Here is a 129360-nt window from a genome sequence, read left to right as displayed (position 1 = left end):
TGAGAGAACTTTGTACGTTGTATAGTTTGGAATAAGTGATGAAGTGTTGTAGTCGTGTACCTGTGGCTATATTTCATGTGTTGTGGAATTGAACTACAATGTAAGATCGTATTGAGCGATCTATTGCGAAAGTGAATTGTCATCAGCGACGGTTTGTGTTACAGCCTTTCAGAGTGTGTGGTGACTGTTCGCGCTCGTTTGTGTGGTTTTGAATATTATGAGAGAATATTCTTAAAGTGGGGGGCAGTGTCACAGAACGAGCGCTAAAAAAGGGCGCGACACCAAATTCTTGCGATAACGCGCGAAAGAGACGCCGCGAGGTCAAAAGAAAAAAAAAGGGAAAGAAAAAGAAAACAAACGGCCAAGGCTCCCCGGGCGCGCGCTCTCCCCGCAGAAGCGTGGCTTCATCGACGAACCTCCTCACCCCACATCGGCGGCCGAGATTGCCCGCGATGTTTCTAGAACGAAGGAGGCGTGGCCACGCCGAGTTGGCTCATCCGACGCGGAGGGTAGTCGAACCGTCTCGCGCCTCTCCCCAGCCTTCGCTGCGCATCGCGCCGACGAAATAAGGAGAACTTTCTGGAAGGTGGCGCGGAAGGTATTTAATCGAGCAGCTGAGACGAGAAAGCAGGAGGAGACGGAAGTGAGCGCCAGAGCGCGTAGGGATTCCGCCGTGTAGTCGGCGAAGGTTTTGGTCCGTAGGGACGAAGCCGGAGATGAAGAGGATTTCCACCTGAGGGGTGAAGGCTCGGGCCACAGGCAAGAGCGTGTGTTTACCGCTACTGAGCGAGGACGCGTGGCAACAGCTGCGTGTGTGAAGCCGACGTGTTCCGGCGAAGAAGTTGAAGTTTGAAGAGTGGCCAATTGGAGACGGGAGGAAGAGAAACTTCGAGGGCGCAGAACGACAACAACGCTGGACTTTGAGTGAGTGATTCTCGGAAGAGTATCCTCCAGACTTTTGTTCCAAGGACTTTGGACTGAATAGATTTTCTATCTCTTTAGTCTTTAAGTGTCTTGGTTGTTCAATGCATGCGACTGCATTGTAGTGCGTATCGTTGTCTGTGTCCGTTGTTTCAAGTGTGGCCGATTGTATTGTGTAATACGTTGATTGATTGGTTTGATTGGTGACATATTGTATGCAACTATTGTGAAGTGCATTTTTGTGTGTTGTTTTCGATCTGTATTATTGAGAATATAATTTGTTTGTTTATCAACTCTCGGCTCCGACTTGTTCTTTGGGCCACAGCCGGCGTCCGCTGGCGCGCCAAAAAGGACCACTTCTAAATTGTCCACGCTTTCGTGGTGCGGTTCGGGGGGCCGATACTTCGGCCCTTGGAATTAGCCCGGCGATCGCCTCCCTAATTAACGGGACTTGTGTGACACATGCTGAACTGCTTGCCATATGAGGAGCTACCACAAGCCTCCCAGAAACCCCTTAGTGTCTTTGCCGACTCGCACGTTGCTTACTCGGAAATATTTCGCCCAGCCTCGGACGATGCTACAGCTGCTGCTATTCAAAACATCTTTCGTATAGGCACGAAAAAGCCGACCAGCCGATAGAAATTACATGGACGCCGGGGCATACGGGTGTGCCCGGGGGCAATACGGCGGCACACGCCGCTGCTGCTTCCGCAGGTGGGTCGACCACATCTGCCCCCACCCTTCAGGGTAAATCTATATGAGCTCTCAAGTCAAATGGCTTTCTGGGTAGCCGCACGTCATGTTAGTAAGAAACACATTACGCAGGTTATCCCACCTGTCATCTTTTCCAGCAAGCGTTCGCTTTCGCGCTCTCAGGAAGTCTTCATTATTAAGGTCTACGCAAATTCTGCATACACACCGTATACTTCAGCTGAATGGCGACAACCGTACACTGTGGCAGTGAACTGCAATCACAGCGGCTTGCGCTGCCGCGCAGACCTTCAGTATACTTACTATGGCAGTGCTCCGCAATTGATAAAGGGCGAATGGCCATACAAGCTTTGCAGTCCGCGAATTATTGCGAAGCGCCCCTTATGGACCCGGACACGAAGTTGGTATTTGCGCAACATGGAAGTCAGCGCGGTCTGATCAGAAGTGGTTTAGGGGTCCGACAAGACCCCCATCCTGACCACACACCACCTCAGTACCAGTGAGAATAAGTGGAAGACCTACAAAAGTGTGAAATAAAAGTACATAGTTTGAAAGTCCCGCTTACCCCCACAGATGATGTACGCCTACCTCTTTTTCAGTGAAAGACTTTCAATCCATCCATACATACTGTGCTGATATCTGCCTCGCTGTCTTTCCACAGAAAAAAAAAACGAAAAACAAAGGGCGCAAGGCTCGCAAAATATGAAACAGACGCGTGCGCACCAATATTGAAGCACACTTTCATTGTTCTTTGATGGATGCACTGCTGCGTTCGTTCCTTCCTGATCACCACGTTGCACTTCCCCAGGGCTTCGGTGGCGTAGCCGAGGGAAGGGTGTTAAAAATTTTCAATTTCGCTTGCGTATATATGCACGCACACATACAAACGCACGCACGAACATATGCAAAACATAAATCCCCCCCCCCCAAAAAAAAAAAAAAAACTGGCTCCGCTTCTACTTCGCTCTTGGAAATGGACGCCACTGAAGTTTATCCTTTTCGGTGGTCGTGTATCAAAACAAAGCCCTCTGCAACGACAAAATGCTGCTGTGTATCGATATTCCTTCAATCTTCTTTTTTAGTTCGGAGAATTTGTGATTGGAATCAGTTACCTCACAACGTAGTCGAATGGTTCGATCTACAAATTTTTAAAAGGCTTTGTCACAATATTCGTGAATGATTTCTATATATTTAGCATTTGTTCGCCCTCCAATTGTCTTGTTGTTGGTTACCCTTTGCCTGAACATATTCAATGTACTATATCACTTCAAATATATTTTTTTTTCTTTCGTGACGTATACGGGATGTATCTGAACCTGTTATTTTACATATATTGGTGAGCTGTACGGAATGTTTTCTAATATGATTTCGAGTTTTCTTATTCTGATATGTTGTGCAATTCTTGAGTGTTCCATGTTAAAACTGTTTTAGCATATATACTAAGTTTGTACATGAGAGTTATGTAACCCCCACTCCTGTCTTGGCTCATGAGATGACGGTATAAATAAATAAATAAATAAATAAATAAATAAATAAATAAATAAATAAATAAATAAATAAATAAAGAGCGCTTCATAGCGTACGAGTAGCTCTGCGTGAGCGCGCGTCTATTTCATGTTAGGCGTCTTTCGCGCGTCTTTTCTCTGGAAGAAATAACCAAGCAGATTTAAACCCGAAACAAATGTTTGTTTCCAGGGTTACTTGGGAGTCAATATTTCTTTTTTAATTCGAGAACTCGGTCTGAAAAGACCGGACTTCAGGGCACAAATAAAGTTTTGTGTATGAATGAATACGGGTTGTATATGTATACACAGCGCTATATGCAGCAGGTAGGATTTCCTTAGAGCGAAATTTCCCCTTCCTTTAGTTGCATAGACAGTGTGTTCCTTGGTGTGGAATTTTCGTCAGAAATCATTCCAGGCATTGTGTTACTTAATATTACAGCCACTTGGTTAAAGGATAACATGAAAACTTAATTTATTATCTTGCAGTAATCCTACTGTTCAGTTTATGAGCTAGTGCAATTTGGAAATTCAACAGAACTTCGCATTGCAGCCAGATCGAACAAGGAGGGTTTTTTTCTAGACACGAACGATAAGGCTTGGTGCGCTTTGAAGCACTGTTTTGATCATATCACTGTAGTCTCTAACAAGTGCCGCTATAATATATTGCCATTCATTTCATCTGATGTAACACGGGATGGCTTTCAGCTCTCCCATAGTAGAGTACTAAGTACTCTAAATAGTTAACCACTTTTTCTAAACACAAGTGCCGCTATAAGGAGCTTCGCCTGGTTTTCAAGTGCTAAGGACGTCCCTGATTGTTCTACGTCAGGGGCGTCCGTCAGTACGAGTCTTCACTTCACTTTATTTTCCTTAAAGACCCCGCACTGGAGGTATTACATAAGGGGTGGGGTTAACACACATTTTTTTTACAAAATAGTGGCTACATACATTTATTGAAAAACAGCAGATTTTAGTTTTACCGAAAATGATGATGAGCAGGTGGTTTCGACGATATGGCGGGGCAGGCCGTTCCAGTCAACTGATGATCGACAAAAGAAAGATGCAGCAAATGTTGTAGTGCGGCTGCGTGGACGAGAAACTTGCAAGTGGTGCCCTGTGCGCAGCGATGTGCGCGGTGGCGGGGCCAAAATATATGGGGCATGATGAAGCGAGCTGTAGAAAAACTTGTGAAAAAGGATTAATGAATCAATGCGGCGCCGGTATGATAGCGTGTTTAAACCAGACTGCGTTTTTAGTAATGATATGCTGATGTTATAGGAATATGACGATTGAATAAACCTTACTGCGCGATTCTGAATGGCTTCTAGGGTATTGATAAGACATGCTTGATGAGGTGACCATATGGGAGAAGCGTATTCTAGTTTCGGGAGTACGAGTGACTTATATGCTAGAAGTTTTACGTGGCGTGGTGCATGACGCAGGTGGCGTTTTAGAAATCCCAGGGTTTGGTTGGCCGAGGCGGTAATGCATGCTATATGAGGCGACCAGTTTAAGTCATGTGAGAGTGTGACACCAAGGTACTTGAATGTATCCACTGTTTCTAATGAAGTGTTAGCAATAGTGTAAGGTGTGTATAATGGCTGAAGACGGCGAGTGAAACATACTACCTTGCATTTGTTGGGGTTGAGGGTCATCAGCCATTCGTTGCACCAATCCTGAATATTGTTGAGATCTTCTTGCAGAATAGCGTGGTCAGCATTGTTAGTGATTGTACGGTAGATGACACAATCATCTGCGAACATTCGGATTTGAGAGGAAACATGTAGAGGGAGGTCATTTATATAAATAAGAAACAGCAGAGGGCCTAAGACGCTGCCCTGTAAAACGCCAGATGTTACAGGGAGGGGGGCGGAAATGGAATTATTGATATGTACTGACTGTGATCGGCTAGCAAGAAATTCCTTAATCCAATGGAAAATATCGGGATGTAGATTCAACTGAGAGAGCTTAAGTAACAGCCGTTGGTGGGGTAACTTATCAAAAGCTTTTGCGTAATCAAGAAAAATGGCATCTACCTGTTTGTTAGTATCGAGGTTGATGTGCAAGTCGTGGATGAACATGGCAAGTTGCGTTTCGCATGAGAGGCCCTTCCGGAATCCATGTTGAGATGCGTGAAAAAAGTTGTGCCTGTCAAGAAACTGCATGATTTGCGTGTAGATGACGTGCTCCATTATCTTGCAAGGTACACTAGTCAGGGAAATCGGTCGATAGTTGAGAGGAGAGCTTTTGTTGCCTGATTTGAAGATTGGAACGACCTGCCCTTCCTTCCAGGAGAGGGGGATGCTACCGGATGATAAGGACTGCTCGAAAATAATTCTGAAATAGGCTGCGCAGATGTTCTTGGTGTTTTTTAACAGTTTTGTATTGATATCATCTGCCCCTGAAGTTGATGAAAGTTTAAGATTTTCAATTATGGCTATTATTCCTTGTTCGCTGAATTGGATTGCTGGCATGACACCTTGGACAGGGGGTGGGGGCACTGGTAGAGGAGCATCAGGTTCAGTGGTAAATACAGATGAAAAAGCAAGGTTAAATACATCAGCACATTCTTGCTCAGGAATCGCAATGTCGTTATGGTCGGTAATGACAACAGCAGTAGGTGGCTTGGGGTTTAAAATTTGCCAGAATTTTTGGGGGTTGCTCTTGAGTACACAGGGTAAGGTGTCATAAAAGAAGGAGTGCTTGTCATGACGTATAGCTGATAAGTAAACTTTCTCAGCTACGTAATATTTTTCCCAGGCCGTGGTACAATTTTGTTGCCTTGCGAATCGGTAAAGTCGTTTTTTCTTATTTTCTAGAGATTTTAATTTCCTATTGAACCAAGGTTTATTGCGGTTAGCTTGTACTGAAGTAACTGGAATGTGGTTGGTGGCGAGCTCAGTAAACTTTTGTTGGAAGATCGACCAGTTTGCATGAAGTGTGCGGCTGTGAAAATCGGTGCAAAAAGTCGAGTAAAAAGCGATAAGTTCGTTGTTTATGGCATCGTAGTTGCCTTTGCCGTATAAGCGTATTGTTTTTCTCCACGATTCTCGTTTCAGCAAGGTAAAGCTAAAGACTGCGTGGATTATTTTATGGTCGCTAATTTTGCGGAGGTAAGACATCGAAGATAGGCTATTTGGACTATTGGTTAGTATAAGATCTAAAACGCTGGCTGAGCCATGCGCAACGCGTGTTGGTTGTAACACAAGCTGACTTAAATTGAAGTTAAAACAGAGATCGAGGAAATCATTATCGGCTTTACTCAGTGATGAAGGCGGATTACTATTCCAATTTATGTGAGGGAAGTTAAAATCCCCAAAGAACAATATCTGAGCGTTAATGTATTTTGTCGTGAGTGTGTTCAAGACGCAGCTAAGCTTTTCAATGAAGTCCGTATCTGTTCGCGGCGGGCGGTAGCATACACCAAGTAAAATAGTATGAGGAGAGGAACGGAAAAGTAGCCATAGTATTTCAAGATCACTGGGTGTATGAACAATGGTGCAAGGCAAGGTATCACTGACGGCAATGAGCACACCACCACCTCTGGAGTTCTGACGATCTTTGCGGAAAACATGAAAGCCCGGTAGGTCATCCATAACCTCTGCGTCGGATACGTCGGCAGTAAGCCATGTTTCGGTAAGTATTAACAAATTACACCCAGACGATAGGGCAATATTACATACGACGTCGCGTTTGGGAAGAAAACTCCGTATGTTAGTAAAAATTGCTGAAATAGCAGTGCTTGGGCGTATTGTTATCGAGCGCTGTGATGGCTGTCGATGATGTGGCAATTGCTATCTGATTTCTTTAACACGCTTCGCTGCGTCATCGTACATATACTTCGCGGATCCTATGTACAGGGTTTTATAACGTAGAGAAAAGGCGACAGCTTTCGCCTTTGCAAAAGCAAGAAGGTGTTTCCGGGCATTTTGTACTGCGCGGGAGTAGTCCTGACCAATTCTGCAGTTACTGCCTTTGAGCTTGGGTCCATTAGACAGGATTTTTTCTTTGGTTTTAAAGCGAGCAAATTTCGCAATTATGGGGCGGTTACGGCTAGTATTGTGGCGGCCGAGACGATGCGCACGCTCAATCTCGTCGGGATTCACAGTTAAGCCCAACTGATCTGAGCAAAGGCGAATGATTTTTTCTTCTATCTGAGAGGCAGATTCCGATGCGCCAGGGTCGGGAATACCGAAAAAGATTAGATTGTTGCGGCGGGCTCGATTTTCGGCGTCATCAATTCGTGCTTCTATGTCTGAGATTGCCTGGGTTGTCTCGGCAGTAGTAGACGTGATGGTTTTGACCTGTTGTTGCAGGGATTCGATGCGTTGACAGTGGCTCTCAACGATATTGATTCTTCTGCTAAGTTCACCTATTATGCTGCTATTTTCGGCGAGTTCGGTTTTTAAACCCTTCAGTTCGATTATTAGCTGTGATTGCCCTGCTGACAGTTTTTGCAATTCGGTTAGTATAGCGTTAGATTCCGGGCCGGGGTTAGTTTCAATGTCGCCTGACAGCAATAGCAAGGCACACAAGACATCAATACACTCTACAATAATGGATAACAAACACTGGGGGCTCGGCAGCAGTACCAGAAACAAGTCGCTCGATTTCTTAGCGTAAAGACTCAAAGGTCGACTAACCTGCATATTGAAAAGTAGCAGCTTAGGCAACTGTCCCGTGGCACAGCCGCCGAGCCCACAGTTGGGCGCGCGAGGGTGTCGCTCCTTTATAGCCGAAGAGGCGATTGATGTTGCTGACATAGGCGTATCCCAGGTGGCAATGGTGACGAAATCCGTGTCAGGGGCGGTTAGCTTATCATATGAGAAAGCAACCGATATACGGCCAATGCATGGTTCCACACAGGTTGAGGGTGCGTGCGGGATGGCCAGTATGGTAGCGGGCAGAGCTGCGCAGATCACTGCGATGGCGACGACCTGCATATTGAAAAGTAGCAGCTTAGGCAACTGTCCCGTGGCACAGCCGCCGAGCCCACAGTTGGGCGCGCGAGGGTGTCGCTCCTTTATAGCCGAAGAGGCGATTGATGTTGCTGACATAGGCGTATCCCAGGTGGCAATGGTGACGAAATCCGTGTCAGGGGCGGTTAGCTTATCATATGAGAAAGCAACCGATATACGGCCAATGCATGGTTCCACACAGGTTGAGGGTGCGTGCGGGATGGCCAGTATGGTAGCGGGCAGAGCTGCGCAGATCACTGCGATGGCGACGACCTGCATATTGAAAAGTAGCAGCTTAGGCAACTGTCCCGTGGCACAGCCGCCGAGCCCACCAGTCATGGTGCCCGTCGCGTCTTGGACGCGACCGTCGTTGATGCGACGGCCTCAATAGTCGGCCTCTCAGAGGTATACTACGTGCAGCATCAGGGAGCTCGAAACTTCCAAGTCACCGTGAAGAGCATGGCCTCCATGTCTCTAATCGTCAATGCTGGCTGCCTGGTGATTGGAGGCGAGCGTGTTCAAGTCGTTCCCGTTGGCCCACAAGTGACCAACGTCGCCTGCCTGTTCCCGCCATCGTTCGTCTCAAACGAAGTTCTCGTCCAAGCGTTATCCCCATATGGCAAGGTGCTCACTGTCACCAGTGGTTTGATGAGCGGGCGACGCGGCGTACTCAGTGGAACGCGGTATGTTCGAATGGAGATGAACGCCGCTAATCCTGTGCCGAACTACCTGCGCATCTCCGGTCACCGTGCTACGTTTGACTACCGTGGTCTCCAGCGTGTATGTCGAAGATGCGGCTCAGGGGACCATCTACGAGCCCAGTGCACAACACCGTATTGTGGTCGCTGCGGTGTGCACGGTCACGTTAGTGAAGGATGTGACCGCCCGTGTCGACGCTGCGGGGACGGCCACCCAACTGTGGTTTGCCCTGTCCGCCGCTCTTACTCAGACGCTGCCGCTGGTGCCTTTCCACCACTGACACCGGCAACGAAACCAACTACTGACTCGGGGGACGCAGATGAGGTCACCGACGCTGTGCTGGCCTCACCCCTACAAGTTCCTTCAAACGAAGCGCACAACGAAAGCGCGATTGTCGATGCGACGCTTGGCGCGTCGGCCTCCCCGCTGGTGCAGGAACCGTGCGCTTCGAAAGACGCAACGCACTGCCCTGAAAACGGCGTCGGCGTCTCTTCTGTGACGCCACTTGGTGTTCAGTGCGCAAATGATCCCAGTTCTCAGGCTGCTGCTGTTGGAGTTCACCCTACGAGCACTGTTATTTCGGAAAACAGTGGCGAAAATACCACAGACTCTTCTGTTACGGCCGCTCCGACCATTTCGACATCGCGTCGTACACGTAAAAAATCGCCCACACAAAGGGTGCCTACACCGGCATGCCGAGGCGTGGACACTACTGCCAGCATCAAGGATGTGGATCCAAGCTTGCCGGCGGCTCAGTCCCTACCTCCTCAGGACACGTCTCCGGAAGACGGCTTCAGCCTGGGACTGGATAGCAGCATCGGACTGTCTAGCCTTGCTGATTTTGACGTCGAAATGGGAGCTCCACGTGAAACAAAGCGAGGGCACACTTCCAGCTCGTTCTCCGATGAACGCAGTGATGGCCGTGGTAAATCCCAACGGTCCAAAAAAACCTCGACCCTCTTTTGGAGGGTCGAACAGTGCGTTGTAATTTGGTTGAGCAGGTGTAGTACATGGACACTTTCTGGGATACCGTCTAGAACTATGCGTCCAGGTTATTCTTCCTTTTTATTATGGCTACTACACTGCATATTATTTCATTGAACGTTCAGGGTTTTCGCAGTCCGGCAAAGCAGGCTGAAGGGATTAGTGTCGCCCGCGCTGCAAATTGTGATGTTTTGTGCCTCCAGGAAACCAATTTCTTCTCGCTATCCGACGTGCTTGCTTTTAAACGAAAGTTCAACCTAGATTGTTATTTCTCTTTCGCTACATCTCGTTTTACGGGAGTAGGTATTATTATTTTTAATCGAGCTCTATTACGGGATCATCATGCTTTTTACGATGGCGTGGGCAGGGTTTTGGCTTTAGACTGTAGCTACTTCTCTTTCAGATTAAGGATACTGTGTGTGTAGGGGCCAGCGCAAGCTGGACGGTCTAATGACTTTTTTAGAGACCTGGATGTGTTTTTCTTGACGGTCGTGATGTCATCCTGATTGGCGACTTCAACTGCGTTCTAAATACGCGAACCGATGTACAAGGTCCTGGCTGGGGCCGGTCTGCTTGGAATTCACGCGAGCTGCGTCGCCTTGTCCACCACTTTTCATTACTAGACGCGCACAATGTAGTGCACGGAAATAACTTTGTTTGGACATGGTAACGTGGACGATCCTCCAGCAGGCTCGACCGGGCTTATATCCCACGAGCGTTAGAGGTGTTTGTCTCCGATTTATGCGTTCCGTTCTTCCCACCTTCTCCTGTGCACGTATCTGATCATCGGCCTATTGTCTTGAAGCTCGAAGTTCCGTTTTCTTTTTTGGAAAAGCGATGGCGCCTTGATGTTCGCGTCCTGCAGGACGCACGCTCAAGATCAGATTTGACACGGGCAATACGTGTGTCGCTCACGGCGTCTGGTCCTGAAGGTTGGGATGCGCTTAAAACACAGTGGCGCCTGCGCTGCGCAGTAGAGGGGTGTTCCCTTCGTCGACGCATTTCTGAAGAGCTTGCTGATACTGCGATGAAGTTACGCATTGCTTTGCGCGCCGAGACGCCTTCTCCTCTGATGCGAGCGTGGCAGCGTGATCTGCGTGAACGCTTTCAACGCTTGACTGCTGCTTCATCCCTGGCGGCAGCAGCATGGCGCTGTAGACACGACCCATGTGCACATCCCGAGGTGCTGTGCTACGCGAGACATTCGTTTTTCGGGCAATCAGAGCCATCTGTCTCTATGACAGCACAAATACCACCTGCGCAGCGGCTTCCTACGCCTGATTGATCTGCTTTCATGGCAAATTTTGAAGCAATGTCGTGTTCGGCCATGCGGACTAACTGTGATGAAACACCGCCAATGCTTAGAAATTTGCCCCGTATTCCTCAAGAAGCTGCGGATTGCCTGCACATCCCTCCGTCGGCTGAAGAGGTAAAGGCGGCACTGAAATCTATGGAACGTGGAACGGCCCCAGGGCCAGACGGTTTTCCTGTTGAGCTTTACTTGACATTTTGGGATGAGATTGGTGCTGCCTTTACCGCGGTAATCCGGCGATGCTACGAGGACGGTGTCTTTCCATCAAGTTTTCGAGATGGACGCATTGTGCTTATTCCAAAGCGTGATGCTTCCTCTGTTAATCCTGAAGATTGGAGACCTATCACGTTCCTCAACGTTGACTATAACATATTCGCCGCTGTAGCCGTGCAACGTTTGAGGGGTCTGTTGAACACCCTGGTAGGTCATCACCAGACTTCATCAGTGCTTGGACGAGAAATACACAGCTTGTCGTATACCATACGGGATATCATAGCCTATACTCTGTCACGATCTGCGCGTGGTATCCTTGTGTCTTTGGACCAGGAAAAAGCGTTTGACCGACTAGAGCACGCGTATATCCTTAATGTGCTCACAGCCTTCGGCTTTTCTCATTCGTTTGTGGAAATGATTAAAAATACGTACACTGGTCTGAAAAGCACACTAGTTCTGGATGGCTGGGAAAGTGCCGCTTTTTCCATAACACGTGGGGTCCGTCAGGGATGTCCATTGTCTCCTGTGCTATTTGTCCTCAGCCTTGAGCCATACTTGCGTGCTCTTGACGCGGATTCACGTGTCCGGGGTCTTGCGCTTCCTGGTAGCGGTGTCGTGAAAGTCACAGCTTTCGCTGATGATACAACCTTGTACCTTTCAGATGAAGATAGCCTTTCACGCAGCCTGCGTGTATTTTCCCAGTATGGCGACATTTCAGGTGCAGCGTTGAATATCTCCAAATCCCGGTATTTTTTCATTGGCTCTCCAAACTACAGGCTTAGCGCCGGTTTTCCCATTCAGCCGGCCGCATCCCTTCGTATTTTAGGTATTTTATACAACCACTACGGCATTTGCGAATCTGTTTGGTTAAACGCTCTCGAAGAAGTAAGACTGAAAATTCAGCATGCATGGGATTTTGACTTCCCGCTTCTTGAGCGGAGGTACCTAGCGCAGACTGTATTTTGCGGTCGCATTTGGTACCTTTCTCACGTCGTGCAACCATCTTTACGTATACCGTGCGATCACTGCAGTCTGCTTTGTGTTCCTTTTTTTTTTGGTCAGGCGGCACTGAGGTGGTCTCTCGCGCGGCACTGGGACAGCAGCGTTCTCAGGGAGGCTTTGCTTTCCCTTCAGTGTCCATACGCTGTCGGCTGCTGGCACTGCGCTTCCTTTTGCGCCTAGTGCAAGGGGAGAAATCTCCTGCACGAACGCTTGCATATTACTTTCTGGGTACTCACCTTCAGCATTTGATGCCTAATGTGCAACTTAACAGGGGGCCGCAGTCAATAACACTTCCTGCGTTTTATGCAACAACTGTTGCATTTTTTCGCCATGTCAAGTCGAGCTCTCCTGGCATATAGATGTTTGGAACAACCACATAGTTGAGACAACTGCTGCTTTGTTGCTTCCGTTGGTCCCACCAGCCCGCCGTGCTCGCTCTAGACGGGTGTCTTGGAGCACCTTAACGGCTTCTTTTCTGCCTGGAAACCTCCGGGACTTCATGTGGCGCCTGGGATGGGGTGTGCTTCCCACTCTCGACCGCCTCGAAAGGTGGAGAATAGTCCAGTCAGCAACATGTCCGAACTGCTCCCTTCGGGAAACAAATCAGCATTTTCTGAGGCATTGTGTCATTGCTCGCGTTTTTTAGAGAGTGGTACATGCTGGATTTCACTGCCTCAGAGTAAATCGCTTCGTTTCTTCTGGGCGTTGTTCGCGAGGCCGCTTCACTTCTCTTCTCATTGTTGCCGGCTGTTTCTGCCTCTGGCGCAACCGCTGCGAGGCGGTTGCAGCGGGCCGCCGCCGCCGCGCGCTCTACCCGATCATAGAACGATTGTACTCGGAGCTGCTGTCTGTTTTGTCGGAGGAGCACTTCTTCCTCGGTGAAGAGGAATCTCTTCGGCACTGGTCTTGCCCTTTTGTGTCGGTCTATGACGCACGAGTGAAACTTGTCTTTCGGCCGGCCTGGTATTGGTAGGCTGATCTGTCAATGCGCCGGCAGAAATGGCATGACAACATGTAAATATGCAAAATGTACATATTTATGTTTTACTTGTGTCTCTTGTTTACCTTGAAGTATATTTTGTGGTTGTGTTTGTGTGAACCATCGAATGTACATGTTCTTTCAACGTCATCTCATATCTATGTTCATGTAAATGACGTCTGTTTTGTCATCATCGTTAGAGTATGTCTAAGAAGGAAATGTTCTGTTGAGTGTTATTGACGTTTGTGGCAATAAACTTTTTCTAAACAAAACACAGCGTAATAGCGGGACGGCTCGGCGCTATCCCATAGTTGAGTAGGAAGTACTCAAAATCGTTTAACATTTTTTTTCTAAATACGCATGGATGACTTTCTTTCGCCGTTTCTTTGGGTCGTCTCCATTCCAGTGAGGCCCACGGTACGGCTCCATGCTCTCCCATAGTAGAGTACCAAGTACTCAAAATCGTTAACCACTTTTTCTAAACACACAATTGCGTTCATCACGGGCACCTTGCCCGATGTTAACGCTTCCTGCAAGTGAAGCACGCCACGAGTTCACTGTAGCACGGCCACTGGATCAAGGTTGTGACTGTTGTTTCTGATGCTGTTACTCGTCCCGAAATCTTATCGGAACATGTCACATGAGAACACGTGACTTCATCGCGCGTCTTCAGAATCTGGTTCCTCGACGCCATCACGTGACTGCTGAGAGAGTGTAAGGAGGAGAGGACACAGCGTGTTACCAAAGTGCCAGCCCCTTACCCGGGCCGGAACGCGCTAGCGCGTGCCAGCGCGTTCTGGCATTGCTCGGGCAAGTGGTTGCGCATGCGCAATAAGGGTTGTCACGCCGTATGGAACTCCACCAACAGTTTCTTCGCATCTAGAAGCTTCTAAAAGGCTTGAATGGGACCACGACCCCTTACAAATGGGTGGCATACGTGCACAACACATTTATTCGAAAAAATGTACAAACTTAGCAAGCAATATTAGCGACAGCTTATAAAAGTCTAATAAAGAATAAAGATTCAAAATAATAAATTGGAAAGTTGAAACTGTAAAAAAATACAAATGATCGCAAGTATTTCTTAACACATACCAAATCAAAAATAGTGTGTAAGGATGCAATAAATGCAAGGTTAGCACCGAAATCAGAATCGGCGTGTGCCCATACGCTTACTACATTTGCAATCAGGACACGTACAGACATTTGAAAGGAGAAAAAAATGCTCTAGAAACAAAGAAAACTTGCAAACAATTTGCACTTTCAAGACGAAGTAACAGCACAATTAAATATATTCAGGTAGTAAAAAAAATGATACGTGCCATATACACGGAAAGCCAGAACTATGAAGAAAAGTAAAATGACTCCCTTTTTTTTAGCGTGTAGTAGGATACGCAACACCCTGAATCGTTCCCTATTTGCCCACCGCAGTGGACATAGGGCAAAAGTACTCAGTACCCGAAGGTCGTGGGTTCGATTCAGGCCGTGGCGGTCACATTGGAAAGGAGGCGAAAAGGTCGAGGCCCGTGTACTGTGCGAAGTCAGTGCACGATAAAGGACACCTGGTGGTCGAAAATTTCGGAGCCCCTCACTGCGGCGTCTCTTATAATCATACCTTGGTTACAGGACGGGAAACCCCAGATACTACTATATTATTATAACCGTTCACCGTTTGTTCTAAACACATACGGTAAGGAACAACTGCCTCAATAAATATTCAATTGTCGTTAACAACCGAAGCATAAAATCCAATGGCACGTAAACTTTTGGGTGAATGCACTGAATTTTCGGGCTCCAGTTAATATTTGCAGTGTTTTGTACCCAAATATTTCAGTGAATTTTATGTGGAAAAAATGAATAAATTGGTTGCCATCCTACGCTGCGAAAGTGAATGACCTACAACGCTGTATCAAACGCCACACGTGCTGACGAGGGGGGGGGGGGAGCTGTGCTATGTTATTGGCTTAGAGTTATGGTAGCGATAACCGGCAGTGATAACCATGCACGTGGTTGGCTCGACGACCACCTTTCAGCCAGACAAATTTGTTCCTTTCGTCGAGCGTTGTATTACCGCTGTTTTCCTGGTGCCTTTAATTTCCGTGGTCAACCAGATCTTCTTTTCTTATACGAAAAACGGAAGACACTCGCTGGGAGAAGGAAGGATCGTCCTACGTCATTCTGAAGCGCAAAGCAGCTGAAACCGGACACGCTTGGGAAGGTGTCCCCATTGTTCACAGGCGCCTTATATCGTCCAGCATGCGGCCTATATGCTGGTTTTGTGATTTTCGTTACTGAAGCAAATACCGAGCGCTATCATCATCATCATCATCATCATCATCATTGGCATCACCATCATCATCATCATCCTAACGACGTCCACTGCAGGGCAAAGGCCTCTCCCATGTTCCGCCAGTCAACTCGGTCCTGTGCTTGCTACTGCCACGCTACACGTGCAAACTTCTCAGTCTCATCTGCCCACCTATTTTTTATTTCTGTTTCCCTCTCACGCTTTTGCTTTCTCTTGTAATCCAGCCAGTTATCGTTAATGACCCACGGTTATTCTACATATGCGCTGCGTGCCAGGCCCATGTCAATTTCTTCTTCTTGATTTCAACTATGGTACCCTTAACCCTCCACTACCGCGTCTCTCATAATCATATGGTGGTTTTAGGACGTTCAACCCGACATATCAATCAAATCAATCAACTATGGTACCCTTACCCTTCGTTTGTTCCTCGACCCACTTTGCTCTCTTCCAGTCTGCCACACCTATCATTTTCTTTTCCATCGCTCACTGTGTCGTACTCAATTTAGGTTAAACCTCATTTGTAAAGCCTCCAGGCTCCTGCTTCGTAGGTGAAATCCAGCAATCAGTAACATGCAACTGCTATATATGTAGAGCTGCCTCTTAAGGAATAGTGGTGGACTACCATTTGTACGAGTGGTCTGTATACGAGTGGCACGTGGCATCATGATGGCAAATGAGAAATCCTTGAAGAGGGAGTGTAGGTGCACGTAAGCCGTCGTTTCGACGATTAAGTGTTCTTAGAGGCAGCAGACGACGACTTGTCAAAAAGTTGGCTCTGGCGACGACCATTTTCGCTTAAAAGGATGAAGTTTGGCGGTGTTGGCGATTCATCTTACACCAGAAAGCCTATAGAGCTATAATGAATAACATAGGACAAGAAATGAACCTGACTTTTGTCACGCATATCATGTCTGTACATGTCCTATATCTGCACATGTCATGCCTACTTCGTGTCTTAATTGTGTTATCCGTTATTGCGCTATGGCTTCTGACGTAAGAGGAAGATTGGATGAAAAAGCACCGCCGTTCTTTTTCCGGGACCGGTCTAGCACAACATGGTATACTTGCCGTTTTGCCAGCGCCACGGCCGCGACTGGGGTGAGGAGAGCGCCCTCCTTCTTGGCCTCGTGTCAATATGTCTTCGTCACCTGGACAGTGTCACTGGCCTATGAGAGATAAATGTCCTTCCAGAATTTGTCGTATACCCCGCGGCGCCTCCCTCGACTCTTCATCGACGTGCGTTCAGCGGACATCTATGTATGTTTATTTCGTCACAAACGTGCGTGCCACGAATGGCGTAACAAGCTTACAGGCCACGACGATCGCTCGCGCACCATGTACACTGAAGGGTACGTGCCACATTTGCAGACCGAAGCTGTTTCTCGAAAACCACCACACACAGTTCTAAATTTCAGCCGGAAATAAAAAAAATTCACAATTGAATGAAAATGCTTGGTGCGGTATTCCTTCAATTATGAAGCCTTAATTCTTTTCGATAATATAATGAATTCATTCATTGATATGTGGGGTTTAACGGCCCAAAACCACCATATGATTCTGAGACCCCGTAGCGGAGGGCTCCGAAAATTTTGGCCCCCTGAGGTTCTTCAACGTGCACCCAAATCTGAGCACCTGGCCTATAGCATTTCCGCCTCCATCGGAAATGCAGCCGCCGCAGCCGGCATTCGATCCCGCGATAATAAAATAATATAATAAATAGTTGTTGGGGTTTGATTTCTTTATATGATGAGTTTAACGTCCCAAAACCACCATATGATTATGAGAGACGCCTTAGTGGAGGGCTCCGGAAATTTTGACCACCTGGGGCTCCTTTAACGTGTACCCAAATCTAAGCCCATGGGCCTACAGCATTTTCGCCTCCATCGAAAATGCAGCCGCCGCAGCCGGGATTCGATCCCGCCACCTGCAGATGATTGTTGGGGTTTTACGTCCGAAAACGACGATATGAATATGAGGGTTGCCACAATGAAGGGTTACGGAAATTTCGTCCGTCAGTGTTTTTTAACACGCACCTAAATAAGTCGGATGGAACATTAGAAGTCCGTGACAAATGGTGGTTTTGGGGCGTAAAACCCTAGCAATTATTACATATTCGTACCTTCCAGAAGCATTCCTGCAGCTTTCGCGCCTGCGCAGGAGTTATTTGCGAATAATACGCAACTATAAATTTGAATTTCGCGGGCGTAGAACGCGGAGCCCAGCGCCAGCATTATTCGCACAGGCAACGCCTGGCTTTCTGCGTGTCACGCTTTTGTGACAGCGACGCCTGGCCGTTGTCACGGCGTGACATTGTTCCTTCCTCCCTCGCCAAGTGCTAGAGCTAGGATGCTGTTTACGCGCTGCACGTCGTAGCTTTTGTGCGCACACCTACACGGAGGAGCTTGGGCGTGTGCCTATAGTGAAGGCTCGCCATACAACCTGCCTGCCTCCCTGGTGTGTGACAGCCCGTCGTGTACGCATATTAGGCGGCACGCACAAAGCTCAGTACGTGCTTTGCCGCGGACATCAGCGTGCGGTGTGTCCACCTAGAAGGTTTAACTTGGAACAGCAGCGCATTCACCTTTACTCTCGCCCTCGTTTTGACCTGCGGATAGCTTCGAAAATGATAACTGCGAGGTTGAAAGCAATAGAGGACGGGGCGATGCGCACTCGCCGCCGCACTCTCTTCGGATAACTCGAAAATATCCCTTATCACCACCACTACACAGCCTTCTTACTCGTGCTTCTGCGGGCCTCGCTTGGGCTTGGTGCTACCGACTGCGCTGACATGACTCTCTCTTGCCACGCCTTTCACTCTTTCTCTCTTCTCTTCTTCCTATAATGTTTATGTGACCCTCCACACCTCTAAAGGGGCTGAGCCGTGATACCGCGAAGGGAGACAGAAAAATAGCGTTCTTTTTATTTTTACTTTTCATATTTCATTACTCCCCCCTCCTCTCTCTGGGCCTCGCTCTCGCGTGGTTACATTGAGCACAATAGTTTCTGCACCTTTCGCGCCTGCTGCAGCGGTGCTATGCAGGATGGCCGGAGTTCGGCGAAACTCGATTTCTTTCCGAGCTCTGGCGACACCCCGCTTTCAACGAACAATTGGTAGGAAAAGGTCATATATCCAGCCACGTTTCATGAGTTTCATGAGCAACTCCTCATGAGTGCGCCACGTTTCATGAGTTACGAATCTTACTATGGAACGCGCTATCACGTAAAGGGCAAAGATTGGTGGTGTCTTCAAACCGGTGGCATCTTAACTGTCCCATTTTAGTAGGCCGGAAGGTTCAGCTAGATGCATGGACTACTTGCATGATTGATGTAACGCTAAAACACGAAGACGTATAGCAGAGTGCACAGGACAAGCGCTCGTCCTGTGTGCCCACCCTGTTCATACGTCTTCGTGTTCTAGCACTCCACCAGTGACGCTTGTTCCATTTGCTGGTCGTTCCACTAAGTTCAGAAGTGCGCCCTTGCAATTAAAGTGACATAAATGTCTACGAATGGTATAGAGCCACGGACTGTTCAAGTTTATTTCCACGCGTTTAATGCCTGCACAAAATATTTTTAGAACAATTAGTACCGCGGCCTCCGAGATCAGCTCCGGCCGAGTGCATTTTAACAGTGCCCCAGTCGGGGCTCATCGCCGAGGCTATAGACGGGTATCATCATTACAGTCGTCACGTACCTTCTATAGCGCGATGCTCGGCCGAAGCACGCTCTCCTCGTCCTCTGCGTGTGCCCGCCGAGTCCTCTACGTGCGCCTGGTTAAATAGCAAGCGAGCCGGTTATCATGCCTTGCTCGATTAACTATACTTCTTCTTGTGTTTTAAAAGCTGATCATACGATTTACTGCCATTGTATGTGTTAGACGCATTATTTCGGCGGCATGTCTCACTTAAATAAGCACCTGTGCCAAACGTTCTACTGGGCAGTGTTTGAACATAGGTTTGCACTCCCACTGTTTATAACTTTGTTCTTGGGGAACTGATAGCCGCATTACCAATGCCGCCTTTGACCTGCATTTTACTTAATTACTGTGATATGCTGTTTCATGAAACAGGAATATTAGCAATATTATGGGAGCACTGTTTGAGCAACTGATTTCATGTTGATTGAATTAGTTTTGAGCAATCAGTGTGCGGGACCAAACAGCTGTGTATGAACATTTCATATAAACATTTCTAGCCAGTGAGCTTAAATATAAGACCATGCTCCCTTGCTACTCAGTCGTATCGCTTTAATGCAGTAGTCTGCGCTCGAAATTATGGCAGTATGTCTAAAGACAGGCAGCTCCGTTCTCCATGTGCACGCATCCTTTTCCTGCTGTGAACAGCGGTCCCATGAGACTTGCGAGTTTTAGATGCAAAAATATCTTATGCTCGGGACAGTATCTATTCTGCAGCGTCAGCACCCATACAGCGCATGCGCCAACTCTCTCCTCCTTCTCGCCTGAGCGCGAAAAGGTTCAAAGGAAAGGGGAACTATACAACCAGGAGCATGGGAAAAGGAAACCAGGTGAGTAAAGAAGAGGGCATTGAAAAAAAAAAAAAGAAAATGGACGTTGCAAGCAGGATTGTAGCATGATTCTATGCCTACTTTTCAAAGCTTGCGGGGGTCGTTGAATATCCTCTTAGAAAAAAATAGATGAGTGGTACATTTTTAAAGCAGGATCTTAGAACTTCCTCCAAACGGCACTGCCACCAGACATCCGCAGTGGTATACAACCACCCACCTCAGTGGTCTAGTCGTTACGATACTAAGATGGTGAAAAATGTTATACACCTGTGTACTCAGGTGCACTTTAGCGAACCCAAGGTGATAGAAATTTCCGGAATTCTTACTACAGCGTCCGGCGTAATCACATCGTGGTTTGGGGCAATTAAACCCCAACAATTATATATATAGATATACGACGGACGTTATTGGATGAGCAGATTTGGAAAGCATGTATATATAAATGACGTTCATTTCAGCTTGGCCAATGAGCGCTGTATCAGTTTTATATTTCCATTGCGCTATAGCTAGCTTAGAAACGTTGCTGCAGAAACATCTTCGGGCGTGTATCGCATAGCACTACCTAGTCCATTTATTCATCTGGAAACCTCCTAGTCTGTAATATTCGACAGGAGCGAAAACGAGCCGCACGGGAGTGCTGCGTATATGTGTACTTCATGTCTTCGAGAGCGGAAATTTTCAAACTGCAGGTGGAAGCACAGTACTTGCCTGAACGATGGCAAACGCACATGAACACGCCTTTGGGAGGTGCGATGCTCAGATGGCAAAGAGATAGTGGGGAGTTTTAGAATACCGTTTGCAAGCGCTGCGGGCGTAGCGGGCACCGTATGAGTTTTGTGATAGCGTTTGTCCTGCTGCGATCCGCAACGCACGATCGCAGCGACACCGTAGCCTTGAAACCAGTGCTTGCGTGCCACATGCGGGCCGCCATCACCGCCCGTAGCCTCGAAACCAGCGCTTGCGGGCCACATGCGGGCCGCCATTACCGCACGCAATTTCGGATTTTTTGCGTGCGGTCCGCGAACGCGAACGCCGACTCGCGTTACGACGCATGCACTGTGGCAGCGAACGCGCCGTAAGGGCTCGCGCTGCGCTATTCTAAAACTCCCTAGTGCTACCGTCCCGCTGACGTTTCTGCACTGTTCAGATGTTGACTGAATGGCAGCGCTGACGCGCTCATGCGCACCAGGGCCTTTTTTGAGAGAGACAAATAGCTAACATGTGTTTACACCCATCAAGGATGACAGGGAGCTAGGTGGCTTTGGCCTCTGCCACTGTTCGTATCGTTCGGATCGTGCCCCGCCGCCCACGACATTCCAACGCATGATGGATGCAGCTTTGTGGGGCCTTAACTGGGAATCATGGCTCGTTTATTTGGATGATGTACTTTCGCAAACACATCCCATGAGACTCGGCGGCGGTCAGGGAGAGAGACCGACGACTTTGCGTTGTTCTTCGGCTTTGTGGCTAAGGTATGCCAGGGTTCCCCACACGTGTGTTTGTGACGCCATGCTATAGTTATTGTAGCTCCTTTTCTCAAAGCTGCTTTCGCGCGCTCCGCGCTGTCTTTCTTTCAGAACCCCCGAGCTCAATGTGAACTCGTGTGCACGAAAAACTCGGACCATCCTTCATATAGCAGCCCACGAGGTCACGAATAATGTAATCATAAATTCAACTTTCGTCCACGCAGTGCTCAGAACCCAGCGCATTCGCTGATGATTCGCACAGCCGATAATGGCGCCCATAGTCATGCGCAGGTGGAGGTGTCCCCCCCCCCCCCTTTCCCAGTCACTTAAGAGGGGATGGGGTGGAAAGAAAGCCGCTTATTGAGTGGGGAAGGAGGTGCTTTCAGTAAGCCTTCGCCTCCCCCCAGACCTTGAAAAGGAACCATGTTCACGAGTCACGACTACGACGACGCCTCGCTTTCCGCATATATTGCCACATTCCTTCCTGAATGTTCCGCTGCCGACCTGCAAATCACGGTACCGAATCCCGGCTGCATCGGCTGCATTTTAGATGGAGGCGAAAATGCTGTAGGCCCTTGTGCTCAGCTTTGGGTGTACGTTAAAGAACCTCTGGGGGTCCAAATTTCCGGAGCTATCCACTATGACGTCTCTCATAATCATGTATGGCGATTTTGGGACGTTAAACCCCACATATCAACCAATCATTCCTTCCTCAAGTTTTTTTTTATCACCAGTTATACACTGTAAATGCTGCCTTGCGCAAACCATGCCAAATGACCAAGAACCATAAAGATAATCGTGGGAGCTTCCGACGCGATAACGCTTGCAAAGCGAACAATACAGTTTCTTCTAGAACATACGGGGCCGCTAGCGATAACACTGGAATATTCGACGGTACATGTATAAATGCCGACGTGCTTCACCGCTCGTCAGCCGATCGACGATCGACGCTTTGTTCGCCACTATCAGTGCCAGAGGGTATCGCTGTAGTATTAAATTCAGTTTGACGGCCATAAGTATGCCCAAATAAGGTATTTTTTTTTCTTTGACACGCCGACTGTTTCCTTGCCCTCGTCGAAGACACCACACGTAACAGTGTCATACTTTTGTGAGAGCTTAATGAAAAGCAGCAGATAATGAATGAAACAGCTACAGTGTCACCCAGCCGTCTCCGCTTCATGACTTTTTGTTTAGTTATGCCTTCGCCAAGTGTCAAAGGACGCTGTTTACACGCTGTGTACGTGCATGCCTTCACATGCGCACGCCTAGGTCACGTGCGTAAAGGCTCGTCATGGCGTGGCATCGTGCCCCTCCTCCCCCGTTCTTATGTGTGCAGCACGTGACAAGCTGTCGTGTACTCATATTAGAGGACACCGGCGGCGCACAGAGCTCAGAACGTCCACTAAGCGATCGCGGACGTAAGATATGCGAGACTGATTCTGCAACGCGACTTGCAAGTACTTTAACGGATTCTTTTGTTCTTTCTTCGCTCAGGTGTCGACAGTACAGCTATACGGGCTATAATGACTCACGCACTAAATCCCGATTTCATCGACGATCCGGTGGGTACATACAAATTTCTCCGATGCATCCGGTGGCGGCTTGGAAGTTATATGGCGTTGTGGAGGTATATGGCACGAGTGCCCGTCAAAACGGTTCTTAGATCGAAGGATGCAGAAATGCCTGCACACTTAGACTGAGCTTAGATTGAGGTTGTCGGAATTGATGCAGATGCTCCGCCCCGGCATTTCTCATAATCATGTCGCAGTCTTGGTACGTAAGACCCCTGAATCTAAATATTAGCTATGGGTATCGCTGACCGCAATTTTAACTTACACCATAACGGTTTCCGCGGAAGTTTATTTTTCTAATAACGTCATTTTCATAATGCTCAAGAGCACTTCCCTGCGCTGCAGGGGACGGCCGCCTGGATTGGGCGCGCGTGCCAGGCGGGCCGATCCCCCTTTGTGGGTGTGCGCCAGAGTGTCAAGGATCATCATCATCATCAACTTTTTCAGCCTGTTTGGCGTCACGTACGTAGCACGTGAACTTATTACAAGTCGGCAGCTGTCCAATAATCCCTCGTATTAAGTGCGGACATTACTACTATGACTAAGAAAATACAACACAAACCACATATGAAAATTGAAAGAGGAAACCAGCGAGAAATAGAAAGCATAAAAAACGTAAAAAATATGGGAAGAATAATAAATTAAATGCAAACAAAGAAGAAAAGATCACAGAAAAAACTTTATAACAGGGCAAGAATGAGATGAGAAAAGATTGGTATATACGCGCATGAAAAATATGAATTTTCCGGGTGGAGGTGGGGGTTGAGGGTTGTTTGAACTCCAAACCCTCGAAGACCCCTCTTCCCCGCCTCGACTGAGCCAATAAGAACAGCAAATACAACTCCAAAACCGGAATGCTTTCACCTCAGTGAAAATGCAGGTTCATTTCGCTGTCAGGTTCTCTTTCTTTTTCCTCGCCTGTGCTGTACGACAGCTGCGACCAGCTAGCCATGTACACGTGTGCGCATTACCGCGACATAACAAGGAAATATAGTACGCTAAGTGGGATGAATGACTCGGACAGCGTGACTACGAGAGTGCGTTAAAGTACGGTGCGTTCAACGCAGCGGGTCCTGCTGTCGCATCCCGACGAAATGAAAGTGGAGACACAATCGCCGGCTTTTGCTCACTCAGGCGCCACTTGCTTGTAGGATCCCCTTGTGCATCAGGAGTAAGCGCAAGTGTGCGCGAGGGGGGGGGGGGGACGTTGTCTTCCCCCTAGAGTTAGTGTATATGCAGTAGAAAGCATATAAAGTAACTCTACGACCATAGAACTTTCCACAGTTATTCATTCATTGTGATAAAGCGTCCACAGACGTTACAGTGGGGAGCAGCAAAATATTAAGAACAATATTGTAAACACAAGGAGGCAACACAATGCCATATTTAGTGATAGGCACAGTATGGCATGAATTAGCATCAGAAATAAAGATATCAGTAAAAACAGAGTCTTTCTGGTAAAAATATCAGTGTATGGTTTTCAAATATATAACAATACCTATTACGATGTACAGAGGTAATCGCGCAAATTATTATTTATACAAGTATATGGCTTTCAAGATGCAATAGTACACAACAAGCTTTACAAAAAGTTGGTCAGCGATGTCACAAATATTTGATGATCTGAAATGGTTACTAATGGTGCGGGAAGGCAATTCTAATCATATGATGTGCTCGCTATGTATGAATATCGGAATGACTCAGTATTAGACGATGGAATGTCTACCTTTTGAGCCTAATCCAGGTGGCGCGAGACATAACGAGCATAGCGTATTAGGAAATCAGGCAGGTGGCACTGATGATAGAGTTTGTGAAAAAGTGTTAAGTATGCCGTTGTACGACAACAAGCGAGTGTAGGTAATTTAATGTTAGTTTTCATTACTGTGAAGTTCGTGTTTCGGTCGTAATTAGGAAGTATAAGCGGATAGAGTTACCTTGCACCTTGCACGTGGAACCTTGAACACGCTTATGGGTGTGAGGGCTGATGGTGCTCTATTCGCCAATAACGCGCGTTATTTCGGTGACTATGGCTATCTGAAATCGTAGTGGGAGCTTCCAGCAGCAGAGTTTCTTTTTATTGTCCTGACAGTTTCTGCGGATTTCAAGAAGAGATGGACCGAGCAAACGCATTGAGAAAGAAACTGTGAAGGAAACTTTACATACATCAACATCGCGATGGTACTATAGGTGCCTCTAGGTCGAATTATATTTACATACCCATGTAAATTATCTCAAGCGTATGCAGGACATAGAGCTCAATGTCTACGCAGACTTGCCTTTGTGGGAGATATTAGGACGCCAATGTAAATTAGGCTGTAGAATGTGCATAATTGTTTCAACTCAAGCAGCCAAGGAATCTTATGTATTGCAGCGTGGCATATCACAATCAAGTAATTCAGGGATGAATTCTCATGAGAAGTGCACATAAGTGTTGGTACAGGTTTCGTCTTCAAGCCCAAGCTTAAATGTGACTTTGCGACAACATACCTCATCAATGCATACCTTCAAAACAAAGCTCGCATAATAGCATGGAGGTTAACAAAATTCACCTCCTCATCGTCCTTCTATTTCTTACTGGCCAGCTGTATATTTCACAATGTTCGACGTTGTTTTGCTGATGTTTCGTACGTACTCAACGTGTGCACGTACAACTTTTGTCTAATCTTTCAATATACAGGCTTGTGCTGCAACAAATGCGAGTGCGGCAGCCGAACGTTGCTCTCGCAAGGGTCTCTCTGTGAGCTATTTGGTAATCTTGTTCAGACGGAGCTAAGTGCAAACATACGTGAACACGAAAGAAGACACAACGGCCATACACGTGTTACGACCGTGACAACGAACAACAGTTCTTCAGGATTTCGAGCTCGAGTAGAACTGCGGCTTGGAATGAAAAAAAGAGAAAAAAAAGGAACCTCTCGGGGAGTGCTATTTTAGAAACCAGAAGAGGCGAAAAGCGCCGCTGCATGCTCGGGATGTGCTGTTTTTGTTTTTGTCAATAAAAGTTATGCGACGCGTTTACTGATGCACGCGCCACTGAAACCACGCGAAGCGCTGCCAGGTTGTCCGTGCAGTATGTCACTTGCAGAACTCCACGGCAGAAACGTGCAAGAGGTTCGAAAAAAACTCGGAGGACGGTTGAAATTCGCCATAAAGATAACACGGTATAGAGTAACCGGACCTGTTCGTATCACCTTCTCAATCGCTTTAGTTTATAGTTTTTGCTTCTCGGTTAACTCCTAAGTCATGCAAGAAACGGAACGTCAGTGCACTTGCATGCTGGCGGTTTCAAACCATTCGAGAATGCCGGCTGCTGAACCCATCTCATAGTCTAGCCGCTTGATCGATCGTTCAGCCTTTTCATTCATTATTTTTGAGTTTCACATTGTCTAAATTTCTATTGGATGTTTTTAGACTCCGTAGCCCTTTAAACTTAAAGATACTGCCGTCTGGTTCTTGGCCCATCCCCCTTTGTGTGGGAGCGGCAATGGAGAGAGGATCATCATCATCATCATCATCATAATCGTCATCATCGTCGTCGTCATAATCATCATAATCATCATCTCACTGGTCATCATCATCATCATCATCATTATCGTCATCATCGTCGTCGTCGTCGTCGTCATCTTCACATCATCATCATCATCATCATCAAAATCTTCACGTAGTGCCCACTTTGACATAATTCGTCATTTTGCGAGTTCGTAAGGTATCCGCAACGAGTCAGTAAAGTAATACACGCACCAGCGCTGCTTCACACGCTGTTGACGCTGTTGTTGGTACTGATAGTTAATTATCTATGTATGTCTTGTAGTTGATCGCCCTTTGAACTAATCACTCGTCGATTAAATCGTATGTCTCGACGTCCGGAGTAATTGTATGCCTTTGCCGGGCATTGTTACATGCGTTTATGACACTCGGTCCTCGCACTGCTATTTCGAACATAAGTGTGTCTTCGCGTTAGAACACCTGCTTGCCACGCAGAAGTTGTGGGTTCGAGTCCTACTCTAACCGAAATATTTGTACTATTTCTTTATTTGGCGTCTATCTCGAATTACTGCTCGCGGGAAATGCCGATTTATGGCTCGCAACCGACGACGCCGATGCCGCAATTTCTGCGAAGCGAGCTCTGTAACGTTACCACGTGAACAGGCATTCGGCCTGTTCACGGCCTGCTCACGTGATAGTTTCTTTTAATATTCTAACTGGACAAACAGCAGGGTTCGCTTGCGGATGCAGTTTGACCACAGGTTACGGTACTCGGCTGAATACCGGAAGGACGCGGGTTCGATTCCCGCCGCAGGGGTCACATTTCGATGGACGCGGAATGGTAGAGGTCCGTGCACTGTCAGCTAGTGCACATTAAAGGACGCCAGTTTCCGGAGCCCTACACTACATCGTCCCTCATAATCATATCCTGCTTATTGGATGTGAAACCGCAGATGTTATCATATTGCTGCTGGAAAACATGCTTGACTGGCTGTGATTGAGCGACTCGTACATAACAACTTCCTAAGCACATTGGGATGATGCGACTCATAATACGACGTTACTCGTCTTCCTGAATTCAATGGCTCTGAAATGCTTTCGAAGGCCAACAGCCTCTTCAAAAAATGCAAGTCTAGCTAAAAAAGAAAATAACAGTAAGAAATAGAATGTATTCGTTCACACTCCACAAAACAGATTGAACCCTTTCCCGTTTTCCAGGAGTAATCGCTGTCCATCTCGCTTGCATTTATCAACGCCGGAAGGCACAGGCGTGCACGCGGAGGATGATGTGGGATGATGTGAAGGGTTATTATTATTATTATTATTATTATTATTATTATTATTATTATTATTATTATTATTATTATTATTATTATTATTATTATTTAAATCTTGTCACATTCACACAGCGCTATGCACGCCCGATCGATCGTGGAGCGAGACACATATGCGCATGTAGACATTTCGCACCTCCAAGCCCACGGATGAGCAGCCCGCCACTCTCTTGGTAAACGCCACGCCATCTTGCCCCTGGGATGACTTACGTTGAGTCCGATCGAAACGTCGACAAATAAAGTGTTTTTTGAAATCGTACCCATTTTTCCGCGTTACACACACACGCATATATACATTATATATATATATATATATATATATATATATATATATATATATATATATATATATATATATATATATATATATATATATATATATATATATATATATATATATATATATATATATATATATAATATGTGTGTGTGTAACGCGCATTTTTAACTCCTAAAACAGTCGGAATCAAAAATGGGCAATTCATTTTCTGAGCCACATTCATTGGACCAGCGCGGCGTCAACAACCGCTACCAAAACAAGCAACACGGTCTCATCCAATCTGTTTCAGTTGTGTTCTATTTACTTTCCTATCGAATTTAAGTTCCACAACCAGTTCTTTTATGGACGAGTTGGCACTTACTGAGAGACCTGTAGGACCCAAGCTCGAATATATATAGCAAGAGAACGACATTACTACTACTTTACTACTACTTGTTTTTCTCAGCCTTTCTATTCGAGTACCATGTCCTTCTTTCACTCGAAGATGGTATTGAGCTAAAAGACATACATGAAATGAACATATATAGGAAACCGATGTATGGCTTGAAGAAGGAGTGATCCGATACGGCAAGGCATAAAACGAGCTCAGAAGATCGATTAACCTTTCAAGGCCTATATCTTCAATAGATGTCTAGAGCAACACAACGCTGCCTGTCCATAATAGCGCACCTTTTGCCAGGAAGGACCACTCGCTCTTCAAGTCTATAGTCATCGCCATTACAACCATTATGCCCGATGAAGCACACGGGTGATGTTAATGTTATCGCGAAGTACTCCTATACGATAAATCCGGATAGTTTTGATCCTTTACGAGCTAATTCACGTCAAATTGAATTGCTGCAATCTGCAAGAGTCAAATACAAATTTTACTCCTGAATATCGACGATAGTGAGCTATAGATATTTTAGCCGCAATATAGATTTGAAGTATATTTAGGGTATACAGGGATACCCTGGCCAAAAACTGTTAAAGCAGGGCCCGCCGTATTGTCAGTAGCAAAGTAAGTGAGTTTTTGTCAGGTTTAGTTAGAGCGCACTAGGCTCTTAAAGAAAAAAGAGGGAAAAAAAGTAATGCCACGTATATAGACTTCAAAACACAGGATAAATATTGGTTTCAAGTACAACAGATGTTATTTCACGTGTAATGCCTACAAATTCAATTTTTTAACGTGATCTCTTGGTGTCCGTTTTCTAGTGTAAGCACAACATATCAAGCGTTTTCATTTTACCAACTTTTCGCTGAGTGTGTTCAAAATTTTGCCTACAACTAAATCTTTTTTCTGTAGTACACGTTGTGACGGGGCTAGTTAATTAGGCTGCAGGCCCACGTCACCGCCGTATAGCCCACTTGGTTTGGCAAACACCGGGGGGAAGGGGGGAGGGGGAGTAGATGGTGAAAGGGGCAGCTGACGGGTACAGATAAAGTGCTTTCTCTATCTCTTGTGGCTTTTAGGCTGTTGTTTTTGTTCTCTCCCAATTAACCACGGATGTCTGACTGGCACGTACACAATAATGGAGGGGATTTGCCGAATAATGGGTGAATTCTTCCAATATTAACTGATCTGAAGTGCCAACTATGAAGTGCCAATCTGGCCAGACATTCCTTTTTCTCGCAATCATATATTCCTCAATGGAAACATTTCTCTGGATGTACCCAGAGTAATTGATTGATATGTGGGGTTTAACGTCCCAAAGCCACCACTTGATTATGAGAGGCGCCGTAGTGGAAGGCTCCGGAAATTTCGACCACCTGGGGGGTTCTTTAACGTGCACCCAAATCTGAGCACACAGGCATACAACATTTTCGCCTCCATCGAAAATGCAGCCGCCGCAGCCGGGATTCGATCCCGCGACCTGCGGGTCAGCAGCCGAGTACCTTAGCCACTAGACCACCGCAGCGGGGCGATGTACCTAGAGTAAAAGAACGAAGAACCAGTTATGATAATTCCAGAAACAAATAACTATCCTCACTATAAATGATGATGATCGATGCTGATGAATCCAGAAACACGGCTCATACACACTCAGGGGGATCGGCTAAGAATTGATTATGTATTATTTAATTAGACCTTTTCCGTATTTCATACCTATACTCAAAAGAAAAACAACGTACGTAAGACGGAAGGAGTGCAATAATTAATACATTCTGCTTCTGCTTCGCTATCTTTGTCATGTGTTGTCACGATGAAATAAATCAAATCTCAAAATTTCTCAAAACCTAAAGCTACGTGATGCTGTGTGTTGTTGAGCATGTGTGCACCACCGCGTGTTGTCTCCATCGCGTTCGCACGCCCACGCACAGGAAAAAAAATTAAGTCTAAAAAAAAGATGTTATTCCCCGTAATTTGCGAACTTGAGTGAGGTTCGTAGACATGTACGCTTCGTATAAGCAATTAGGAAATGGACTTTCCTTGTCGGAAAGCCGACCGAGTGGACGCGCCTAATCGCCGACGCCGAGAAAGCACGCATGAAAATTACGCCTGTTTGATATTAAAGGGCTCATGCTACTGATGCCGATTATTTGTCACAATAGTTGCAATATATGTTTTTTTTTATGTCGCTGTGCATATAACACGCACAATACACATTTTTGTGCTTGTTACGTGTGCGAGCTACCCAGCGACAGAGCAACAGCGGGGAATATGGGAGAAAAGAGACAAATAAAACAACTGTTTAAAGTGTAGTGCCCAATTTTAAGCAAGAACGGCGGTCTTGAATGTGAAATGCATGTGCGAGTATCATGCTATCGCACAACCAAGATGGCACAAGAATGAAATAAACGAAGCTGTAATACGTTTGCGGAGAACTGCACCACGAAGATGGTTGGGAAAAATAATGCCGTATTTTTTTTTTTTTTACAACAGTTTCTCATAAATTGGAACGATAAACGTGCGTTCAGGCCTGCTGCGTACGAGTCGAGTGATCTCCATGGAATAATTCATCTATTTGACGTAAATGTATGCAGCGAAAACCATTCCCAAGAGGGTATTGCTCAACCTTCGCCGTCAATTTTTAACCACGATCTGGAACGCTGCCACAGGGATTGCACCGCGTGAGTGTGTTTACTTGCTAGTTTTCCACCAAGGCCGTCGGTAGACCCACGGTTCCAGTCTTGTGACCGCCTACGTCATTTCGACGTCAGGGCGAGCCTCCAGCGATCGTCACGGCCGCGTTGCCACAGCGCGCATTTCTCCGAAGCGAGTCGTGTAGGAAGGATACGCCGACACGGAAAAAAAAGCCTGCTGGTCTTCTATCTCTCGCTTCGAGACATTTGACACGCCGATGTCGGCAGGTTTGATGCGTTAAGTACCCTTTTCACAGAGGATTCAACAACACGCGGAAATAAGCGACTCTAGCGCCTCCTACGACTCCCGCTCCGAAACTATCGCGTGGTGCTTTCTTTTTCCTTTCTTCATTTTCCGCGTCTGCGGTCCCTTTGGTTCTCCCGGCCTCGTCGATCTCGTCGGCGTGTGTGTGAAAACTCTCCGGCCGCACCAACGTGCCAGCAGCACCGCAGGACCATGCTTGCCCGGTCCCTTCGAATCATCAGAAACAACGTGAGTTCCCGAGGAAACAATACGCGGGCCCGATGTGATTGCATTCCTCAGAGCGAGCGAGCCAGCCGGCACACCGGCAACAACGTGCGAAAAAACTTTCGTTCACTGCCAGTCCCACGTTTTAGGCAGTTCGTTCTCCACACCATCAGGCTAAGGCGTGTTGCTACTTTCGTGAACCTTGCACAAAGCGTATTCACGACACTTGCTGTTTTTGTTCACCCGCGTAACTGTACAACTACGGAGTACCGCACGAGAGTACAGCTACCTTCGCCTGAATGTTGAAACCCGTTCGCAACGTTGCAAGGGCGATGTGGTCAACGCGAGGCCGGCGTCAAGGTTCCTCCCATGGTTCATCCAAAGAAAGGTGAACTTGTTGCAGTTAGGATCAGACGTAGCCAGTCGAGCTGCACATTCAGTTCTACTGCGATGTAAGTTAAGTCGGGCGCATTTTTTACATGTCGAGCGCTACAATAAATCACCGGCGCTAATTTCTTCTCCAATCAGGTGCTTTATCGTCTCGAGTATCTCTCGAGTGAGTCGTACGACAGGCCGTGCGAGCCGGCCTTTCTTACTTTGACATGTTTGCCCACATGCATTCATGCCAACTGTCTAGACACGAGATAGCGTTTCCATATCGGGCACCGCGCGGTGCATACTCTCCCGTTATCGGGTAGCAAGCGCAATAACGAAGGTGATATCGGCGTCTGGCGCTGCTGCCAAGACAGGTTTGTTGTGGATTAGAGGTCCGTCACCTTTCCCCGAGCTAGCTTGGAGTACTACAGCGTGAATGAAATGGAAAGCAGTGGGTCGTTGATTATGAGTTGTCTTATGTATCTTCATCATCTGTTTTTGCTGGCTCTGATCAGGTTCGCTATTCCTGGAGCGCCGCCGACCAGGCAAAGAAAGATGCCGAAAAGGCGAGATCTACGTTTTTGGTAAATACTGTTGCTTCCTTATTTTTTTTATAGCTGTCTGTCTCTCATTTTTGTGCTTTACGTGCATCACTTACACGCTTGAATGAACGGCTGTGCATTTCTGGGTGGGAATGGTGCTTTAGGAACACACAATACAATCTCGCTAAGCACTGACACAGCAGCACTGCTTAACTTTGCTGCAGAATGTTATGGGAAATAAGTCGGCCTGCAGCCGTAACGAGAAATGGCTGAGTGTTATTTCATGAACTGATTTGTATATTGCGTTTAAAGATCATGTTGACTGCAGTGTTTACTTGCTGTCTAAGTTGTGTGAAACAGATTTTGTGACAAGCAGTCAGCATTTATTTTTGTGAGGACCTTGAAAAGTGTTAAGTATGACTGTTGTTTAAGGGACACTAGAGCAAAAAAATTGTTTGCGTATTAGTAAAATACAATTTCGCAATTCCGAAGACACCAGTCTTACTGCGACATGACGCTTAATAAGCAAGAAAACATGTGAAAAGAAGATGTGGGTGGTGATGCCACCATGAGAAAGCTGCACCAGAAACAGAGACGTAAGAAGTTTTGAAGTCATCTACTGTGTTCTACCTAGCTTTCAGTTGATAAAAGTGATGCTTATTGTAATCTGTGGCTGTCATAGACTTAGTGTACGAAGTTTCAGAAGATTTGATCGAGCCAATGCCACGAAAATACATATTGTAATTTCTTGCGTCACGCGCGGATAGTTTGGCGTGAAATTTAAATATGAAACTTCAGCCTCGATTTTCTGCGTTAATAATGAACATATGAGGGTTAAACACATGGCAGAGTTTTCAGAGTGCAGTTTGTCAATCTAAACCAAGTCATTGTTCCTCATTAGTGTCCCTTTAAGGATGTGCCATTTTGTAATGCTTCTGTGACATTGTAGTATACTACGCCATAATAAAAAAGGTGCATTTGTAGTGTGTCTTTGCCACAAAACTATGACAGTCATCTGGCTCGCTCTCGTTTCCTATTTTGAACACACCATAGGTTTGATACATTCTGTTCAGGAATGCAATATTATGCTGATAGTGTGCCCACTATCTATAAATGGAATACACTTGGTGTGTGGAAATCACACAAGGAAAGCGCCCAAGATGGTTGACGATTATAGTTGTCTGGCAGAGTCACCCACTGTACGCCATATTTTTTTCTTTTCGCAATGCATGCATAGAGAGTGGTACGTAAGCTGCAATAGTGATTGTCTGTAAACGGCCTGACCCAAAAGCACAGATCAGAAAAAGATTTTGAACAGCGTGCGTTGAAGTTGCGCCATTTCACGCATAAACGAGCCATCTTTTGTTTTCATAGTTTAATGACCTCGAAGTGGAGCTCATGCCAGCCGCCAACCGGAAACCGAAGCCCGACCCCTCGAAGCTTTTGTTCGGTCAAGAGATGAGCGACCACATGTTTATGGTGAGGTGGACCAGCGCCGATGGTTGGGATAAACCGAAAATATCGCCTCTGCGCAAGCTCGAGCTTCATCCTGCAGCCAAGGTTCTTCATTATGCCCAGGAGGTACAGTGACCGAGCTTCCTTTTTTTCTTTACATGCCAACGCGCATTTCTTTTCTGTGTTGCACCTGTAAGCAGAAATATATAGTTCATTGTAAACAAAGTTCTTTCCAGCCTAAACAGGGTATTAAGAACATGCACATCATCTACGTGTGTAAGGCAGTCTTATAGTAAGTAAAATCGAAGATCAATTATACATATTTTTGGCAAGCAAGGACAGACCTTATATTGATTGACCCATGTGGGACATCTGTATTCTCGTCGTGTTCCTTAGCAGAACTTCATCCATCGATGCAGACATACTGTTGCCCATTTATCAGATGCCGTAGTCCTCCCATTTGGACAGAATTATTTTGTGCTTGACAACATCGAATGTTTTTGCTGGGTCATTAAATATTTTTATATAGAAGAACTTGTTTTCAATATTTTGCCTCCGTGGTGGTCCAGTATATTATATTGTGCGTGACTGCTTACGTGAAGGTCGTAAGATCCAATCAGAGGCCACATTTTGTTGGAGGCAAAGTGATTGAGGCACATGTATTAGAACCCAAGATTGTTACAATTTCCAGAGGCCTCTACTATGACATCTCTCAATCATCTCGTGGTTTTAAGGCATAAAACCCCAGCATTTGTTTATTTTTATACATTGCCTAAGCTCTGCTTAGCCCTCTAATATGGCATTTCTCAATCACCAACATAATACCTCAACATATATTTCAGTATTTTGCCCAACTTTCTTTTAGCCTGTTCTGTGTTTTTATTTTTTATATATCCTTATTGCACATCTGACAGAAGTTTATGTTGTAGAAATAAAGTGTTAAATTTGTTTGAGACACACCTTTTCTATTATCCTGGACAAATATGAAAGCAGTGCATTGGGCCAGTAACCTTCGAGTCGTAATTTGTTTTTGTTTTTAAATACCAGCCTAACTTAGCCAAGTTTTAAAGAGCACTGAAAGATGCCTTATGCAAACAGTTTTGTTCTATCTTTTCAAGGCTCCACAATCAAATTTGCCAACTACGTCTAGAGAGATAAGCATATGTTGTCATGTATGAAAAAACTAGTATTTAACGACGGCAAGGCATTAAGGAGATTAGTTTGATGAGAGGGGTTAGGTGAAAGAAGATGGCTTGATTATTTTGAAAACAGCGGGGCTGTTTAAGCTCTTTGTTCCGCAAGTCCACATGCCCACAAGACCAGACACGGCTGCGCCTGGCGGGTGAAAAATGCAATAACTCAGCTTACCCGTGCTTTCTTAGTCCTCTCTTTCATCTTAGGATTGACTATAAGGAAAGCAGTTTGCTGGCTGGGAATATACATTGGAGAAATGAAGATAATTATAGTATATTTTATTGTACCACCTAATAACACCTGCGGCTAGCACACAATAGATGTGCTATATAGGTCTTTGTTCAGTTTATTCATTGTGTATGCGTTCTGAAAAAAAAACAACAAAGAAAACAGAGAAGTGCAGAACAGCTGAACTGAAGAGAGAAAGAAATATACAGGGAGATAGAACAAAAGAAAAGTAAGAAAAAAAATGTGGAAATTGAAAGAGATAGAAATAGAGACATCAATAATTGTTGGGGTTTGACATCCCAAAACCATGATGTGAGTGTGAGGGCCGCTATAGTAGAAGGCTCAGAGAATTTCAACCACCTGGGGTTCTGTAACGTGGACCTAAGTCTATGAAGCAAAGACAAGAAAGGTGATAGAAAAGAGAGGAAGAAAAAAAAGTCACAGGTTTGCTGCAAAGGCAAAGCAATGAACGCGATAGCAACAAATTGCAAGGTCACGTGCAGAATGGCAAGCAGATCGAAACGTGCCCCGCATTTCTCATTCACAAAGGACGCACGAAATGTACTCACAGGTATGTACTCACAGGAGGCTATGCAACGATTGCAGTGACCTTTATGCTCACGGTAACTGCAACAGAATTGTTCCGACGAAACTCAAAGGCTAGTCAAGACGTACAATTCTCCCCCCTACGAGATAAGGGCGGGCGATCGAGCGTACACCCCCTTGTTCTCTACGCGGGCCAAAGTACGCGTGAGAGATGAGAGCCGCTGCGCGTTCACTGCGCCATCTTGCTGATAATGCTGAAAACACGATAGTTTCTCCCGAGATGCTTGCCAACAGTGGTAAGTGGTAGATATGAATAGCTTGCCGTTTGAACGTTGAAGGAGGTACCTCTCGGTGGTTCAGTGGTTAATGCCTCACATTGACGATGCGGAGGTCCCACATTCAATTCTATGCGCCAGAGTCTTTTTAGAGAATTTTTTTCTTGCTTGTTTTTTCATATATATATATATATATATATATATATATATATAGTGGGAGTAATAATTCAATGGGCCAGTTAGTCTTCGTTAAGGTATGGGATATGGCACAACGGGAGCGTTGTCAACAAGGATATATATATATATATATATATATATATATATATATATATATATATATATATATATATATATATATATATATATATATATATATATATATATATATATATATATATACATGTACTGTGCACGACATCGACGTCAATGCCAACCCCGGTGGCAAAACCTAGCCGAGAGTGTCCATATAATTGCTATCGCTACGAAACAAGCAATGCCATACATCTCTGCGGTTCCATCAGACTTAGCACAGCTAGTGCATAGCTGCCTCATTTTTTTTCAGCAAATCTTGAGAGGTGCTTGGAACTCTTGGTCTTTTGCTTTGTGATGAGGTACACTGTGAAATCGAATATTTTTATAGAAACTCGTATGTTACTTTTGTGACAATTTTTCTAACGGTAAAAACTTTTGACTTGGCCATGTGCATCATCTGTGCTCTGGCGTTAAGTGCGCTCCGCATTTCAAAATAGTGTTTGCTGCTCTCATTATTTGTGAGTGATTATAGTCTGCTTTTGAAACATGCAGCAATTTCCCCATGTTGGTTCTTATATATTTCATGTCATTCTTCCATAACTGTGGCCATCTGGCATTGAGTGTGCGCTGATGAAAAGTATCACTGTAAAAGCTCTGACGGATATGGGTTAACACGACGAGTTCTTTTTTTTGTTTTTTTTAACGAGTTCGTCCAAGTTCTTGTGATAGTTTGAATCAGTGCACAGAAATTATGAACCTGGATGACTGATCTAGCATTGCTGTTCTTGCTGTCATCATTCACCGTCATGCCTTTCGGTTCTGATCAGCTGCTTGCTGTGGTGCTCACATTGGCATTGCCAGTAGCGCTTAATCGCTACTGGTATGCTGATAATTGGGTGTGCTTCCCACCAAAGCAAGCACGGCGCTCGAGCGCGTCATAAAAGATCAGGCAATGCCTGTGTGCCTGCGCCGATTAGCTTCAATGCGGGACTGCACCCTGTGCGCTGGCACCTCGCGGAGTGTGGCCTTGGTGTGCTGTGTTCTTACCAAGAGTGGATGGCACTGTAGATAAAATCATAGAACATGCTCTCTTGAGAGCAAGGTGCAATGATAGTTGTGGCTGGTACGTAGTGCTTTCAAGGGTGCTTGTGAGGCAGTAGCGATAGTTGCACTGGCATATTTTACTATATTATTTTGTAGTGTATGTTTTTTGCAAAGTCATTCCTCACAGACCGTTGACACTATTTTAACGTATTCTATGCATGTAGCAGGGAATCGTTTTTAGGCCTTTGTAAAGCCACTTGAGATTCATAAAATAGGCTTGGAAATGATTATTAAACATTCCACAACAACTCGTCATGGTTTGTGTGTGTTGTTTGTTCTCTGGCCACTTCTGGCCCTTATGGCGACGTACTCGGTCAGTCATTGCACATTTGTGTGGTCATCTGGCAAATACTTTCTTTTATTGTACCCCACCCGTTTTCCCTTATGCTGTTGGAAGAGCAGCAGGGTGCGTTCGTCAGGTCTCCTGCTGTGTTGCCTTCATTGAACCCTACTACTTTAATCTTCCTGCGATATCCTGGGGTCCGAAGGGGTCATTTAATAGCTGTCATTTTCTTGAAGTTATAAGTTGAGCAACACTTCGTTGTAGTACCAAGCTAGTGTCGAGGACACAATGTTCCAAATAATTTTGACAATATTTTGACAAGTCACTTGAAACACCCTGTAAAGACAAGATAGGTTCTTTTGAGTTCTTACAGTAGCGTAGCATTTTGAGAACTCTGTGAATCGTCAATACAACCAATGAACATTGGAGCCAAATGTGCTTTTCGAAGCTGTGGTCCTGAAACTAAACATTTGTTGTTTTGAGCATGTCAATTGCAAGCTGCTGGTTCTGCGGAGTGTAATTCGATGTTAGCCCACATTGAAGGTAATCAAGAACGAGATTATCCTGCAGGAGCTGATGTTCTTGAGAGCTCAGGGAAAATGTTTTGCGAGACTTCAGCAACGATCAGTGCCTTACAAAAAAAAAAAAAGTCCAGTATGTAGGTTAGTTCTGAAGCTAGCCAAGGTTCTTAAACTGGCGCTTCTATGCATTACTTTTAACAGAGTACTTTCAATGGCTCTGATGTAGCTTTTTTATTCTCTCGCTTTAATGTGCCTGCATGTCTGAAAACAAATAGACTAGGGTTAGCGTGTTTTGTTTAAAAAGATTTTACCTCTATTGAGCTGTTTCTCAGAATTACTTCCAGCTTTCAGACATCTCGGTCCTTAAGTTTTAGCGCATTAATTAGCATTGCGATGTGTATTAAAAATTCTGACTGCAAGTATAAGCAGCAGGTTGAAGTGCATGTGTAGAAAAAAAATACATTGTTCTCACTTTTTTAGTGCTTCGGGCACATAGCTTGATCCATATGTACGCATTTTTTTACACCTATTCAGGAAGACATGCTTATTGTAATATTTTGTGGGAAAACATGAAAGCATTAAGCAGACCTTTCTTCTTGTAAACTGCATGGGTTTCTCTTTGACGCAGCTTTTTGAAGGCTTGAAAGCGTACCGTGGCCACGACGACAAGGTTAGACTGTTCAGGCCAGAAATGAATGTGCGACGACTTCTCAATTCGGCTGCGAGACTTGACCTTCCTGTGAGTATTTTTCATTTATGCTTCACACTACAATTAATCGCTATAGTTTAACTTACGAAATCTACACCGTGGGCTGTCGGGGGTCTCGTGAAGTGGAGTGTTCTCTGGTAATACCCACTACCTCCAGTTGCCGACCATCGGTCTTAATGTAATCATCACTTAAGCACTTCATTTGTAATTTCTGCGTTAAAAACTGGCTGCCGTTACCGCAGGTATTCTGTACTGCGAGGTGTTGCTTCACACCAGAGCACCATAAACACGGAGCGACAAGGCAACGCTTGTGATTCTTGTAGTGCGTGAGCTATTATATAAGAAACTCACTGTAGTGACATAATCAGCGTTCATACGGGTCCTCGAAAACCTTAAAAACCTTGAAAACCCTTGCATTTAAAAAGTTTACTTTAAAGGCCTTGAAAGTGCTGGAATTTTCACATATCCATGAAAATCCTTGAATTTTCTTTTTTTTAATCGTTGTACATTTCACAGTCCATTATTAGTGATGCCATAAATATAGCAGGTGGAAAATGTAATGTGCCCATCCAGCGCCTCCTCTATTTTTTTAGTACCTGGGCAAACGCTCTCCTTGGGCTCCACCTTCGCTCGTTGCTGCTGCATGGAGGTGGTGCGCGAGTAGACTATGGAAAGCTGGCTCAAAACGGCAGCGTGTATTAGAAAGCTCGCGAATTCCTGTTTTTGTGCAAATTCAATTGCATTCATGCTTCTTGTAAGCTTTCAAAGGTAGACAGGGGATGTAAAGTGTAAAGTAATTGAACATAGCGGCATGCTGTTTTTCATTGGGCTCCGACCAAGATGGCAATAAGGAGATGCTAGATTGTCTTTGATAATATCATGTATAACCCGGTTTTATTTACCAATCGTCCAGGCTACATCCACTTAAAAGTAAATACTAGACATCAAAGAAGGTTGATACAGCATGTCCGGATTTCTTTCCGTACCTCCTGTACTTGTTCCACAGACAGTCTGTCAGAGTCAGTCTTGGCGAGCCCAGAGAATGGAAAACAAGCCGTTTAGCTCCAATTCTCAAACTTGGAAAATCACCTTTAGAGCTGACGTCATACCCACCAATAGCGCTGGCTAGTTACGTGGGCTAGCTGATGGAGCGAATGATTCTTGCCAGACTCGAGTGGTTTTCGGAACAATACAGAGTCTATCCAGACGCCATGGCCGGCTTTCGTCGTCTTCGTAGCTTCATTGACAACGTCATTGATTTCGTGACATATGTACAACACCAGAAAATGAGCCGACGGCTATCTGTAGCATTATTTTTGAATGTCAAAGGAGCTTATGGCAATGTCTCCCATGAAGCCATGAGGACTTGATGTTTTCGAGTCCGTTGACTTGGGTGGGCGAGTGTACCGCTGGATCTGCTGCTACATTCATATATGAGATCATTGTTTATGGAAACTGATGATGGGCTGACATCTGATCATTATGTACTCCGTGGTGTTCCCCAAGGTGGTGTATTGAGCCCCACACTATTCAGTCTTGTCATGATTGGCCTTGTGGAAACTATACCAGAGTCTGTGCAGATATCTATCTATGCAGACCATATTGGTGTTAGGTCATCTGGTGTAACACGTCTGCAGGTGCGTGGGAAACTTCAGAAAGCTGTGAACTTCATTTCGGCGTACCTTAGAGAGCAAATCCTAGAGATATCTTCAGACAAATATCTTCAGACAAATCAGCGCTGGTCGGGTTGACGTGGAAGGTAATGACGTCATATCCCATTACCATCAATGGACAAATTGTCTGCTACAACCGCACACACAGGTTCTTGGGAGTCACCATTGATCAAAATCTCTACTGGAATCCCCATGTGGCCACTCTGAAAAAGCGCCTAACAGCCATCTCCCAACTTTTCAACTTCCTTGGAGGAAAAAAAGTGGGGCGCGTCAGTACACGCAATGTTGCAGTAATACAGGACGTTGTCTTTGGGGTACCTGCGGTACAGCTTGCCTGTTTTGACAAACACCTGCAAAAGTAGCATACGTACAATCAAAAACGCCCAGGGTCAGGCACTCGGACTTTGTCTTGGATAACCACGGTGCACATCCACAGCGGAGACCATCGCAATCGGCAAATATCAGCCAGCCTCAGTGCACAATACTTTAGAGGTGCTTCGAGTGCATATTAGGCACCTTGCTCGCGCCCCTGCCCCGCCGTGGTGGTCTAGTGGCTAAGGTACTCGGCTGCTGACCCGCAGGTCGCGGTATCGAATCCCGACTGCGGCGGCTGCATTTCCGATGGAGGAGGAAATGCTGTAGGCCCGTGTGCTCAGATTCTGGTGCACGTTAAAGAACCCCAGGTGGTCGAAATTTCCGGACCCTTCCACTACCGGGTCTCTCATGATTATATGGTGGTTTTGGGATGTTAAACCCCACATATCAATCATCAATCATAGCTCGCGCGCCTGCCCACCACCTCGCTTCGCTTCCAGAAGACCGACCGAGTGCCTCCTTCGGTAAAACAGTATTGAGTTACCGTGAGTGCATTCAAGCAGGCTACACACCTCCGGAACGTATCCTGACACCCCCTCGGTGTTTAGATCGTCCAAACCTACGCTTGACATTGCCAGGAATTCGCAAAAAGTCGGATCTCTCGACACTAGCTTTGAAGCAGCTGACTCTACATATGCAGCATGAAGGATACAAACACCACATTAAACTTTATACGGATGATTCGACAAATGTTAGGGGATCTGCAGGAACTGTGATATTTTCAGCAAAAGCCGAAGCCATCCGATTTCGAACGTCTCACAAAACAACATTGACAGCCGCAGAGCTTGCAGCAGTCTGCTGTGCACTCTGCAGGACGGATCAAGAAGCACCCCTAAAATGGTGCATTTTCACCGATTCGAAACCAGCTCTGTATTGTATTTGAACTGCGCTATCTCGTGGACCTCAAGACCAATTGGTGCTGGAAACAAGACAATTGTATTAGCAAGTACTACAGAAAGGACACGATGTAATTTTTCAATGGTTACCAGGCCACTGCGGAATCATCCATAACGAGCATGCCGACGCTGCAGCAAAAAATGCTCACGAAAATGGCATGATGGATCCCATTACACTGTCAAGAAGCGACGCAGCAGCAAGGATTATACGCTCGCACACTATGTCACCAGTTCTCTGTGTAACACGCCCGTATTTCTACACACTCGTCTTCACCGTCTGGACCCACACCTACGACTTTCCATTTCTGGGGTTATCCAGATCTGAGATAACTCTTCTGTGTCGCATGTGGCTTGGGGTGTCTTTTACGTCAGCCTTTGCTTGCCGCATCGGATGGGCAGACAGTGCCGCGTGTGGTCATTGCGGCGCTGAGGAAACCATCGAACATATTTTGTGTCAGTGCCCTCAGTAAAACTGTCAGAGACAGTCCCTGTCAGCATTGTTCGCACGCCTTGACCAACTGCATTCTGAAAAATTAATGTTGGAATACCGGAAAGATAGAGCTTCATGCCAAAAAGCGACGAAGGCCTTCCTGAAGTTTCTGCGATCGACCCGCCTCGTTGAATATTTGTGACGTTTTAGTGTGTTTGTGTGCTTTCGCTTCCGTTCTGCTCCCTTTCTCTCATTCCCTTTTCCTTACTTTTTGTCTCCCATTTCCCCTTCCCCAGTGCAGGGTAGCGAACCAGACACTTGCTTTCTGGGTTAACCTCCCTGGCTTTTTTCATACCATCTCTCTCTCTCTCTCTCTCTGTCAGTTGGTGCGACCGGTTCGACACTTCCAATCGTGTTTGACAGTATTCAAGTTTTATTTTTCTGTTTGAGACCATTGCAACCTCATCATTTGCATGCCTCAACATGTCATACTGTTGTGTATAACTCTGCTTATCAAACGAAAAGAAATCGGATTGTTTTTTTTAATATTTGTCATAGTGATAAATAAAAAAAAATATAACCCCCAGGTTCTCTCATGTATACCTGAGACAACTGAAAGGTGAAAACCATCGTCTTTTTCGTCCCATTCAATGTCTTGAAATGTTTCTTGCTTCTCTCTGAGACATTTCTGTGCCTAATGTGGTTTTCTTACTCCCTCAAGGATTGCAGACAACGCTAGCTTTCTGCCCCTCAGCTGGTTATGCATCGCCTCTGTGATCGGCCCATTTTAACCATGCGAAGCTGTAATATTACCTTCCAAAACACGATATCATATGATGAAATTTTCATGTAACGATGATTGCTTCCATCATTTGTACTGACGCAGCCAACGTGGTACGACGCAGGCGATCATTTCTCGCTTTTGATGAGGCTTTTGATGAGGCTTTTGCCTAAATACTACACTACAGCTGTCGACGATCAGTGAAGTTGCAGCTGCTGCTAGTGTTCGGAGGAGGGATATTGCAGTAAGCGGGGGTAATAATTGGTCTTTTAACACATCTTCAAACTACACAAATTATGTAGCTGTCATTTGCAACCCGAATATTTTATAGATTATTACAAGGGGGGTGGGGGGCAGCTCAATACTACCCTTCACGTTTCCAAGCATGGTCATTGGTATCGCTGAACGTGACTGCGCTGCTTCTGAACGGTCACCAATGTGGTAAGGCTGTTTGCGACCACTGCTATGTGCAAAGCTAACATTATGTCCCGAAGCTGGGCACCAGCCCATCTTCGGGACATAATGTTAGCTTTGCACATAGCAGTGGTGCTAGTAAATATCTAATAAATAGTCTACCAACACGTCTGTCAAGCTGTCACTATTTCAGTTATGTAAGCACGAGGCTTTCTAAAGCAAGAAGCTTGGCTGCACTTCGTGATCTTTTCAAAAAATGGTGCTGCATTATGTTACAGTCGATAGTGGGGATCTTGTGCGCTCTAAAGGAATCGAAACTCAATCAAGAATTTAGGGTAAGTGAGCCAAACGGCTAGCGGGGGTCTGCGGAGACAGCAGTGCCGCTTTGGTCGGTGGATGGCTGGACCATCACAGGGCGAGCCGTGGCACGACGTTCACGCAAGCCTGCGGTGAATGCATCGGCATCAGTGAGAATGCCGTCTGCATCTGGAAAGCAAGCGAGGTGTCGGGTCGCTTCTTGTGCTAACTAGCAGACGATTGCAACTTGTGCAAGCTATGCTGAAATCTATGAACTTGTGTCCACACAAGTATGGGAGGCGGTATACATCTAGTTTTTCATTTTCCTGGCCGCCATTCGTTGGTATTCTGGTGGTATAGTTGAAACTAGCAGCATCATTAAGACGATCTTTGGGCATTTCAATGGTGACCCTTGGCTTTATATGAGAACTTGTGCTTGATGACTTGAAAATGTGCCTTTTTTCTCTTGCCTCAAAGCTACTGAAATTTCATGTATTGTAAGCTTTGAAGAAAGACAGTAGACCTTTTTTGTCAGGTTATCATAGTTTATTGTAACGAGACCCAACACTGTCTGTAAGTATTAGCAATTGTAAATGTTTTCAGGAATTTCATTCATGAATCATCTCTTAGGTAGCAGCTGTTTTTGAGGTTACTATCTCTGAAATGCCTCTGAAAAAGTGTACCGTGAACATACAATAGGTAGTGATGTTTTTAACATCTGTGCCTCGGTATCTTCATCCTTTCTCTGTATAGGGCCCCACTGAGCTTATCTCATTTCTGCTGTCTTCATACCCTGCATCCACTTTCGTAAACAACAACTTCCTTCATTCTCAGAGTTAAGCCATGTGTAAGATGAGCTAATGCAATCAAAATATCAATGAGGGGCTCCTAAAAATTTCTCTAGAGGAGGTGGACATTCTCTAGAGGAGGTGGGATTAAAATTCAAATGCCAGGAGCTGCAGTTTTAGCGTGAAACCTGTATGTGTGTGTAGGGCAATTTAAGGGGTCCAAGTAGTCAAAGAATGATCTGCCTGTCGGAGTTTATTTCCTCACGAATCAACAGCTGCAACCCCTTTTAAATGCCATCTAGTACGAGCGGTGTTTCAAGCATTTGTCACACACTATAAGTGTGTGACAGGTCTGCTTTCTGTCTCCTTTCGTCTCGGCAAGTGCGCTAAAGGCTATGCAGCAGGTGGGACGATGAGGCAAGATGCTGTGTTTGTACTGCATTGCGCGCCATCACTCAATGTGCTTTACTTTCTTTTTCTTTGAATCCGCAGCTTACAATCATTGTGATCATGAGTGCGTTGTTATTCTACATAATATGTGTTATTTGAGCTCTACAGAGCACAGCGTGAGCAAGTCGCAAGACCTCGCGGCAACGAGAGTGTGCAATGCACGATGCTCAAATCAGCTAATGGCCGTAAGCCAAATTGATGTCCTAATGCTAATAGCACTTATCGTATAATTTATCTATGGAATAGCAAGCAATTGTTAGCTGACTTTGCAACTTAATTGCAAAATCTGTGCCATGTGCTGTGCTATAGTACTTGGCTGACATGTTCACTGAAGCCTCAAAGCATGTTTTTTTGCCATGTTCAAGTGGTGCAGGGCCTCTTTAATGCAGTTTTGCCTATGTGAACTGGAGAAATGAAGTTCATATTCATGTATATTACGATGCTGACATGATATGCTCGTGCAGTCTTACGTAGCAAGTATTTTTTTTAAGAATAGCGGGGAACTGTCTGAGACAGCAGGGACAAATTTCAAAAATGTATTGTTTTAAGGATTTCGTTGGGTCTGAGGGATGCTACAGCGTAGCTTACTCAGCCAAGAAGTTCGGCTGGACATTGTAGAAAAATAATACTTGTCTAACTCATTGTAGTACCACTGTTCGTCTCAACGTCATTTGCACATGCCATTGAGAGAGTGACGGGATGAGTATAATGAAAAACTTCAGATGAGGTGTTTGAGATGGCATGAAGCAGAAAGAAATATAACAGCTTAGTTTGTTGACAGTTGAATGTCATGTAATTTCAGTCATGACATGACTGTCCTAATTTTCAATTTGCATCATAGGAATTCTGGTGGGCATTATATTCACTATATGGGGCTTTATTAGTTTAGTGATGAATTCAGACATGATGAATTCAAAAGATCTCAATGTCACAGTAACTTCTTCTCTGTTACATTCCAGAAATTCGACGGGGACGAGTTCTTGAAATGTCTCACGAAGCTTGTGTCCGTCGAGAAAGACTGGGTCCCCAAGTACCCCATGAGTTCCCTCTACATTCGACCTACAGTCATAGGCATTGAGGTATGAAGTTTGTGAAACAATTTTTATTATGTTTGTGATCATATCTAAATGGGTTGTGCTGACTGTAGACACTGAAAGAGACATTAGAGAGAAAAATAATTTCTCTTTTATTAATAAATTACTCCTTCACAATTTTAAAATTGCCACGCTTGACTCGTGAAGACGCTTGGTAAGCAAGAAAAAGGGCGAAAGGAAAATGTGGTTGACGACACCATCTTGAAATTCTTGCACCAAACGTGACGTCGCTTTTAATGGCATCTACTAGCTCCTATGTAGTTCATAATCAGTAAAAATGAAATAAATTGTTATCAGATGGGGCAATGGACAGCACACACAAAGTTTCAGGAAATTTTATTTAGCCAGTGTTGCCAAAGCGTGAAATAGTCGATCCCAGATATATTGAACTCAAAGGGTATCGCGAAATAGTTTGATATACTGATGATTCAAAATAAGAAATCCGTTTTTAAAGCTTATATTAATGCATTGCAACTCTTGAAATGGCTTTCAGAAATTGCAGTAAACATTACCATGATAATTTGCTCACGGTATGTTTTAGAAGCAAGTTATCGCACTTCATTTCGCGTGAAAAGGTCCACAGACTTGTCTTGTTTTATGTGCGCCACCAAGTTCATGAAGTCATCCTGATTAATCTAGCATTGAAGCTTCAAAACCGAGTGAATTTAGGACTTTTGGCTACAACAGTGGTGATTAACGGTGAACGTCAGCGCAAACTCTGTAGCTAGTAAAATGTTGTTTAACGGCGGCGTTAAAATGTTCATAACCGCACGGGATCACTTCCATGGCCACTGGCTGCGTCAACCATGATATCGGCATTGATGCAGTCAGAAACAGTGATATTGTCATCATCCCCGATAATCTGTACCCCCGACAGATGTGGTGCCTGAAAATGCTAAGTCACCCAGCCATAGTGGTCTAGTGGCTAAGGTACACGGCTGCTGACTTGTAGGTCAGGGGATCGAATCCTGGCTTCGGCGACTGCATTTTCAGTGGAGGCGAAAATGCTGTATGCCGGTGTGCTCAGATTTGGGTGCACGTTAAAAAACCTGAGTGATCGAAATCGGAGCCCTTCAGTACGGCGTGTCTCATAGTCATATGGTGGTTTTGGGATTTTAAACCCCACTGATATATCAATCTATCAAAAATGCCAAGTCGCAAAATTATTTGAGGCATTGTACGCAGTTGTCAGTAGTGATGGTCCACCCAGAGTCGTCGCCTGCCACCAAAGCCAACGAGGAAGCTGTGCAAGGCGGTGCTTTGCTTGACGTCATTCCAAGCACCAGTCATCAGTTTTATCGCTACGAGTGATGCGATGCTTGGTTCGATCCCCGAAACAATATTCAGCAAGAATGAAGGGAAAACTACTGAAGTCTACAAGCTGCGACAACGCTACAGTGTAATAATGCTCTCTACAAACAGATGTCTATAGCATTAGGCGCTTTGTAGGTAGCGGCAAGCGGAAAGCAAGAAAAAGCGCAGCCACTGAGACATGTATTTTATAACCGAAAAGCCCCAAAATATGTCGTGAGGTTGCGGATCTTGAAGGCCATGTATTTCGAATTCGCATGTCATTATGTGCGTACAAGCAAGGAAGGGAATGCGAACGTTGCAATGAGGCTGCAGAGTCACTTTGCATTCATTTCATTTCAGTGTCCTCGGCAATTGGGCCTTTTGAAGTCACTATGTCCACATGTTACAACCTACGACCGATTGTGCATCACGTGCTGGGGCACTCGCAAGAAGCGCTGCGCAATTAACAAATTGCACCACCTTTATGTCACCTGAGTGCAAGGAGTGTTTGGAACTTGTTAGAACACGGCCGAAAAATTGTCTATCTTTGTCAGAATACGCTATCTGGGCTTCGGCCTGGCACAGGCTTCGGTATATCTGATGTTACACTCCGTGGGAGTTCGATATGCACGACCAACAGTCTGATACTTTTGCATGGGAAATTCAAATGGATTTATCAACTGTTCGATATAGCGAATAATTCGATATGTCCGAGTTCACCATACCCGGGATCGACTGTATACACTTTAAAATCTGTGATGTCACGCACGAAGATCCAGGTGCGAAATTTTAAAACTTTGAGCTTGATTTTCTGCTCTCTCAATAAACCTATGATGGTGCATTTAAAAACATTTGAGTTCTTTTGAGTACAATTTATCAATTTAAACCAATGCATTGCTTCACCTGTGTCCCTTTTAAGGTAACAAACTTGCGATAGTGCTCGGCACTTGTTTGGCTGGCTTGTTCATCCTGTAACATAAAAAGTTTCATTTGGAAGTCCATGGCATCTCTACATAAACCCATTAGTTCTTTAGCCCTGTCTAATTGTTTTGCAACTGGTATATTGCTCTCAACACACATTTTGCATATTCGTGCATGGTGCTGTGCCAGTAAGTTATTGTAGCTGTTCAATGCAAATTGCTGTAAATAACTCGCAGCTGTGGAAAGTTGTCCTGATGGGTTTTTTTTGGTTTCTCTTGATCTGTTTTCTACTCGCAGTTAAAGATAGAACTAATTTATTTTTCCGATGCTTCCTATGCCATTATGTAGTTGTAAGTTGTAACAAAAAAAAAAAAAAACTGTCCTTTTAGATTTTATTTTTCTCACTCACTGCATTCATGGCCTTCATACCATAAGGTGGCGTGCTAGTGGATATTCGCCTGTTTCTGGCTCACTGGCTCTCATACTACATGACACCTGCCGATGAAAGGATGCACCACATATGGAGCTATGGCCACAGTTAGCCTTATCCAACACTCCTAGGGCTACATCTACCACACATGCGCAAATAGCACCCCAAAAAATTAATTGTAGTACTGTGGTGTTCATAGCTGAGTGATAGAGCATTGTATGTGCAATGTTTGTCAATTAAGGTAGTGTTTTTGTTTCCATTTTGCTTGTTTTTTCTAAATATTAAATAAAAAGTACATTTCATTTACCTTGTATGCTTTACTCAACGTGATGTCATTGCAGCACAATGCAGACTTATGGTTTCGACCGGTAAATCTTCTTGCAAAACAATCTTGTACAAAGCACAAAAACGAAGAATTGTCTATCACTGCATTTTGTGACGCGTACTAGCCCATGTGAAATGTAAATCTAAAAATATTACTGCCACAAATGCATGACCGGGTCAGTTACTGCAATTCTGCTATGGCAGTTAACACATTCAGCGGCTCGTATAACATATATGGATGCATCTTGAATGCCTCATGTTTCAAGGGTGCTCTTTCATCCACCACTTTGGCCACATTGCTGCTTCCCAAGAAGCTGAAAAATTTTTCATTTTCTATTTTATTTCTTGCCACCATTGGTCTCTAGCCCACACTAGGAGTGGCACGGTCAAACGAAGCTCTTTTATTCGTCATTCTGAGCCCCGTCGGTCCCTACTTCCGTACGGGCATCAAGCCAGTCTCCCTGCTCGCCGACCCCAAGCATGTCCGAGCTTGGCCCGGAGGCACTGGGGACAAGAAGCTTGGCTGGTGAGTCTTCTGCAATGTGCTTCAGTGTGACTGAAATGTATCCAGAGCGCCTCAATCACGGTGTCTCTCATGATAGACCAGCTGTCACTCTAAAGGAGCACCTTAACCTCTTTAGAGTTTTCATTGAACGACCTACGTATCATAGTTTATTGCCCAATGAATCGGTTGCCACGATGTTCAAATCTGTCAAGCTACAGGGATGTCTTGCTCGTTTTAAAGGAGTACTGACACGATTTGGGACATCGCAAAAGGGGCATTTCTTGTTTCCTTGGTATGCAGTACTAACACTCTCTACACACCAGAGTCTGCCAGCAGGAATAAAATATTGTGTTTGATTTTAAAGTTTCCTTCACTAAGCATGAGCCAGCTAAGCTCCACCGCAATTGACATTATCCTAATGAGTCGAGTCAGTTACACTGTTCGCAAACTCTGCATCCTCCATGCAGCCTGAATCACAGTAATCCCTGTTGTGGTTGCCAGGGATAATACACTCATCGTTGTTTACGTGTACTGCGTGCAGAGCGCACATCTGCTACTAATACGTTGCGAATTGCTGTCTTCCTGTGACGTCACGCTGCCATGTCATACCGTCTTCCTGACACGTCAGGGAAAAGCGGCCCTTTCGATATCGTAACCGAAAGTGACTTTTTAAAGTAGCAGTACATATTGAATATATATAAATGCGCTGCACTCCAAGGTCCTACGGTACTTCTTTTAAGGTCCTGTAAACAGATGTTTTTATTTAGAGCAACAATCCCAAAAAGTTTTAAATTTTTGTCGGTACACCTTTAAGTTCCTTGTCTCTCCTCTTGTCCTGACGAGTGTGCTGGAAACTTCACAGGAAGGGGTATTGCAGAGGAAAGAAGTTCGGTCAGCTCGCATCATGACTTTGAGCGCACATGATTAAACGCAATCGCTCTGTCCCATTGTGATTCCAGTGTGCGTCAGTGTGGCTACTGTGCAGGGGCGGCGCCAGGGGGGGGGGGCAAGGGTGGGCTGGAGCCCCCCCAAAATTCTCGCCTGCCCCCCCTATGCCCACCCAAGTGCCCGGAAGCATATATTGAAAACCTAGTAGGAGCAGAGCTAGCTTGCCCCCCCGGAGGAACTCACTTTTCGTGGTTGCCCCCCCAGTAAAAACATCCTGGCGCCGCCCCTGCTACTGTGTAATGTGGGCAGACTATGGAGGGCAGTGGCAGCACGTAGCGACACCTGTGTGCAAAAAGGGCATCTAATTAAAATGGCACTCTCAATTTATGTTGGCCATTGGCCAAGAGCACGCCACCTGCTGTGTGACATCAAGCAGCAGACATCGGCTGCTCCCCAAGAGAGGGAACACAGGCCTCTGTATGAAAAAAAAAGCTCCAGAGTAAACGCGAACCTCACACTCTGCATGTAAACTCTCCTTGCCACACACAACTGCAAGGTGTGGTTGAACTTATTATAATTGCGTCCGATTTCCAAAGGATGTGTTATTTGACCGAGCTTGAGGGGGGTTCATGACCCTTCTAAGATAGGCAAACCAGTTGTTCTGTAATCCACAAGCATGAGGGGGCATGAAAGCATGAAGGGACAAAGGTGTGTTGTGGTACTAACTCTTCGGTTCTTTGCAGCAATTACGCCCCAACACTCATGGTGCAGAACGAAGCCGAGAAACTGGGTCTCCAGCAGGTGCTCTGGCTATTCGGAGAGGATGAACAAGTCACCGAAGTGGGTGCCATGAACGTCATGGTGCTTCTCAAGAACAAGGACGGAGGTAAAATGAGCTAGCTAATAACAGTGATAAACTCTTCGTGTGTGTGTGCATGTGTGTCGTGTATCTGTGTTGTGTAAACTCTTCGTGCATGTGTGTCGGGCCAGTAAAGTCTCAGCACATTCAAACAATCAGAGGAGGTGATATTTATTTCCCAGAAGTTCAAGTACTTCGAATAGTAGGATTCTGGTGCAAATCCGATCTAACAGGAAACTCTATTAGAAAACTATCTGAAAGTTTGAATATTCACCTAGCTTTATTTTGACGAGGCTTCAGAGCATTCCCATGCATAGAACAATAGACTCAGCAGTCGTTGGTGCTCTTATGTACTGTATGGTGCTAAAGCAGTGATGGCCACTTTCATTGTTATGGTTTGTGCGGCAGATAGCGTTGTTCATCTCCTTGAAACTGTCTCCCTCAGCCTGCTCGCACAATCGCTGCATTCGTTTTTTGTGTATTCACATACAGTAATACCTCGTTGACTCAAAGTCTTAAAAAGCAGAAAAAATTTCTGGATAAACGGCTTTTCGAGACAAGCAAAGTTGCGCTAATCACCGGGAAAAATTAGTGCTCTTTAGAAAGCTCACTACTACTTACCGGCTCTTCAGCAGCAGTTTCTAATCCTTTTTGTGCAGGTTGAAAAGGTAAAAAATAACATAGTACAAGAGTCTTTAACCGGCTGGGTTTTGCTGCACTGCCATTCTATTTAGCAGAGAAAAACTTTCTAATGCTCGTCTGTTGTGCGGTCGTGTTCGGGCCTAGGACAGTGATGTTTAGTACTACACTGAAAAATTCCCATTCAGAGACTTGGAAATTCCCTCTTTCGGGTGTGTTTCCCTGCAGATGTTCACGAAATTTCCAGCATATTTATTTACCTGCGCTACAGTACTAATTTCCGCCCCCATACATGCACGCACATACTATAATTACACGTGTCTGACGTACTGGCGACTTTTGAAATCGTGACTTGCCCCTCCACTGCCGCACAACAAAAGCATGGCTTTATTAATTCATATACTTTTAGCACACTGCATAATGTGGGCTTCAAGTCTAACACCAATAGTAAACTGGAAATCGCTGCACGTAAGTATCAGAAACAAATTTCAAGGGCTATGCTTGCGTGGTGCATGTGCAAGAACAGATTACAGCTGATGATGGAGCACCGTGACTGCTAATTATAGGTCGTCATAGTAGAATATAACCATTCCTGAAATTCCCTGCAATATCACGAAGATTCCCTTCTTCCCTTTGGCTCAAAAAGGAGAGGCGAAAATTTCATGAAAAGGGAAAAATTTCCTGCACGGAACATCGCTGGCCTAGGAAGGCGAGCTACAGCTGCTTGACGCATCGCATTAGTTGCCTTTTCCTGGTGCTGCACTCGATCTCATTTTGAAGCATGTGCAGCAAATTTCTTGTCTCACAAGATGTTGGCACCTCTCGAGGCGGTTCATCATTGCCGTCGTTTTCGCCGTCCCCTATATTAGTGGTTGTTTGAACGATTTCGGCGTCCATCATTTCTCCAGTCACTGCCATATCCTGCTCACACAGCGCGCACTCCAAAAAAGTCGTGTCATTTTCGGTGGCATCATTACCTGTAAGCTTGACCTCCTGACGAATTTCCTCAGTCTGAATCTGTGTCTGCCGTCTCTGCTGTCTCTGCTTCTGGCAAACTGGTGGGAAGGTTAGCCTCTCTGGCATTTTGCAGCCATACCATCAACGCCCCTTCAACGTCTGGGAACTTTGACCCTTGAACCCACTTCTGCTGGCTGGAGAAGCTCTGCTGATATCAATCCAGCACCTTCTGCTTGTTTTTCAGCACCGTAAAAAGTAGACAAGGGAATGTTGAATTCTTGCGTTATGTTCGATCTTGTTCGGCCTACTTTCTCCACTTCCTTAATTAGGGCAACCTTTTTTTTCTAGCGTTATTGACTTGCATAGTTTTGACGCCATTGCCGCACTCACGCTAAGTTGCCGCTGCTCACAGTCAGCGAAAAATCCGTACTGTTCGGTTTGCGCAGATGAATGGAAATCATACCTCAGGGGAAATCATGTGCACTGCACAAAGCGAAGAAGATGAACTATGCCAAGCATGGGCAGAGGGACTCCTTGCTCAGTGCTTGTGACACACAGGGTTGCTTGACAAAGTCGATATGTTGCTGGGCTGAGACTTTACACACTTCGCGTTCACAAAAAGCATCGATGTAGTGGCAGGCACGGCTGAACAAGAAAAAACAATCCACGGACTTCAGGTGTGGCAGCATCGCGCGAATCTTGTGAAATGGTCAGGCGGCGGAATTTTCGTTCCACTCCCAGTCAGGATTTCAAGTTATCCGCAACCTGACATAAAATTACTTTGAGATAAAGAGAAAGATATACATGGTACGTATTGCTACATGCATGTATATTGATATTTTAGGGGGCGACGCGCTTGTATGCCTGACGAGGAAGACGAAGAGTTGTCTCCGCTCGATCGCTGGTGAACCAGGCACGCCATTACCGCTGGTTTTGAATATATCTAATCCCCAGCCTTGTCGTTACGGCGTCTCTTCTTTTCCGTAACATATTTGGTGGAGGTGGAACGTTCCCCTTCTTCACCACGAAGCTTCGCAGTGGCCGCACCATTCAGTCTCCGGCCATGGCTACCAATGACAACAGCCTGTCAGCGTCTCCATCTGTAGCTCCAGCCACTACATACCTGATGATGCCCACCCCCCGTGATCCAGGTACATTCTCCGCACAACCTGGGCTCGACGTCGACTACTGCCTCCGTATGTACGAGCGTGTTAGCCACACACACCGATGGGACCCTACCATGATGCTCGCCAACGTAATATTTTACTTGTACGGCACCCCACGGGTCTGGTTCGACGCCCATGAGACCGAGCTCACCAGCTGGGATACCTTCAAGGAGCGACTACGCGACATCTTTGGAGACCCGTCCGGTCGCCAAACGGAAGCGCGAAAAGAACTTGCCACTCGTGTGCAGTCGTCAACAGAGTCGTATGTCTCGTACATACAGGATGTGCTCGCGTTGTGCCGAAAAGTCGACGAGCAAATGACAGAGAGTGACAAGGTGGGCCACATACTTAAGGGCATCGCGGACGACGCCTTCAATTTGCTCGTCTACAATAACGTCACGACCGTAGATATGACTATCAAGGAATGCCGTCGCTTCGAAATGGCCAAAAGCCGCTGTGTTCTGCCTCAATTTATGCGGCTACCAAACACGGCTGTTACATCCACTTGCACCGATCTCGGTGCCGCACCACCCATGCAGGACAGCGTGACACGAATAGTTCGACGGGAGCTTGAGACGTCAAGTCCGGAACCATTTCTTCCACATCCGCTCGACCATGGCGCCGCACAAACGCCTCCGGCGGTCTTTGTTATTCAAGCCGTCATGAGGCAGGAAATTGCAAAGCTTGGTTTTCCTGTGGCCTGCTCTGTCTCCCGACCCGTCTCCAGACCAATGACAACAAATATACCACGCCATGACTTACTCTTTATTCCGCGATCCCGCAATCCAGCGGAATGGAGAACTGCAGACGACAAGCAAATCTGCTTCCGGTGCCACCGAGTTGGCCACATCTCCCGCTACTGCCGCAGCGCTTGGACGCCCTCAAACTGGAGCCAATTTTCCTCTAATCGACCATTCGAGGACTCTCGTTGGTATTCGCCCAGTCGTGTGTACCCTTCTTCCAACATCCCCAACAGCCACTCCACTGCTCGTTCGCCGCCACCTCAACGCCGCCGTTCCCCATCGCCCCAACCACGCCGCTATCCGTCGCCGGTCAACTGTGGATCCTCTCGGACGGAAAACTAGATCATGCAGCTCCGGGAGGTAGTGCTGCATCGCTTGCAAATGATCCAAATCCTCCATTGACGCTCCCCACTGATACGAACTTGATTAAGGTGTATGTGGACGGTAGTTCTTTGACGGCGTTAGTCGATACCGGAGCTCAATTGTCGGTAATGAGTGCTCATCTGTGTCGCATGCTCAAAAAAGTTCTCACGCCTGCAGCAACTAAAACCTTCCGTGTCGCTGATGGTGGAACTGTGGCCATCAGTGGAATGTGTACCGCTCGTGTTAGTATTGCCAGCCGCCGTGTTCCCGTTTTATTTACGGTGCTTGAAAATTGTCCCCACGACCTAATCTTCGGCATGGACTTCCTATCGACGCATTCTGCCTTCATCGATTGTGCTGTTGGTACTCTCTGCCTAGAACTTCCTCTTCTCCCGGATTCTCACCCTGAACTCCCGAACAGCTTGTGCACCACTGACTTCTTCCGGATACCGCCTAAAGCTCTCACATTCATCGAATTGGCAACACCTTCTCCCGTGCTCGACGGTGATTATATCGTGACGCCGATTACTGATGTTCTCCTGGCGCGTGACATTACTGTCCCACACTCTGTCGTAAGCATGGCCTCTAACCGAACATATTTACCTGTTATCAATTTCGGTTTAATAAAACAAGTGCTACCCCAAGGAATTTCGGTCGCCACACTAAGGCCCTTAATTGATGATCACGTCACCTGTTTTACGGCAGACGTATGTTCCGAGCACCCACATCACTCGCAGGATGCCACGTGCCTCGATGCGACCTTACGCTCCATGATCGCCCCGGACCTCAAACCTGAGAAGTCAACCGCGCTATGCCGCCTTCTGGCTTCATACCGCGACATATTCGACATCGACCACCGTCCACTCGGCCAGACTTCACTCGTCAAGCACCGCATTAACACAGGTGATCCTCATCCCATTCATCGGCGACCATACCGGGTGTCTGCCACCGAGCGTAAAATAATTCAACAAGAAGTCACCAAGATGTTAGCCAAAGGAATTATTGAACCCTCTTTGAGCCCTTGGACGTCCCCCATTGTGCTCGTTAAAAAGAAAGATGACACGTGGCGCTTCTGCGTGGATTACCGTCATCTGAATAGAATCACGAAAAAGGACGTTTACCCTTTACCCCGCATCGATGACGCTCTCGATTGTCTCCACAGCGGTCGATACTTTTCCACAATAGACCTATGTTCCGGCTACTGGCAGATTGCTGTCGACGAAAAAAACCAAGAGAAGACTGCATTTGTAACTCCAGACGGCCTATATCAGTTCAAGGTTATGCCATTTGGGCTATGCACCGCCCCAGCCACGTTCGAGCGCATGATGGACTCTCTGCTGCAAGGGTTCAAATGGTCAACATGTCTTTGTTATCTTGACGATGTCATATATTCCCCAACATTCGAAACCCACCTTCAGCGTTTGTCAGCTATTCTCGACATATTCCGCACTGTAGGCCTCCAATTGAACTCGTCGAAGTGTCGCTTCGGACGCCGGCAAATTACAGTGTTGGGCCACCTCTTCGACGCCTCTGGTGTGCAGTCGGACCCCGAGAAAATTCGTGCAGTCACCAATTTTCCTGTACCCCAGTCAGCCAAAGACGTCTGGAGTTTTGTAGGACTTTGCTCCTTTTTTAGAAGGTTTGTGAAAGATTTCGCAACCATCGCTCGACCCCTCACAGAGCTTCTAAAGAAAAACGTCGCATTTACGTGGGGTACCGACCAAGCTGCTGCTTTTTCTCACCTAATCACGCTACTGACGACTCCACCCATATTGGCTCACTTTGATCTATTCGCTCCGATGGAAGTTCGAACCGATGCATGGAATCGGAGCAGTGTTAGCCCAGCGCCAATGGGGACACGACCGAGTTGTCGCCTACGCTAGCCGCCTCCTCACAGCTGCTGAGTGCAACTATTCTATTACGGAGCGTGAATGTCTTGCTCTTGTTTGGGCAGTCTCAAAGTTCCGCCCATATTTATATGGCACTAATTTCTCTGTGATAACTGACCATCATGCACTATGTTGGCTTACGTCACTGAAGGATCCTACTGGCCGGCTCGGGCGCTGGGCACTCCGACTCCAAGAGTATACCTTTACGGTGACGTACAAGTCCGGACGCCTACATCAGGACGCAGACTGCCTGTCGCGCTACCCGGTCGCTGAGTCGAGCACTATGCATGACACCGACACCGAGCCTTGCGTCTTTTCCCTTTTGCAAATGACATGCATAGGTAACGAGCAGCGCTATGATGCGTCCTTGCGTGCTATCATTGAGCGCCTCGAATCACCATCTTCCAGTCAGTCCGATCGCTCATTCGTGCTACGCGATGGTGTATTATATCGCCAAAGTTTTGAGCCGGATGGACCGGCTCTGCTGCTTGTCATTCCGAAACACCTTCGCTCGGAAGTTCTACATGAACTTCATGACCTTCCGACTGCTGGTCACCTTGGTGTGTCACGCACTTACGACCGAATACGCCGACGCTACTACTGGCCAGGGCTTGCACGCTCACTTAGAAGATACGTTGCGGCTTGTGAGAAATGTCAGCGCCGCAAAACGCCATCGACACTTCCCGCCGGACGCCTTCAACCACTTGATATTCCGTCAGAACCGTTCTTCCGCGTTTGCTTGGACCTACTTGGCCCTTTTCTCTTGTCTTCCTCGGGTAACAAGCGGATAGCCGTGGCCACCGACTACGCCACGCGTTATGCCATCACACGAGCTATCCCAACAAGCTGCGCCACAGATGTCGCCGACTTCCTCCTCAAGGACGTGATTTTGCAACACGGAGCCCCACGGCAGCTGCTTACAGACCATGGCCGCACCTTTTTGTCGAAGGTCATAGCTGACATCTTGCAGTCATGTAAAACGAGACACAAGCTGACTACGTCATACCACCCGCAAACCAATGGACTCACGGAGCACCTAAATCGAACTCTTACAGACATGCTCGCTTAAGTATGTTTCTACCAACGACACCGACTGGGATCTCGCGTTGCCGTACGTCACATTTGCCTACAATTCTTCGCGTCATGACACTGCCGGTTACTCTCCATTTTTTCTGCTGTTTGGCTGAGAACCAACATTGCCTCTAGACACCATCATACCGTCCCCTGGAGTACCGACCAGTGAATATGCCATGGACGCTATCACTCGGGCCGCTCACGCACGCGAAATCACCCGTACTCCCCTTCTGACCTCTCAAAAGAAGCAACGGCGCTTGTATGACCAACGACACCACGACGTACACTTTCCGCCCGGTTCTTTGGTACTGCTCCGGTCTCCCACCCGTCAAGTTGGCTTGTCAGAAAAACTGCTTACTTGCTACACAGGCCCATACCGAGTCCTTCGTGTGGTTACGCCTGTAACATACGAAATTGGTCCTGCCACCCCGTTGCCTTCATGTGCCCAACAGGCTACCGATATTGTACATGTTGCGCGCTTGAAGCCCTACAACTCTCTTAGTGACGTTGACATCTAAATGCGCCGAGACGGCGCTTGCGCCGCCGAGGGTTATGCTACATGCATGTATATTGATATTCTAGGGGGCGACGCGCGTGTGTGCCTGACGAGGAAGACGAAGAGTTGTCTCCGCTCAATCGCTGGTGAACCGGGCACGCCATTACCGCTGGTTTTGAATATATCTAATCCCCAGCTTCGTCGTTACGGCGTCTGTTCTTTTCCGTAACAGTATAGTAAAATGTTCAGTGCTGCGGAAAATTTCGACTTAGCCGATTTTTCTAGATATGCGAGTTCAAGTAATGGGGTATTAATGTATCAGTAGCCTGTCATAGTTTCATGTGATTGTCTACAATGGCTTGCATTGCACTTACACGATATTTCTTATGCCTGGCTCACACGGAACGCTTCATGTATGAGCCACCTTCAGGCATTTCTCACCATCTTTTCAGATGTGGAGGCATGTGTTATGACAAATGCAATTCTGTGGTAGCTTTTGGTTGTGTCTATGTTATGATTTTAGATTTTGACGGTCTGAAAAATCTCTTCCTCAATTTCTTGATCCCCTCGATTTATTAAAATATTGCAACAGTGGGGATCGCTTCTTTACACTGAGTTTCAGCTATAGAACGAACTTGTAATTAGTTCAGCTGCTGTTTGTTTTGCTGTGTTTTGTCCATGGGACAGGGCGAAGGGGAGAGTGCGGATAATACACATTTAAGCTACGGGATTTTTTATGCAGAAATAACATTTCTACATTTTGTGGTGCGAATGTCGGCTTATTATGCAACTGCCTGTATTCTGCTGAAAGTATGACGGGGACAATGTTTTGTGGTGTGGTAGTGCTTTGGTGCGAAAATATGTGCTTTTCATTAATGGTTTGCCTTGGTTATTCTGATGCAGGCACTGAGCTGGTGACACCACCACTTTCTGGAATCATTTTGCCTGGTGTCACACGTCAGAGTGTTCTTGATCTCACGAGAGAATGGGTAGGTTAACCGAGAAAGCAGAAAAAAAAATAATTCTTAACGAATGCATGCTAGTCTGACAACCGACATATACCAAACATATGAAGGTGTTATACAAGTTCTTGTGCAGTCTGGAAGTACTGCGGCATGTCATGTCATGCATGGTTCCCTGTTTGATATGTAATAGCGCTTTCCATTAGCTGAGCAGGAGTTAGGGAAACGGGCAGAAAGAGGAGCACACTGGCGCAGCCGGGATGTATGCTCTCGTCTGCCTAATGGAGTGATCGCGATGCTGCGAGAGCAGAGCTAATAGCGTGTGCGGTGTACGTGATGTCAGGCATCATGTGACCAATTTTTCCCTGTGCGCCTGCTTTGTGGACATGTTCAAACATGCCGCACGCTCGCACTGCGCGGGCAGGCACACCGCTTTCTCGGGCATAAAACCAGAAGTGACGTAAAAAAGGTCATGTGACTTCCTCCGCGTTCTCATTACTCAGCTGCTGGCGGCGGAGCACCAAAAATTGCCCTAAGCACCAGAAAAGTGCCTCTTCTTGACCAATTAAACACAACGCCCCCGCTCCTGCTTGACCACTAGAGGGTGCTGCAACTCGCGAGAGCAGTTTGAGTGCAGTTACAAGTCCTCCTGCTTGCTCAATGGAAAGTGCTATTACTTAGTGCATAGCTCAACATGCAGCAAGTTTTCGCCTTCACGTACTACTAAGGCTGTAACATTCAGCCAAATGTTGCAAATTATCACTTTTATCAAAGTGCCGTGCGGACCTTACCCAAAGTGAGCTTTTTAGGTGGAATTACTCAAAGCACATGGGCAGCAGGCTCGATTCGATACTAAGAAAACTGAGAAAAGCTTAGAATCGGAAGATGCCTGAGCGGTGGTGCGGCCCACCAGTGATGCAGAGGGTTGCACGTCTCTGGTAATTGGAACACTTCTTGCCAATTTTCCCCAAGATATAGCACAGAGAAACCATGTGCCATTGTTTCGACGGTGCTAAAGCTTTGACCAACGGCTTAGCCTCAAATGGGGCATGATGCTTGTTTCTTGCATAGCTCTTAAACTACTAGACTGCACATATGGCCAGTGTCAGATATCATGGTGATGTGGTGTACTAAGAGCAGTGCATTAGATTCACACACCTACTCCCGTATTGTACTATTATAGTTTTCTCCGTGCCCCATTTTCATCATTCCGAAATGAACCATGGCAGCGACGTTACTGCACAGATTGTTGGTGTGTAGTGTTGAGACATTGGGGTTGCATTGTTTTGAGAGTTGTGACAACTTCGTGCATGAGGCTTCTTATATTTGCCCAGCCAATAGAGCAATGTGCTGGGAGAAAAGCCTGAGAAGTTGTACCTCTCTCCAGGTACTATAAAGAACACCCTTAACTTTGTTCGTTCCTAAGGGAAGGACCCTGTAAATTCAATGTCTCTTTCTTCCTTCCTTTTTTTTTTTCTTAGGAAAGGACACTGTAAATGCAATGTTTTAAATAGCCCATTGCAGAGCAGGGAAAGTTTTTCACTGTCTTGCCATCTGTCGTGGCAGTTTGGAAACTGCTGTAGACATGTTCATCTTATTATCTTAGTCTCATTTCGTACGCTCCAATAAATTATGCCAGTGAAATGTCTGACCAAGGAGATGGCTACAACGATTGAGCATGTGAAGTGTAGGTCTCTGCACTGTCATGCCGCTGTGGCATTATTGTGAATGACAATAGTGCAGATTCAATCGCAAAAGCAAGGTGTGGATACATGGACACATTGGGAAGACCAGGCAACGCTTATGCCAACTAGCTGAACTTTGTCATTCTTAGTACAAACTTTGTCTTCTAAGTCACTGCATTGTTGTGACCTAAGTGAACTGTTGGTCCACTGTTGGCTAGCCACGATGGCGATTTTGCTAGGTTTTGTATTGAGTTATGTACATTTAAATAGTGCCTACTTGAAAAACTGTAGCTTTCTTTTAATTTCTCTCCTCCCAGAATGAGTTCAAGGTCTCGGAGCGTAAGATAACCATGGCAGAAATCAGAGAAGCCCTCAAGGAAGACAGGGTGAGTGGTTTTGGAGCACAAGCATTTGCGGTCTTGACATTTCTGCAGTCAATGACTGATGAAAGCTTTTAAAAAAGTTTTCCACGGCTGCTCAACATTTTCAGTGGGGCCAGTAGTACGTACAACCAAAACCAAATTTCGTATACTTTGCAATGTCCAAGTTTATTTTTGTTTCATTTGTTGCATGTGACTCCAGTTAGGGGAAGTTCATCTCGGCTGCCATATTATGAGGTGCCTCATAACTTCATTTTAGTGTAGTACAAGTTGGGTTTGTTGTCGCCATATCAAATTATGAGCAGTGTTAGTGGATCTGTCATTGTGAGTGACAGATCCACGACTATTGCCGTCTGTCGTGACCGTATGCAGTTATGACCATACAGTTCATAGTCAGCGGTTCGCAGGATGTGTTGTTCGTTCCTCTGCTTTATCATCATTTTCACCTAGCGTGTTTCCCGATTCAAGACGTTTAACCAACTAGCCAACAAGTTTACCTTAGGGGTGGTGCAAAGGGAGGATATTTTGCGCCATTCAGCTGCATGTCAATGAGAAAAATTTCTCAGGCTGTAAATTGAAAAGTATCTAGACTTCAAAGACAAGCTTGCCTTCCTTCATGAGCAGGTCCGTCTAGACTGAGTTTCTCAAGGTAACAGCCCCTGCATTGGCATGTGGTTGAGGCCTACTAGAAACTACCTGTAAAGCCAGAAAAACTGCGTCGCAGGACAAAAGGAATTACCGGGTGAAACATTTTTTGTTCCATGGCTGCAAGCTGAGCTTGTGTACTTTTTTTTTTTTCTGGTCACCAACCTGGGGTAATGCAGCCCCGCTGCAGTGGTCTAGTGGCTAAGGTACTCGGCTGCTGACCTGCAGGTCGCTGGATCGAATCCTGGCTGCAGCGGCTGCTTTTTCAATGGAGGCGGAAATGCTGAAGGCCCGTGTGCTCAGATTTGAGCGCACGTGAAAGAACCCCAAGTGGTTGAAATTTCTGGAGCGATCCACAACGGCGTTTCTCATAATCATATGGTGGTTTTGGGACGTTAAACCCCACATATCAATCAATCAACCTGGGGGCATGCAGTTGTTTTCTTTTCGAATTAATTACATTAATATTCAATGTTTGTCATTTTTTAACCTGGTGGAGGTTGGGTGCATGTTATATTTGGGTGGCTACGGTGGTGAGTACTGAGTAAGAAAAGCATTGTTTGGCAGAGAGTAGAGAAGTGCGTGATCAATGGTCAATTGTTGTGTTACAGCTACTGGAGATGTTTGGCTGTGGGACAGCGTGCGTCATCTGTCCGATCGAGCGGCTATACCACAGGGGCGAGAACCTGCACATTCCTACCATGGAGCAGAGCAGCCCACTGGCCAACCGGGTGTTGAAGGCCATCACAGACATCCAGGTGGGTTGTGCAAATAACTCGTACAGTTAACGCTTGTTTAATTAAATATTGAAGACAACTACAGAATTGATTTAATTAAGAGTAGTTCAAATCAGCAGGCAGGTGGGCGCTACAGTGAGCCGACATCGTGTCACACTGCGCAGGAAGAACTCAAAGCAGGCACCTCTGGACTCGTTATCACGAATTACCCTGTTTACTTACATAATTCTCGCACCGCCCACATAGCCCAACAAAAAAACGATTTTTTTCCCACAAGCAATTATTACCCTCACAAAAATTGCAGCCGAAGTGTTGTCTGCTCCTTCCAACCACTGATAATAGCATGCGGCAGCCTGGGGCCGTCTCTTATGCACGGATTACACGAACAATCAATATATCATATAAGGCACGACTACCACCAAGCGCTCGGGGAAGGACACGATATTGTATTTCAATGGTTGCCGAGTCATAGCGAAATTGTCGGCAATGACCGCACGGATGAAGCTGCTCGATTGCCTCTCACCAAGACCTGTGGATGCCCATATGACTCTTGAGAACGGACGCTGCTCGGTGACTACAATCACTTGCTTGCCATATCACGCTTCTGCAATGGAACACACGGGGTTTCTCCAACGTGCAGCTGTATTCGATTGACCCAACCTTCAACTTTGTTTGCCATCCCGGCTCTCACGACACGATGAAACTTTGCTGTGTCGCATGTGGTTCAGCATGGCATTTACGAATGCGTATTCGTGTCTCATTGGAATGGCCAGCAGTGCGAGGTGCAACATTTTTGCCTGCGAGGAGGCACTTGCGCACATTCTATGCTACTGGCTATCATACCAATCTGAACGACGTGGTATGGAAGCCAAGCTCCATCACCTCGATTCACAAGTACTTACAGAAAAGAAAATCCTGGGACCTTGGCTGATGGTCTCGTATATTCGCAAAGCCATGAAAGCTCTCTTGTGCTTCTTAAGGACCACCGGTCTTCACAAGCGCTTGTGAAAGAACTTCGTGAGACTGTGCTGTGTAGTCTCGAGCTGACTGTTTATCCAACTCTTTCTTAATTTTCTTACTTTTTTGTCCGTCTCCTTCCTTTCTATTATTCCCCCTTTTTCCCACCCCAAGTGTAGGGTAGCGAAGCTTGGTTAACCTCCCTGCCTTTCCTCTCTATTTCTCTCTTTCTCGACACATGGACATGGCCTCCGAGATGGCAGGCACGTGGAGTGTTTCTCTCTGGCTGTCCCTATCGCATGGAGGGAGCGTGTTTCCTTAAGTGGGCATGGCCTGCTCTTTTCTCCGCACCGCGGCGCTCTCACAGAGGACTGAAACGGCTGTCGTGCTGTTGGCGCAGCTTGCATGTGGCGCAAAAAAAATGGTTTTGCACTTTTATATAACCTCGTGCTCACTTGGAAATGTCGTGTCGAGGTGCACGAGAGGCAAAGTGAATGATAAAGTATATATTTTCCAATGTTTTTTTTTTTTATATTTGTGCCGCCCATATTAGAGCACTTAAAATTGCAATGCCTTTGCAAGAGATCCCCTTGCTGAGCCAACCAAACTCTGCATTCAGCATCAGTAATCTTCATTCTCCTTTTCGTGCCATGCCAGTGTGTCATTGTGGCAAGGTTTTATGGTACAGTGAAATTCTGCTGTAACAAAGCTGACAGGGCACGGAAAAATTTTCATTGAAGCGAAAATTTCATTTTAGTGAAATCGAAAAAACATGTAGCTGACCTTAGCTAGCAATACAAAGGAACTTTTATTCCCAAAATTTAAAAAAGTGTCGGCTGCTCCCTTTTCTTTCTAAGCAGCATCACAACGAGATTCTCGCCCATGCATAGAGCCATAGCAAAAATTCGCTGAAACAATGCCACAATGGTGCTCGTAAACAAACGTAACAGTTGCACTAACACCCCAACACAAGCAGCTGTGCGCAGTCAGTCTATCTGGCAACGCCGAGAAGGTGGCGGCTTATGCCTATTCCTATCATCCACCAGTCGCGGTGGGCTGATTTTGTTGATAACACGGACAGACAACCGCTGTGACCACTGCCCACACTGGTCTAGCTAAAACAAAAAAAAAATATAAACCAAAAGCATTGGCATCAGAAAAACCATCGTTCAGCGATTGCACCCAGCAGTTGTGTTTGGGCAACTATGAATTGAGCGACTGAGCTTCAGTTTTGGATTGTCTGCGGCTCAAAAGGAAGCCAGTGGAAAAAGCAAGGCATTGTCATTACCATCGCTATCGAGCAATGGCGGCTCCCATACTTGGTAAGCAGCAGCAGTTTCTGGTGGTGTCATCGCGTGTGTTGGACTTCATCGACGTAAGTTTATGTTCTGAAAACACATCAAAATTGTTTCGACTTGTATGTAATCGTGAAGTCGTATTCTTGTAAGCGAAGAATCCAGCGACTAAGGCGGCCGGACAAGTTCTTGATTGTCGAGAGCCAGCACAAGGTGTGATGGTCCGTAACCACAGTAAAGTGGCGGCCGTGGAGGTAAGGTCGAAACTTTTGTACCGACCATACGACCGCTAGGCACTCCTGTTCGGTGATGGTATAATTCTTTTCGGCAGGGGTCGGTGCACGGCTCGCGTATGCGATGACTTTCTCACGTGAAGATTTGTCTCGCTGTAGGAGAATTCCACCAATGCCTCGACCACTAGCGTCTATATGCAGGAGCGTAGGCGCGGTTTCGTCGAAATGGCAGAGGACTGGTTCAGATATGAGTGCACACTTCAGTTGGGCAAACGCCACTTCACATTCAGGAGGCCACACAAAGGCGACGCCTGATCCGAGCAACTTGTGCAATGGTGAAGCTATTGAGGTGAAGTCTCGAATCAATCGGCGAAAATAAGAAGCGAGGCCAAGGAAACTGTGCAAATCTTTGGCTTTTCAGGACGCGGGAAGTGTTGGACAACGGAAATCTTGTCTGGATCGGGACGAATACCGTCCTTGCTTACGATGTGGCCTAACACTTTAATCGTCTTGCTCGCAAAACGGCACTTCTTGGCGTTCAGATGAAGGCCTGCGTTTGCAAGGCACGTAAGAACTTCGTCCAGTCGTTGCAAGTGCCGAGGGAAGGTTGACGAGAAAATAATGATGTCGTCTAAATAGCACAAGCAAGTCTTCCATTTCAAGCCTCGTAAAACTGTATCGATCATCCGCTCGAATGTTGCTGGAGCATTGCAAATGCCGAATGGCATGGCGTTGAATTCGTACAGCCCATCTGGTGTTGAAAACGCTGTCTTTGTCATCCTCATGCATGGGTATTTGCCAGTAACCTGAACGCAGGTCTAGGCTTGAGAAGTACTCGGCACCTTGCAGCGAATCCAAAGCATCGTCTATGCGCGGCATGGGGTAAACATCCTTGTAGGTAATCTTATTAAGTGCTCTGTAGTCCACGCAAAATCGCACTGAGCCATCTTTTTTCCTTACTAAAACAACAGGGGATGACAAAGGACTCGCGGAGGGACGTATAATGTTCTGTTGCAGCATATCGGCTACATTTTGTTCAATGATCTCACGCTCGGATGAAGAGACGCGACATGGTCGACGGCGTACAATGGATGTGCCATCGGTCTGGATACGATGCCTAATAATGGACGTCTGTCCCAGAGATGAGAAATGGGCATCAAACAATCTCCTATGCTTTTGTAGCAAGGCAAGCAACTCACCTGTCTGTGAAGAGGTCAGTTCTGGACTAATAGTCGCAGCAAGGACAGAAACGCTTGATGAACATCCAATAGAAGGAAGGTCAGAACACGCTGGCATAAGCGGGACAACACAGACAGGTTGGGATTCAGTAACGCAAGCCATTGTGGTGCCTTTAGGAATGAGAATTTTCTCAGACGTCTGGTTTGTAGCGTAGAGAAGTCCGGAGCCATTGTGGAACCGCGCTAGACCTGAAGCAAGGGCTATACCTCTTGCGAGACAGCGTGCAGATGGTTGGACAAACACGTCACCAGAGTCGATCACATTAGAAGTGATGTTAACTATTCGCTGATGACCAGGTGGTAGCTCGATATCTTCAGCAGCGAGCAAGCGAACGGGCTTGTCATCCGCATACAGGGCATAGTTAGTTTCCATCATATGAACAACATTTTCGCGACAGCAGATGGAAGCGTTCGCCGTCGACAGAAAATCCCAGCCTAATATAAGTTGGTGGGCACACAAACTCAGCACAGCAAATTGCACAAAATGAAGAAGACCAGCTATGAAAACACGAGCGGTGCACATAGCGGCGGGTCTAATGGCGTCCCCTTGAGCAGCGAGCAGTGTAGGTCCATCATAAGGGGTGGTGACTTTTCGCAGACGTGAGCACAAGGAACGATCAATCACAGACAAACAAGTGCCAGTGTCTATTAAAGCGTCCACGTACACACCTTCTATTAAAACAGATATCGTATTATATGGACGCACGGGAGGAATTTCTGTCTTTTCGTTCGATGCAGCTTTTCCTCCAAAACCTGCCGAGGTTAGTTTTCTGGGTGTCCGTTGGTGAATTGCGAGACAGGTCGCAATGGAGACGTGGAGCGGCGGAGGGGTGAGGGTGAGTGGCGTCTAGTAGAGCGGTAAGAAGTGGTTGGCTCAGATGTCGCAGTTGGAGACGGTGAGCGGCGTAGCGGCGGATCATAAGGACAACGTTGGAAAGCGTACCAGCTTGTCCCATCATCCCGTCCGTAGGTGGCGAATCCACGACGCTCGTCCTGCTGACGCTTCTGACAGACGCGTGCAATGTGGTCCCGATAGCCGCAGTAATAACAGATCGGACGAGGCGGCCGCCATGGTGGGTGAAAGGGCTGGCTAGGTGTACTCGAAGTTAATGAAGCCAGTGGGACAGGCGTCGAGTGTGCGGGCATCGGTTGTACGACGGGTGGTGAGCCAGCGAGGACTTGTGCGTACGTCGGCTGGAGTCGTACTGGAGAGTCTACATATGCTGGCCCGGTCATGGACTCCAACTCCTCTTTGATAGTCTATATACGCTGGCCCGGTAATGGACGCCAACTCCTCTTTGATAACGTCGCGCAAAACAGTGTTGGAGGGGGGAGGGGGGCTCGGTGTCATTTAGAGACCGGAAGATTGCAGCTCTTCCCGTATAATCACCCGGATCATGGCACACAATGAGGCATCAGTCGTGGTGGTGTTTTCAGCGCTTTCAGGCGGTAACCGTTAGGACTCACGTTTCTCTAGGCGTTGGCACGTGGCAACGTCAGCGACTGTGGTCGGGTTTTGTATGACCAAGGCATTGAAGGCGACTGTGCCGATCCCTTTCAATAGATAACGAACTCTCTCTGATTCAGACATGGACGTGCTGAAACGGTGACAGAGAGCAAGCACATCCTCTATGTACGATGTGTAAGACTTACCGCATTGTTGCTTGCGAGCATCCAGTGTCTTCTTCGCGAGAGCTGAACGAACCACCGGGGTGCCGAAAATTTGGCGAAGCTGTTGCTTGAAGCGTGTCCAGTCCGTAATGTCCGTTTCATGATTGAAAAACCATGTTTTCGCTACGCCTGTCAGAGAGAACGAAACACGGCGAAGCTTGGTAGGATCATTCCAGTTGTTAGTCGAACTCTCTCGATGGAACTGGTCCAACCAGTTCCATCCAGTTATGAACTGGTCCAACCAGTTATGAGGCAAGGCAGGAAGGTTGTCTTCATCGTGGATGATTACCCAGCATAGGTCAAGTTCAAGGACTCCAAGCCATCAGTCTGGAATTCTTGCCAGCCAATGCACTGGCAGTGATTCAGCGGATGGATCGAGGGGTTATTCAGAACATTAAAGTTCATTACCGCAGACAATTGCTCCATCAAATGCTGCTTAAAGCAGGCAGCGGGAAATGCTACAGCATAGATTTATTGGCAGCCATCCACATTTTGGCTTGTGCCTGGGAGCAAGTGAAGGCAATAACAATACACAGATGCTTTCACCATGGTGGCTTTCAAGCACAAGAAACAGTACCTAATGAAGAAGAAAGCCCTGCTGATGCTGACATTGAGACAGTATTCAGTCAGGTCGTGCTCTCTGCCCCTTTCACGTTGCAGGACTATGAATCAATTGATGAAAATGTTCGTACCTGTCCGGAAGAGACCGTCGAGGAAATGTTTGTCGAAGTGCAAGATGAGGATCAACTTTCCAGCAATGAATGTGATGACAATACTGCCAGTGCAGTGGTGCCACCAGACCGATTAGCTATAGAGGGTGTTGAACTTTTGCAGCGCTATTTTGAGCATGAGGCTTGTCCAGAATTTCTAGCTAGTTTGTCAGGCATGGGTGCATACCTTGTGAAAAAAAAAAAAAAAACTCAATCTTGCCAAACAAACCACTCTTTACTCCTTTTGTTTTCCTACTCATCCTCATGAGTAAGGTGAGGTTTGTGCAATTTGAATAAAGGTTTTGCTTCACTAAATAAGTGTACTTTGTTTAAATGAAACTCCTGATAAATGAAACAGTTTTATGGATCCCCTTTCTAGTTCCGTTTAAGAAGAAGCGACTATAGTACGATCTCGATGATACAATTTGAAGGGAGCACGCAAAATATTTGTATCATCCCGAGTTCGTATGGACCAAAACCAAGTTAAGCGAATCATGAGCATGAACAAGTACTTTATTGGGGTACATTTTGCTGAAAAAAAGTTCATAATGTTCTTTTGAACTTTTCTGCCTTCACCCTCTCTCCGTTAAGTGCTGGGGTTTCCTCAGTCATGCTGCTGGCACTTAAAGGTGCGTTCACGCTTGACATCAGAAGGAGTAGAAGTGGCAAAACTAATTGGAAATTTACTAGCTTTGCCGCATAAGCGGCTGAAAAACTGTGCCACGAAATTGATATGAAAACAATGAGTCCTAGAGAATTCACACAAAAGAATTCAAGCAAAAACACCAGGGCAGCCTGAAAACCATGCCGGCGCCCATCGAAAACATTCACATTCGTTCTGCCCCTCGTATGTGCTACCGCCGCTGCCACTATCGCTGCTTGAGAATTCATTCCACTTTGCCTGTTTCCTGAGCATTAGAGTTCATTCTGAGTTCTAGGTATGCATGCAAAATGCAGAAAAGAAACAGTTTACCCCTTTGCAAACGTTTCGAGAGACACGCCTGCAGCAACGACGCGAGTAGAAGCACCGGCAGCGGCGGATTCAGCCGGCAGTTCGAAAGTGAAATACGTTAAGGCATGACGATTCGCTGCTTCTGCACTTTCTTCTACTTCCCGTGTTCACAGCGGTGGTAATCCAAACCAGGCGCTCCATGAATGCGCCCTTGTCAAGGCCATGAGCTTTGACATGCTGCAAAGGTTGTCCACCGTCGATGCCTTTGCCATCGTGCTGAAGTTGCAGCTGGTTGTTTACATCACGTGGTTTGAGAGCTGGTGCAGCCGGTGTAGCCAAAGCTAGGAAGCAAAAAGGCGATCTGAAATCGCGTGGCGAGAAAATTGGTCTCCGGTAGATTTTTTTTTGCATTGGCTTTGCGCCATGGTTTTTTTTGCCACTTAGGCGGTGAAGAGAAGGAAATTTCAGTGAGTTGTAACTCATTTACTCCCTTCGAGGCCAAGTGTGAACAGGCCTTCCTCCTCCCCATAGATAAGGCACGTTGCACCGCTTGCATGCAGCTGTCAATCGCATGTTCGTATCACATCGAATCATGGCATATTTTATACGCATCAGCCGTGATCATATCGTCAAGATTCTACTGTATCTATGAGCCAGTTAAACACTGCATTGTCACTTGACGCAGTATGATTTGCTAAAGCTCTGCGTGCTTTTTTATTTTCCAGTATGGAGTTGTACCACACAGCTGGGCCATAGAAGTGGAGTGACGTAGGACATTGAATTGAACAGTATGCTACAAATTGTCATTACGCATGCTCTCAAAAAGTGTAGATATGTTTCCCAGCAGAGCTGGATCCATTGGCTCTAAGGGCACAGACTGAATACAATAGATCGATTCTGAAGAGACATCCCTTCTCACATTTGCGTTTTCTTTTATACTCTACATATGTGACTATGTTTCTTGTTTGTTTTTTTTCCCGTGTTTGGGAATCACTGGCGTACCACATCTTCAGTCCTCTCAGCCATTTTGCGCACTCTGCTGCCGACAACTGACATTTTGCAAGTTCCTGATAATGTCGGAAGAAAACTGCTGAATGAGAGAGGTTGTGTTTTGTGCAAGCCAACTGTGACTTTTATTGAATGTGTTCAGTGCTTTGATGTTGTACAAATGTCACAAATGGCTTGTGCGAGAATAAAATTTTGCAGTTTTCGTTTACGTCAGCACCTTATTCCAGAAATGCGTATTTTGATCTTATGAAATTTATCACACACGTGGCATGTCTTGCTTTCTGATCATCGGTCAAGTGTTGTTCTTAACGTACTTTAGCGAATTCTGAAGTTGCTAATTTCCCACATATATGTACTCTGTCACACTTTCTCATGCTGCTGGTTTGTGGCAGTGAACCATGTGCTGCGACTTGTGTTCCAAATGTTTGCTGTATATCTGTAAATTTTGATTAAGGCCTTAAGCGTAAATTATGTGTTAAAGCCAGTGGTTTGTTCTCAGTGTTGAACCATCTTTCTGCTTCTCTACCATTAGCATGAAATCGAGCATTTTTTAAAATGGCATTCTTGGTCGAATTTCGGTAGGCAGCATTTGATCAGCTGTATAGAATCACATCACTAAATTATAAATAGTGAAGTTACTGCTTACGCTTTTCACGCAAGTTTCGATTAAGCTTACCTCCGGGTATTTTCTGTTGTTTAAGACAGCTCAGCACTTTGTGGGTGAGCTTTCTTTGTACGTGTATTGATTTCCTATGTAAACGTGGCCCCAGAAAGTGCTGTGTCGTGGCAAGCTGAAGGCTGCGTCTCATTTTCCTGTTTGTACAGCAAAACCTTGTTGATTCGAAAAATGAAAAAATTTGGTCTTGTCCAGTGGTCTTGGCACGTTTGTATTAGTTAATGGCTCCAAGCATGTTCATTTGGTCAAATTTGATCCTATGTATGATTAGGGTTATCCTTGAAGCGTGAAGCCATATACATTTTGTGTCGCGGTATTCATTAGTAGGAACTGTAAGGTAAGAAAGGCCAGAACACGTTGCACGTATTTGCGTCTACCACTGTGGTGGTTCGGTGTGTTCAGAACAGGGGTATCTGTTTAGGATCATGTTCTTAGTGACCTATGTGTTATTCAGTTGTGCCCAACAGTAGTTTTGTTTTAATGCAGTGCGATTAGGTCACACGTGTGCTCTCAGAAATGCAGTGCATCACTTATGGCCATGTTTCTTCGCGACTCGTTTTGTCTGCAGTGGTTAGGACAAATAGTATAGTTTTGTTCAGTCGAGGACATTTCGATTTTTCAAATCTTTTTGGGCACACTGCACACACAGTGTCACAATTGCAAGCTTTCGAGGTTGAAGAGGCTTCTATTGTCGTCTACATACTGGCACCAAATGTAGCCGCTACATGGTGATTGGCAATCTGTTGCTGACTGGTTTACTGGTGAAAAAAAACTTTTTGTCCTGAGTGCATGGTGGTTGATTGAAAGAGGGTGTGTGCTTGTGAAAAGCACATCCAGCTTTCTTGCATTTCATCAGTTTTCACAATGTGATTGCATTTTGAAATAAGTAGTGGGATGATAAGAATTGAAACAGCCATTTTTTTTTTACCCTGGGAAATTCGGATTGATGAGCTTTTACTGCAGTGTGCCTCTGTGAGCAAATGGGGCCAAGAACCTTGAGCATCTCTCGACTCTTGCATGGGATGTGTTGTGATATCGCTGCTAGCAATGCCTGTGATAACACTTCTGCTTCTGAATATAAGGCAGGGTCTAGTCAGCAAACTAAATGGTTGTAAGGATTTCGATGCCTTTGTCCAGTTGCGTGCATGTCTCTTCTCTTCTTTATGTCCTCTGTGGAGATTATTTATGCCTGCATAATATGTAAGGGTTGCATTGAAAAGCAATGTTACCAGCGATATCACTTTTCATTAAATGCAGAGAATGGAAGAGCAGGTTAGGTATAAAATGATATGTTCCTTTATTATGAAGATTGTTAATGAGAACTATTGAGAACTGTTCTTATATTGTCTATCAAAAGAGCCCTTTGATTTACCTTTTTTTTTTTCTTTATTATGAAGCTTAAGTTAACTCCCTCTTAGCTCTAGAACATATAAAATGAACTTCGTAAAAATGTCACTCCTAGTCGTAATGCAAAAGAAACCTGCCTGCTGTCGGCTGTTATGGCAACGGGGTGATGGGCGCCCTTATTTGAATACTCCCGCCATACCTGTTCCAGCCACAAGAAATTCCGATATGAAAATTAAGTGATGCTTTTACAACTCATTGTTGCTATGCAAGGCGTACACCCTTCAGCACAACACTGTTGGAAGAACCCAACAGTCTCCCACCACAACAGCTTCTGCCACAATCTGTGCCACCTCTGAGGAAAAGCCAGTTTTGCCCTGTCAGCCTGCTACAACCGAGTTTCCTCTTGCGTCTGGTTTCCTGTGCGATCAGCGACTAGATCCCATGAGCAAGAACTGAACTTCCTGGATTTATTAGCCATGTGCTCTGTGTCAAAGAATTATGTGTAAAGAAGCAGGAAATAGTCTCAATTCGGCTGCCTTGTATAGTGCGTTTGGTGAACTACCAGGCGGTGAGATGTACCTGGGTGGTACCTTGATATCTCTCTGCATGTTTTATCTTACTTGGTTTGACTCTTCCTCAGTAGTGTCTTTCTTCATTTCCTTCCCTGTAATAAGTGTTAGCACAGCTTCTTAATTAGTGTTGGCACGGAAACTCGGAAAATGTCATAGCACCAGCAAATGAGAAGTTCTTAACATGTTGTCTGATGGTGCAAGATGTTCTCAATGAGTGTTAGCCTTAAATGTACACTTCATTGTGTGGTCACTTATAGAATGCACTCGCTGCAGCAACGAGGATTAAAAAATTGCTTCTGCATTGTGTTGGTGGTCTAGCAGTTCTGCCATCATGCAAAGTGCCACACGTTCATTACGCAGTTTCAAAGGGGTACTCAAAGGTAGAGCTCATCACATACATACTCTAGCGAGATTCGCAGCAAACTATGCATGGAATTGACCAATGTATGTCCCTGCTTTCGCCTTCTTATTTGAACTTGCTTTAGCTTTTACACTTGGAACCAGTTCTGTTTGACAACCCATGATGTGAAGGGCAACTAGAAAGTGCTGTGTCGTGGCAAGTTGAAGGCTGCGTCTCATTGACGTCCTTTCGTCAGCAAAGCTTCGTGGCCACTTCCAATCGAGATGTTTGTATATTTTGTCTGCCATCTTAGGGACAAGCCACTCAGCAAGTGCTGCCATGTCGGGTGAAGTTCATCTCTAAATTAATTTTAAATTCTTGTCTGATGAAATCACACGATGTGGCAGACGGGAAATTTGTACCTGAACCTGTAAGAAGCTCGATTGCATAACTAGCTCAGCATATGGTTATGTGGATGTTTTGGTTTTTCTTTTTTTTTTCTACAAGCCACCAAACCCTATTGCTGCTTTTCTGTCAAATAAAATGCACCGCCTAAAAGATGCTCTGCACTGCTGTCTCATTGTTTGATAAAAATATACATTGTTTTCAACATGTGAAAATGGCAAAATGCTATGAATTCTAGCGAGACCACTTGATTCTGGCCTTCACAAACAAATAAGGCATCGCACTTGAAAAAAAAATTCGTATGTCTCATGCAAAATGTAGGTGAGATTCAAGAACATGCAATGTCGCTGGAGTTGCATGAGTTGCATGATTACATCTGGTCGAATATGTAAAACTTGCAAACACCTTCAAGATGGCGTTATAGTTTGACATCGAAAGTCATTATGACCATTCATATCAAGTCTAGACATTGGAGCTGAGGCTACAAAGGCGGGGCTTCCGCACATTTGTGTTGCTTTGTGAGTAGCCTGTGGCTAGTTTCGGTTTTGCTCGCTCACATGGTTAACGAGTTCAGAAAAATCGAATATACATGAAAATATTAATGGGAGAAACGTATGATTGTTCAGTGTCCTACTGCGAGTTTTTTTTTTTTTAACTAAAAGGTGCGTTCGCGGCCGAACGCTAGCGTCACGGGCTCCACGTTTTCTTGAAAAACAGGTGTGGGTAAAAGGTGGTGCTGTCTAACAGATGGAAAGAAGTACAGTAGAAGAAGTAAGTGGTCATGCAACTTGCAATGTGAACAATGCTGTATTTTATCTACGAAGTACCGCAACTGTTTCAGTCTTGTGTAATAAATAAAAGCGTGTGCCCTTGCTATGTTGCTTCCACAATGCTATAGTTCTCCCCATTCTAGCTTTGGGAACCCGGCTGAAACAATGTAATCGCTATTGGGGCTCGCACTTCGGCTTATTTTGACACGATGACTGGAGTCTCCGCAATGCGGATATGGCAAGTATCTGCGAACGAAGGTTGATGAAGACCCTCGTGTGCGCAGATTCTATCCGGTAACATGGTAACGCAAATCGTATACGTACAAGCCCCCTAATGGCGGACACGATGAGACTGGTGCGGTTAGAGAACGCGCGTGTGCCGCGCCATCGTGCACGTAAAGTTAGCTTCTCCGCGTGAATTGAACATTTGACGACCTTTGCGCCACGTGACACCACTCGCCGAATAGCAGCGCGAGCGGCGGAAGGAAAAGGTAGGAAATTCGGCGCTCTTATCACCCCTGATAGGGCTGAAGCTTTGTCTGACGTTACAACTTGCAACAAAGAATATACTCTGCGTTGATATTGGAGCATCCCGAGCTGAAGCTTCTCCTGATGCGTTGGCTTTCTCGCAATGCATGTCGAAAAAGCAGCCGAAGAAGCTGAGGCCCTTATCACTCCTGATACGGCCCAACATTTGTCTGACGTCACACCGTACAATGAAGCATACACTGTACGTTTCAATATTCTCCCGAGCTGAAGCTTCTCCTGTTTCGTTGGCTTTCCCGCAATGCATGTGAAAAAAGCAGCCGGATAAGTTGGAGCCTTATCACCCCTGCTAAGGCTAAACTTTTGTTTGATGTCACACTGTGCAGCGAAAAATGTAGTGTACGTTTGTTTATATTAGTCTCCCGAGCTGAAGCTTCCCCTGGTGCGTTTGCTTTCCCGCAATGCATGTCAAAAACCAGCTGAAAAAGTTGAGGCCCTTATCACACCTGATAAGGCTCAACTTTTATCTGATGTCACACTGCAACGAAAAATGTAGTCTACGTTTATATTAGTCTCCCGAGCTGAAGCTTCCTCTGGTGCGTTAACTTTCCCGCAATGCATGTCAAAAAACCAGCCGAAAAAGTTGGGTCCTTATCACCCCTGATAAGGCGCCACTTTTCACACCCTGCACCGGAGGATATACTGTACGTTTATACTAGAGTCTACCGAGCTGAAGATTCCCCTGATATATTGGCTTTCCCCCATTGTAAGTCAAAGGGCAACCGAAAAATCTGAGGCCCTTATCACGCCTGATAAGGCTCAACTTTTCTCTGACGTCACACCGTGCAACGAAGGAAGTAGTGTACGTTTATATTAGTCTCCCGAGCTGAAGTTTCCCCTGACGCATTGGCTTTCCCCCTTTGCATGTCAGAAAGCAGCCGAAAAAGTTGAGGCCCTTATCACACCTGATAAGGCTCAACTTTTGCCTGACGTCACACCGTGCAACGAAGGAAGTAGTGTACGTTTATATTAGTCTCCCGAGCTGAAGTTTCCCCATACGCATTGGCTTTCCCCCTTTGCATGTCAGAAAGCAGCCGAAAAAGTGGAGGCCCTTATCACACCTGATAAGGCTCAACTTTTGCCTGACGTCACACCGTGCAACGAAGGATGTAGTGTTCGTTTATATTAGTCTCCCAAGGTGAAGTTCCCCTGATCCGTTGGCTTTGCCACAATGCATGTCAAAAACCAGCCGAAAAAGTCGAGGTGCTTATCACCCCTGATAAGGCTCAACTTTTGTCTGACGTCACACCTTGAAGCGGTGAACCTAATATTGCATCTTGTCGTTTCGCATGTGTTGCAAACGGCTAAAAAATCTGATGACATCAGACAAAAGTTGAGCCTTATCAGGCTGATAAGGGCTTCCACTTAATCGACTGCTTTTTTTTTTTTGACATGCATTGCGAGAAAGCAAACGCACCTGGAAAGCTCCATCTCTGTAGGCTCTAATATAAACGCACATTATATCGTTCGTTGCAAGTTGTGACGTCAGACAAAAGTTGAGCCTTATCAGGGGTGATAAGAGCCCCGACTTTTTCGGCTGCTTTTCTACATGCATTGCAGGATAGCCAAAGTATCAGGGGAAGTTTCTGCTCGGGAGGCTCCTACGCGCACAGGAGGTCCGTCTTTGCACGGTGTGACGTACCACTGAAGTTGAGCCGCTATCCCGGAGTTCCTTACAATAAAATTCACGCTTATTAATCACCTCCAGCCTTCAGTTTGTAACCTTGGGACATCTGCATATTTACCGGCACTCTATTACAGTTATTCTTACCCGACTAATACAGATTTATTGGTGGCTCGAAAAGGAGACAGTGAGCAGAGCTTCTATATACGTCGATGACATAGAAGCCGCCTCGATGATTGAAGGTGTCTGTTCATCCATTCATATCTGCCACGTAATACAAATCGCACTGAAGAAACATATATATAAAACAAAATAAATCTTGTAGGCTGCGTTGAGTTTCGAAACGACTGGCTCACGCTGCAAAGGCGAGTGCCTTACCCACTGGGCTAAAGGCCCAGGCGTGCACAGCATCACTATCTCTGAACCTAGTGAATGCGCCCTGAAGTAATTCACGTATCGAATAAAGAAAAATTTGCAATGCTGCACTGAGCTTCGAACCTAGGGCCCCACGCTCCGAAGGCAAGTGTTTTACCCACTGGGCTAAAAACCCAGGTTTGCAGGACGTTTGTATCTCTCAACCTTAATAATGCTCTAAAAATAAATGGTGCGAGATGGTGGTACTCCAAGTACCACCATCTCTCATCTTTTCATGATATATTCCCCATATAGAATCACCGCCATCCAGCGGACATTCTAAGGACTAAACGAGAGGTGGCACACGCACACTTTCTTACGGCTTGCGCTTCGGGTCTACTTCCCACCTTTAACCACCTCGAGTTCATGGTATATACTAGTTCACTGTATTCATGGCACTGCGGTCCAACGCTCGCTAAACCTTTCTAAAACCAAGGAGGTTACGCCCAGCGAGTATAACGTAGCAACCTCTTCCTGTCAGATAGTGCTCAATGTACATGCCAATGGTTGCTAATGAAAAATGAGAAACGGGAGAATTCGGCTTTTACTTTCTTACGGCTTGCGCTTCGTATCTACATCCCACCTTTAACCACCTCGAGTTCATTCATGGTATATACTAGTTTATTGTATTCATGGCACTGCGGCTCAACGCTCGCTAAACCTTTCTAAAACTAAGGAGGTTACACCCAGCGAGTTTAACGTAGCAACCCTTTCTTGTCAGGTAGTGCTCCATGTACTTGCCAATGGCTACTGGATCGCAGCGTGCGCGTTAACTAAAAGCCGAATGCTCCTGTCTCTCATTCCCCATTAGCCAGTACATGCCAATGTAAATGCAGCCATTGGCATGTACATTGAGCACTATTTTTTTATTGTTCAACAACGCACAGAGTAAATCTCCCACCAGCATCACCTTGGAGGTCAAAATGTAACAATTGTTACACACTACGACTACGAGGGACGAACGGGTGCCGCTATAAGGAGCTTCACTCCTAAAAAGCTCGCCCAGTCGCTTATTCCATTACGTGCGTACAAACAAATAAAACGCCACTTTATTGCGCGCAACAAGGAGTCGCACACAACCAAGCGCCCACTATCATATGTTATGACACTTTCAATTGTCACATCCAACGCGTTCCTAATCAGGAGCGCACAACCGCCGGCTCTTCCGCGTGCATGGGATACGCACACAAGATAGCGCGACGTGAAAACATTTGCCTTTCGTTCCGTCTCCTTCCTCACTTTCTATCTTTGTCTCCTGCACTGCAATAATATCAATATCTCTGTCGCCAAGAAGGCGTTGTAGCTGATATTGCTTCCTTCGTCCCTATAGTCCCCTAACATTGATAGTTAATAGCTAAGCGCAATGACTTGTCCATGTGATTCATTTTGGTGCCACGGAGTGGCGGACCAAGCAACACCCAAGCGCGCCACTCTGCACATGACACGAATTCACTTTTCCGGTCAAAAGTGTTGAAAAAAAATAGGCGGACAAACCAAGAAGAAAAAAAAGAACGCAAAAATAAGGCAAGAAGAAAAAGAAAAAGAAAGACGCGGAAAACCCCATAGAAGAAGACCTTCTATGCTGGAGCTTTATCGCTCTGTTTCCAGCTCGGTGGTAAACAAGGCGCCGGCTTTAATGCCATGCGACGATATGGAATCTTTGATATCGGTTCCTTCGTGCTGCTATCTCCTGCCTTTTCTTGATAATCCGCTTCAAGGGCTCGCTTTAACGGCGCCCCGCTTGTGCCCACCACCGTCTCCTCAGTATTTACCTTCAAATTCTTCTTCGAGTTCTTATCTGTCTTCTCACAAGAGTCGGTGTCATATACATTGTGGTTATAAGAGGGAAAAGAAGAGAAAAGTGAGCCCCGTAACTGTCTGCATCAGCGTGCGACACCTCAACAGTGTCTTCTGCGAGAGCTCTTGTCGGAGCTCTTGTCACAAGGGATGGGGGTGAGGAGGGATTAAAAGGATTGTATTAAAGGTATAGAGAGAGAGATATGCGCTAGGACAGCGAGCGATGGCATAAGAGAGATAGAAGAGATATGAAAGATGGAAACACGGTCACAGGAGTCCGAAGGCGGGGCATCACTTGCGAGAGCTCTTGTCGGCGACAGGAGATGGCGTAGGGCTAATCCAGTCGGCCAGAGCTGCGCTGACGTCGTCGTAGGGGACCAGCGGCAGGAGGTGGCGTAGGACCAACCGAGTCGGCCAGAGCTGCGCTGTCGTCGGAGATCGCGAGGGCACAACCGGTCGGCACGGAATCCAGCGAGCGAGTCCAGTCGGCGTCTTCGGTCTTCGAAGGCTGCTTCGGGGTCTCTTTGTCTTCCGCATGCACCACCGTTTACGGAGTTGTAGCTTGCGGCCTCATCATTGGTCCTCTGGCGGCTTCTTCGGCGTCTGCTTCATCCATTAAGCGTTCACGGATTAGTTCCGTCACCTTTGAGAGGGTCAGCTACAAGCCCCGCTGCGGTGGTCTAGTGGTTGAGGTACTCGGCTGCTGACCCGCAGGTCGCAGGTTCATATCCCGGCTGCGGCGGCTGCATTTCCTATGGAAGCGGAAATGTTGTAGGCCCGTGTGCTCAGATTTGGGTGCACGTTAAAGAACCCCAGGTGGTCGAAATTTCCGGAGCCCTCCACTACGGCGTCTCTCATAATCATATGGTGGTTTTGGGACGTTAATCCCCACAAATCAATCAGGGTCAGCTACATTGGCGTAGGTTCGCACGTATTTGCTTTCTTCACGACCGAATCGCATACACACCGCACAGCGAGGCACACGACAGCCTCTTCTGATATGCCCCGTTCTGTTGCAACGCATGCCGGGGCAATCCCTTGGGCAACCAGAAGCGACATAATACCACCGATGCGCAGCTGGTGCGGTAAATCATCCACGGTTACGCCCGGCTTTAACTTGAGGCAAAGAGCGCGTGTTGAAGAACCTTTGCCTTGAATCCGTCAGGGCTCACGGGTAACTTGTTTCACTTTGCCGTACGTGTTTAGTGCCGAGCAAAACTTCCTCGTCGAGAATGCAGTGCAGCAGCCAGTAGAACTTCACACGAACGTCCTGGCTCCCCAGATCCACAACAAGGCATCTTCGGTCCTTTCACCTTCAAGTAACCTTGACACAGCGCCTTTTTCACTGTTTCAGAACTCAAAAAAGTCACCGCCCACACGTGGTTCATCTGGAATGCTCCGAGAGCCCAGGACCTCGGTCAGCGAACACAAACGAGCCAAAGTGTCACGAAAATCCTCAGCCCGGTATGGGCTGGCTTTTATGTCCCCGTCCAAAAAAAAAATAGTATTCAAAAGACACGGACCTGTAGGCAACTGCGGTAGAACCACTTGGTAATCCTCAGAACTGCTTCTTTCCATCCCGTTTCCGCGGCTAAAAGCCACTGTCATCGTCCCTACGGAGCACATGAAAAACACGTTCTTTCGCTAGCGCGACTATAGAAGTGAAATGAGACACAGCAACGCGTCTGATTCGAAATGCACTGTAAGTAACTTCATCTGCTAGGAAATGCAGTGAAAATAACGCAATCGCTTTACCAAATATACGCGTTCGGTATACAGGCTTATTACACGCAATATCGTATCACGATTGCGTGGTACAAGCGTACAGCCACGGCCGCGTCTGTGTAGAGCACGCGAGGAGCCGGTTTTCACACAGCGGGGCGAAACCTCGAGGCAGTTTCGGGCTCTGAAGAGCTGTATCAGAAGCATGTGCGGCTTAGCTGCCAGGCCGATCACATCAGAGCACGGAACAGCCTCGGGGTTTCACCCCGCGGAGCGAAAACCAGCTCCTCGAGCGCTCTACACAGACATGGCCGCGGCTGTAGTGTGGCAGCTTGGGCTAGTCGGTATGGCATGACGATAGTTATAGCGCGAATCAAAACGACGACACAGAGAAAAGTGCCCCGCCGCGGTGGTCTAGTGGCTAAGGTACTCGGCTGCTGACCCGCAGGGCGCGGGTTCGAATCCCGGCTGCGGCGGCTGCATTTCCGATGGAGGCGGAAATGTTGTAGGCCCGTGTGCTCAGATTTGGGTGCACGTTAAAGAACCCCAGGTGGTCTAAATTTCCGGAGTCCTCCACTACGGCGTCTCTCATAATCATATAGTGGTTTTGGGACGTTAAACCCCACATATCAATCAATCAATCAACACAGAGACAAGTGTCTTTCGTGTCCTTCTTGTCTCTGTGTCGTCGTTTTGATTCGCGCTATAACTATCGTCATGTACAATGCCATCTGGCGTCAAAACGTGCTATCTTAACGAGTTTTAAAGGCGGAGCTTAAGGGTCCCCCAATTGCTTTCTCTCCTGTGAAGAGGTGAATGTGCAGTATCAACTCACCTTTAAGCATGGAAGCCACGCTATCAAGCTGACGTGCGAAGTCCTCCAGGACGCTAGAATAATGACACCTCTACGCAAGTGCTCCAGACGACACATTTATTGATGCAAATGCGCAAGGGTTATGTTGCAGGATACAGCGATTCACTGTATGCCAACATCACTATTTTGGGATAAAAAAAAACAAAAAACGTAGAAGAGACTCTCAGCTTTTCTTTATTTACATACTCTTGAGACAACACTGGGTCTGAATATGGTACAACAACAAACGAAATTCTTCAGCAAGCTTGGTTTATCTCGTATGTACAAGAATTTTCACGCTTCACTTAGGAGTATTTTTGGACAAGCGCTGCATATCCGTCTTGTTCTCCGAGTCTGCCATCGTTTCAAATGGCCAGGTCTGCGTATGGTCGTCAGAACAGTGCACAGAACTAAAGCTGCAGCAGTTCGTGTACTGATTGGGTTACATACAAAACAACAAAAAACAACCGGGCATTGTTTTATGGCTTTCCGAGGCAGGACGCTGGGTAGAGCAATGCGGTCGCGGCATGTTACGGCATCTTGGCAATGGTCAGCCGTAGGTCATTCTGAAATGAGAACAAGTCCCAGGAGACTCATCTTGGGCTCCCATTTCGAACTTGTAACACACAACACAAAAGCACAGGTAAATGACTAATTAGAAAGGTACTGTAAAACACGTTATTCTTTTATGGCTTAATGGTATCGCTATCGCCATCACTTCTCCAACAAGACAAATTTTCCGGAGGAAAAGTACTCTATTTTAAGTCTTGCTTTATTTGCATTATCATAAACGTACAGAATAACAAGTGCGTATGAAAATTCTTCCGGCTGCTGCCATGATGTGTCGCAGTTTTGCCTAGTCAATTCATTGAGCTACCAGTATTTCAGAATTACTGCTTGAGCCAACCAACACGACTTCGTCAAGTATCCAATGTTACTGAATGCCACTCAACATCAAACCCGTGATGTTCATAATAATTGAAATGCGAACCAGTGAACATACTTAAAACAGAATGAGCGGGGCTACTGAAAGATGTAGTAAGGACGCCGTAATGACATTGTTCTGCGTCTGTAGTTTTTTATAAAAAGACTCATTACACTATTTGTTCCGCTTCATTAGGCTCCAACCAGCCCATGGTTCAGACCTTCCTGCAGAAGGCTTGAGTGTCTGGAAAATATTTTCGGACCTGCCTTCATTGGTCAAATCGCATCTATTCCATATACTACATTTACAATACCTGCTATAATCTTTCGTATAACAACACATCTTAGTTGCATCAGAATTTTACTACGATCTGTTTTGCGTCTGTTACCGGTCAGTTAATGTGGCAAGAGATGTGTTTCCCTCTTTACTGAATGCTGCTCTAAAAGCCTTTTGCGTAGTTACACACATAACCATTGTTTCATGTCAAATATTTACGTGAGCTTGATCCCTGAATACTAGCATCATGTTAGCTGGCGCTCAAGAGTTATGCTCCAGCTGGCTTGTCAAGGTGTTCACAGCAGTTTCTCACCCCTTGATGTATTAGCACGTGCAGGTTTTTTTACGGGGAGGGGGAGGGGGGAGGGGGGTGTACCATCACAGCGTCCACCCCTCAGGGCCGTAACGGGGCAGTTGAGGGAGTTCTGATCGCCCCCACCCTGATATTTTTCACGCTTTAATTTTATGGGTGATGCTAAAGTGTTTACCCTTACTCAAATCGACCTTCCACCCCACCCCCCGAATTTTTACTCATAGTCCCTTCCACCCCACCCCCAGAATTTTTTTCGCCATGCACAAAAAGCGTAAAATGACCATTTGCCTGCCAGGCCCCCACTTTAGGTCGAGGCGCCTCGAAAAATAATTTCTACATACAACCCTGCGCTCTACACATAAACACACCCCTAAAAAAATTTCCGGGCACGGCCCTGCTATCAGGTCAATACACGAGACAGACTTCTCCCCACCCTCGCCTTTTAGGAGATTTTGGGGAGGCCTCTTGTCCCCACACACCCTTCTACCCTCTTGCGCAAAGGTGGGGTGGGGGGCTCGATTCTCAAGCGAGAATGACAAATGAAGTGATGATAGTCATAGCGCGAGAACAGAACGACGACAAAGGGGACAAGAAGGTGGTCTTTCCGTTCTCGCGCTATGACTATCATCGTGTCATACCAACTGGCCCGAACCGCCACACTTCTAGAAGTTACAAACGAAGTCGCAGTGGCGGAGCAGACATACGTGGGCGCTCGCCATGGCGTTCTGGATGGCCACCCTGGCAGCGGTGAGCGTGGCGTTCACCAGGCGGGTGTTGTCCACCATGAGGATCTGGTCGCCGGCGCTGATTTCTCCGTCCACGGGGACCATGCCGCCCTCGCGCACTTCGGCCACCACGATGCGCCCGTCGTGGGCGGAGTTCAGGCCCCCGTCGAGAATCAGGTTCAAGGGACCATCCTGCGCGCGGAACCGCACCTCAGGCTAAGGTGGCGCAACTGCGTCTCGTAAGAACTCCCTCCGTGGTTCGTTAGTTATCAGCCTTGTCTGTATCGTGGAGACTGAACGAAGTACTGAGGCTGTACCACGTTGACTCAGATATTTAAAAGGATCACCATACGAGTTTGGCTGAACTAAATCTAGTGCACACAGTAAAGTTTTAATATTGCCACTTTTAGCTCAAGTCACACAAATTGAAATTGCAAATTAGGTAATATTTCTTTCTTTCGTGTCGTTGAATTCTCAGAGAAGCTGTATGAGTTTATCGTTTGTTAAAAAAAAACAGACAAGTTTAACACCAATATTACACATATTTTATATGTATATTTTGTTTCATACTTAATTCGAGCATAAAAAATGGTTGCCTGAGGGGTGATTTGTCCTAAAGCAGAAGAGTGAAAAGTGTGGCGGCATAGACATCTCAAACACCACGGAAGGTGCACCACTGATGATGAAAGGTGATCAGAAGGTTGTTACACTTTAAAAACAACTATATGCTGCCTTCCATCCTGCATGCATAGTGCAAGTGTTAATTTGTTAATATAGCTGAATTTATTGAACACAAAATTGTGTACGCTACCTTTTTAAATGTTAGAGTCTTCACAACAGCCCCTTCTGTCACATCATTCTGGAAGGAAAAAGAAATGACAACAAATAAGACATATACGAAAAAAAAAAAGAATTTTCTCCGACTATTCGACGTTCGTATAGACATCGGCTTTTCCTTTCAATCCGGGATCGAATTCCAGCAGTAGCGGCCGCATTTCGAATGACAGAGGCCACTGAACTTGAATATTTAGGTGCACGTTAAAGAACACCAGGTGGTCGAAATCTCCTGAGCCCTCCACTACGGCATCTCTCGTGGTCATACCGTGATTTTGGGACACAAAACCCCAACAATTTCTATTCCTATTAGATCACTCAGACTGCATTTTAAATTTAAGCTATACAGCTGCGCGAGATGCAGTAGTGAAGTAACTCGGTTGGGAGGAGTGCGAAATAAAATATACGAATCGCCCCTTTCGTTTGGTGAGCACTAAGACGCTTGATTATAAAGCACTGAAAACTGACAGGTCGGATGAGAGGATTTATTGAAGGCTCGGCCGTCTCATCTACATTTAGAGTCTCCCTTGCATGGTACTCTGTGCGCTCAAGCATTTTACAATGGAAGGCCAAGATTTGTAATTGCAAAACCTATAGCACCTGCCGGTCGTATCATTCGGTGTCGCAGAACGGGGCTGCCCCTTTATTAAACGTAATACTTCGCGGGTGTAGCTTCGTGGGTTTTGTGCGGTGGGAAACTGGCACAGTTTTGAGAAAGTCGACCGAGGTCCAGCGCAGCACCGCGAGCGGTGGCGTTACAGATGCCACACGCTCGCGATCTTCCGCAAATAAAGCCGAATGTTCAATAATATGCCGAGCAATATTTGTTTATCCGTAGAGTCGCTTCTTTTGTGTGAAATTTCCAAGTTTTTGTCTGTTTTTCGTATTTTTGTTTGGTATCCCTCTTAAATATAGCGCATTTGTCCAGATAATTCTTACAACTGTGAAAATGCAGGTTAGCCACATCAAATCTCGAATATACATTAAAATGTTAAATATACATTGTATTGTTAAACGAAATAGTTCAGTCAGAACTCATGCAGCGTGTGCATGACAAGCTGTTAACAGCAGGCTTCACGACCAACATAATAATAAGTCATTTCCTTTTGTACTGAGAAAAATCGTACTTACTGCAAGATTTGTCAGTGCAGGCTGCGCTGGACTGCTGAAACGACAAACAAAAAGAAGCTGCACATTTTCTTCCCCATTATATTTAAAGGGCATTTTCCCATCAAGTTCGGGAATCGGACCTGTTTTCTATATGCATGTACATCGTAAGCACATGCCTTACACTTCGAATTGTAGATGAAAACTAAACTACATAGTTCCTCCCATCAAATCACGTGCCAATACATCAGTGACAACACAACGTAGGCATACTTAATTTTTTTATAGCTTTTCATAGAAAATTGATGTAGAACGTGGAATATTTGTGCTGAACGAAACAATCAATCAATCAGGGTTTATCCAATGAACTTAATACAAAAGTGGTTACAAAGTATTTGGACCATTAGCCTGTGTGGCTTTACTGGTCCAGTTTAATACATGAATATTTTTTACACGTCAGAAGCAGAGGAGCACACGATATGATTATGAATCTTTATGCAAGTTCAATGGTTGAGTAGCTTCAAAGGTATAGTATTATACATAATGAAATGCACATGACAATGAATACCAAATTGCTGCTAAATCCCAAGTTCACAAGTAATAAAGATGAAGTAATGCCATACATTGTATAAAATGTTCTAAAGACGAGGCACCCGAAAAGAGTGGGCAGAATTTTTGCATAAGGCTGCGTTGAAGGATAAATAATATTCGAACTTGCATCAGAACAAAGAAGAAAAAACAAGAAAGAGAGAAATATGTACCAGGTGAGACATAAAAAAAATTATGGACGTGATCTGACAATATTCACGCCATAGTCTAGTGCCTCCGCACTGATAAAGCTTTAACTGTGGAATGTCTGTCGTTGAAAGCCTGGCATCGGATGTGCCCGTGATCACAGCATTCAGAAGATAGCAGTGAACACAACACAGAAATGTGTCTTCACTCACGCATTGGTGGTGAATCTCGTGCTGAGGCTCGGTCTGTTGGGCGCCTTGCAGTTGATACTGACGGTCATCTTAGGGCCATCTGGTGACTGTGTCCGTGCAGGGGATGGCGTCCGTACACTACCAGACTTTCCCGACGAGTCAACTGTTGTCGTCCTAAAAGAGAAAAAAAAGAGAAGGCAGATTGCGACCATTCAGTAAGCTTGGTCTAATTAGATTAACATTTAACGGACTTTCAATGTGTGCAGGAATAAGAGCTCATGCATACAAAAATTCACAGAAACTTATTACGCAATGTACAGTGGCGCTACTGTTGTGGTTTAATTCACACACAAGACCAATTAAAAGGATGCGGTGTGAAGCAACAATTTTTTTTTCAACAGCTACCAAAAAACGTTTTACTACCGTAGAAATAAATGTACAGATGTCTTTAGCTTGTAACCTTTTCTTCTGGTTTTTTGTGGCTTATGTAGTGAATGCAGGCACTTGCCCCTTGTCAGCATCGATGATCTCGACATTAGCAGGTCGGGCAAATCGGTTGGGCCTGGGGTTACTGCCATCCGGGTAACTGCCAATGGTTACCAGTGGTTTCCCATTAAAGAAGCTTTTGGGAGGCTTGGCCTCGGGTCCCCGGCTGTCCGTGATGGGCACGTCCTTGGCTGCTCCCGGCACAGGCGGTTTCGGCGCAGGTCCTTTGACCACGTGCGCCGCTCGCGCAATCGGACGATCCTTCTTTAAAGCCTGCATGAAAATGCGACAAAGGCTGTTCTGTGGGTTGGGAGGAACGCTACCAGGGAGAGAATGGGCGAGAGAGGTGCAATTCTTCCATTTCTGAAAAAAAAGGGTGCAGGAACGCCGACACTGGTAACTCCGAAGAGATAGAAAAGAGATGAAGGTGAAATAAGTTGCGAGGATTAGCCACCGGTAACGTCGCTAAGCTAACGCCCCCCCGGACGCATGCCACCATCGCGGCTGGCAGCTAGCCACGTCCTGTGGCTCTCATTTGAGTTGCGATGATACCCGTCAGCCCTCTGGTTCAAAGGAAGCCCTTATTTTGACACGCTAGCCACAGTTTTCCCGGCAAGCTAACATGACTTCATTTGCCGGCACCGAGCTCTCTGCAATCGGCAGAGAACTCGGCAGCCATCCTTCGCACCCCACTCGTTCCCTTTTCTTCGCGAGACACCCTCCGGAGAAAACTTGCCGGCGGCGTAGTCGTAGAAGTCCATACAAGTAGCGCGGGCTCCGCGTACGGTACTTGCACGCCGCTAAATCGAGCGAAAGCACGCGAGAATGCGCGCAGTTTTCGCGCAAGTGAGGTACAGGAGAAACGCTAAGAACGCCCAGGCATGGGAAGGTGAAGCAGGCAAGCAAGGCAGATCGCGCGTTTCCCCGTCAACCGGCAAGTCAACGTCGTCAAGTGCACTAGTAAAAACTGTCAGTTCGGCCTCAAGGAGCGAAGCAAAATGAAGAAGCGAAGCAACTAAATTGGAACGTTATGCGAAGTAAGACTAGAACCTACCATCCGATCTGGCATCACTCGAAACGATGGTGTTAGGAAACGCGACCGTTGAAGCGAGCGAAACGACCTTCGCGCCGTCTATCGCTTCAACGCGAACTGAGCGGCGAGAACACTGCACGTACAAGGGTATGAGAAGTTTGCTGATCGCTGTTTAAATAGAACGCGCACAACCACGTCCGGCCCGACCGAAGTGCGCAGTTTCTCACAGTAATAAGACATGTACACTATCAGAGCACAAGTTCTTTCGAGCGCACTTTCAGAAAACGCAACGCATATTCCCTGCCCCCACCCCCCTCACCCTCTGGAACCATGCACCGTCCCAACACCGACTAAATTTCAAGGCCGAAAGGCTGCCGCAGTGACGTCAGAGGGTGGAGGCCCAGTTACCCAACTGAGCATGCTCAGTAAGACTTTTTTTTTTCCACATCTTTTATTCGGCCCAATCAAGCCGCAGCAGCTGCGAGAGCGGGAGCGTTCGTTCTCCTAAAACGCGAACGAAACACCGGCTTTCCGCCGCGTTCGCGGCGTAACTGGGCCTCCACCCTCTGACGTCACTGCGGCAGCCTTTCGGCCTTGAAATTTAGTCGGTGTTGACCGTCCCCTTCAACACGGGTGTTTTGCGCAACAAAGGACGGCCGGCGCGCTTCCTTGAGCCTCGAACGGTGGCTGCCTACGAGTGCTTTCGCTCTCACACAGAACGTACGACACGTAGGGCGATGCTATGGATTCGTACTTTATACGGAGCCTAACGGTGACACCAACGCGCAATTGATAGAGAAAACAGACATCTAGCTGCTGAGATTTAATGACGACTCGGCATAGTTTGGCGTGAGCACCGAGTAAGAAAGAAAGCTCGGCATGCGTTAACTGGTAACGCAAGTACCGAACAAGGATCCATTGCTCGGCATGTCAAGACTCACGAAATAAGAAATTGGTGTAGCGAGCGATTCTATTGCATGCAAGAAGCAGGTTGTGATGTCAGCGAAGTCTCAGTGAGTCGGTGAAAATCAAAGTGGGGGATAAAGGTCAACTAATTACACCAAACTGCCCGTACGTAATTTAGGGTCCTCACCGCATCAAAGACATTATCGACTACTGTCGTGGCTACGTATATGTATATATGGTGCGTATTTTGTACCCATTTTAGACTATAACGGCATACTAGGCGACGCGCTTCAACAAAATAGTTTAAGAGCGTTCATACAGCTGGAACACTGCAAATGAGAAGGTATATGTTCTATAGTCGGATACAACCTAAATCTTCCCGAGAGGCTTCACGCAGACTACCAAAGCGTGGCAGCCGGTCACCCCCTAGACTCAAGAAAGAGTCCCGCTCGTAAACTTGGAAATGCATGTTTGCGAAGGAGGGCTCAGCACGGCCGCCTGCAACATGACGTCAGTCTGCAGAGAGCCCATTGGTGCAGGTCTGCGTGCACCAATGGGCTTTGAGGAAGAAATGCTGCGGACTTCGAAAGTTCTATCTGACTGTAGCATTGCGTATCGCTTTATGCGGGGACCGTATTGTGAGACGGTCACTTTAGGCGACAGTGTGTTTAGAAAATGAAAGTCACACTTTCGCCAAAAGGGCGAAGCAATGAATGCGATAGCAACATATTCGAATGTTTTACGAAGCAAGGCTAGCATTTTTAGAAGCAATATTAATTGTCGTAAACATGCGCTTGCTAAGTAACTAGGTTTCCTGCGGTGCGGTCAGATGACCACAGCAAGGCTCGTGAGTAGTGACCGCGTTGATATGCAAAGCGAGGCTGTCCGTCAACTCATTCATATCCGATTTCACGTAACTCCACAAAACGCTGGTGTAAGAGAACACGGCCGCTCCAGGTACACTCTTGGCGCCGTTTTTTCGTGTTGCAACCATGAGCTTGTTCGCTCAAGAGATAACCGCGCGCGCAGACGACCGCGGCCGGACAGGCGATGGTCGCTACACAGAAAAAGAAGCTAGTGCATTCTTTCACACACACACACACACACACACACACACACACACACACACACACACACACACACACACACACACACACACATATATATATATATATATATATATATATATATATATATATATATATATATATATATATATATATATATATATATATATATATATATATATATATATATATATATATACATGAATGGCGGCAGCGACAGCAAAAAACCCAGCCGAGACTGTCTATGATTGCTATCGCAATAAAAATTTCAACAATTTAGAGTACGGTGCACTCTACCATGGGATAACATTAAGCTGCCCCGGTAAACCCTATTTTCGTGACGCGGAATCTCATGTGTCCAATAATTGGAAGGACTATACAACTACGCCTTTCACCACACAGCCAGTCGGCGCGCATTGAAAGCGATAGTGTTACCTCCAAAAGTCATACTCTCAGAATACGGCTCCTGATCTTAACGCTGTTAGGTGCCGTCACGACGTTAAAGTTCTTCTGCCCCCCGCAGTACCTCTTTACATAAGCAAGCAGTTGTACCTTTGATATGACTGAAAACGAGTCCAATAACTGCCTATAAACTCGGGAACTGTGTGAAACATGTGCATCTTCAGTCATATAGTATTATTACTGCATGGTTGCAATGGTGTCACAGCGCGTGCGAGGCGGTATATATCTATGACGCTATAATTATTGCGCACTCTCGGCACTTTCCTCGCGAGGGCCACCTCTGGAAGGCGGCGGGACGCCGTCTCACGCAACACAGCAATGGAACTACGGTACGGAACGTTTTACCGTTCCACACTCCCTCCCGCCTTGAGAACGAGTCACGGCCGCGTTGAAAGCAACAAAGCAAACAGATGCAGGGCAGGCTGTTAATGTGGAGGGACAGGAGGAAGATGCAAGCGTCCATTTACCAAGCCGTTAAGGCCCTTGTCCGCGTTGGCCGGCTGAATAAACATGTGCGGGTTAGGATGCGTGGGCGGCACGTAGGTCGGCCAGTGGCGCTTGCGATTGCCGCCGCCGCCGAGCTCGCTGGACTGTTCGACCGACGAGGAGACCTCCTGTAGCAAGCAAGACAAGCACCCCGGCGCACAGGACACCGGCCGTTAGGGACCGCCACTGGACAAACGTACTCGTTGGTCATCAACAGCAAGCATCCCTTCCAGCCCCTTCCCCCTTCCTTATAAAAGGAGCATGCAGCCAAGCATTTTTTTTTTGTTGCCGTAAAAAAAACAAAAAAAAACATGCGATATCTCCAAGCGTTGCACTCTTCGTTGAAAAGTGTACTCTGGGAGCGCCTCAAAGCACATGTCGGTGCGTTACATGGCATGGGAAGTTCTAACGGTTTCAAGCATGAATGGCCGCCTACATGTGTCACGCCAATACCTTGTTCTCTTCATCAAGAAAATCACGTGCTCGTATTCCTGCCTTCCGCGGCCACAGGATCATTCTAAAATTAGCTGTAGACTACTTGTATGTACCCAGTGGCAGCAGCTCGGGACCTCACTTACGGAACCGCTTGCATCAGCGGCATGGTTCCTCTACAGTCGGGTCATCACAATCAGGGCACTACACTGGGCCCTTGCTGACATTACGAACTTTCACTGCTCTGAACAGCGACACTCTACTGCTTGCGGATTCCTGAGATTCCCTGGTGATCTTCACGTTCAAGACAGTCTGCAATCTAAAAAAATAAAGCAAAACTATTCAAACTCATCTTCGTCTGTTGCTTTGCCATTCTTCGCCTTAGTCATACCGATTGTGTGATGGTAGAAAATTGGCCTTTTGGCAGACGTTGTTACGTGAGCGCTACTTGACATTTTGAGACGACTGAGCAATCCACTAATACTCAAGACATACTAACTAGCGTGGCAGCGAATTGGCTCGCGAGTCAAAATGACATCGTTACTCCATTTATCTCGCTCTCTCCAGAATTCATGCATACTTCCGAGTTGACATCCAATCGCATACTGTTGGCCGTCCAGACAGAACACAGCATGCCGGCGCAACAAAACCGCGGCTTCCACAACCTACAACACAAGTGCATGCAGACATGCAACACGCCTGTCGACCAGCATTCCACCCAGTGGTGCAGTGCTTACGCTGGGTAGACTGAGCGTGGCGTAGTCAGTGACGTATCCCGGTCCCGCGGGGCCTGCCGACACGGTCGAGTGGTATTCGGCCGGTATCCCTTCCACGCTGGACAGCTCCGTAGAGGGAACCGCGGTGGCCTTAGACTTGTCCTCGCCCTGAGCCTCGTCCTTAGCCTCAACGCCATTCGCTACCGCTGCGGCCGGCGCAGCCTTATCGTCCTTGACCGTGCTAGCGTGCTCTCCAAGAGCCTGCTCCATTGTCTCCTTCGCCCGTTGCGCCTGCGCGGGTTTCGGGGGAGCAGCAGCCAGCCGTTGTCCATCGGTTAGTGCGGTATTAGTGTGCAGAGGCAACGCGAGCTTCGCTTTCACGATTCTAAGGAACGCTATAGAGCGGGTGCACCGAGCCGCTGGATACTGCCTTCATGATTGGATGCAGTCACGGTTACCGTTGGCGGCACGGCGAAGTCAAGAAAAATAGATAGATAGAAGAGGACTTCCAAGACATGCTTTGCCGTAATTCAAGACCCTACTTGTCCACAGAAGCTGCTGGACAGGAACCTATAATCGGACGAAGCACCGCCTACAACAACGTATTACTGGTGACGACGACTGGCAGCATTGTTATAGTCGCTGCTACGAGTGACTCCGCATTACCTGCATGCTCCAGAAGCAATGCTGTTATCTCACAGTCCTTACGTTTTTTTTTTCGTTTTTTACCGAAAAGAATAGCGGTTAGTTAATGTTGAGGGAAGTATCACGATATTATTCTTTTATATCAACCACCGCTGCTGCTGTCATGCACTTTCGGTTTTCCTGCGTGAGCTATACCAAGAGTCTCAAACACGTCTCCCGCAGATTACTGTATTCTTGCAGCACTTAATTATTGTTAATAGGCGTGTTCATGAACAACACAGACGCGACTAGCCACGAGCATTTTTTTTTTCTGCGATGCACGCTATGCGGTCACCATGTGTCAAAATATAACCGGAACAGAAACGACGTCCATATGTTGCTCAGTCTAGTGCTTAGTATCGATATGTTTTCTCTACATCTGACGTCAAATCCTTTAAAGAAATGACCCATATGTCAGATATGTGAAGGCCTGCTTTCAAATCATAACGCAGAACGAAATCCCCTCCTTCCCTCTCAGCATATATACGTTCACACTCTCGAAAATTGAGAATGACTCCTTTCCTGACTCTGGACGGCTAGCTGAGGGTGAGTGAGACCCCTGGGCTATTCGATATGCTTCTGCTATGACGAAGGTCAACCACGGGAATAGGAAGCTTAACGGAATAGGAAGGGAATACTTTATACAGAACTGTTAATTCAGACGCCGAAGTTAAAATGCTACTCAGCTCGCTACACGCGTCGCGCAAGCTGCGTGGTTAGCGAGGATTAGTGGTGATTAGTGCGGCCGTGCCAGTTGGTGCGACACCTTCAGTAGGCGAAACTGGATGAAAAAATTTAGCACATCGTCACGACTGCACATGGGAACTCTTGTGTAAATGATCAAAACTCAGGATACAGCATGAACATAAGTATATCACACATTCATAGGCCTTTGTCGATATAGGTATAAAAAATTTGCATTGTTAGCGTGTATAAACCTCAGGTGACAGTCACACTGTCCACTTAAAGGATTCATTGTTGGCACTGAGCGTACAAACTTTCTATCCAAGGTCATAACAGAACAGCTGGTCACAATGACTTGAAAGGTAATCGCATCAACGCGTTTTCCCAGTGATTCACGAAACTGTCTACAGTCGAAGCAAGATATGATAAAAAAAAGAGGCAAATAGGCCCATATAGCGAGTTTGATTATGCAGTCTAGCATTAGCTGCCTGTGCAAGTAAACACATTAAATCACGAGCGTCATGCCTTGAGGGATGTTAATGTTTGTCGTTGGAAAAAGATAGTTGCATTCATCTTATAAGAAGCTTGAACATATTTTAAATTTGCGCACGACTATATACGCGGACACAAGATAAGAAGGGACAACCGCAGCGCTGACTCCCAACTGAATTTTTATTGGAAAACGGGAAGAAAAAGGAACACTTCAACCTTCGCACCCTTTTGACCACACAAGGGCAAGAAAACGACAGGTCCACTGACATTTTTTAACAATGTAAAAAAAAAAAACGTTCAAGTTTCGTTCATGTTTTCCGACAAATATTCAGTTGCGAGTCAGCACTGCGGTTTGTCCCTTTTTCTCTCGTGTCCACGTAGTCGTGCGCCGAGTTAAAGTATGTTCAAGTACTTTCACTAAATGGCCCATCTTTGAGTCTGTCAGAAGCTACACATTACTTGAAACGCCTTTCGTGTATATAGCAGCGCACATAACGCGCGAAACATCAAATCCGAACACGCACTATGAACACGTACCTCTTGAGCGTTGATCAATGCCGCCGATTTGCGAAGATCACCGTCGACGTGCGGCTGCTGGGACCCGGAGCGGTCAGAAGGGGCCACGACGGCGTTCGTCGCACCGAACATCTTCTTGTGAACCTCCCGGAATTCCACCATCAGTTGCTCTGCGAAAGCGCGGCAGAGACACGTCAAGTGCATCGCACACATCGTGTTAAATGGTCGCCATACGTGTAGATCAACAATTTTTTTGCGTATTTTAGTAAATGGCGATTTCACAATGCTGGTAATACCACTTTTAGCGCGAGAAGATGCTCGGGAAATGAGAAAGCGCGCGAAAAGAAAATGCGAGTGGCGACGCCACCGAGAAGTTCCCGCACCAAACGGCATGACGTCGCAGATTTCGACGGTGTCTCCCGAGTCACACCAGAGTCATGAGTACGAAGTTGGGCGTGTTGGTAATAGGCTGCGCGTGATCAGTTACGCATACCAGAGTCCTTCCACACTTTGGTCATACGTAGCTCCTAACTGGTAAAAATGAAGTAAATTTCCTCCAATAAGGCCATAGACTTGATATACCACGTTTCACGAAATTTGGTTAAAATATTTGTCATATAAAAAAAAAAGAAATCCACTGACGTTACGCGCGGAGAATTGGGCGCGAAGTTTAAAAATGAAACTGTTTATGATTTTCTTCTCTATTTGTAAACATGTGATGATGAAGTAAACGGCATTGGAATAAAATTTATCACTCTAAACCGATTCGTTGTAGTATTCCTTTAACCCTTTAGTATCCCTTTAGCCCACGCCCGCCCACATGACAACTTCACGGACTGAGAACCACAACTGCTCAGAAACATCGACTATAGTCTGTCCTCAAAGAGAGCCGGAAATGACCAATGGATCATCGTACTTGTACCATATAATTCTTCCCAACATATCGGACAACGGGTGTCAACGAGTATCATGTACAGGTACAGCACAAGCGCCAATGACATGCGCGGCGATGGCAACAGTCCCCACGAAGTCGAAAAAGAGCGAGAAATAACAGCGGGAAGCCCCTTCCTTCTACGTATACCGGCGTAGAGGCCCAAGAAGAAATATCCCAAGTAGAAATTACAAGAATACAAACCAAGTGGTAACAATAACACACTTGGAGAGCAAGCAAGGAGCGCCAGTCCTAGGTAATGGTTGCCCGTATTGACTTGATTGTAAACATTCGACAGATGTCCGTCTGGTTGGGTCCCCCAGTGTATGCACAAGGTCTGCGCGTTACGGCGAAACGAGAGAGAGAGAGAGAGAGGTCATTAACCACCCCGCGAGTGCTTTGAAGACGCCGCTGTTACGTAGTCCCAGTTACCCCTGAGGAAGGAACCAAGTCGGTTTCGAAACGTCGGGTTTCTTCCCAAATTTTCTCGGTTCGAGTCTAAATCATTTCCCACTTGCCCGTATCGGCAATCTCTCTAGTGACGAGCGCGGGCCCCAAAAGTTTTACCTATAGACGTCCACCGGCGTTAAGCTTCACCGCTTGCATGCACACCGTTTGTCTAAACAGCGCACGCCCCGCAGACTGTGAACAACATGCAAATGCATAAAACGAGCGCAGCCTTTCCCATTTTTATCTTTTTTTTTCTCTTCCGTTTTTTTAATTTAACAACGAGAAGCGTGGCGGCACAGCGAAGGCCGTCTCGTCCCCCGAAACGCGTCCCGCAAAACGGCATGATCGCCTTCTAACGAGGACGGCCGCGCGCAGACCGTTCTTCCCGGGGTTGAGCTGACTATTCATGCTTCTCTTTCTTACTCCTCTTCTTTTCTGTCTCTTTCCGTTATATTATTCCTCTTTTCCCCCACCCCAAGTGTAGGGTAGCCAACCGAGCCAAGCTTGGTTAACCTCCCTGCCTTTCCTCTCTCTCTCTCTCTCTCTCTCTCTCTCTCTCTCTCTCTCTCTCTCTCTCTCTCTCTCTCTCTCTCTTCCCTGGGTTAGAAAGCACGCGGTCAGCCACCCACACGCGCGCACAGGAAAAGCTTTCGTTTGACGCGCGCGCAAACCGAATCCGCCGCCACACAAAGCGACCCGAACACCGGAAGACGAGCGCATTCTTCTCGTCTTCCGGGAGACGCTGCGCCGCGAGTTGTGATGCAAATACAGCAGCAGAGGGTCGTGAATGCACACACGGCGCCCACCGCGTTGTTAATGCGGTTGTGGTGTAGGCTTGCAGTGTGGCTTTGTGTACGCAACGCACCTTGGGCATTCTATATAGCGGACGGGGATATCGCTGGATTATTATTATTATTATTATTATTATTATTATTATTATTATTATTATTATTATTATTATTATTATTATTATTATTATTGATTTACTAGCTGTGTTTGATGGCGAGAGACAATGTTAACGTCTCTTCCGAATTTCGGGAAGATACTAAGAAAATTAAAAAAATCAGGTTGTAGGGTTTAACGTCCCGAAAGATATATAAGTGGGTTATGAGAGGTACAGTGAGAGGTAATTTTGGTCTTCTTATAATTTTTTTTTGTGTATTGCAGCTTGGTCTTATGGGAATGTCGCCAAAACAGCTGGAAATCAAACCTGAGATCTCGAGCTATGTCATCGAATGTACACCCACAGTAACTTCAGGCGACGCGAAGACTGTAATGATAATTGAGACCTCAGTGATGAAACAGCAACTACAATCCGTGATGTGCCTATCTGCTTAGAATACGCGAAAGATATCTCGATCAACGCGGCACCTTCAAGTCCCTATCGCTCCTTGTTGGTCATTGTTGCTAATCACCTTAAACAGGGCAGTACGACAACAACAAAGCGCATACACTTTGCAAGAAAGCGAGTATATGCTCACCTGCGTTCAGCTTCGAAAGTATCTGTGCTGCCAGCCTACATATATCTACATACATCTATACGCTAAGCTGCTCCCGTGACGCGAGAAGGAACCAAACTCATTTGCGGAGGCGAGATCACGATTTGTGCGAGTATAAACACGAGGGAAGCGGCTCTTCTAGAGAGCGTAATGCACGCAACTAGTTGTATATGTAACTTTCGCGTAGCATTCGAACATATCCTACATCAGAGCTATCCCCAAGCATCTGACACAGTACCGCGTGTAGACCGTATAAGGTTTTCACCGCAGTATGCCGCACGACGCAAGGGCGTGCAACATTCCAGTCGACCTATATACTTCGCAACCGTGTGTGTATACTTGAACCGAGTGATCTCGCCAGGTATATCGGACGGGCCGGTTCGTATACGGCGTCCACTTGAGCTGACATAGCAACCGAGAGTTGCTGTATAATTTCCGTCGTATAACCTCAACGCCGGTATCGCGAGCAAACGAGTTTAACGAACTGCCGCCGCAGTGCATGGTCACAGTGTGGTTGCGGAGGCCTATGCATGGGCGGTTTCCTTTAATCTGCAAGCGACGGCCTCCCCGAAGGGCTCGCTCCGTTCGAGTGTGTACATACGCGATACATCGCGACGTCCTTGAGGACAAAACAGGACGGCGGGGGCTGATGGCCGATACGGCGGCAGCAGGTGATGAACTCGAATGATCTTGTACACGGCGCGCGTTGCCCATCATCATCATCATCGCGAGCTTGTTTCGTATCAGTTATGCGCAATCCCGCAAGATGGCGAAAGGGGCAAATCGGCAGCCAGCCGTTCGCAGCACGAAACTACAAGATACAAGCGAAAATCAGTACTTTTCGTAGAAGAAAATGTCCGTTTTTTTTAAAGTTCAAAAGTATGAACTCCTCATGTATATTCCTCGTCCGGATACACTCGCAAAATATGCATTTCGAACGAACACGGCCGAATCTACAAGAAAATCCGTATGCAGCTTCGCCCTACAAATAGGTGTTTATATTTCCTTTCATGATCTTACTGATCTGCACTCCTTAACGAACGCCCTGCGAGCTCAACTCATCTTGCACTAGCTCATTCCACATCATGTCTACAAACTGGCTAGTTTCCCCTAGTAATCTAATTAATTGCCGTCCTCTACTACGTTGTCTATATTGCAACATAACTCAGGGGAACCACTATTTTTTTAAAATCCAATCCTCCCACTGTTCTGTTACTGTGGCTAATAAATAAATAAACAAATAAATAAATAAATACCAAACACACGTGAAACTACATGCAATGTTCTTTATACATATGAAACATAATAGTCGGTAAAAAGGACACCCCCTTACAAACAAAAAGCCCGGCGACGGTGTTGTCAAATTGTGTCTCTCACATCCCTGTTTCATGCGAGTCATTTTCGTGGTAATTGTATCTCATTGTAAGCAAAAAGACAAAAAGAAAATAAAGAAAGAAAGAACGACTTACGCTAGACTTGTTGGTAAGAAATATATTCAGCCAACTATGACGATCGCGATATATTTGGTGAAGCCGATTGCGTAATGACAATAAAACACACTAAATAAAGGCTTTGTGAATTCGGCCCAAGCTTTTTTAAAGCGTGGTTTACCACATATTTTTTTTTGCGTCAGATTTTATTGAAGTTGACTCTAATCTGAAGCACTGATTGTCGTTGATGACATACATAGAAGTAAGTATTAATTGCCGTATCGAAATACTTTGAGCACACACTAGCTTCACCTTTTGTTTTATCGGGCTCCGTTCGCATAACCGTCTTATTCGCTTCACGAAATAAACAAACATAATACACCTAATAAGTCCCCTTTTACTTTTACAGCCAACACCAGTGATACGTCATTGCGTAGAAGTTCTGGGTTCCTGGCCCAAGTTCAACAGTTTTCTTTTCAATTTCATTACTGCACTTTGAAGGAGTATGACCCGAGAAATGTGGCGTCTATCCGAGCATTATTTTACCTGTTGTGAATTTCGATTCTTCAGATTCACGAGGATTACGTTTCGCTCACGGACAACGCGGAGGACACCGGCAGCGGATTCCCTGCGACACGGGGCATTTAACGCCGTCGTGTTGCAAAGAAACTTGACCCCGAGATTCGAGGAAGATGCTACGTACCATGCTGCTTCTGCTTGATGAGGACGTCTGGCGAAGGCTTGGCGTCCGGCCTGAGCCCTGGCGAAACGAAGCGAGAAACAGGCACAGACAGAAGGGTCAATTTTTCGGTCAAATGAGCACCAATCAGCCGAACAGCGACTCGGCCCGCCCACAGTTGCAAACAGCTCGTGGGCGGCTGCTCGCGCGCAGTCCTTGTTCTTATTCTTGTTGACCTTTTGTGGTTCATACCCTCTGTGGGGGATTGGCCAATAATTGAGGGGTCTTATAAAGTATTATTCTAATTTAGAGTAAAGGAACTTACAAATTGGAAACGTCACAACTTATAGAATGAAATTTTGATGATCACTCATCTGCACTTACTATAAAGTTTTTTGTAATAGTAGTAGAAAATATACTAGATCAAAACCTAACTTTAAAAAAAGAAAAAAAAGGGAGAAGTTATGCGTAAGTCGACGCAGAAGAATAATCTTTAGTCTGCTAGTCTTTTCGTTTCATTCAGATAATTCCGCACTGCCTCGCAAACTTTCGCACTGGCAAACCCAAAAGTAGAGGCTCCGAAGGACGGAATCACGGGCATCGATAAATTCATTCCAATAACACGTAAAGGATTTTGTAACTTGGATCTACGAGCTGTAGTAAATCGCCTACAGGTCAAAAAGGAATGATCCATATAGTTTCCACAGTGAGTGTGGTACACATTATTTTCTTCGCCCGACTAAGATCCCTTCCTTCCAATGCCCGATGAGTGAATGAATGCGGGTTTTTCTGTTGACTCCAAGCAACAGATTAGGCTCTGTCAAGTTTAGTGTGAAGCCCACCCGGATCCCGCGCTATCAAAGACCTTATACCCCGAGATACACGCTATAAATATACACCAAGTCATGCTAGCGTGGGAGAGCCACCCTTCAACGCATGATGTAAGGGATGTACAGCATCTGAAGATGGAATAGAAGTCTTCCCAGAAGATCTGCACGCGTGGTGGTCGGCCGCGCTGCTCAGTTCAGAACTCGAAGACAATCTGTAGGCCATCCAGCGAGCCATGGGGGCCTTGCGGGAGCAACGGGTCCCAGCGGCTGTCTGGGTGGTCCCAGGTCCGGGCCTCTCAATTGCCGGATTCCAAATAAAGTTACACTTCACTCACTCTTTCTGTTGACAATTCGCCACAGGGACAAAAGAGAGCAGTGCGACAAGGGCAGACGATGTCCATGCAAAGGTTATTGAGTTCTGTTCTTGCTTCGCGCAAATCGACAAGACTGGCGAAGTTGTGGTCCCCCCTCTCCCCCCCCCCCCCCTTACTTTAACAGTCACGTGCAGGGACGGGCAGCGCAAACACGCATAAATAGGCAGCTAACAAGCACGTTTTTGCGAAGGAACCCAATAAGCAAGCAATTACCCATTTCTTCACTTTCTGCTTTTGCGGCTTTGTCTTGCGCTTGTCTTACTTGTCTTGCGCTAATGGCACATCAGAAATGCACGCAACTCCCCGCCCATCAACAACAATTTATTCCGCCGTCATCTTAATAGTATGCATAGAAGTGCCAGCTGTTTCATGCAAATACGTCGACAGCGACTTGTGCAGTACTATGATCCACCATTCGTAGTCAGGTCGATCGCTTCGTGGCTTCATATATTGAGGTCCATTTTCGTAGATTAGTACTGACGGCGAGAAGAAGGTGGCAGAAAAGACGCAAAAGCGATGCGCTGCGGAAATTGAACATTTTAATCACGGGCTATTTTTCCTTCCTTATCCCTATTTCTCTCTCTATCAGACGGTGGACTGAATCACACATGAAATTCGGAGGAATATCCGGATGTTCTTCTATCCACCCTGCACGTCTCCTCACACTGACAATCATGTACTCCCGTTCCCTCTGGAAATACCTACAGCGAAGTGCCCAAAATAGCGTTCACACACACTCACGTTTACAATTCTACTCACTCCCTTTATCACTACGCGCTGCTGCAATCTATTAAGGATAGCGGACTGATTCATCACTAGTGATATCAATTGCGCGGAGCTGTTGTTACGTTGTCGGCAAGAACAGAGACAATTCTCCCGCTTCTCAAACTTTTCACCCCATTACCCTTGCCCCAGTGCCTTCAGTACTTGGGCGAGTTTGTAAGGATCCATGATGGCACTAAAAATAGCAAAAAAAACACAAGATACGGAAGAAAGAAGAACCATACAGGGCAACCCGTCGGGTGAAGCCTTGATAGCCTCCCCGTCTTCCTTTGGTGCTCCTTCTCACTTACGTCTCACGATCATGCTCACGTCTTTGAACTTGCGTGAGTGCCAACGTATATGCTCACGGCGAGTTGGCTCAACTCGTTAGCCAACCAGCTCAGTGAGACGCATGTATACGCGGTCGCGTCGCGTTCGGTCAGGTCGACTTCGAACCCGACTCGCCCGCGTCATCACACAGCCTGTTCTAGTCCACTGCAGGACAAAGGCCTCTAGCTCCCGACGGCCTCCAGTTTAGCCCTGTCCTGTGCGAGCCGTTTACGTTCACGCAGGCAAACCTGAAGCAATCGCTCACCGGGCCTGATGCCTCCCGGTTTCCTTGGCGCCGCGGTGTCACCATTCTGTGCGGCCTTCTCGCGCAGCAGGCGCCTCTGCTGAGCCACGCTGTGCAGCTCGGCGAACACGTGCATCTGCGGCGGCGCCGGCGGCGCGGCCGGCATGGTGGCGGGCCTCGGGTGCTGCTGCTGCTGCTGCTGGTGTTCCTGCTGTAGCTGCTGCTGCTGCTGGAGCTGCTTCTGCGCCTCGAGCTGTCGCCGCTCCTCGGCCAGCTTCTCGGCCTCGAGCTGGAGCAGCTGTTCTTTCTCGAGTAGCCTCCGCTTCTCCTCTTCGATCCGCTGCCTCTCCTCGGCGCCCACCAGGCTCAGCTTGGGCACCAGCAGCAGGTGCTGGCCGTTGGTGCCGTACAAGTGGTGGTGGTGCGTGCCGTTCTCCGAGGACCTGCCCGCAGACGCATATACAGTGTATATGGAAAGAACTGACAATGGTAAGGCAGTTTAACGACAGAATAAACCCGGTCATTAGGAAGAGACAATGAACAGAAGGGATAGAAAATTGGCGAGTACTGATATAGCAGGAAAGGTCACGCAAGTGTGCGCAAGTTTGCTCAATAACGGTCTGTCGTTCAGCCAAAGTCGTTGCATAAGCATGTAGAAAAAAATGAGAGTGGCAAAAACAACAAAAACAATAAGAAATAACGCAGCAGCTCTGTTGCAGCTTCGTCAGTGAAGACGTACAATACCACGGTGCCGAGCTTCGTCGTCGGACCGTCTCAAAGCGGAGCATGCGCAAATTTGTAAATTCAATAGTCAAATGATGAGGTATACCAGTCACTGTCAAAGCACAATGTCCATATATGTGCCATGTCAGCAGGCTGTCGAGTGTACTTTTATAGAATAAGGTGCAGTACGACAAAAGCTATACATCGCGATACCTTCGATAGCCTTCTAGAGTGGCCCACTAACTTTTTGCAGGTACCGCAAACGGCGATACAAAAGCGCGTTTCAACGCGACGTCCGCCACCACGCGGGCAAAGCGAGCTTCGACTCTTCTCCGTGTCTCTGGCCCAGAAGGGGTCCACGCGTGACGAGAAACACTTTTAGGCCTCAACTGCGCGGTCACGCGAACTGGCACTCGCAGCGCTCTCCGTCGTGTTTATGCAGCGATCTGGGCATCGCGTGCGCGTATGCAGTACACGGACGACGATACGCAGTCGTGCCAGCAGAGCACGGCAAGAGAGCGTCAGCTGATGCGGCGTCCAAGTGGGCTTTCAGAGAGGTGGCCCGCCCCCAACGTATAAGTGCGTGTGTCCATCTCATCCGCGGTATGTGGTCGGAGGCGCGAGACGAAGAAGAGGAAGATTGCTCAGCCGTGTCGTGCTGTGCACGTAGCCTATATTAAGCGGGAGTATACACAAAGTCGACGGTGGCCAGCTGGAGAAAGACAAAAAAGGTAAACGCGTTATATACGCCAACACTTTTCGTCAGTTGGCAGGACGCTTAGCGGTTATGTGACAGCGCCAATGAACAAAACGGCCGTTGTTATAACACGGGCATTGCCGTTACTTGGAGGAGTCACTCGAGACACGACACGTATACATCATGGAGTCTTCGCTTTCTCCTTGCCAGTCGTCGCGACTAAGATGCGGATGTTTGTACGACAGTTGAATGCATACGCAACGTTAGAAAGCGAGAAGCCTCCCGTTAGAGAGAGAGAGTGAGAATTTATTAGAAGGCAGAGAGGCCGACCTCTCTGCCTTCTAATAAATTCTCACTCTCTCTCTAACGGGAGGCTTCTCGCTTTCTAAAACTGCCTCTGGAAATTGTTTTTGAACACGGCGAACGGATAACTACATACCTGATGTCTTTTCATTTTTTTAACCGCGAAAACGTTTAGCAAATCGTTCCTTGTTGACCCCGTACCCAAACACTAGCATCATCATAAAGGGATATGCACCACAGAAATTGGGCAAATACCACTGATCCCCATTTACGCAATCAAATTAAACAAGTGGACAGTTAGCCCGACAAAGACGTATGTACCACTGAAATATGAGCAGCCTATCAGAAAACTGTCATCAATATAAACGGCCATGTGTCACAAATATTGGGTACATCCCTCTACACATCAATTCCACAAAAAAAAAAAACAAGGAGGCTAAAGTCAGTCCGATTAATGCGAAGCGACGGCGGTCGGCCAAAGACCACGAAATAATTCGCACCTCAGCAGGGCGGCTGCATGCGAGAGGTGCGAACGATTGCATGGTTTCAGCGCGAGCTTCTGTTGCTGACTGTGGTTTAACTCGAACCTGCATGGGTTGAAAATCACCGTAGAAACAACCTAGTATCACCTAGCTAAAGCATAACGACCTATAGCAGGAACCTAAAAACAACCTGCATTACCTGGCTAAGGTCGAGAAACAACCCGGAAGCAGCCAGATCAGTCTTCAGAATCGTCCAGGTTCGCCGTTTCAAGCCTTGCGCGGCTTATAACGCAAGATTCACTTTTTTTTCCCCTTTCCGACTTCCCGACACATGGACAGCCGTTCCGTTTGTGGAAGCAAGTCATCTGCGCTTACTCGTGCTATTGCAGTGAGCTTGTAAATCATAGTTTGTATAGAAACGCACACAATGTTAAACGTGCGCAATTCTCTGGATCACACCTCATTTTTTTCTTCACTGTATAAAAAATACAATCAAATGACATCAGTAGCACACACAGCCACGACCAATACGAATTGCAGCACGCCACACGTGGTCAGAGCGGAGCCAATACGTGCACGGTGGCACCCACACAGAAAACAATCGGCGGCGTAAACACTGTTTCGACTACTGGTATTCGAACAACTAATTGCACGCTTTCTGCTGTTGCAATATAACCATGGCCCCAATGTTCAAACTAATATCGAGCACCACTCTGTAGCTATAGCTTCAAAAAAGTGATCCACCACTCACGCAAGGCCACCGTACCTGAGCTTCTGTCCGTATTCGACGAGGCCGTTTGTGCCGTTGGTGTGTCCGTTGGTGACGGGACTAGTGGACTGCGAGCTGGACAGCGACGTGCTCCGGTCGGACATCTCGGACAGCGAGCCGTTGGTCAGCGTGTCGTGGAAGGACTCGGGCGAACCCTTGCCGTTGGTGCCATTCGTGTACAAGGTCCTACACATTGACAACATTGTATACCTTTCAGCGATTAGGTCTAACCATGAACGGGACAAGCTGCTGAACTCGCAAAATGCACGTGATAAGAAGCCGATGAACTGTTTCCAAGGGCTCTTCGTATTAGTCTAAAGGTGACAACGTTGGATACGCGACAATTAGATTTATAGGACTAACTTTGTCAGAACCCGTGGCTTTAGCGGGACGTATTCTCAGTTCCGGTATTTTCGCTAGACAGCTCTCGTCAAATACGAATAAAAGAAGTAATTAATATACGCGTCTGCTGCGATTGTCGGCTTACATATGTACGCTCCTGTGTCAATAGCTAAGCAAAGCGGAACTGGCGGTTGCAAGAACAATCCTTCTTCGAGTGAGACGTCACCACATGTGTCACTTATGACGACTATAGCTCCAGCGAGATGGGAGCCCCAAGTAATCATTGGTACGCAGGCTCGCTTGCATCCCACGCCCGATGAAATACTTATTTCGCGAATTCTCCTAGAGTTCGACGACTGCTGCTGTTGCCTTGCGGAATGACTCTCAAGGAGAGCGCTTGCAGCGAATCAGCTTACATGGCATAAAGACAATACAACTACGGATGAGCACGATCGAATCTCTTTGACTTACGCAACAAACACGATAAAAGGCATTTACTCTCTTACTGCAACAGCAGATAATTTCAGTTAAGTTACTGACGCCTTGTATTTCCCGGGTTTTACAGCATTTACTCGGTCAGTTGACGGTTAAGTATTGAGTGGACAAATCCTGAATATGTTGAAACGCCACAATTTCACCGATGCCGTATTTCGCGGAACACGTGGGTCACGTGCGAGGATCACGTGGTGTGTTTTCGCGGCTTGTCAATATGCCGGGTAGGCACGTACAACAGTTAATCACACACACACACAAAAAAAACCAACTTGACAATGGGTGTTACTCGGCAACGCTGTCTGAAGTTCATTTTTTGTAATGTTTGCGCAAGAAACGTTGCACAGTTAATCGACCACGTGACGAAAGTTTTGCCTAACACATACAGCCGCGGCCACGTCTGTGTAGAGCGCGCAAGAAACCGGCCTTGTTCTGCGGCACGACACCTTGTGGCCGTTGCGGGTTGTGACGTCACATGCAAAGGAGCGTGTGCTGCCTTACAGACATGCTGACCTGCTTTGCGCGGGTGAAGACGTTGGAAGATGTGCTTGCTTAACCGAAGATCTGCGCTCACTCAGGGCGCTTTCGACATATCTATTGTGGGGCGCCATCATGGGCGCCCCACATGAGCCTCCATGTGCGCGCCGCCTACGGAGGCGGCGCGCACATCATCATCATCATCATCATCATCATCATCATCATCATCATCATCAGCAGCAGCAGCAGCAGCAGCAGCCTGACTACGTCCACTGCAGGACAAAGGCCTCTCCCATATTCCGCCAGTTAACCCGGTCCTGTGCCTGCTGCTGCCAATTTATACCCGCAAACTTCTTAAACTCATCTGCCCACCTAACCTTCTGTCTCCCCCTAACCCGTTTGCCTTCTCTGGGAATCCAGTGAGTTACCCTTAACGACCAGCGGTTATCCTGTCTACGCGCTACATGCCCGGCCCATGTCCATATCTTCTTCTTGATTTCAGCTATGATATCCTTAACCCCCGTTTGTTCCCTAATCCACTCTGCTCTCTTCTTGTCTCTTAAGGTTACACCTACCATTTTTCTTTCCATTGCTCGCTGCGTCGTCCTCAATTTAAGCTGAACCTTCTTTGTAAGTCTCCAGGTTTCTGCTCCGTAGCTAAGTACCAGCAAGATACAGCTGTTATATACCTTCCTCTTGAGGGATAGTGGCAATCTACCTGTGTGCTTGCCAAATGTGCTCCACGCCATTCTTATTCTTCTAGTCACTTCAATCTCGTGGTTCGGCTCCGCAGTTATTACCTGCCCTAAGTAGACATAGTCTTTTACAACTTGAAGTGCACTATTACCTATCTCGAAGCGCTGCTCTTTTCCGAGGTTGTTGTACATTACTTTCGTTTTCTGCAGATTCATTTTAAGACCCACCTTTCTGCTCTCCTTGTCTAACTCCGTAATCATGAGTTGCAATTCGTCCCCTGAGTTACTCAGCAACGCAATGTCATCGGCGAAGCGCAGGTTACTAAGGTACTCTCCATTAACTCTTATCCCTAACTGTTCCCATTCTAGGCTTCTGAAAACCTCCTGTAAGCACGCGGTAAATAGCATTGGGGAGATTGTGTCCCCCTGCCTTACACCCTTCTTGATTGGTATTCTGTTGCTTTCTTTATGAAGCACTATGGTAGCAGTTGATCCCCTGTAGATTTCTTCCAGGATGTTTATATATGCTTTATCGACGCCCGGATTCCGCAGTGTCTGCATGACGGCTGATATTTCTGCTGAATCAAACGCCTTCTCGTAATCTATGAAGGCTATGTATAGTGGTTGGTTATACTCTGAGAATTTCTCTATTACCTGATTGATAGTATGAATGTGGTCGATTGTTGAGTAGCCTGTTCGAAATCCTGCTTGTTCCTTTGGTTGATTGAATTCTAATGTTTTCTTTACTCTGTTAGCAATTACCTTTGTAAATAGGTTGTATACTACAGAGAGCAAGCTAATCGGCCTGTAATTCTTCAAGTCCTTGTCATCTCCTTTCTTATGTATTAGGATGATGTTAGCGTTCTTCCAAGACTCTGGTACTCTTCCCGTCAGGAGACACTTCGTAAACAGAGTGGCTAGTTTTTCTAACACAATCTGTCCTCCATCTTTCAGCAGATCTGAATTTACCTGATCCTCACCAGCAGCTTTGCCTCTTTGCATGCTCTCCAAAGCTTTTCTGATTTCTTCTATCATTACTGGTGGGGTGTCATCTGGGTTACTGCTAGTTCTTATAGTATTAAGGTCGTGGTTGTCTCGGCTACTGTACAGATCTCTGTAAAACTCCTTCGCTATTTTAACTATCCTATCCATATTGGTAGTTATTTTGCCTTCTTTGTCCCTTAGTGCATACATCCGATTTTTGCCTATCCCAAGTTTCCTCTTCACTGTTTTGACACTTACTCCGTACATGGAGGCTCCCTAATCTATTTCGTAAGACGAAGCGCATTTCGAATGATAACACACGCCTGCATAAATGGCGCATTCTTTGTGGCCATCTAGAATTTTTTTTTGCGCAACTGTCGGCATACTCATATCTTCATATAATCGCACTTCTCAAAACAGCCACAAAGCGTGCATCGTTGACGCAGGCGCGTTTTATCAGTTGAAACGCGCTTCGTCTTATGACACAGATGTGACGAAAGCGCCCTGAGGGAGCGCGGATATTCGGCTAAACAAGCACACCTCCCACCGTTGTCACCCGTGCAGAGCATGCCTGCATGTCTGTAAGGCAGCGCATGCTCCTGTGCACGCCACCGTCACGACCCGACCCGCAACGGCCGCAAGGTGTCGCGCCACGGAGCGAACGCTCGCGCAGACGTGCATGGCTGCGGCTGTTCTCCCGGCAGATGCGTTGTCCCAACAACATTTCCACCATCATTCCTGCAAGCGTGCCTTACTACAACCTTATTGCTTTGTTGTAACTGACCAAAGCATCGGAAGGAAGCCCCCACAGCCATGTGTGTAGACCGTGAGCTGACCTGTTGCGGATGGTGTGGTTCCCGTTGGTGGCGTGGTTGCCGTTGCGCGCCTTGCCGTTGCGATTGCAGAGGCGCGCGTTTATCCTGCGCAGCCTCTCCTCGGGGAAGAGTTCGAGGCCGGCGCCTTTCCGGACCGTCAGCGCCATCTCCTTGAATGACTTGAGCATCGCGATCGCCTGCAAAGGATTAGTGACGGTCTCGTCAAAACTGATCCAGTCAATCCATTACATAGCACGGGATTATTTGCCGACGCGTGTGCATGTATTATACATTGGAATAACAGAAAGCTGAGTTTGATGGTATGTATTCATTCTAAACGACAGTGTTTGTGGTGTCTTGGCGTCTTTAATGTGTCTATGTTTGCCCGCCCTGTCATTTAGAGTGTACTGATGTGCACACACGTTATTTAGAATGTATTGTGCACATCGACAGCTTCAAAAACATGAAAAGTGGGCCGCGTGGTTAATGTTCAAAATGTGGCGTCCAGGTACTAGACATGATTTCCGTGTTCTACAAAACACGGTTTACAGCACTTCAAGATGTACTAGTTCAATTGGAGTTCATACATTCTGAAAACAATTTGACAAACCGACTAAAAGGGCGAAATGCGAAATTTAAAAGGAATTATTTCGGGAAATACGGCAAGCTGCAATTGTACGCGTATTTAAAATATCACAGCAATGCTTCTGCAAGAAATGCGCGGTTTCATTGCGTCAAAACATAAATTACGCCCTGCCAACAAGCTGTTCGTACGACAGGTATTTCCAGCGTATGTAACGCATGTCACGACAGAAAAATAAGGCATTCTGAGAAAAGGCCCTAGGTTTCAAAGAGATGATCGTACGCAGGGGTTTACGCCTTAGCGGGCATGGTAGAGAAAAGAGAAAACTAAGTTGTTTAAAGACGAAACAATCAAAGAAGAAAGGTTCACCTCCGAGAACTCGACGTTTACGAAACCCTGTCCGTTGACCTCGGTGATCTGGTCGCCGATTTCGAGACCAGCAATTTCGGCGAGACCATGCGGTTTCACGGTTTGAACGAAGATGCCCGGCAGCTCGGGAGGCCCCTTCACCACGCTGAAACAACAACAACAAAAAAGATGAATGAGGCAATTACACGGGTCTCTCTTCCACTAGATCCCGAGAAGAAAAAAAAACAAAAACAAAGAAAGGTAACTAATGATTAGTGGCAGAGCCAGCACGCTTTATGTACACAAAACTCAGGCTTCCGCCATTTTTTTTTTTGTGCTAGACATTTGGGAGGCAGAAAGACCAGAGACGGAGAGACGACAACACAATTACCCGGCTATTCCGTGAAAACAATAAGATGAGTCATCAGCTAGAATAGACAGCAAGTATACTATGAAGACCATGGAAGTTATTGTAGGGAGCGGAATCGAAGCGTTTTAGAACGACGTGTTTTTTCAGAAAAATTAACATGGTAGAAAGCTGAATAAACTAAAAAAAAACAACATAACAATCTTCTCTGTTTTGGTGATGCTTTTAGTTTTATTAAATACACTGCGTGTGTGTTGTCACGCACGTAGCCCATAGTTTTCTGGGGTGTAGTCCGACCCCTGATATTTACTTACGCGTCTGTGCTAGTACGTGAGCTGTATATGTGTGCACGCGTATACATATGTAAACTGTACAAACTTCAGGGGAGCTTTGAACCCATCCCGGCAACATCTACGTAGACAGCAGTCGGGAAATTCTGGTACTTTCACTTACAAAGCCTACTTCATCTTTCTTTCGTCCAGCGACAGTACAGCTCCATAATTCCGGCTCACGGCAAGTACAACCGGAAAGGATGCACCCCCGCTCGACGAATAAAAAAAGTACTTCCGTTGTTTTTGCGAGCCGTGCGTATACAGTAACGGCGCGTTAGTTTAACCATTAGGCTGGTCACGACAACGTGCTGCGATCATCCGCACAGCCATCCTGTTTCCTATACTGTTTCCTCGAAGGTGTAACCAACCTTAGAAGTGTGGCAGCTTGGGCTAGTTGGTATGACATGACAATAGTTACATCGCGAGAACAGAACGACGACAGAGACAAGAAGGACACGAAGCGCTCGTGTCCTTCGTGTCCTTGTCTCTGTGTCGTCGTTCTGTTTTCACGATGTAACTATCGTGATGTAACCAACCATCTCGGCGACACCGACGAGCAGAAAATAGTCCCGGTACATTCCGTGACGTCACAGTTGTGACGTAATAATAGCGAGTGCACTAAAGCCGTGAGCGTTAATTTTCTGACAAGAAGTAAAGCGTCAACAGTTTGAACGATGTCACGAGAACAAGTGTACGAAGTAAGACTCGGTACACAGAGAACGAAATGCAATAACTTGTGGCGGCGCCCTCCTACCTGAAATAACCATTTGCACACGAGCACTGGCGACATACACGCAAGTGACGATGTAGATGCAAAACTTACACTAGGAAGCATATAGATATGTAAAAGTGAGCGAAGGGTATTGAATGCTTACGCAAAAATAAAATAAGATTTTACAGGAAAACGCCAAATTACAAACATTGTATTATCCTTGTAAAAGTACATAATTACTACATCATCCTAATGGAATAGATAACACTACGTTACACGAAAACACGAAGTATTCAAATAATTAACGGCGGTATACTCTGAGAGATGGCGGCAGCACATAAGAACCACCAAAACACACACAAAAAAGTTGACATCAACTTCTTTGTGCAACTGTCGTGGTGAGCTGATATAAACGATTGTACAAGCTTACAGAACCACCCAGTGTCCAACTAGTGATATTAACTGTTATAACCTACGGGAAAGATCGATGGTTAGCGTCGATGAAACCACATCAATTCGACGCAGAAAGGCTCGTTCCACATTTGAGTTTCCGAACATTAACGCATTTCCGGTCTGCGAGTACAACGTTTAAACGCTACACAGAACTTACCTGCAGCCGAGACTGGAACCACCGATGCCCGAGATGAAGACTTTAGTCTCGACAAACTCGTCGATGCTGGAACCGCTACTCACGGAATGCTGCAATGAAGATTAAAAAGAAGAAGAAGAAGAAGAAACAGAGGAAAAGATGTATGACTGAGCACTTATGCGGGTGTGTTGCAGAGCCTTAGCCACATAAAACAACACTTCAGGTACACACACTGGTCAGGGAGACGGGGTTCTCAATCAAGAGGAGTGGATGTGACGCAACTCACCGTGCCGTCGGAACCGCTGCTGCAGGGGTCGGGCTCCACCATCTTCCAGGTGATGGGGTCGCGCTTGTTGCTACGCGAGGCGAAAGCGAGAAAATTGCGGAAAAACATTTTGTAACGTGTGAGGCGCGGTAACCTTCGCGTACAAGGCTTCGTCGAAGGCACCACCGTGATTAAGGCAGCACGCAGCCACGAGCAAGAATATTAAAAACCGACTATGCCGCCATTTTTTTTTCTTCGCAACCTGAGCATGACGCTTGAACTAAAGTGGCATACATACTAAGTCTAAAAGGATACTTTGTGCTTGTTGGTACAAAAATCACGCACTTGAAATATAAACGATGTAAGTAAGACGACACAAGCGCGAACTATCAACCAATGTTTATTTGAAACAGCAAAGAAATGAAGCGTGGAAGCTTGGGCAAGTTCTGTCCTTGTTTTTTTCGTTTCCGTAGTTACGAAGTAACTACTTCTAGGTTGCGCTTTTCCTGCATTCAACAAAGAAATACTTGTGCACAGAACTTTTAAACAATTAACAGTCGTGCCTGCGTGACATGCGCGCCCACCTCACCAAGTGCCATACATAAGTTTTCTCTATTGTTTCAAATAAACATTTAGTTAACACCTGTGCCGTCTTACTTAATCCCTGTACCAGTGTGCCTTATTTATCTGACATACGTATTAAGTACGAAAGTTTGTCACCTTCGATGTACTGAGACGACCTGAACTTCTAGAGATGGAGGATAGTAAACCTTGCGCTAATACAGTTGTCTCAAAACGTTTACTCGTGACTAAATGCATCGCTCGAATGCACGATTGAGAACCATGCATGTTTAGGGCCAAGCGACTATACATACTCCACCTTCACAATCTACTTATCTTATAGTTTACGAAGGTGGAGTGTGTACTGAAGGTTGATTAATAAACTAAACGTTGCTTGACTCTTGCGACTTTCACATCACAAGTAAATCCGCCCGTTTGGTAATAGTGATTACTTCAGCTTCTCTGTCAGAATATTATAATAATATGTTGCTTATCAAGAGAAGATGAGCGTTACATAAACACGGGTGCTCAAAATTATTTCTGATTACTAAATTCATTTTTCTGATACCAAATTTACTTCACAAATGTTTCTCTAATGAAAGGTTTCTGTAGGCATTACCTATAGATGTTAATTACCTGCTTTATGTTGTCTGATGAAGATTCCTTTTCGACAGTTTAAACTAAGACACCTTTTTTTCATAATCTCGGAAACTTGGCTATTAAGCCATTGCTATTATTTCACCTCCTGTATTCAAGAGAAGTGGTCAGCCGATAGCTCGACCAAACTTATATCACCTCGTTCTTCGGCTACCTTGAAATGATGGGATAATCAATCATTAATCGATAAAAAGAAAGTATCGCGTGAAGATGAAAGAGAATACTCACTCTTTGATGGGAATCATCCCGACACCTGCGTGAGAGACGTGATGAAATTTAGCACGTTGCCGCACCACGAAGATTATTTGATTACCGTATATTTCTTGCAGAACCCATATACGATATACAAGCGCATCTCAATAAAAATTCTACAGATGGTAATAGAAACTCAACAAAATGCCTACTGTTTATTTATTTTAAGACAATAAGATGATATGCGGAGGGCGATGAATAGACCACACTCACTCTTGACTTTGAGCACGATGTTCGGTTTTGCCTTGAGTAGCGCCAGGACTTCTTCGTGGATGAAGTGATCGATGGGATAGCCATTGATGCGGATGATCTGATCACCGACCTGCGAAACCCGGAAAAACAAAAACGAGATATATAAGTCTTTAGCGGCCTATGGTGACCATTTGCCAATGCTTTCTTTTCGAAATCTGTAGACAAACAGGGAGGAAGGCTTCGATAATGCCTGCTGTCTCTAAAGTCAAAGTGAAGCAAGGCAATCCCCTTTTCGTCTGCACAGACAAGCCGTACGCACATACACACATATGCCACTGAGTAGTAAAGGTAACATAGTTATTCAAACACACATAAATGTTCATGCTTGAGTGATCTTGAAAGCAAACACTGAATGTGAGCAACGTTCGCAAAAAACTACGGATAAAGTCAAATTGTCAACTTTCTCATCATATATAAGACTATTCCGATACACTGCCGAATAACTTAAGAATCACTGTCGATGCTTTAAGGACAAGCACTCCTACGCATACGCTTCGGTGACTATGGTGATAACAATTAGGATGAAGTAATGTGGCTATGCAAATGTCCTTAACGACAATTACGATGGTAATCGTCATGATGAAGACCGCAGTCCTATAATTTCGGGGTTCTCGTCGTCACTCACTAGTACAAGCAGTGCGATCATACTGGTCAATGGGGCCATAAAAGCATGGTTTCATACTTTCTATAATTTTGATGATCCGTTGCACAGCTTTCGGACAATGACAGGACAGCGCGAAAAAATACAGGACCACGCCATTTCAATGTCGTAAAGTGTTCGCAGTGTTCTTGCGCAACATGAATTCGCGCATATAGTTATGGCTGCATAAATGTAACGAGTCTATTCAGAATGCGAAGAGTATAGTCACGACTTCTCCCCCCCCCCCTTTCCCGCTCAGTAACAAGATAAACGGTTAAACGAACAATCGAATGCGATCGCGCTAGCATGCGGTTCGTGCATAAGCTATCAAGTGTATTCCTGCACGACGGTAGCACCCCGCTGAGTCGCAGTTTCGTCACAAAACGAAAAAAAAAAAAAAAACTGGAGGAGAGAGACGGTGAGAAGCAAGCACCAGATATCGAGACAAAAGATAACCGCGGCGGCGACGGGCGAGTGAAAAGAAAACAAAACGGCATTAGCCTTACCGCCATATATCTCCGGCGCGCCCTCATAGCACTTGCAGTGCATACGAGCGCGGTCCTTTCGCGCCGATTCTACCCCCCCCCCCCCCCCCGCATCCAGCGCAGATCACAAGAGAAGGCGGAAACGGCGTAACGGCGCCGCACGACCGATTTTTTTTTTTTTTTTATTCGCCGCGCGAAACCTTTAGCACGCGTGAAACGGCACCTCGCCTCACTCGCCGCATGACCGGGCCGCGAGGAAGAAGAGCTGGGCCGATCTGCTGTTTGTCTGTGTGAGCGCGTTCGCAAGCTTGGAGCAGCCTGCTCGATCTATTCATCACGCAGCAGAGAATCGAGAACGCCGCGGCGCGAAAACGCGAGAGCACGACCCGTGCGAGTTAGACCACCGTCTCGAGCGGACTGTGCGATTGAGTTGGTATCTGAGCGTGTCTTTACAAATGCGTATACGCATCCGTAGAAGGGGCGGGGGGAGGCGTTTTGTGTATATGTGAGCCCGTGCAACGTGCGTCACTGCCTGTCTTCTCTGTATACAGTGCACGCGTTGCCCGTTTTTCGGCAGTAAGTGCGGCCGACAATGGTTACGGGACGGGAGTGCTGTCACAGATGAAAATTCACGTTCTGTCAATAAGCGACGGTTTCAATTGAATCGTTCACTCTGCACATCGGGGAAATTAAAAATACTAAATAGAAAAACAGAAGAATAAAACTGCGTATGATCGTATCTAAGGTGCTGTTGTGGTAAGGCCTCGAGCAGACTGCTTTTATGAGAATCCCTTAACCTGTAAATATGGGAAACGCAAGCCATCGTAAAAAGAAAAAAAAAAGTTTTCCCACCTTTTTCAGGTATAATCAGCTTGCGTTGACTAACAAACGCACACACACACACACACACACACACACACACACACACACACACACACACACACACACGCACGCACGCACACGCACACACACGCACACACACGCACACACACGCACACACACACGAACGAGTGCGCTCGCTCGCAAACAAGCAAGCACAAATGCACCGCGACAGCTATAGCTGACAGCCCGTTTTCGAGTACTAAAGTTCCTGCAATGGAAGTTTCTGGACAAGTTCATGTGCGTCAGTATATGCATGCTTGCACACTCTCGCATGCATCATTGTTCGCTTTCTCCTAAGCGCTCAGCCACACTCCTCGGCCTCTTCCTCTTCCTCGGCATCATGGCTCAACAGCGAGCAACAACCACGCAGGTCACGCCGGCGCGAGGAGTCAATTGGAGGCGGAACGCGCGGATTTACGGCGCATTATAAACGCACCACATTGCGATGCGCTCTCCCTTTTCCCACGATCGAGAGCGCGCGACAAATTGCTGACCATTGCCGAGTCACCGAATGAGAGAGAAACACAGGAGGAAGAGGGCATGAGCCAGACATGCACTCGAGATAATGCCAGCCGCGTGTGGTATAAGATCACACCTCCACCTTAAGTGCGTCTTCCGGATTCTTCTATCACCTCCTTTGACTTCAGTTCACGGCGTCGTTTTCATACGCTTCACGCAGGGCAAGTGCGAGATCGGCGGCGAAATGAGGATAGTTTCGTGCCGAGATTGCTTTATCGGCGCTCGTTTCGTACGTGACAGCGAAAACGCCACGCAGGGTCCATAGCCGGGCACGCACGAAGAGCAATCGCCGAGCTAAATAGGTCCGGGCGTCACTGGCCGCAACCGATGTACTACGTGTTTCGCCTTCCAAATTTTTCATCGTGCCAGTCGTGAGTCGCTCCTTATATACGCCGTTCTTACTGTATCTCTCAACGGCCTCGGCACTCCACGCTTATTTACAAATATACATAACCACGAAAGGGAACTACAATCATGCAAGTTTACAAGTGGCTGCTAATATATATATATATATATATATATATATATATATATATATATATATATATATATATATATATATATATATATATATATATATATATATATATATATATGTGTGTGTGTGTGTGTGTGTGTGTGTGTGTGTCATTTTTTGTTCATTGAACTTTTCCTTGATTACTGAGCAACGTGGGGCTCGTCGATCTTACATTAATTATTATCTCCTTAGATTATCATAAACACAAGTGGTATGAGATGCCACAAAGCTATGCATGTAATGGAGAACGCGACGATAACGTACAGATAAACGCATACGGTGACCCAAATCTTTAGTTATCGTACACGAGCGGCAGTTTTGCTTCCTGTGTATCTTCACCATACTACTGAATTGGGTTCCAAATTGAGTGAAGAAGACAAGTGTACGCCCACAAAGCATATGCCCACGAAATAACTTTTCGCAGCTTCGCTATACATTATGTGGCGCTGATAGACAGAAAAGCCACCGCTGGGCACGGCAGTTATACATTTAGCCGGCTGTGCATACGATTATTTCAAGTGTGAAGAAATGTCTCTAAGCAGTTGATAGCCGCGTGACCTGCTAAAGAAAGTTTACGGAAAATGTTTTATACGCGAAGCAGCTTATGGCGGAGTTCAATCCAGTGGTGTGCGGCGCGACCACCCTCACTGCGCATGCGCAACGGCTGGCCCAAGCACTGGCACGTTCTCGCCTCTGTAAGGGCCGTTCCACGCGCTTCCCGCACAGCCGCAACGCACGTGCCGGGACCCCTACCGCACACAAGCGGGGGACAAATAAGCCAATTGGCGACGCTGCGGAGGGTGAAAGAGCGTCGCCAATTGGCTTATTCGTCCCCAGCTTGCGTGCAGTAGGCGTCCCGGCCCGTGCGTTGCGGCTGTGCGGAAAGCGCGTGGAACGGCCCTAAAGGGCTGGGTTAGACGCTGCGGCCTCTCCCTATTAAACTCTCGCAGGAATCACGTGATCGAGGAACGAGATTCTGCAGACGAGCGATGAACCCACGTGCTCCCGCGTGGCGTGCGCCTAAGCAAGTTCGGGACGAGTAACAGCCACAGAAACTGCAATGAATTCATGGTGGTCTGCACCGCTTGAAAGGACTCGTTAACATCGGGCAAGGTGCCCGTGATGAGCGAAACTTTTAAGTCGACCCATGCGCTGCTTTCGATGCTACTCGTGGTTCCTTCTAGTGGCAGACGGTGTAATTTTTTTATTTATCTTTGCTAGTTAGTTGTCAAAAAAACGCGCAATTTTTATTGAAGTGGAATGAATGCTTCACTCCACTCACCTCTACAGAGGCGCGTCGATCAAAGGCCGGCTTTATATATTATCGTCGGCGTGCAAAAGCTGCGATTCCCACGGAAGTCATCGGCACTCTCTAGTAAACTTTTCTGAAATAAATGTTTTTACCACCACCACCACGGAAGTCATAGACGTTTCTTGGACACGACACAAACCATTCCAAACTTCTACACGAACGATTACATGCTGAACGAAGAGTGAATGAGCAACGCGACGAAAAACGCAGCCGCCTTAATGGAATGGTACACGCATAAATCTGCGAGAACACGCAATTTGCGAAATCGTAAATGGTTATTCCACGCCGCATGTATACAAAATGAGGCGCTGAAAGACTTGAAGCACATGAAACAGTACAAACCAGTGCGCGTCTCTCAATTCAATGCCGCAAGCATCACTCGTCGCGTGCATGCATTGGTCACGGATAACGGAACGAGTCACGGATATAAGCACGTACAGCGTAAGCTACCGAAGGCGTTAAGACCGAGGAAGCTTCTTGGAGTGAGTTCTGCGCGCGCCGAACTAAACGCACGCGCGCAAACGGGAGCAAATTCGTGCACGCAAGCGAAACCTCTATAAGTCCGGCGGGCGCAGTTTTAATAGATAGAGCTCACGGCTCTCGGCTACATCGAACCAGGAAAAAATGAAAAGTCTAAACTGAGCGTAGACATGAGGCGTATGATATTCAAGTATGCGTGCAAACTTAGCGGAGCATGGTGGTGAGACAAAGGAAAGGGGAAAGAAGGAGCAGTCACAGATATTTCGTGGCCCACACAGTCAAGTTGAAGAAAGAAAGAAAGAAAGAAGGAAGGAAAGAAAGAAAGAAAGAAAGAAAGAAAGAAGGAAAGAAAGAATTAGAAGTGAAGCAAGCACATGCGCGCGAGCAGCACGCCAGAGTCACGCAATCGTTCGCGTGGGGTCGGCTGCAAACGGTGACTCGCGGCGCGCAAAGGTTGAGAATGGCGAAGATGATACTGCGGGTGAGAGCGAAGAATAGAGAGAAAGATTAATAGCCAGAGCCGAAGACGGAAGCCGACCCACAAGACAGCCGCAGTACAGCGCGACCACCACACGGACGGCGGCGGCCCAGAGTGCACGGACCACCGAGCGTCATCGCACGCGCGCGTCTCTGTCTGCTGCTGAGACGACGCATAAGCAGACGTGCTCGCTGGCGCGGCGCATGCGCAGAGGATTAATGGAAACAAAAGAAAAGAGCGGAAGAAAAGGCGAGAAACGAGGCCCTTTTGAGGGGATTTACAAGCGAGCTATGGCTGCAGGGGCTCACGCGTACAGCTGCAGAAGTAACGGAGTGCGAAGTGTTTGGCGCAGAAGCACAGAGGAGGAGGGGTGTTGCGTTTCGACGTGCGTGGCACCGTGCTGCAGAACCGTTATAGCGCAACTGGACCGACAAGAAATAGCGAGGAAGACAAGAACAAAATAAATAAAAATAAAAGGAATCACAATGGGGTCTCGCGCGCCGGCCACACGTACGACTTGCTCGCTGACCGCCACGACAACCATTAGGCAGTTGGCCCCGAAGAATAACCGTGGCTCCATGGCTTCCTCGTGGAACGCCAAGTAGCTTTACAAGTGCGACGACGGCACGCGCGCATGCGCCGTTTGGCCGTTTTGACCGGCTGTCTCCAGCTACAACAGCTATGACCTCTCTTTTCCTTTCTCTCTCCCCCCTTTTGTCTTTTACTGGGCTGTATTTCAATGACCGAGTGTGTGGCGAACGCCACTGTTGCGTTGGAACGGGAGGCGACGCGAGTCACAAGTTTGTTACCTAAATGTGGCAGTCGGAAAAAACGATCTCGCAGTGACAGAATATACGCGTGCGCTCATTCGAGGAAGCACGTGGTACAGGCGACGGCCGTAATCACGTCCAGGAACCTGTAGTACACGGACCCAAAAGATCGTTCCTTATGTGTGGGAGCGAATACGCGAATTTCACGCACACGAGTGCCGGCATGCAGGCGTGGCAAACGAGCGCGCAGAGGAAACTTAGTTCTCTCGGTATACATCGTCTGTAGTACTATACATATCCGTGACTGCCCACTTGTACAGCCAAATGACACCTTGGTGACAGAGGAAGCCAAAGGAATGGAATTTCTGTCCGGGTTTGGCGACAATGTGTATACTCTTTAGGCGCTGCAGGGTGGGTGTGTCATTACTTCAGGAAAAAGGAAAATGTTGCATCTATACCCGAAAGCAGTATATAGTTACTGTGGGAAAAAACCTGTGTATACGGTTTACTACAGGAAATTCTTTTCTTGTTCATAGCCCCGTGGGTTGTGGTGCTTCGTATGGACACTCCGTCTTGCTCAACGTTCACTAAAAGCGACGCAGTATTCGACGATGTGAAGCCCGCGATATTTAGTCCTGCTTTAGAACTACGGGCGCCTTTTGATTCATCAAGATTTAAGTGCGGTAGCAGACAATGACGGGAAAAGAATAACGCAAAGCCAACAACGCAATAGTTTTGCGCTGACCTATTCTAAACAAGTGCTAACCGAGCTCTCTTCGCCTTATTGAACTCCTGTAGAACCGTTTGAACCGTCGGATCTACCCTCCTCCAAATCCCTGTCTCACGCACTCCCAACAAATCCTATGGAGACGTCTGCAGACTCGCACTCTTTCTTCCCCTCAGCTGCTGTTCCACTATACTGGGGCACTTCCCCGGAATGTTCCTTCGACGGCGAACCTCATGCCACCCTTTCCCATATCCTATTCGGCTGCCCTGCTGATCCTCCCGCAGGGGCAGCAGGGCACTGCGCTGTGTCGCCTGAAGGCAGAAGGAAATTAGGTGCCTTTTTCCTCTTCATTGTAACCACCACCACCACCACCATCTCAAGCTGCGAGGACTGGGAAGTCCTGCTCTCCTCTGGGGACCCGGCGATGCAGCTTGCTGTGGTGAATAGGGCAGCCGATGTCTTCGCGGCGAGAGGCATGGCCGTGTATAGGCGTGGTGCGGGACCGAGCGGTGGTCCAGGGATCCCGGGGGGTCCAAACACATTTGCTCTAATAAAGTTTTTCTGTCTGTCTGTCTGTAGAACGTAGCGATTTTGTGCATAGGATTGTCAACTGAGTATTGCATGCATGCATGCGTCACACCAACACTATGGCGTCGGTCGCTACAACCATCCAAAGAATGGTCGAAGCAATAAAGATCTCAGGGTGAAAACCGAGAAAAAAGAAAAAGAATGAGCGAAGAGACAGACAGCCGGTGAATGAAAATACGAGTTACCACATTTCCTTCGGCAAACACGACTCTGTTTTCAAATGTCCTTATGTGAGTACGCAACGGCTGATAAGTCAGCCGTCATATAATGACAGTTTGCGACGCTCTGACACATCGGTAAACAGCTGCCATCGTATGCACATAATAGCGGCACTGATGTCAGGCCAACGCAAGCCTAACGACAAAACCTATTTTTTTCATCACGGCCGCGCGAGAAGTTTCGCAACGGGAGTTGAGCGACACATTCGCGATCGAGCTCCTGTCAGTGTTGGAAAGCATTTTTGTGTTTCGTTGTGCGTTTGTGTGACCCGGATTCGCGATAAAGAATGTCGACAGCTTACACAGCTGCTTGCTCGTTAGCGAACAATTCAGGTCGTCATACATCGTCCGTAATCGGAGGTTCCTTCGAAGAACGCGTTTTGCTTTTCTCTTTCTTTCATGTATTCACTCATTTTCTTTTCCCTTTTGTGTGTGTGTGTCGAATGCAGAATGAAGCGCAAGCCAACGCTACGGCGTTAAGCGTACAGGCGCTCAGTGTACCAAAGAATGTCTGGAATTATTTCGAGTATCCGCAACGATCAAGTGTTGGTATAACACTTCGAAGAAACCCATCATGTCTCACGCGATTCGGGACAACGAGAGCCAATGAAACGGCGAACAACGGCTGTGCTAATAACCTGTTTGGTCGATCAGTCTTGATAATCTATTTCCTCGATCGAGCGAACGCCGAACCACGCGCGATTTAACGAGCTGTTTCGCCGCAATTAACCGTCACGCGAAGCTAGATCACCCAAAGTCACAAGTGAAGTGAGCTTCGGGCAGAATACATATTCAAGTTATTGTCCGAATATTTTTTTTTGATCTATCAAGAGGCTGCTCTGAACGCTAGAAGTTGTGATCTTTCAAAACACCTATATGATTATGAAAGACGCCTTAGAGGTGGGCTCCGGAAATTTCCACCACCTGGGGTTCTTTAACGTGCACCGGATCTTCAGTTTTATTGAACGATATCTATAGTCTACTTTCAGCCTTGAATTCTGTTTTTTTTTTAAGAATCCATGAACTTCACAGCTAAAAATCAAGCCATAGATCAAAACTAAAGCTGCCAGTTGCCGATACCGGTAATAATAAGACAGTAAAAAGTAACACGAATTTTTGTTATTAGTAAATTGCTCTTTCACGATTCTAAAATCACCACGCTCGCCGCGAGAAGAGCATGGCAAGCGAGGAAACGCACAATACGAAAATGCAAGTGACGACGCCACCTGCAAATTCCTGCACCAAACGCCGTGACGTCATAAATTTTGACAATTTTTGCTAAGGCCTGAGTAGCTCCTAAAAGTAAAAAAAGAAGCACAATGTCTGCTGATTAGGCCAGAGATTTAACATACAGAGTTTCGGGGAATTCCGCCGAGCTAATGTTGAAAAGATACGAGAAATGAGCTTTGAAATTCGCGACACCCCGTGTGCAGGTTTCAGCGCGAAATTTTCAAATGATACCTTGACCTCGGCTCTCTCTTGTAATCATAAACGTATGATGGTAAGATTAACGACGTTAGGGTTCTCAGAAAACACTTGATTCATGTAAACTAATTCATCGTTTCCCTTTAGTGACCCTTTAAGATAGCTGCAGTATACTGCCGGATGAAAACAAGAAGTTTTCGGGGATAACGTGGTAGCAGCCATCGCGTGAGTAGATTCAGTGTTCAAGTATGGGAGAGGCTTTTGAACTGTGCCATTTCACTGCAACTTATTGGACTTCATGGACGAGTTAAACAAGTTTCGTTTACGCGAGCCGCGTTTCATGTAGACACCATGAGAATACGTTATGCCCCGGGCACTGTTGGTAGAATTCGAGCAAATGCGGTAGATAGCTAAGGAAGCCCTCTGCTTGAAACCAGTTTAAGCAGCCAGAAGTTATCCACGACGTCGTCATAACACGTCATTCAATGTAGTCGGACGAGGTTCCGGAAGACAATGTCTTCGAAAGGAAAGGGCATGCTACCAACACGGCGCCGCAACAAAAAAATGTTGCCCTCAACTGATGGGCCACAGACGTATGCTAATAAGTTTCCTTTTTCAATACGAACAGACATACTCGGAGCGGCACGAGAGTGACCTGTTGCTGTAAGGCCACACGCAGGGGAGCCAAAACAGGTCACTCGACGCGTTAGCTTGGCGGGTGTTGCCGCCAAAAGTTTTTTCCAATCCTCGAGAAAATGCGACAGGTCGTATATAGTCGTCGAGCTGTACGCTATCTCAGAAGCTTACGGCTTCCTGCAAATGTCTTCCGGCTGTATCGTGATGGCTTCCTGGCGGATGCGAGTTACGAGAAACACTCATCGAAGGAAAGTTGGGTGCCAAGTGCTTCGGGACACGCAATAGGACGTGTTCCTGACAAGCGCGCCGATGTGTGTACGTATTCATGTACACGCGGAGACTGGTTTCACTCCGGGATAATTCCGGCACAGGGAAAGGTGGGCCGTTTCCTCGTCAACGCAGTTCGCGACCGGAAATATCGCCGCACTCTCGGAAAACACGCCTCTTCGAGCGGATTCCCGGTTAGTCGAGAATTCGTGTGCCCCGCCGTCGGCTTGATCGCCGACGATGAAAATGCAGCGGCTGTTGAGGAACTGTCCGTGTAACATCTACGTGTGCTTGCAATGCAACAGCACATAGTTCAAGTAGAGAGGAAGATCCGGCGTATACAATGACCTACCCTGGGGAACACTGAAAAACGATATTGAATAAGAAAAGGATAAATAATAGGGAGCATAGACACGCCATCACAATGAGTCAAACTTGTGCGTCAGCAACTGCCACTGCGTGTGCATCACTTGTTTATAACAACTAACACGAAATTCTGCTGAAGACGCTTGTGCAACTTCATACATTGTCTTCAACAACATGTCCTTCGTTGACCTCCGCTGCTATCACGTGCGGTGCTGACGTTCCTGCTGTCGATGTCGAAAACGGTTTCATGCGACGAAGTATAGAACGTTACTCGGTTGTATTTTAAAGCTCCTCGACAAAAGTACCGTTTACTCGTTAGTGCAGCGTTCATAGCTAGTTTTAACGTGATAGTGTCAAAAAAGCTCGTTTCGCCGAAATTCCGGCGTCGGTGTCGCCATTGGCATCATTGCTTGGAAGGAAAAAATCACGTCGTCCGTAAACGAAAAATTGATACAGATGCAAACGAAATAGAAGATAAGAATTCACGGGTACGAGTGAGCATTGAAACCAGGTTGCCTACGCGGCCAACAGATGTTCTACCATAAAGCTATACGAGAATTTGCTGAAACTGCCTTGTCTAAAAAAACAAAACAAAAAACACTATATGAATGTTATATAGCGGAAGGAGTCTCCTTAACGCATCATATATTGCGTGACAGAAGCGTATAGAATCATGCCAGGCATCAAAAGATGTCAATTGAGCAACGAGTGGCTGTTTTGAAGGCCCACCAACCACAAAGCACTCACCCGGGCATATTTAATCAGCAGCGTCAGCGGCAGCAGAACCAACAACAGAGGGTTTTAGTTTATCGCTCGCAACGGCATCAAATCCCCGGCGGCCGCATTTTCGATGGAGGCCCGGAAATGGCCCGTGTATATTTAGGTGCGCCTTAAAGAAATTCAAGCAGTCAAAATTTGCGAAGAGCTGCACCACGGCGTAACTCATAATCGTATCGCGGTTTTGGGACGTTCAACCCCAACAAGCAAAACTAGCACTAACTTTTACGTTGTACGACAACCACGCGTGCACACGTGCATATATGTATTGCCGCTGTTTGCTCTTGTCTATTATTTTATTCAGGCTGGAACACTTGGTCCTAAGCTGCTGATCTATGCGCTCGTTGACAACCACAACCCCTCACAACATTCACATCCCGTGGAATCCCGTAGATGCGATCGTCACAACTACCATGAAATAAAACGTACAATCAGGAAGACTTATTACCTAGGAGGGGAGAGGGGGTAGAAAAAGTGGGTAACGATTTAGAGTACAGGGTACTCTACTATGGGAGAGCTTAAAGCCGTCCCGTGGGCCTCAATGTCGAGAAAGGTAAGTTTAACCCGAAAGTGATGAAAGCAGGCGCATTCGCTTCTCTTGGAATTGCGAGTCGCAAGTGTACGTGCCAGCGGCCCACTGCGCTTTCTCGTATAGTGCCGATTTCTCCGCGCTATACTGCTGCAGCGTTTGCACGGCTTCGGACGTATTGTATACGTCATTCGCGGGTCGGGTCGTTGAAAAAGTAATTTAGGCTTGTAATGTCAAATGTCACTAAAAGCGCAACTGTGTAAACGTATAATCATACTTCAGGTGAGTATAGTGATCACGTTAATTAACCGTTATGAATAATACGTTACTACTACGAGACATTCGCCGGGAAGACAAGAAAAAATCACACCATACCAAAAAAAATTATTGTCCGCGGTACCAAACAGCATGTGACGCGTACATAACGAATATGAGACTACGTCAAGGATGTACACAACGTCCCGGGCGTTTGCTTTTGCGTGCTCTGCGTGCGCAGACAACTCTCGCCACAAGCATGCATACATGACACCGCCACGAGTTCTGCTCGTTCGTCCTTAATACAAGACGAGTTTGCTCGACTGACACCGATCCGCCTGCGTCGGAGCCGTTGAGCACGAGCGCCGTGACAGTGGACAAGCACGACGCGAAGAGGAGCACAGCAGTATACTATGAGGGGGGACGCAGCTATCGGTTCGTGCCTGTTTACTCTACAGCCTCGTTTCGAAGCGGCTATACTTGGGCGGCCGCTGTCAACGTGACCAAGCCACCGTTTACGCGCAGGTTAACGTATACTTGCGAGCGCGGTCGCATTGACATGGATCGGCTTGATTTATGGCTCGACCTTGCGTCAAACTAGAGTAAACAAAGCGGGTTGGCAACGAAATGGCGGACACATTCAATACGGCAGAGATGGGACTGAGACTGAGGACAATGTTTATTAACAACAGCGGATGATCAGAACTAGAATTTACAATGTCCATCATTAAGACTATTCTAGCCAGCACCCGCCAACATGATGCGACGGAATACTATAGTCGGAATGCGATGGAAAAACGTTATTTTTGCACTGCAGTACAAAAGTAACGTTATTTTTGTACGCTTAGCGCGTAGCGGGCGTCTCCCACGTAAGGGCCAATAGGGAATACATGGCGGCCGCTTCGTGGGCCATGCTGGACGGCCCATTGCTGGTCGGCGAGAAGCAAATTCGGCCAGAAATCGTGATTCCCCGTTAATCAGGCCAGAAAAGCACTCAATCGATCTTTGTAGTAAACGCAGTTCGTTCTGTTAGCAATGTGGAGCTTCAGGCGCTTCATTTGCAGCTTTAATATATGTTTAACAATACGACTGCACTGCCAAGGGGTCAGAAAGAAAGGAGGCGATTAACCTCTCACAGCAGGCTCAGGAATGCAACGGCAGAGTTTTTGATTTCTTCAAAACACAGAAATGTTCACAAAGTTTTATATTAGCCTATAGTTAACTTGTGCTGTACAGAAAGTATAAATTAAAAATATTTTAAATTCACAAGTAAAAAAATATGCTTGCACTATTTTTTTAGTTCAGCATATATATATATATATATATATATATATATATATATATATATATATATATATATATATATATATATATATATATATATATGTTTTTTTTTTCAGTTCCCTCTCACTCTCGCAAACGTCTTTCAAGGCGAGAGGGACGCGGCAGCAAGGAAGTTTGGAAGCTCATGTCAGTATAACTCATCCCCTGATGAAGGGAGGTCCCCTCCCGAAACTGTTGGGAAATAAATATATTTATCCTTGTTGACAACGCTCCCGTTGTGCCATATCCCATACCTTCACGAAGACTAACTGGCCCATTGAATTATTACTCCCACTATATATATATATATATATATATATATATATATATATATATTGAATTAACTTGAAGATAGCACATAAGAAAAGGATCGTATTTAATTTACTAACGTTTCGGCCGTGGCACGGCCTTCGTCAGAGTAAGTGGCTTACTCTGACGAAGGCCGTGCCACGGCCGAAACTTTAGTAAATACGATCCTTTTCTTATGTGCTATCTTCAAGTTAATTCAATATAGAAAATACCCGGACCTGTCGTGCCTTCCCTTCAAGTTCTATATACATATATATATATATATATATATATATATATATATATATATATATATATATATATATATATATATATATATATATATATATATATATATATATATATATATATATATATATATATATATATATATATATATATATATATATATATATATATATATATATATATGTTTTTTTTTTCAGTTCCCTCTCACTCTCGCAAACGTCTTTCAAGGCGAGAGGGACGCGGCAGCAAGGAAGTTTGGAAGCTCATGTCAGTATAACTCATCCCCTGATGAAGGGAGGTCCCCTCCCGAAACTGTTGGGAAATAAATATATTTATCCTTGTTGACAACGCTCCCGTTGTGCCATATCCCATACCTTCACGAAGACTAACTGGCCCATTGAATTATTACTCCCACTATATATATATATATATATATATATATATATATATTGAATTAACTTGAAGATAGCACATAAGAAAAGGATCGTATTTAATTTACTAACGTTTCGGCCGTGGCACGGCCTTCGTCAGAGTAAGTGGCTTACTCTGACGAAGGCCGTGCCACGGCCGAAACTTTAGTAAATACGATCCTTTTCTTATGTGCTATCTTCAAGTTAATTCAATATAGAAAATACCCGGACCTGTCGTGCCTTCCCTTCAAGTTCTATATACATATATATATATATATATATATATATATATATATATATATATATATATATATATATATATATATATATATATATATATATATAGTTGACATAATTTACACACTATAAA

The 129360-nt window shown here is 46.3% G+C and overlaps 2 protein-coding genes across 10 annotated transcripts in view; one reads left to right on the top strand and one right to left on the bottom strand.

Annotated features, from left to right (window-relative positions):
* The first annotated feature begins 22987 nt into the window (after positions 1-22987).
* Bcat (Branched chain amino acid transaminase) lies at positions 22988-71387 on the top strand. 2 transcript variants are annotated; one of them, XM_037421761.2, is made up of 11 exons: positions 22988-23144; positions 32676-32744; positions 34077-34283; positions 39189-39299; positions 46333-46452; positions 49801-49961; positions 51572-51714; positions 59918-60003; positions 61979-62047; positions 63298-63444; positions 71205-71387. In XM_037421761.2, exons 1-11 carry the CDS (start codon positions 23106-23108, stop codon positions 71244-71246), a joined length of 1194 nt encoding a protein of 397 aa, XP_037277658.2. In that variant the 5' UTR covers positions 22988-23105; the 3' UTR covers positions 71247-71387. The 2 variants fall into 2 exon arrangements, with proteins under 2 accessions (XP_037277658.2, XP_037277659.2); XM_037421762.2 differs by lacking the exon at positions 22988-23144 and adding an exon at positions 31542-31809.
* Positions 71388-82617: 11230 nt separating this feature from the next.
* Positions 82618-129360, bottom strand: part of LOC119170568 (uncharacterized) — a 217786-nt gene continuing 171043 nt past the window's right edge. For 5 of the 8 annotated variants that reach the window (XM_075887110.1, XM_075887107.1, XM_075887109.1 and 2 more), the window contains 18 exons: positions 114811-114919; positions 114574-114598; positions 113149-113218; positions 112884-112972; positions 110884-111028; positions 109953-110128; positions 106124-106312; positions 103174-103595; positions 100637-100693; positions 95645-95793; positions 93269-93538; positions 92081-92227; positions 88168-88418; positions 87681-87833; positions 86758-86791; positions 85604-85651; positions 84772-84984; positions 82618-83119 (listed from right to left, as the gene is read on the bottom strand). In XM_075887110.1, coding sequence (XP_075743225.1) covers positions 83084-83119; positions 84772-84984; positions 85604-85651; positions 86758-86791; positions 87681-87833; positions 88168-88418; positions 92081-92227; positions 93269-93538; positions 95645-95793; positions 100637-100693; positions 103174-103595; positions 106124-106312; positions 109953-110128; positions 110884-111028; positions 112884-112972; positions 113149-113218; positions 114574-114598; positions 114811-114919 — 2583 coding nt within the window. In that variant the 3' untranslated portion in view covers positions 82618-83083. The remainder of the gene's footprint in view (positions 83120-84771; positions 84985-85603; positions 85652-86757; positions 86792-87680; positions 87834-88167; positions 88419-92080; positions 92228-93268; positions 93539-95644; positions 95794-100636; positions 100694-103173; positions 103596-106123; positions 106313-109952; positions 110129-110883; positions 111029-112883; positions 112973-113148; positions 113219-114573; positions 114599-114810; positions 114920-129360) is intronic. The other 3 variants (XM_075887108.1, XM_075887112.1, XM_075887113.1) reach the window with 3 other exon arrangements.

Source organism: Rhipicephalus microplus, chromosome 2 (assembly GCF_043290135.1).
Source record: "Rhipicephalus microplus isolate Deutch F79 chromosome 2, USDA_Rmic, whole genome shotgun sequence".
Lineage (NCBI taxonomy): Eukaryota > Metazoa > Arthropoda > Arachnida > Ixodida > Ixodidae > Rhipicephalus > Rhipicephalus microplus.
The sequence above is the reverse complement of the archived record's forward strand: the minus strand, read 5'-3'. Positions and strand labels throughout refer to the sequence as shown.

Excerpts from the sequence above, each read along its gene's own strand:
- Bcat (XM_037421761.2), top strand. The coding sequence starts at position 23,106 with ATGACTCACGCACTAAATCCCGATTTCATCGACGATCCG. Across the intron at positions 23,145-32,675 it reads CCGATTTCATCGACGATCCG|GTTCGCTATTCCTGGAGCGC; the intron begins GTGGGTACATAC and ends GGCTCTGATCAG. Across the intron at positions 63,445-71,204 it reads AGGCCATCACAGACATCCAG|TATGGAGTTGTACCACACAG; the intron begins GTGGGTTGTGCA and ends TTTATTTTCCAG.